At 42.0% G+C, this 121,896-nt stretch overlaps 7 protein-coding genes and 1 pseudogene across 12 annotated transcripts; 6 read left to right on the top strand and 2 right to left on the bottom strand.

The window, feature by feature from the left end:
• The first annotated feature begins 2,354 nt into the window (after window positions 1-2,354).
• On the top strand, window positions 2,355-20,056 carry LOC139373499 (GON-4-like protein). Its single transcript, XM_071114085.1, has 28 exons — window positions 2,355-2,401; window positions 3,057-3,340; window positions 3,464-3,565; window positions 3,780-3,985; window positions 4,188-4,262; window positions 4,387-4,437; window positions 4,537-4,587; window positions 4,946-5,041; window positions 5,367-5,483; window positions 5,656-5,853; window positions 6,391-6,589; window positions 7,574-7,675; window positions 7,801-7,841; window positions 8,029-8,147; window positions 8,648-8,858; window positions 11,049-11,135; window positions 11,306-11,483; window positions 11,646-11,796; window positions 12,034-12,184; window positions 13,892-14,008; window positions 14,276-15,514; window positions 15,635-15,719; window positions 16,084-16,265; window positions 17,423-17,620; window positions 17,778-17,921; window positions 18,120-18,448; window positions 18,596-18,698; window positions 18,953-20,056. Exons 2-28 carry the CDS (start codon window positions 3,070-3,072, stop codon window positions 19,073-19,075), a joined length of 4,926 nt encoding a protein of 1,641 aa, XP_070970186.1. The 5' UTR covers window positions 2,355-2,401; window positions 3,057-3,069; the 3' UTR covers window positions 19,076-20,056.
• A 205-nt stretch (window positions 20,057-20,261) lies between these two features.
• Window positions 20,262-28,777, top strand: LOC139373507 (protein disulfide-isomerase A3-like). 2 transcript variants are annotated; one of them, XM_071114099.1, is made up of 13 exons: window positions 20,262-20,571; window positions 20,991-21,069; window positions 21,897-22,014; window positions 22,092-22,199; window positions 22,415-22,544; window positions 22,833-22,946; window positions 23,122-23,247; window positions 23,624-23,806; window positions 25,009-25,117; window positions 25,257-25,385; window positions 25,592-25,671; window positions 25,802-25,859; window positions 26,356-28,777. In XM_071114099.1, exons 1-13 carry the CDS (start codon window positions 20,411-20,413, stop codon window positions 26,443-26,445), a joined length of 1,485 nt encoding a protein of 494 aa, XP_070970200.1. In that variant the 5' UTR covers window positions 20,262-20,410; the 3' UTR covers window positions 26,446-28,777. The 2 variants fall into 2 exon arrangements, with proteins under 2 accessions (XP_070970200.1, XP_070970202.1); XM_071114101.1 differs by lacking the exons at window positions 20,262-20,571; window positions 20,991-21,069 and adding an exon at window positions 21,258-21,305 and having other exon boundaries at window positions 26,356-27,110.
• Window positions 28,778-29,340: 563 nt separating this feature from the next.
• On the top strand, window positions 29,341-37,763 carry LOC139373506 (T-complex protein 1 subunit gamma). The gene is made up of 13 exons (XM_071114098.1): window positions 29,341-29,529; window positions 30,437-30,498; window positions 30,974-31,024; window positions 31,133-31,195; window positions 31,311-31,407; window positions 32,594-32,711; window positions 33,712-33,898; window positions 33,984-34,266; window positions 34,368-34,449; window positions 34,689-34,869; window positions 35,122-35,367; window positions 35,536-35,667; window positions 36,938-37,763. The coding sequence occupies exons 1-13, from the start codon at window positions 29,502-29,504 to the stop codon at window positions 37,028-37,030; spliced, it is 1,623 nt and encodes a 540-aa protein (XP_070970199.1). The 5' UTR covers window positions 29,341-29,501; the 3' UTR covers window positions 37,031-37,763.
• Window positions 37,764-39,817: 2,054 nt separating this feature from the next.
• On the top strand, window positions 39,818-46,443 carry LOC139373508 (glycosylated lysosomal membrane protein-like). Its single transcript, XM_071114102.1, has 6 exons — window positions 39,818-39,941; window positions 42,864-43,139; window positions 43,484-43,678; window positions 43,947-44,165; window positions 44,368-44,633; window positions 44,854-46,443. The coding sequence occupies exons 1-6, from the start codon at window positions 39,834-39,836 to the stop codon at window positions 45,050-45,052; spliced, it is 1,263 nt and encodes a 420-aa protein (XP_070970203.1). The 5' UTR covers window positions 39,818-39,833; the 3' UTR covers window positions 45,053-46,443.
• Window positions 46,440-58,641, bottom strand: LOC139373503 (CREB-regulated transcription coactivator 2-like). Of its 4 annotated transcripts, none has more exons than XM_071114093.1 (14): window positions 58,373-58,641; window positions 55,806-55,907; window positions 53,927-54,040; window positions 51,518-51,579; window positions 51,369-51,431; window positions 51,183-51,286; window positions 50,960-51,033; window positions 50,749-50,798; window positions 50,440-50,651; window positions 49,891-50,342; window positions 48,774-49,778; window positions 47,811-47,897; window positions 47,519-47,675; window positions 46,440-47,242 (listed from the first exon to the last, which is right to left on the bottom strand). In XM_071114093.1, the coding sequence occupies exons 1-14, from the start codon at window positions 58,544-58,546 to the stop codon at window positions 47,061-47,063; spliced, it is 2,838 nt and encodes a 945-aa protein (XP_070970194.1). In that variant the 5' UTR covers window positions 58,547-58,641; the 3' UTR covers window positions 46,440-47,060. The 4 variants fall into 4 exon arrangements, with proteins under 4 accessions (XP_070970194.1, XP_070970196.1, XP_070970195.1 ...); XM_071114095.1 differs by having other exon boundaries at window positions 48,774-49,745; XM_071114094.1 differs by having other exon boundaries at window positions 50,960-51,018.
• A 1,157-nt stretch (window positions 58,642-59,798) lies between these two features.
• On the top strand, window positions 59,799-64,234 carry LOC139373512 (protein JTB-like). 2 transcript variants are annotated; one of them, XM_071114109.1, is made up of 6 exons: window positions 59,799-59,929; window positions 60,971-61,158; window positions 61,247-61,287; window positions 61,645-61,730; window positions 62,184-62,263; window positions 62,586-64,234. In XM_071114109.1, the coding sequence occupies exons 2-6, from the start codon at window positions 61,061-61,063 to the stop codon at window positions 62,740-62,742; spliced, it is 462 nt and encodes a 153-aa protein (XP_070970210.1). In that variant the 5' UTR covers window positions 59,799-59,929; window positions 60,971-61,060; the 3' UTR covers window positions 62,743-64,234. The 2 variants fall into 2 exon arrangements, with proteins under 2 accessions (XP_070970210.1, XP_070970209.1); XM_071114108.1 differs by having other exon boundaries at window positions 59,801-59,929; window positions 62,187-62,263.
• A 5,207-nt stretch (window positions 64,235-69,441) lies between these two features.
• LOC139373515 (cocaine- and amphetamine-regulated transcript protein-like) lies at window positions 69,442-71,189 on the bottom strand. Its single transcript, XM_071114112.1, has 3 exons — window positions 70,881-71,189; window positions 69,925-70,014; window positions 69,442-69,711 (listed from the first exon to the last, which is right to left on the bottom strand). Exons 1-3 carry the CDS (start codon window positions 71,025-71,027, stop codon window positions 69,604-69,606), a joined length of 345 nt encoding a protein of 114 aa, XP_070970213.1. The 5' UTR covers window positions 71,028-71,189; the 3' UTR covers window positions 69,442-69,603.
• Window positions 71,190-117,094: 45,905 nt separating this feature from the next.
• Window positions 117,095-121,896, top strand: part of LOC139373516 (acidic leucine-rich nuclear phosphoprotein 32 family member E-like) — a 15,148-nt pseudogene continuing 10,346 nt past the window's right edge.

Raw genomic sequence — 121,896 nt, 5'->3', positions numbered from 1 at the left:
TGCACGATGAGACAAGGATATCCCTACCGGCCAAACCCTCCCTAACCCGGACGACGCTAGGCCAATTGTGCGTCGCCCCATGGACCTCCCGGTCGCGGCCGGCAGCGACAGAGCCTGGGCTCGAACCCAGAGTCTCTGGTGGCACAGCTAGCACTGTGATGCAGTGCCTTAGATCACTGCGCCACCCGGGAGGCCTCTTTGACAATTTTTAGGGCCTTCCTCTGACACCACCTGGTATAGAGGTCCTGGATGGCAGGAAGCTTGGCCCTGGTGATGTACTGGGCCGTACGCATTACCCTCTGTAGTGCCTTGCGGTCAAAGGCAGAGCAGTTGCCATACCAGGCAGTGATGCAACCAGTCAGGATGCTCTTGATGGTGCAGCTGTCGAACCTTTTGAGGATCTGAGGACCCATGCCAAATCTTTTCAGTCTCCTGAGGGGAAATAGTTTTTGTTGTGCCCTCTTTACGACTGTCTTGGTGTGCTTGGACCATGTTAGTTTGTTGGTAATGTGGACACCAAGGAATTTGAAGCTGTCAACCTGCTCCACTACAGCCCATTTGATGAGAATGGGGGCGTGCTCAGTCCCCCTTTTCCTCCTTTTCCTGTAGAGCGGCCCGTCAGGAAGTCCAGGATCCAGTTGCAGAGGGAGGTGTTAGTCCCAGGGTCCTTAGCTTATTGTTTGATGAGCTTTGAGGGCACTATGGTGTTGAACGCTGAGCTGTAGTCAATGAATAGCATTCTCACATAGGTGTTCCTTTTGTCCAGGTGGGAAAGGGCAGTGTGGAGTGCAATAGAGATTGCATCATCTGTGAATCTGTTTTGGCGGTATGCAAATTGGAGTGGGCTAGGGTTTCTGGGATAATGGTGTTGTGAGCCATGACCAGCCTGATCCTAAGAGGATCCTTGTGAGTAGGCTGAGACCAATAGAGAGAGATAGGAATAACATGTGCGTTCGTGGCCATGGTTGTCAACTGTAGTGCAGGAATGGGATGTAAATCACAGATAATAGATGATGTGGTGGCAGCTGATTTTAGAAAAGTAGGCTGATACACAGCCAATACAGTAGGTGGCAGCATACACCTATAACAATTGTTTGAGGACCACCATTCTATAGAAGAATAAGAAGGAGAAGAAGCAGCAGCAGCATTGTATGGCACTTTATGGGGTGGGAACAGAGATATTAGATCAAGGAGGAGATAGGAATCCCATTGGCCAATAAATGAAGGAACGTATAACGCCCCACACAGCAGACTGTCGACCAATCGTGTTCACCTTGTCATGTTGCGTTGTGGTTGCTAATTTAATCATCATGCAATAGAGTACCACAGTATGAGTCATAATACCCATACAACCTAGCAGTCAAACAGGGAAATGGTTCCAATCGTTTTCCCACCATTCATTTTTCCCATAAGGGATTTTAGAAACACTTCAAATAAGGGCTGTAGTTTGATTACCGTGTAAATCTCTCTAGATAAGGTGACTTATCAATATATTCGCTTACCCCCCAAAATGAAATGCTAATTAGCTGCTAATGTGGCTATGATAAAGAACTACAAATGCTATGATGATCTGGACGAGACTGCCGAATAGAGGCAAAAGTAAGAATCTCTGGATTAACCATCTAATATGAACTAAATGTAGTAATAAAAAAATTGGCAACATTTCTTTAAATGGACAATTCTGTTAACTGTCTTGTGCAAGTTTTAAATGGTCACAATACCTGTTAGCAAAGGTGTCAGCTAGAGATGACGTGCAGGAGCTTGCAGGGATTATGTCTACTTTGATGCTAATTAGCATTTTCGAATCTGAGAGTAAATAGAACCGAATAAATTTATAAAAGTAATCTTGTCCTAGAGAGATTTACATGGTTATCAAAACGTCACGCCAGGGTAAGCCTACACAAAACACTACCCTTATTTTAAGTGTTTCTTAAATGGTGGGAAAAAAATGTGGACCATTTCCCTTTTTTGGGGTATAATGACACCACTGTGGGACTCTATTCCTTCTCAGTGTATGAGTCAAGAAAGTGCCTATATTCCTATATACGATATTACATATAGCAAGTCAATTATCTCACATCTCTGAAAATATTTGTAATGTTGTACTTCTTGTTGACGAAATTCATGCTAATGTTGGGTTTTCGAGCTAGCGCTCAATAGACTCCCATTCCCTCTTTGAAGGAGAGCTCTCCTTGTCACATAATCGCCCAGAATGCACCGCGCGGCCCATTGACCTCGCATGGGCAACGGACACAATGGGAGTTAATACGATTCGAAATTGAGTTTCCCATCTCCTCAAAAGTGTATCTGACAGGAATTAACTCAGTGTTGCACCCGGAAACATAATGTTAGTTGTAGTTTTCTGCGTTTACTGCTGATGGAGCTAGCGGTTTTGTGGCGGGTAAGATGAAGTGTTGTTTTGAAAACTCCTATTCATCAATTCATTTGAACATAGTAACGTTATTCGTTTGTTTAAATGTTGTTCTGTTGAGAATAATTTCCAAGCTAGTATCAAAGGCAGTTTGTTAGCTACTTAGCTAGCTAGCTTAGGTTGCTAGCCGTCATACCATCACAACTGGCACTATGAGGATGCCATTGCCACTGATTGATGCCATGGCCAACACCACTCACTCAATGAGAGCTAACATTTGTCAACTAAAGCTAACTGTATGCAAACGTGTTCATATACATACCACCTCTAGCTAGCTAACGTAAGTACTTTACAGAAGGAGCTGGGCAGATAAGTATTTACATTTAGCTTTGAGTGTTAGCTAATACTAGTAGGAGTAACGTTAGCTAACACTAGTGCCCATATGTGTACAAAACATAGTGTGCGTCTCATTTAAACCAATCTTAGCTGACAACTGGACAGGTAAAATCGAATTATCTGTACTTACAAGCTAGGATATTCTATTCTGCCATATGGCTTCCCCCCATCTTGTCAGACCAGTGCAGATCAAAGGGTCCAGAGGACACAAGGATGGGGAGATACTCAAGACTAGTTGTACATGCACACCATAAACTCTTTCCATGGTTGTTCTCAATCAATCTCACAGATGGTACTACACAATGAGTCTGGTCCGCAAACGCAAGTCCAGCTCTCTCAAAGGCGGCCCTGCCAAGTCTATTAGGACAGGGAAACTACAGTCTACTAGAACACCAGCATCCTACAATGCATCATCACCACTCACAACAGAGGCCAGTGCCATCGTTACCATTTCCACGGGGGAGAGAGTCCCGGAGATCCATGGGACATCATCGCCATGGAGACGGTCTCCCAGGTTCAAGAGTCATGGCCTGATTGGCCAGGTTCCCAGCCCAGACCTTTTAGTTGCTGAGGGTAAGTAGAGGAAAGGGAGACGGGCAAAGGAGAGTAGTTAGTTCTCACTTCACACACATATTTTGTGCCTCCTACCTAAGCAATTGATATATAGTTAAATATGTGAGGCTCTTGGCTTTGCAGGATCTCCAGGTCAGGTAGAGAATGAAGAGGAGGCAGGCCAATGCAGCCCTGCACAGTGCCCCCCTCAGACAGAAGAGGAAACAGACCTGGTCATCACAATGGGTGAGGAGAACCTATATCTATTAACTATTAGCAACTAATACTGAAACAGTACTCACATCTTGTATACAACATGAACAAGATAAGGAACGGTGCACAAGGGCCTTAACCACAATCGATCCTGAAGTTATCTCAGCTAACCATTTTCCTTTTATAGTATGAGTAAAGCATACTGTAGGAAGGCAAGACTGATTGACTCTCTCTCCTTCTCTGTCAGATGACAGGCAGGGCGGGGGACACAAGGGCAGCAGGAAGAAGGGAGGGGTAAAGAGGAAGAAGAGAGCTGCGGACGGAGAGGTGGGGGGTGGAGAGCAGGAAGGGGCCAGTCCAGAGCTGGAGATTGACAGAGAGCTGGACCGTGAACTAGAGAACAAGTCCAGACAACACAACTTGACCACGGCCAACGTCCGCAACATCATTCATGTGAGTGCAGAGAGGGACCACTCACTACGACCCTACCACTAACTCACTCATAGCTGCAACCTTGCCAATGTTCCTTATGCAGCTAGTGTGGACTGTGGAAACGTTGATTTCCTACAAAAACAATTTGCCTACAACCTCACATACTGACAGACAAATACAGACAGACTGATTGTATGCCTGGTTTTTGACCTTTGACCCACAGGAAGTGATCACCAATGAGCATGTGGTGGCTATGATGAAAGCCGCAATCAATGAGACGGAGGCCGTGCCTGTCTTTGTGAGTGTCAACCATTGCATTTCCATGTCCCAAATGAAGACTTCTTCAGTTGGTTTCAGTTGAGAATTGACACGTTCAAGTCTCTGTGCACTTACATTTAACATCTTTCTCATCTACCTCTTAGGAACCCAAGATGACACGTTCCAAATTCAAGGAAGTGGTAGAAAAAGGAGTGGTGAGTTCACTGCCTCTAGTGTGTGCGTTTTAGCATATATTTAGATTTGCCATGTTATGCTATTGAGCCTCTTGAAATTCAATCTTTGTGTAATTTCAGGTAATTCCCACTTGGAACATCTCACCCATTAAAAAGGTCAATAAAGAGAAGGTAAGGGGATACCTAGTCAGTTGCACAACTGAATCCATTTAACCCAACACAATCAGAGAGGTGCGGGGTGCTGCCTTATTCGACATCCAGGTCATCGGCGCTTGGGGACAGTTGTTGGTTAACTGCCTTGCTCAAGGGCGGAACGGCAGATCTTTCCACCTTGCCTTCTCAGGGATTCGAACCAGCGACCTTTCGTTTACTGGCCCAATGCTCTTACCCTCTAGGCGACCTGCCACCACCAATGAAAATCAATCAATCGTCCTGCTAATGCTGTTAAAGTTTAGTATCAAACACTTAATACCTGACTGGAAAGTATGGCACCGTACTAGAAAAGGCTGAAGTGCTTGTCCATTTTCAGGCCCCACAGTTTGTTGACATTCAACTAGCGGAGGAAGACTCCTCTGATGAAGAGTACTGCCCAGACGAAGAGGAGGAGGACGAGACAGCGGAAGATGTAAGAGATTCATAGGATTTGTCTGTCTTGTTGTGAGCTTGTGGCCTGAAAATGTTTGTTTTTTTAATGCATTGTAAGGCATTCATCATGCTTACGGAGTCATTGTTGTAGTTAAATAACCTATACAAAGTGGTTCCACTGTATCACCTTTAGAATGCCATAGATACGTTATGATTGTATATTTCAGTTCTTTAAATAGAAAATATTTCAGTTCTTTAAATAGAAAATGTGTTATTTCTATCTTGCTCTCTCTCTCTCTCTCTCTCATATATATATATATATATATATATTAAAGTGACTGTATTGAACTTTGTGTGTGTTGTAGACATTTCAGGAGAGTGACATGGAGAGCATGGCCTCGTCTCCTAGAGGAATCAGAGGAGGCTTCTACAGGGGAATACACACACAGTGGGACGACGACAGGAGCGTCAGCCCCATGCAGGTGACACACTCTAAAATACAATTTTTAAGATTTTTTTATTTGTAAAAAGATTTTTCTTTTTTTATGTCAAATTTAATAAAATCCAGAATATTGCTTTTTGTAAATAGCATAATATGCTCTTGTTATTCTATTCTTGTGAGATATGTTTATGGAACTCCTCCTTTCCTCTTAGGTCCAACGCAGCAGGTCCAGACACCTGACGGTGGAGGTGGTCCCCATGGGCCCTCCCCCTCCCCCCCAACCTTCCTCCTCCCATGGCCCCCAGGGTCCTTCTACCACCAGGGCCCCTCCAGACTTCAGCTTCCTGGAGAAGCTCCATGCCGTCGAGGAGGAGCTAGCCATCGGTCCAGTCTGCCTGGAGCCCTACCAGGTACCAGGGTGATTCCACGCCATGATAGGACAAAAATATTTGCGCTGTCTCAGATTGTTCGGGCAATTCTCACATAGAAACTTAATTGGGAGGAATGATATTTCACATGCTTTTTTACATTTGTATCACCATTTTTTTTGTTGGGAAAATCTTAATTTTAGGTTACTTTTTAGACCTATACTGTACATGCCTCCTGTAAAACCCTATGATTTGTGAACCGAACATGATACATACAAACACTTGGTGTCGTTATCCTCCTTATATTGTGCTCTAAAATTTCTAAAAAAATGGCACATTAATTTATTCAGCATTTATAATTATTAATATCTCAAATACCTTAATTGATTTTGTTTATTGTAAGACATAATGCCGAGGACAATATACTCTATCACATTTACAGTGGGGGCTCTCTGCTAATTCTGACGGTATGATTTGATCTGGTAACCTCCTGCTTTTGCTCTCCCAACCCCGTCCACCTCTCCATATTGTCTTTCCTATGTCTGTTCCTCCCTATTCCTCTCCCTCCCCCTCTCACAGCCACCCATGGCGGACGGTCTGATGGCGTGTCGTACTCGCTCCAAGAGGCCCCTCCGGGACGTCCCCATGGGCCAGCTGGAGGCAGAGCTCTGCGCCCCCGACATCACGCCTGACATGTACGGGTGTGGCTCCGCCCCCGAGGACCTTGAGTGGACCCACTGGCTTCAGGGCATCATGACCTCTGACATGTACAACGATGGTGAGGGGGTGGAGCGTGTGTGCGCTGCTCAATTCCAAATCCACTCCAAGCAACTATTCTCGGCAGCTAGTGTAGATGGGACATTCTCACGAAGCTGTCAAAAAAACAAAACCAATTTTCACAAAATGTCCTCTTGAATCACTGCGATTAGGATCTGTACTTATCTATTTCATAATTTATTATAGTTTTTTTTATCATATGTGTTTTACCAACATTTTCACAAAATTCGCATTATCCTATAAGTCCAAAAATAACAAACAATATTCATAAGAATTTTTACATTGCTCCCCTAATGAGTTAAACATAACACTGAAAATAAAATAGACATTTTTCCCAATTTGAGCTCTTCAGCCAGTTCTGTAATGAGAAGGACAAGTGGGGTAAAAGGGGTGTTTTGAAAATATAAACCTAATTCTGAAGACCTATAAGCAAATAAGTTAACTTATGGGGGCAGCAGGTAGCCTAGTGGTTAGAGCATTGGGCCAGTAACTGATATGCCACGCCTGTCAGGTGGATGGATTATCTTGGCAAAGGAAAAATGCTCACTAACAGGAATGTAAACAAATTTGTGCATTTGAGAGAAATACATTTTTTGTGTGTATGGAACATTTCTGGGAGTTTTTTTATTTCAGCTCATGAATCATGGGACCAATATATATATATATTTTTGTTGAGTAGTTGAATAGCCCTGTCATAGCCCAGTATATATCAGGGATGGGCAACAGTCCTCAGGGGCCTGATTGGTGACATACTTTTGCCCCTGCTAACACTCCTGACGCCAAGAATTAACTAATGCAATTAGTTTAATCAGTTGTGTTAGTTATAGGGCTGAGTGAAAATTGACACCAATCAGACGAACGAGGACTGGAGTTGCCCATCTGATCTATATAAAATATAGTGTTACTACTCTCTTACTGACTCTTGCAAACAAACTCTTGCACTTTGTTCCTCTTTCTCAAATGTTCTTTCTCTTACTCTTTTCAGAGGAAGGCGACGATGATGACGACCCGGAGTATAACTTCCTGGCAGAGATCGACGAACCCGACGTGGAGGATTACCGTAACGACCGAGCCGTCCGCATCCCCAGTGAGTTACCATGGGGACCCTAGGGACGGAGCTGCCTAGCAGCCAAGAGATGGAGTCAACTCATCTAGGCTGTGACCATGTTGGGCGCTGACCCTCATCTCCCATTCTTCGTAATTCTTTTTCAGAAAAGGAAGTGAACCAGTTGATGGAGGAGTTGTTTGAGACCGTAAGAGATTCTGTGTTATGTTGTTTCGTTAGTCTCTTTCTTTACCCCTGTGTTTCTGTTGTGTGGTTGTCTATGTGTTTATGTTGTGTGGTTGTCTATGTGTTTATGTTGTGTGGTTGTCTATGTGTTTATGTTGTCTGTGTGGTTGTCTATGTGTGGTGTATTTATCTCTCTCTGTGTGTTCCAGTTCCAGGATGAGCTCACTGCTCAGGAGCAAGATGAGGAAGGACACGAGGAAGAGGAGGAGAGGGAGGAAGAGGCGCCTGCCCTGGGGAAGCCCGACTTCAGTACCCCGCCAGATATCCCGTTAGTATACCCGCACACTTGTGCACGTCATATACACACTGTTCTGCTGTTGTTTTTGTTACGATGTCATCTTCACAAGTACACTCTGCTGCAGGAAGTTTTGGGGTCAATTGAATTCCATTTCTCAAATCAAATTTTTGATTGTGTAGACTAACAGTAAAATGCTTACTTACGGGTCATTTTCTAACAATGCAGTGTTAAAGAAGCAACAAAAATAAAACAGATAGTGACACGAGGAATAAATACACAGTGAATAACGAATTCATAGTCGGTTCAAAATGTAATTCTGAATATTAATGTCAACCTCTAATCTCAACCTTCAACTCACCCACCAACCTTTATACCTTCAACTCACCCACCAACCTTTATACCTTCAACTCACCCACCCAGTGACATTTTTTCAATCTCCAATCACAACCTTCATACCTCTGAGTGACAACTTTCAACCTCGTCTGATTTGACCGCTGTATAGCTGACCCAGTTTGACCTTTGATCTCTAGGTTGGGGGACCCCGTGGTGGTGGTGACAGCAGGGCGCTACCGTACGGTGAAGGAGCAGCTGGCCGCCATCCGGCATCACCGGGCCCTGCTGGAGAGCCAGGGCCTTTTGGCCCCCAGGGCCCTTGTCACCAAGCCCCGTGAGCCCCCACCTCCATTCACCCCCACCCTCTCCCACTGCCAGAGACTCCAACTGCAGCAGCAAGTCCAGCAGGTCTGTGGTCCTTGTCTTTGTTTTGTGGTTAATTCCACAAATTCAATTCTACTTAAATTCCCTGTCCCTGTAAATTAATTTAATTCAATTCAAATTCCAGGTCAGTTTTTGAATTCAGAGATGATTTATTTCCTCTCAATTCCAATGTTAGGTAAATTCCAAGAATTCTATTCCCAATTAATTATTATCCCAAACAATTACACAAGTATGAATGAAATAGCCTCAGGCTTTCGGGCTGATTATGTCACTGTTTAGACAGCCTAGCTATACTGGAAATATAGGAATACATGTTGAAATAATTGCAGTCAGTTGTTTTATACTAAGTACATTAATTCCATTAACTGGGAAATTTACAAACATTTAATTTCAATTCTAAATTCCAATTGAATTCAAATTCTCCACTTCATGAGTGAATTGAATTGCAATTTCAAATTAAATTGGAATTGACCTGAACCCTGCGTTGTTACAGTTGAAGTTGGAAGTTTACATACACTTAGGTTGAAGTCATTAAAACTCGCTTTTTAACCACTCCACACATTTCTTGTTAACAAACTATAGTTTTGGCAAGTCGGTTAGGACATCTACTTTGTGCATGACACGTGTAATTTTTACAACAATTGTTTACAGACAGATTATTTAACTTATAATTCATTGTATCACAATTCCAGTGGGTCAGAAGTTTACATGCACTAAGTTGACTGTGCCTTTAAACAGCTTGGAAAATTCCAGAAAATTATGTCTTGGCTTTAGAAGCTTCTGATAGGCTAATTTACATAATTTGAGTCAATTGGAGGTGTACCTGTGCATGTATTTCAAGGCCTACCTTCAAACTCAGTGCCTCTCTGCTTGACAACATGGGAAAATCAATAGAAATCAGCCAAGACTTCAGAAAAAAAAAATTGTAGACCTCCACAAGTCTGGTTCATCCTTGGAAGCAATTTCCAAACACTTGAAGGTACCACGTTCATCTGTACAAACAACAGTATGCAAGTATAAACTTCATGGGACCACGCAGCCGTCATACCGCTCAGGAAGGAGACCCGTTCTGTCTCCTAGAGATGAACGTACTTTGGTGCGAAAAGTGCAAATCAATCCCAGAATAACAGCAAAGGACCTTGTGAAGATGCTGGAGGAAACGGGTACAAAAGTATCTATATCCACAGTAAAACGAGTCCTATATCGACATAACCTGAAAGGCCGCACAGCAAGGAAGAAGGCACTGCTCCAAAACTGCCATAAAAAAAGCCAGACTACGGTTTGCAACTGCACAGGGGGACAAAGATCATACTTTTTGGAGAAATGTCCTCTGGTCTGATGAAACAAAAATAGAACTGTTTGGCCATAATGACCATTTGTTATGTTTAGAGGAAAGGGGAGGCTTGCAAGCTGAAGAACACCATCCCAACCGTGAAGCACGGGGGTAGCAGCATCATGTTGTGGGGGTGCTTTGCTGCAGGAGGGACTGGTGCACTTCACAAAATGGATGGCTTCATGAGGATGGAAAATTATGTGGATATATTGAAGCAACATCAAGACATCAGTCAGGAAGTTAAAGCTTGGTTGAAAATGGGTCTTCCAAATGGACAATGACCCCAAGCATACTTCCAAAGTTGTGGTAAAATGGCTTAAGGACAACAAAGTCAAGGTATTGGAGTGGCCATCACAAAGCCTTGATCTCAATCCTATAGAAAATTTGTGGGCAGAACTGAAAAAGTGTGTGCGAGCAAGGAGGCCTAGAAACCTGACTCAGTTACACCAGCTCTGTCAGGAGGAATGGGCCAAAATTCACCCAACTTATTGTGGGAAGCTTGTGGAAGGCTACCCAAAACATTTGACCCAAGTTAAACAATTTTAAAGGCAATACACTCAATTAGTATTTGGTAGCATGTAAACTTCTGACCCACTGGGAATGTGATGAAAGAAATTAAAGCTGAAATAAATCATTCTGACATTTCACATTCTTAAAATAAAGTTGGATCCTAACTGACCTAAAACGGGGAATTTTTACTAGGATTAAATGTCAGGAATTGGGAAAAACTGAGTTTAAATGTATTTGGCTAAGGTGTAAACAACAACAAAAATATCTAAATCAACCTACATAGTAAAATCCTGGCCAATCCTGGAATCACAATGAAGCTAACCTTTGTTTGTTTCTTGATCAGTAATGACTGTATTTTCCTCTGTCTGCAGCATGTCCAGCTCTTAACCCAGGTCCAAATGTTGACCAGCCCAGTGGCTGCACTGCAGAGCGAAGCTGCCACCACCAAGCAATTCCTGGTGAGAGAGAAACATACTGACAAACACACTTTCACTGGTGCCTTTAGCTGCACCAACTTATTAACATACTCTCATTCTCTCGCTGATACTCCCACCATATCTCCCTCCTTTTCATCTCTCTCAAAATATATATATATAGTTAATGTATTCCTTCCCTACCTCTTCCTCAGATGGAGTTACAGATGTTTGCCCAGCGTGGGGAGTTGACCCAGGGCCCAGTGGAGCCAGGCTTCACCAGTGTGTTCAACGCCTGTAACCTACAGGGGGCACTGTCACTGCTAGAGGAGCTCTCACTGTCCCCAATCCCTTACCAAGAAGCCCCTAACGAGCCACGAACACGCAGGAGAGGTAAGCGATTGCGAGAGCAATGGCGACTTCTGACAAACATATACTGTTTCATTACAACATACCCGTCTCAATTGAAAATATTTGGACTCACTTAGGATGTTGGGCCTAATTCATGTTTGTTTTAATCTTTCTCACACTAACTGGTTCGTTGTGTGCTACCAGTCCGGAAGCATCCGTCGATGCCCCCCCAGCTGGCATGGCTGTTTGCCACGCGGCCCGTGTTCCTGTACCCCGAGCTGCTGCCCCACGTCAGCCTGGACCCAGCCCTGCATTCTGCTCGCTCCGTCAGCATGTTCACCGCAGGAGAGGACTGGTAAGAATCACCTATTAAATATAATGACTAAACGTTATACCCTCCTAGAATGCCCATATTACACTGTATATACTCTGTTATATGCACACCGTCCTAAACCAATTTGTTTCCGTAGTCCGTAAACTTGGAATCTAAATTAATTTGATTTCTGTATGCTTTTTTGTGTTAACAACTCTCTGAGAAATAAACTAAGTCCGTAGGCTGAGTCTTTTGCTCTTCGCCATTTTGTTTTTCCAGCCTGATCGTCCTGGGCCTGAGGAACCTGGGGGAGACCCTCCAGCCCAAGGAGCTGCTGTGTCACTACCTGCTCCGCGCCAAGAAGGTCTCTCAGCTCCGTGACCACATTTTGGAGAAGTGTAAACCCACCCATGCCAACAACGTCATCAAGGTAGAACCTGGATCTACAAATTCTATACAGTATTACTAAAGTAAGTGTTAGTGGGACTATTTATTGTTTGGGGTAGTGCACACATTTTTCTAAATGACTTGTTTCTAGTTAGTTAGTTTGCTAGTTTCTTTAACTTGGACCTGTTCTATAGGCCAGGAGAGATTGCAATCTACACTCTAGATTTCTTCACATAGACATACAGTGGCAAGAAAAAGTATGTGAACCCTTTGGAATTACTTGGATTTCTGCATAAATTGGTCGTAAAATTTGATCTGATCTTCATCTAGTCGCAACAATAGACAAACACAGTCTGCTTAATCTAATAACACACAAACAATTATACTTGTTCATGTCTTTGTTGAACACACCATGTAAAAATGCACAGTGCAAGGTGGAAAAGTTTGTTGAACCCTTGGATTTAATAGTTAAATAAAAATAACTGGTTGACCCTCCTTTGACAGCAATAACCCACTCCAGAATAATTTTCTTCTGTTGAAGCCATTCTGTTGTTGATTTACTTCTGTGTTTTGCATCGTTGTCCTGTTGCATCACCCAACTTTTGTTGAGCTTCAATTGGTGGACAGATAGCCTTACATTCTCCTGCAAAATGTCTTGATAAACTTGGGAATTCATTTTTCCGTCGATGATAGCAAGCTGTCCAGGCCCTGAGGCAGCAAATCAGCCCCAAACCATCTTTCTCCACCATATTTTACAGTTGTTTTTTATGTTGGTGTGCTGTGCCTTTTTTTCTCCACACATAGTGTTGTGTGTTCCTTCCAAACAACTCAACTTCAGTTTCATCTGTCCACAGAATATTTTGCCAGTAGCGCTGTGGAACATCCAGGTACTCTTTTGCGAACTTCAGACGTGCAGCAATGTATTTTTTGGACGGCAGTGGCTTCTTCTGGGGTGTCCTCCAATGAACACCATTCTTGTTTAGTGTTTTACGTATCGTAGACTCGTCAACAGAGATGTTAGCATGTTCCAGAGATTTCTGTAAGTCGTTGGCTAACACTCTGGGATTCTTCTTAACCTCATTGAGCATTCTGCGCTGTGCTCTTGCAGTCATCTTTTCAGGACAGCCACTCCTAGGGAGAGTAGCAACAGTGCTATCTCCATTTATAGACAATTGGTCTTACTGTGGACTGATGAACATCAAGGCTTTTAGAGATACTTTAGTAACCCTTTCCAGCTTTATGCAAGTCAACAATTCTTAGTCTTCTGAGATCTATTTTGTTCGAGGCATGGTTCACGTCAGGCAATGCTTCTTGTGAATAGCAAACTCAAATGTTTAGTGTTTTTATAGGGCAGGACAGCTCTAACCAACATCTCCAATCTCGTCTCATTGATTGGACCACAGGTTAGTTGACTCCTGACTCCAATTAGCTTTTGGTGAAGTCATTAGCCTAGGGGTTCACATACTTTTCCCAACCTACACTGTGAATGTTTAAATGGTGTATTCAATAGAGACAAGAAAAATACAATAATTTGTGTGTTAGTAGCTTAAGCACACTGTGCTTGTCTATTGTTGTGATGAAGATCAGATCAAATTTGACGACCAATTTATGCAGAAATCCAGGGTTGACATACTTTCTCTTGCCACTGCATCCATTAACATGAACTAATACTCAACTAAATTTTAGCGTTGACCATCAACAATACGAAAGAATGGGCCTCAAAAAGTGCCTCTCCCTACGTCTTTTTCAGGCCTACCGGCTCCAGAAGGTGGTTCAGCCCATGCCAGTGGCCTGTGAACGAGTGAACCCGGGTGACCTGCGCCCCTCAGTGGAGAGAGAGGAGAGAGCCATGCCCGGATGGCTGGGGGTACCAACCAACACTTAGAATACTACTGCTTGATCCCAATCACAAATCCACACCTAGGATAGTTAGAAACTATATTGTTGGCTATCTAGCATTCCAATTGTCTTAGGGGAGCTTCCACCGTATTGCAAACACTTATTGTCTGCTAACAATAAAGGTTGTTTCGGACTGAAAGTTTGTTTGCATCAGGTAAGATAAAAGTCAACTTGTTTGGATATTTGGATAACTAAATAGTTCATATTGATTTAAATACATGTTCTATTCCTACAGAGAAGTTTGCCTTATATCTACGAGGCAATCGAAGATCTCAACAGCTCGCCAGATACAGAAACCATGTCGGCCTGTCAATCAAAGAAAGCCCCACTCAACACGCTTCTCTTCAGTTCTTCCAGGACCTTGGACTACAGCTTCCCACCCGCGACTCGCTACCCGCCCCAACTCCCCGACAGCCTTTCATTCCAGCGCTGCGGCTTCAGGCGCTGTCACCCTCCACCAGACTGTGACCTCTCGCTGTCCCTTGCTGTATCGCACAGCGCCCCCCACAGTCTGAAAAGTGGAACTACACGCTCAGAAAATAATTTGCAGGCGGGTGCTGTGATTCAGCACGAACTGCAACCCATCCACCCTGCAACATCCAAACCTCCTCCTCTTCAGCATCCCACCAAGCCTCATCTGAAACATCCCCTCAGGCCTCAACCCAAATCTTCCCAGAAGCCCCTGCAAGTCATTCTCAATTTGCCTGCCCCAGTGGCTGCAGCTGTCCTTTGTCCCGCTCATTCCGCCAGGGTATTGGCCTCCCGATTGTCCCATTCCGCTCCATTGGCCGAAGACCAGGTTGCTGGGAAGTTCAGCACGTTCGCCAACCTCCGTAGGCTGCCCAGGCTGCTGCCAGCTCCTCCACCCAACAACAAGAACCCTCCACAAACAAACCTGAATACTGTGACCCCTAACAGTGGCGCAAACCTCCTTTGGTTTTCACATATGAATAGTAGAACCGCCTCCACTAGTACCGAAACCCAAACCTCTGTCTCTACTACGAGTCCTATCGAACAATTCAAGGACAAATCCTCCAGGACCAGCCGGCGGGTGACGAAGGAACTCAAAAGCAGCCTGAAGAGTGAGGGTCAGCCCCAGCCTTCAGCCTCCCCGGAACCCCCTGCCCTGGACCAGGCTCTGACCCCTGACGACTATGTCACAGCTGTAATGGAGGAAGAGGGGAGAGATGAAGAGAAAGAGGACTGTGGCAGGGAAGAGGAGGATGGGGATCATTTTGGAATGACCCTCCTGGCCCTGTCTGAGTCCTCGGCCAGTCCCCCGGGGAGCGTTGATTGCATTGACCCCATGGAGGAGTCAGAGGAGGTGCAGGAGATAACGCTGACCCTATCACCTAGACCGTCGGGCATGGGGGACGGAGGGAGAGAGGGTGACGAGGGGATGGGACATCAGGAGGTAGAGGAAGCGGTATCACCAGCCTCCGAGGTGTCCACGTTGTCCGTGCCAGAGCTGCAAGTGAGTGAGATCATGCAACACGTTGATATTACAACATATTAATAAATTGTATTTACCAAGTTCTTTACACGTATATCACACGCCTCATAGTTTTGGTTTGTGTGTTATCTTACCTTTTAGGAGACGATGGAGAAACTGTCATGGCTGGCGTCGGGGGGGAGGTCAGAGGACTCGGAAGAAGGCGAACGATCAGGCACACCCTCAGGTTAGCGTCCCGCCAATCTTTAAAAACCACAACATGTAGGGGGACACACACAGTTTTTCCACTAGGGTTTTTTTCAGCAGCAGTGTCAAAGTTAGCAAGGGCGGCGGATGCGCTCTTCCTGGGGCATATCTATAGGTCTCCATTATAAATATTATACATTTTCTGCAGTATAGGCCACAATTTGCAGAAGCAGCCGCTGCTAAATGTGTATAGGGGGGAACACTTCACATATAATTGAATAGGATTATGAAATATATCAATGCTATCAGATTTCTACAAAGTCCTAGGGGTCTGTTTGGAATTAGGGGGGAGTCTTTCTCTTCTCCCATCTAACCACACCTGCTGGATTTGATGTCCTTCCCAGGCTGCTGTAGTAACACACCCAACCCTCCCAGCTCAAAGCACGAGCAGCATCACACGGGAGAAGTTGGCAGCGAGGGCATGTCCAAAATCCCACCATTCCTCTGTGACTATGACGACGTACTCGACAGCGACCCCCTGAGGGAGAGGAAGGAAATGGCTTTCGCTCAGAATTATCTCAACAGGGTAAATAATAATTAATTTTATTTATAAAGCTCATTTCTCGCACCCAAAGTGCTTAAAAGGCTTTGGGCTACAATTTCTGTCTGATTAACACCCCTAGCATTGAGCGAAGTTGGCCAAAATAACCATTTGAAATGGACTGGGGTAGCATTCAATCCGATATTACATCGGAATAAGGCAGCTTGCGATTGCATGCAGTGTATCACTTGCAATACGTTGTTGCACTATTTACAGTTATAGCCACCCTCTCATCAACATCATTTAGATTTCTGCCTAAATAGACATACCCAACCGTTATTATTTTTCCTGAGATGGCTGTTAACAACTGTTGCGTAGTTTCAGAAAGGTCTGGAACTCATCTTTCTGGTAAAAAAAATAGAGTTATAAATTGCTGAGGTGTACTCACTTTGAGGACACAAGTTCAAGTACGTTGCACTAATATCAGATTTTTCATAATGATTTCTAAATATAGAAACAATCCAACTTTAAGCGACTTACTATAAGATTTCACCTTAGAACAGTGAATGATCCTACTTAGTGACAGTACAATATTGGCACAGGGTCATATAACTGACGAGAGACCTTTCTCCTAAACGTCCACTGAGCGGCGTAGAGACGCCATTCAAATGTGTGCAGATTTGTTACAACTGCAGCTTTAAGCAGGAATTAATTTTGGCCATCTGTGACCCAAGAGAAAGTGGTCTTGTTTAAATTCTATGAAATGTAGTCTTTTCATGTTGAGAGCTGTCAATCTGACTGAGAATATCACAGTGAAATGAAACCTCAACTGTTGTATTCGCTAGACTGTCCCCTTTCATATACCGTCTCCCAGGCTGGGCTCAGTCACTCAGAGGAAGAACAAATCTATTATTTGTCTGGATAGGCCAGAAAATCACTCCTTATGCAAATGTGGGGTCTAAAACCTGACACTTCAAGTCAGCGCCGCTGAGAGAGTGGTAGCACAGAGCAGACAGATGGGGGTTTCTGGCACTAGAAGGAACAGGACCTTATGACATTCACAGAGCACTTTGTACACCAGAATGTCAGTCGGGACCAGTCCAGAACCGCCCAAAATCTCCTATATAGGGGACATAACAGCTAAAAGGTTGAGAAATCCTTAATCCTACTGCAAATATAACTCTCTTGCTCTTTATGACCAGGTGTGCCATGCCCTGCAGGAGGTGCCGGGGCGTGTGAAGGAGTTTCTGGAGGTACTCTATGAGTTTGAGCAGGACGGAGATGAGCACACCTCTGTGGAACTCTTCACCAGGCTAAAGCCTGTTCTGAATGAGTGGCCGGAGCTGCTCCGAGACTTTGCTGCCTTCCTCCATCTCGAACAAGCCCAGGAGTGTGGACTGGTATGTGCTGGCTTGGCCTTCTATTCACTTTGTAAATACACACTTTGAAACTTGTCGTGTGTGTGTAATTTCATCAAAACTAAAGCCCACTGGTCTGTTATTTGTGTGTGACAGACAGTGGTCAGTGTTAATATTCCTTCTCCTCCACCTGCCGTAGCTCGCAGAACAGCAGGCATTTGAGCGGAGCCGGCGCTTCCTGCGACAACTGGAGCTGAGCTTTGGGGAAACCTCCTCGCACTACTGCAAGATAGTGAGCGTCCTTCAAGGAGGCCCTACTCTCAGCCCTGCTGGCATCAAGGAGGTGTGCTGGGGGGTGCTACATTGATTTCACATGAGCAGCATGTTCTACTTTTTGTCTTGGAAAACGTCAATATAACATAATATCAAAGCTAGCGAAGCAGACGGGAGTGAAATATCATAGTGGAGGAGGGTCCATTTATTCATCAGATTTGAAAGGTAGTTTATTAGGACATTAGATGTCTCTTTCTCTATCTTTCAGATGAAAGCGCAGGTGGCCACCCTTCTCCAAGGTCACACCCACCTGCAGGGTGAGTTCTGGGGTTTTTTCAACGAGCTCCACATACGGCCCTCGCCACAGTGTCAGACTGAGAACAGAGGCTGTGGTGATGTGACCAACACAAACTCCACTTCCCAGAGGTCATCAGCAGCAAATGCCAAGAGATGCCAAGGTCCTAAAACCCCAAAAGCCAAACGAGTAATGGAGGATGAAGCGGACGAGGAGAAAGAAGGGGATCGCTCTAACCGCCCAGTCTGTGCCAAAAACATCTCGCTTACACCCAGTGGAGAGAAAGTCATCCTCTGGACCAGGTTAGAGCCATTGTCCTCCTGTTGTATGCTCGTTTTAAGGTGTGGGGTGCAAAGTGTATTCTACCATTCTGGTGGATTGTCAAATAGATGCTTCGCAATAGAAATAATTGTATTGAATTTGGTTTCATTATTGTTATGTTTTAACAGGGAGGCGGACCGTGCCATCTTGACCGCCTGCCAACAGAAGGGAGCTAATAAAAGCACCTTTCAGGCTGTCTCCACCCAACTTGACAACAAGACAGCCAATGAGGTGAGTGAGAACCACACCCACTTCTATTTCTACCCCTTAGCACTTCCCATAGCCCCACTATGGGGCTGAAAGAACAGAATAGAACCATAACCATGTTACTTCCTATTTAGATCTGTGAAGGGCCAGCAGCTAGACCAATGGGTACTAAAATGGAATTGGGTCTGTGTGTGATTTTTAAGATGTTTCCTTTGAGGAGGTGGCCATTTGACCCTTTTATCCCTTTACTGTAACTTCCCTAAACATGTCTCCTCTAGGTTGGCGCCCGTTTCCAGGACCTCATGCGCCTGTTCCGTTTCTCCGCGCAACGGGTCTGCTCCGATGAGGACGTTAGTGACACAGAGCAGCCAACCAGCAGCAGAGAGCCAGAACTGGACTGAACTGGACCCAACACCAAGGCTGCGATCAGCGGGGAAAAATGTGGAATGTTCAAATGGACATATACTGAGCGTGGCCCAGGGGAGGAGTACTGTTATAACAGTCAGCTGGACTTACCTGGGAGCAGTCCAAGCTACAGAAAAGGAGGAGCACTTGATTTAACAATCTCTGAATACTTGGCTGGGACTGTATAAGAATCTCTGACTCAACACTATAGGGGACTGCAAAGACATGTCTCCCTTTGATGGCACTATATGGGTCCACTAATGAGAGGATTTTTTACTATTATGTGCATGAGTGCCATGTGCAGGCCACATGAGGTTCCTGGTGCTATGAACCATGTAGGTGGGAGGAGGTGCAGCAAATGTGGAGTACAATTGTCTTGATTGTATAAAAAAGACCGATTGCAGAATGTGTTAATTTGGTCGTGGCTCCACATAATATTTAGTTTGCTGTTGAGGGGATTTAAATGAAAACGGACACATATATACAGTAGCACAATCATGTTGAAATGATCAGCTGAAATATATATGTAATATTTTGTTAAAGGGGAAAACGATTTCCAACAACCAGGTCAGGCCCCATGCATAAGCGACATAGTCGGTCGCCTTGGGATCTCAACTTACTGTTACTTAAACTTACTGTTGAGTTAGAATAGTAGAATACACAAGGTGCAATTTCGAAATTTGGTTGTGCATCAGCAGTTTTTCTCATATCAGTTACTGACAGTCACTAAATTAGCTATGTCAGCTAACCATTTTTAGATTGGGTTGGGGGGGGGGCTGGCAAGACTAATTTACCATTCTTGCCTAGGGCAGCCCTTTTTCCAATTGTACAGTTTGCCATTGTGTTTTGTAATGAATCTACTGGTATTGAGTGGGCAATTGTGTATATTTGAATAAAATGTGCACATTTGTTTTACAGTGGTGCCTTCCAGTTTATTGTTGTGTTGAAATAAAACATGAATGTGATTCTTACTTATACTATTTGATGTCTGTAAATTGATGGCGTATATTTGGGACAGGTGTTCTGTACTTGAACTGTATGAAGCCTGTCATTTGGTCATGTGTGATGATATGGACCTTGGTTGCACTATGATTGACATCAAAGTGGACCGATGTACTACTTACATCGCATCAATGTATGTACTCATCGACCAATGACAAGGTCAGTTTCCTTCATATTCCGTTTATGTCCCGCCTTTCAATTGTCCACTCGTCTTTTTCCGGAAAGAGGAGCCGCAGGGTGACAGCGAGGGTCCTCTTTTTCCACAACATATGTGCTCTTTGTTTCTGTATTTTATTTGATAATCCTGTTCACTTGAAGGATTTAGAAATATGGCTTCCTTTTTGTCGCTTATCTTTGCTTTCATGTTATCGGTTGTAATATTTTCTGGCGCGGTAGTCGCACGGGGTGATGTGCTAGAGCTAGGGGACGCGGATTTCGATTACCTGGCAGCGGAGCACGAGACGATGTTAGTGAAATTCTACGCTCCGTGGTGAGAAATAGAAACGTTCCCTTATGTCTATATCCATTGTCATTTATAGACGTGCAATGTAATTTAAGGCAAATATGTAAGTACATTATCTACTCTAGGCAACTGTCCAAGACGTGTTCCGTTAGCCAGCTAACTATATTCTTTGTTTCAGCTGTCAAACTCAAGGCAAGTAGCTACTGTATCAACGCAAGCTAGCTAGTAGCATGTTGGCCGCTCTGTGCAAATAGTATCAGCTATTGATATGTTTTCAAAATTGGTAATATTATGTCTTTATAACCCCAATTTGCTTATGAGTTTTACAGGTATAACACATTTATACCCACGCATAACTATGGTAACATTTGTATTGCCTGTCAGTTCATATTCAGTTCCTTGGATTATATCTCCAGTAATCTATTTGATCATTATTTGCTTCGCAGGTGTGGACATTGTAAGAAACTAGCCCCAGATTTTGAGACCGCAGCCAGTCGACTGAAAGGGACAGTGCCACTTGCTAAGGTATGATAAAGCTACCACACCACTTTGTCAGAATAGTTACCAATTTATTTTGTTTGCCAATTTGTGGTACAGTTGCTATTTATATAACCCAGGCACATTATATGAAAGGGGCTAATGTACTTTATATAGACCCCTTTCCAGTGCACGACACAGTGACGTCGACGTTCACGCACAGATGCACCCTACTCTTGGCTGCAGTAAAAAAGGCATCGACGTATGCGCCCATGAAACATCCTGTATTTACGTTTTTATTACTTCTAAACAAAATCACTATTCGGGGTTCTCATACGCTTACAATGATGTTTCGATTCTTGCTTGAAAAGTTGCTACGTTTCTGGTTGGTTTTGATCTTTGCAAAGTAACTTGGATGCAGCAGTTGTTTTGCTACATAGGCTGTAGCTAAAGCTAGCCAAAGAGCAATCTTTCTGGTTGAAGTGTTTAAAAAAAAAAAAGTATAATGCAGTTTATTTGCGATGATGACACTATATTATTAAGCAGGACATTCACGCGAGCCTTAAAATATAATTGTAATCCAAAAGTAGTGTGAAATGCACTCCAAAATAGAGCCTTTCCCCCCAAAAAGAACTCCAATGTGTTTTGCCACCAACTTGTGCATATCGCCCTCTGCACATCACCCTCCTGCAGCAATGTTTGAAAACACAGATGGGTCTATTGCCATTGGCATCTCCCTATCGTTTTCTTTCTCCCACTTTTTCTCACTCCTTTGCTTTCTATAATTGTTTTACTCTGACTATCTATCCCTTTCTCTCTCTCTACCTCCCCATCCTCTGTATCTCTTCTGTCCATCTCACTCTCTCACCCCTCAGGTGGATTGCACAGCGAGCCCAGACACATGCGGGCGTTTCGGAGTCACAGGGTACCCCACGCTCAAGATATTCAGAAACGGAGAAGACTCCTCGTCCTATGACGGACCACGCTCAGCAGGTGTGTGTGATTTTAAGCGTTATTTAAAGTACACTAATCACGTAGGCCTACTAATGCATTTGTCTGCATACAAACAGATGGGATTGTCCACTACATGAAGAAGCAGGCTGGGCCCAACTCGGTTACCCTGCGTAGCGAGGCAGATGTCGAGGCCTTTGTCAACCACTTTGACGCCAGTGTAGTGGGTACGTCATACTCTAGAAGAGTATAGTTACCTGTTTGTTCTTAACTGAATCTTTGGTTCCCTGAATCTGTACTTTTCACATTGGCCATCATTTAATTGATGTCCACTGCTCTGAAAAGCCTTGTGAGAGGTGAATGCAACATGGTGGAAGCTAACACTGGCAGTGTTGGAATGGGCTAATGTACTTTCTCTCCATACTTATCTCTCTCCTCCCAGGTTTCTTCTCTGGGCCTGACAGTGCTCAGCTGGCAGAGTTTCTGAAGGCGGCCGGCGTCATGAGGGACCACTTCCGCTTCGCCCACACCATCAACATGACCCTGGGCCTCAAACACGGGGTGGACACTGAGTGAGTGAGTGAGTGAGTGAGTGAGTGAGTGAGTGAGTGAGTGAGTGAGTGAGAGGGAGGTGTAGAGAGATGGGGAGGGATAGGAAGAGAATGGGAAGAAGTGAGCGTGATAGAGAGTGAGATCAAGATAACCCTGTTGAGGTAAATCAGGTGTCTTAGTGCTGGGCTATAGCAAAATTGTGTACACCCAGGAATGGACATAGAAACACTGCTCTAGTGTGACTGTACAAGGTGTTACCAACAGACTGATCAACTACCGTCTTATCGCTCTCCCCTGCGTCTCTCCAGGAGTGTTCTGCTGTTCAGGCCTCCAAGGCTGAGCGGTAAGTTTGAGGAGAGCGTGCTGCGCTTTACAGAGACCATCACCACCCACACACTGCGCCGCTTCATCAGAGACAACATGTAAGACTACTGCTCCCGTCTGTCTACTCTAAATCCATCACCTGAATGTCTGTTACATTAGTGTCTCTATCTCTCTATCATATCACTCTCTCTTTTTCATATCCCCATCTCTCTTTCCCTCTCTACCTCTACTTGAGTGTCTAACGTTATTGGTCTTCCTGTTTCCTTTTGTCAGTTTCGGAATGTGCCCCCATCTGACCAATGAGAACAGAGATAAGCTGAAGGGGCAGGACTTGTTGACTGCGTACTATGATTTGGACTACCTTCGGAACCCCAAAGGCTCCAACTATTGGAGGAACAGGTTGGTACACCTCCAATAACACAACACTTTAACACTTTAAACCACACTAATATTAGATGACCCACACTTAATAGCAACTTTCTCTTTTAGTTCAGTTCTGTTTTTAATTTGATACTGAATTCATAGTAGGTATGTTATTATTGTATTGGTTACAATTGTTACACACATTTTTTTTTATGGGATGATATTGAGAGACTATTATTACCTTACATGGCCATTGGGCAACGTAAAGTGTGACCAAGTAGTAATGTAGATATGTATTTTGATTTTATCCTACATACAGTACATATAATACCTGAATTCCAAATATTGTATACAAGGTGGTATATAAGTCTCTTATCATTATTATTAAATGTCGTTCATTTTCTCTTCTCAGAGTGATGAAGGTGGGTTATCAGTTTGCGTCCCAGGGCCTGAGTTTTGCCGTGGCCAATCGCAGGGACTTTGTGGATGAGCTAGAGGAGGAGTTTGGTCTGGGTGCGTCGGACGGAGGAGATCTGCCCTTCGTAACCATCAGAACACAACAGGGCTTCAAGTACACCATGAGGGAGGAGTTCACGTGAGTTAGACATATACTCAGCAAAAAAAAGAAATGTCCCTTTTCGGGACCCTGTCTTTCAAAGATAATTTGTAAAAATCCAAATAACTTCACAGATCTTCATTGTAAAGGGTTTAAACACTGTTTTCCATGCTTGTTCAATGAACCATAAACAATTAATGAACATGCACCTGTGGAACGATCGTTAAGACAATAACAGCTTACAGACGGTAGGCAATTAAGGTCACAGTTATGAAAACTTAGGACACTAAAGAGGCCTTTCTACTGACTCTGAAAAACACCAAAAGAAAGATGCCCAGGGTCCCTGCTCATATGTGTGAATGTGCCTTGGGCATGCTGCAAGGAGGCAATAGGACTGCAGATGTGGCCAGGGCAATAAATTGCAATGTCCGTACTGTGAGACACCTAAGACAGCGCTACAGAGAGACAGGACGGACAGCTGATCATCCTCGCAGTGGCAGACCACGTGTAACAACACCTGCACAGGATCGGTACATCTGAACATCACACCTGCGGGACAGGTACAGGATGGCAGTGCTGTGCGTTACAGGGAAGACATCCTCCTCCCTCATGTGGTACCCTTCTTGCAGGCTCATCCTGACATGACCATCCAGCATGACAATGCCACCAGCCATACTACTCGTTCTGTGCATGATTTCCTGCAAGACAGGAATGTCAGTGTTCTGCCATGGCCAGCGAAGAGCCCGGATCTCAATCCCATTGAGCACGTCTGGGACCTGTTAGATCGGAGGGTGAGGGCTAGGACCATTCCCCCCAGAAATGTCCAGGAACTTGCAGGTGCCTTGGTGGAAGAGTGGGGTAACATCTCACAGCAAGAACTTGAAAATCTGGTGCAGTCCATGAGGAGGAGATGCACTGCAGTACTTAATGCAGCTGGTGGCCACACCAGATACTGACTGTTACTTCTGATTTTGACCCCCTCCCCCCATTGTTCAGGGACACATTATTCCATTTCTGTTAGTCACATGTCTGTGGAACTTGTTCAGTTTATGTCTCAGTTGTTGAATCTTGTTATGTTCCTACAAATATTTACACATGTTAAGTTTGCTGAAAATAAAGGCAGTTGACAGTGAGAGGACGTTTCTTTTTTTGCTGAGTTTAGTTGAGGTTCTAAGTCTAACCTTTAAGTTCCACCACGTACAACCCTACTAATTATGTTTGTTGTTGAATCTATTTAACAGGAGAGATGGGAAGTCCCTGGAAAGATTCCTGGAGGATTACTTTGCTGGACGACTAAAACGTTACATCAAGTCGGAGCCCATCCCTGAGAAAAACAAGGGTCCCGTCAAGGTATGTTTGTTTGTCTATGTGAACGAGTGTCTGTATTTCTGTGTTATTATTCAATACTCAATCACAGTACATTTGTGTTTCTGATTTTGTTGTCGTGACAATTCACATTTATTGTGTGTGTGTGCGCGCCCACTCCCAGGTAGTGGTAGCAGAGTCATTTGAGGAGATTGTGAATGACCCTGAGAAGGACGTGCTGATTGAGTTCTATGCCCCCTGGTGTGGTCACTGTAAGAGCCTGGAGCCCAAGTACAAGGAGTTGGCAGAACAGGTGAGAAAAACTACATACACAGACTCACCAATGCCACATTTTAAGTAATTTAAATCTAGAACAGAATATTTTATTTACTGCCACTGTTTACTATTATGGCTTTCCTCAAAAAAAAAAAATGGTGATTTGTCAGTAAACTAAGGAAAAGAGCTAAAGCCAAGTAACCCTTTTGTTCTCATTGGTTATTTCTCCTGTTTTCTTCTCAGCTCTACTCTGACCCTAATATTGTCATTGCCAAGATGGATGCTACAGCCAATGATGTTCCACAAGGCTTTGATGTGCAAGGGTGAGACACCACACTTTATCACCTGGTTATCCTTTCCCTTCTATTAGCTCTCACTTTCCATTCATTTTCACCCTGTCTCTGGTCATTCATTCATTGTGTTTCTCTCACTCTCTCATGTGTTGTTCTGTAGGTTTCCCACCATCTACTTTGCTCGGGCAGACAAGAAGGACCAACCCAAACGATATGAGGTGAAATCTCCCTAAACTGTTATTTCCATTTTACATAAGCAGACACAAACTAGTCATATACCAGTGTTTCCCCTATATTAATTTAGCAGTGGCGGCCCACCACTCCCCAAAAATATATTTAAAAGATTTATATATATATAATATTTATTTTTATTTATATATATAGAGAGAGAGATTTTTTTGCATCTATAGATATTTCTGCCGAAACGTGCTTTTAAAGGGATAGTGCAAGATTTTCGCAATGAATCCCTTTTTGTACTTACCGAGTCAAATAAACTAATGGATACCATTTTTATGTCTGTGTGCAGTTTGAAGGAAGTTGCTAACTGGCGTTAGCACAATGACTGAAAGCAATGGCTCACAAAACTACTTCACCCACTAGATTTGCCACCGCTGCTGAAAAAAATCCTAGGGGAAACACTGCATATACTGATGTATCAAAGATTGTATATGTCGGGTTACAAAGGGAGCTTAAAATGTTTTCCTCTAATTCCAGGGAGCCCGTGAAGTGAAGGACTTCATCAAGTACTTGAAGAGAGAAGCCTCGCACATCCCCGTTGTCAGCGGCGTGAGAGAAGACTTGTGAACAGAAGTTAGGCGATGGCAGGGGTGTATGATGGGAAATGTAGCTTGAGACCCCTGGAATTGCGATTGTGGATACGCTGTTCCTGAAGAGTCACAACTTCTGCTGAGATTCTTTATTTCTGATGAAATAACACTCCAGAAACTCTACCCACAAAGTTTTTTTCCCTTGAAACAACAGATTTGAATGAAATCCAAGTTACATGTTTGACTCTCCAGGAACAGAGCTTCTTGTAATTGATCAGGAGGAGGAATAGCATTTCTACAGAAGAAGAGAAACAATGAGTGAGGACAGGACTGAAGGCTTCTAATGTCAAGTGACCTGGAAGAGAGATGAGGCTGATTTTCTTGTCATAAGACTGAACCAAACCTTCCCAATTTCCATTCGTATAAAGGCTAAATCAAAATGTACATCAACGGCATGAACTCACCAAGGATCAGTGTGTTGCAGGTTTGTCATGCATCAAATACTGTGAGATTAATATATGCTGTATAATGATACTGTAATAACGTCTATTTCTATATAGATCTTGACTTATCGTCTCTCCTCTATCTCAGAACCATCCGTCTTCCTTACCATCGTAAGCCATACCATCCATTCCACCAATGATGCTTGCTTGTGTAAAATACTCTGAAATGGCTCCATATTTCCTAGTTCTAAAAAAGAAAGTTCAGACGGGTATATACCCACTGGTCTTTTTATATGTGCGCTTGAGCTACTGAGTTGGTGTCATTCCAGACAGCACCAACAACCAACCAACCAACCAACCACTTCACTCCTGATCTATCTGCCTCCTGACTGCATACAAAACCCAAAACATCCCAACCCATTCTCCTTTTTTTTTTTGTCCATGTCAATATCAAATTAACCATATTGGAAATACTGTAAAGGCAATATTCAGATTGGCAAAAATTACAAGTACCACCATGGTGTTCTTGAAAACAAATGTTTTTCACCCTATGTTTTTGAATATTCAGGTTTATATTTATGTTTCTATCATTATATGCCATTTTGCCAGGAATTTTTAGAGCAACTAACTTCTGAAAGGCCTATACGATGTTTGGATGTGGCTATGAAGGACAGGTGTGTGTGTGTGTGTGTGTGTGTAGTCGTCATATTTATTGAATAGAGTATACAGGAAGCAACATACTTTGTACATAATGTGTGAAAACGAAGGATATTTGCTATCTTAATTGTCTCTTTTTGGACAGAGCCTTATAATTTATTGATGTACATGTTGCTAGAGTTTTCCACTCAGAGGACCCATTATCCTTAGTATATTTATTTTTGATCTGCTAAGAAATTGAGATATGTCTTTGCCGTTTTCTCACTTAAAAGATTCTGGTACCATTTTTTAAAAATCGGTCTTTGTTGTTTCTTTGACTTTCTTCTGGAAAACAGTCAGACAATAGTCTACTGTCGTACAACGTAGTAAGACAGTTACCATACTTACATCAGTGAATACATATTTTGTTTTCTGGACACAGTGCAGCGTTCCTCAACTGGCGAGCCCCCCCCCCCCAAAAAAAAATTAGATATATATTTAAACAAACATGTTTTTTTGTGTTGGACATACTCATTGTCGGACATACTCTGAACAAAAATATAAACGCGACATGTAAAGTGTTGGTCCCATGTTTCATGAGCTGAAATAAAAGATCCCCTAAATGTTCCATACGCACAAATTTCGCTCAAATTTTGTATTTCTCCTTTGCCAAGATAATCCATCCACCTGACAGGTGTCATATTAAGAAGCTGATTAAACAGCATGATCATTACACAGGTGTACCTTGTGCTTTGGACAATAAAGGCAACTCTAAAATGTGCAGTTTTGTCACACAACGCAATGACACTGATGTTGCAAGTTGAAGGAGCGTGCAATTGGAATGCTGACTGAAGGAATGTCCAACAGAGCTGTTGCCAGATAATTTAATGTTAATTTCTCTACAATAAGCCGTTTTAGAACATTTGGCTTTCTGTCTAACTGGCCTCACAACCGCAGACCACGTGTATGGCATTGTGTGGGCAAGTGGTTTGCTGATGTCAACATTGTGAACAAAGTGTCCCATGCTGGTGGTGTGATTATGGTATGGGCATGCATAATCTACAGACAACGAACACAATTTAATACAATTGCATTTTATCGATGGCAATTTGAATGCACAAAATACCATGACGAGATCCTGAGGCCCATTTTTTAAGGTATATTTGACCCAACAGATGCATATCTGTATTCCAATGACTGATTTCCTCATACGAACTGTAACTCAGTAAAATCAATGAAATTGTTGCATGTTGCGTTTATATTTTTGTTCAGTATAAAAAACTAAAAACACTAGGAAATCAGCTCAAAGTGATTTTAATTTTAAGAAATCTGTTCCGAAGTGTTCCCACACATAATAGAGAGACGTGATCGTATAGAAATGTAAGGAAGGTCTGAAATGATTGTTTTAGACAAATATATGTTTGGGCTTCTTGCGGTCAATTTGCAGTCTACAAATTATTTGTAATTATGTTCCGCTCCAGAAAAAATGGCTTGCTTCTGAATCTAGTTGATCTAGTTGAGTAGGGCGGCGCACAATTGGGCCAGCGTCGTCCGGTTTAGGCGGTCATTGTAAATAATAATTTGTTCTTAACTGACTTGCCTAGTTAAATAAAGGTAAAATAAATACAACATAGTGGTTTGGTATTGTCATTATATCATTTTTTTTTCTTCAATAAAATAACAAGAAGCGAAACATCCTGTAATACAGGTATCCTTGAATTTCAGAAAAGGTCTAGCCAATATTGGATTACTGTATATGGAGTTGCTTGGTTTTGTACAAGGCAATGAATATATGGTACAGGGTGTGTCTCACAATGATGCCTGTATATACTCGCCTCCCCTTTAATCCTGTTGCGTTTACCCCGGTTCCCCAACTGGTGGAAGTCACAGTACGTTATGATTTGCTCGAAGGTTATTGGTTAACACACTGGAAGAAATCCGCCCCGCATCTGGATCTTCTTCCTCTTGTGCTGCCCAGAAGGTTCCAGGCCGTTGTCCCACACACACTGTCACGATGATGGGCCAACAGGTTCTCGTGCTGAGTAAGTTGATAGAAAAATCATAAGCAACGAAAAATGTAACATCTTAATTTTGATTTCGGTGGAAATGTGACGCATTTGGATGTTTTTGTCGTTTGTAATATCCTGACAAGCGGCCAGTACCGGCTACACAGGTAGCCAGCAACAAAGCATGTGCTTCTGCTTCCTTGCCGACCACTGACAGTGCTAGCTAGTGTTAGCAAGGTATTTAGCTAGTAGGCTAACTTGCTCTTTGTATGACTTTCTTGGCCGTAACGTTACAAAAACATATCTGGCTGGTTACAGTACATTTTACACAACCGCTAACGTTAAGTGCTCAACTAAAATGTCTGTTCTCAAGAATAAAATTTGCAATGACGTTACACATTGACAATTTATTGCTAGCAAATTTGAGCTAGTTTGGTTGCTGTTGACCAATTGGGGCTAAAAACATGGGAGTCCTGCCCATCTGTTCGGCAACATTAGTGAAACTCAAAGTTTGACTCAAATCACTGCAATTTGAACCTGATCGTCGGAGCTTCCAGGCATGTGAACATCAGACAGCTCCTGCATGTCAGATGATTTAAGCCAACTTTGGTGCTGTATTTGTGTGTCGTTTAGTAACTATGTATCTGTTAGCTGCAAGGCATATTATTACAGTGTAAAATGTCAGCCTTCCAAAATACGAGACATCCATAATCCACACACGATACGCCTAGCTAGCTATTGTATGATGTAGGTAGGTAGCTAGTGAGCTACAGATGTGGGATCTTAATTTGTACATGGAAATCAAAAGGTGTAGAACAAACGTAGACTGGTTGGATCATAGAGGTAACTAGACTAATTGCTGTAATGATGTTTTGGTCTGCTGTGTTTTTGCAGCAATATTTTACACAATATAGTATTAACTCCGTTCTCATGTTTCCTACAGGCCAGAATATGAAGAGGGAGTCTGGACGGAAGGTTCAGACCGGAAATATCAGTGCAGCCAAGGTGAGGTCCCATTAGTTGGTGTCTTCCACTGTACTTGGTTGAATTAACATGGTTTCTAGCTATGTTATTTCAACATAATTGTATGTTTAATTGCTGACTATGGGGCCCAGTACTAGGGTTGGGATGAAACCAGTATTGTGATAATTGCTAGCATGGGGGGGGGGGGGGGTCATGAAGCGGTCTAAACTTCTTTTGGAAAGCAGCCCTAGTGTTGGAAACGAACATGTTGTCGTCTAGAGTCACATTTATTTTCCAAGCTATAGCACACATTATTTTACATACAGCAGATTTTTAAGGACCAAAGAGAGTCTGCTTTTTCATTTTTGCCATGGAAAAAATATTGCAATACTGGTATCTTCACATCCCTACCCATTACATTGCTTCTGTAGCTCAATTGATGAGGAATGTAGGAAAGCTATGATGCATTGCTTGTTGACACTATATAGATAAACCTTTTTTCGTGTGTGTGTTGTAGACGATCGCAGACGTCATCAGAACATGCCTGGGACCAAGGGCCATGATGAAAGTGAGCTATAGGTTTATTTTTATCCTCAGGTTTTTGTCACAGTTTTGCTTGAAACATACTTTATGGTAGCACTTGAATTGGGGAAACCATAACATGCTTTGTGTGTAGATGCTTTTGGACCCCATGGGTGGGATTGTGATGACCAACGATGGCAACGCTATCCTGAGAGAGGTGAGAAGAGCACACTTGCTATGATTCCCAATACGTCTACTTCCATACAGAAAATATCAATGTTCAGTGCCCCAGTGCAAAGCCCACCTCCTTCCCCCTGTCTCTGCTTCCACAGATCCAGGTCCAGCACCCGGCTGCCAAGTCCATGATTGAGATCAGCCGCACTCAGGACGAGGAGGTGGGAGACGGCACCACCTCTGTCATCATCCTGGGTGAGTCACCACATGCCCAATACTGTGAATAAATACACTGCACCATCAGGTCTATTCTCATAGTAGTAGTACACTAGTAATCCAATCCAGCCTATTCTTCATGTATTACTCCTGTGTCTCAACCAGGCCAATAATTTAGTGGTTTTAGGGGCAAGGCCATTTTTTTGATTTTTTAAAAAACATTTATTTAACTAGGCAAATCTGTTCAGAAAAAAAAAATGTTTAAAATGCCGGTCTACACCAGCCAAACCCGGGCGATGTTGGGCCAATTGCAGACCTGCCAACATGCACACGTTTTGCGTACCAACTACGCAATTATCTGTCCACGTACAAGATCTGAGTTAAAAGTTTGCAGAAATGAATAGGGCCTGATTGATGTTATTTTTTAAAACATTTTAAAAATGTACATTTTAACTCTGCGTCCCATTAGTTGTGTTTTCCACGCAACCTGATAGACCGTTCCTGCTAATAGTATGTTGGAACATTTATAGCCTGCTGCCGTGTGCGCATTGCTGCGCTTATAATGTGAAGAAATAATAGGTTATCAACATTTTTAATATAGAAATTCTGATCTGTTGCATCAGCCTCATTGCTTTTAAAATGTTGTTTTGATGTACGGTAGTAGTATTCATTTGGGGTCTTATCATCCCACAACTGTCCCAGAGCGTCTGTTTGGAATGTTTCTTTCTTGTACAGAACGACAAGCTGACCCATAGAATAGGTCAACTTATGTAATATGTGAGATAGTAGATTGACATAGGTTAGTGCTTTTGCTGTTTGTTACTCATCTTGTTAGCTGACAAAGTAAACATGGACAGATCTAACGTCTTCAATATGTGACTCGGAATTCCGTAAGGATGCACGCGCCGTTGCATCCCCAATGTTTCTTACATCACTAGTAGTCTACTTCGGAGCTGCGATGCCTGTGGAAAAGGCCCTGATCACGTGACGGGCATTGACTAATAAGAATATAAATATCTGAGAGAGCCATGTGAGTGAGGGGTGCTTCGGAGCAGGGCGATTGGCATTTGGGAGAAGGGAATTTGTATTATTATATTCAGCCCAAGGGCACAACGGCCACTTTGGCCGCAAGGCGTGGATTTTTTTAGGGGGCATTTCGGCCACAGTAGGGGGCATCGACAGCCATGGCCGGGGAGACATCCATACATTTTGTGCATCTCTCTAGCGGGTGAGATGCTGTCCGTGTCAGAGCAGTTCTTGGAGCAGCAGATGCACCCGACGGTTGTCATCAGCGCCTACAGACATGCCCTGGATGATATGCTCAACCTGCTCAAAGATATCAGGTACTGTTCCAGCCTCTAACGCCCACCCACACACACACAACCTTTTAATCGTTAAGGGCTGAATTCTAACTTGACATCTGTATAACTTCACTTATTATGCAAATCTGTGATTGACATTAATCTGTGATTTTATATGAAGTCTAGACCTTTGCCCAAATACTTTTCTGGTCACTGCATGTTTCATGTCAAACCGTGATCCACTTTCAAAACACAATATATGTTTTAGACCTGCATTTTAAGGTGTAAGTCATTCATCTTAGCAGCCAATGTCATGTTACTTCTCTGGAGTCCAGAGCAAGCAGGTTACGGCCGACCTGTATGTTGCAGGATCGGCTGGAAAGCATGGTCTGTCTGCAGCCTTTTTCTTCCTCACAAATATTGTAACATATTCTGGTAAATGTATTACATCTTCATCCCATAAGTATTTAAGACAGTGCGATGTTACAGCTATGGTATCTTTAGACAGATAGCCAGTTGCCACCCAAACTTGGCCTAGATCTGTCTGAAGTATGAAAATGATCAACGAATTGCCAGAAAGCCTATTCTGGCAAAGATGTGTCTTTATCACATTGCTAAACTTTTTGTTTATTTAAACATACTATGTTTTTGCCAGCTAAAACTGGAGAAAATGAAACCAGTGCTTTCTGGTCATTAACCTGGATATGCATGCCCGCCTTTGTGTGCCAAATGCTGATGACTGGTCAAGAGTCAAGACACTTTTTGGTTCTGAGGCACAGATGAGATGTTTTTGAGACAGGCCTACAGTATTGTACCAAATTATTTTGTTAGTAACCTAATCGAATAGGCAAATGTATAAATATACAATACAAATGGTATCTGTAGCCTATTAAATTGTAGGGAAAATATGTATTTTTCCCATTCAGTTTCAACCCCCCCACAAAAACCTTCTCGCGACCCCCAGTTTGAGAACCACTGTTTTAGGTGGCAACCGCTTTCACACTCATAACATTTGTTTAACAACACTCTTTCCTCCTCCCAGCACCCCAGTGGACGTGAGTGACAGGGAGATGATGCTGAAGATCATCAACTCTGCCATCAACACCAAGGCTCTGAGCCGCTGGTCTGACATGGCCTGCAGCATCGCCCTGGATGCCGTCAAAACTGTGGAGATGGAGGAGAACGGACGCAAGGAGATCGACATCAAGAAGTACGCCAAAGTAGAAAAGGTAAGGATCAAAGTGTATTTTTAATGTTTGTTTTCCTGTGCAGTCCAAGTTCTGCTTCATCCTCTGTGTTAATGTGTTTGTCCAGGTTCCCGGTGGGATCATCGAGGACTCGTGCGTGCTCAGAGGTGTGATGGTAAACAAGGACGTGACCCACCCGCGCATGCGCAGAATGATCAAGGATCCCCGTATTGTGCTGTTGGACTGCTCCCTGGAGTACAAGAAGGGAGAGAGCCAGACTGATATTGAGATCACTCGTGAGGAGGACTTTGCCCGCATCCTGCAGATGGAGGAGGAGTACATCCAGCAGATCTGTGAAGACATCATCCGCCTCAAGCCAGACCTCATCTTCACAGAGAAGGGCATCTCAGGTATCCCACGCTGCTTCAAAATGCATTGTTCTTGTTAAGGCCTATGTCTGATGCAACTGACTTTATTTTTTACCTCGACTATATTTTGCCTCTCTCTTCAGACTTGGCTCAGCACTACCTAATGAAGGCTAACATCACGGCTATTCGCCGTGTAAGAAAGACTGACAACAACCGGATCGCCAGGTAAGCCAATTGAAAGCAATTTTTTTTTAAATTTGTTGACGTTACATCAATTATCGGAGACAATTATCGCAAACAAAAACATGTTTAAATTTCACCATTTTGCTCTGTGTCAAGTTACTATGTACATAGCTAGCGAATGAACGAGCACTTTCATTGCGTATTGGTTTATTTCTGCTTCTTTAACAGGGTGTATGGTCTTCACAACTACTGCTCTAACCTATTTCCTTGTTACCCCTCAGGGCGTGTGGCGCACGCATTGCCAGCCGTACGGACGAGCTGCGCGAAGGGGACGTGGGCCTGGGGGCGGGCTTGTTTGAGATCAAGAAGATTGGAGACGAGTACTTTGCCTTCGTCACAGAGTGCAAAGACCCTAAAGCCTGCACCATCCTGCTGAGAGGAGCCAGCAAGGAAATCCTGGCGGTGAGAAACTGAGAATAAAGCTTTCAAAATAATATGCTCTTTTTATTGTGCAACAATCACTAAGTGCTAAAAGAGAGGGATGATAATGTAAAGAATGACATTAATGGGATGAGTCTCTGCTTCTCCCACTCCCCTCCTAGAACCTGTTTTTTTTTTTTTTGTAAGTCACAAGTTATCAGTGCAAAGATGACTAAATTAGGTTTTACTTGTGTTCTGAAATCTCTCTTTCCCCCATTTACGTCTCTCTCCCAGGAGGTGGAGCGTAACCTGCAGGATGCCATGCAGGTGACCCGCAATGTGCTGCTGGAGCCCAGCCTGCTGCCTGGCGGTGGCGCTGCCGAGATGGCTGTGTCCCAGCGGCTGATGGAGCTCTCCAAGGCCCTCACTGGCGTGGAGCAGTGGCCCTACCGTGCCCTGGCCCAGGCCCTGGAGGTCATCCCCCGCACCCTCATCCAGAACTGTGGCTCCTCCACCATCCGTGTGCTCACCTCCCTCAGGGTAAGCGAGCGACAGAGACTGAGAGAGTCAAAGGTAGAACCTCATACCATCTCGGAGGAAGACCGATGGGAGCGTGTGTGTGCAAGCGTGAGAGAGGGTGTGAAAGGGAGATGGAGGTTTTACTGTACATTATAGTGGCCTTTTCACTGAGATCCATCCCCACTCCAGGCCAAGCACACCCAGAAGGGCAGTGTGTCGTGGGGGGTGAATGGAGAGACTGGCACCCTGGCTGACATGACCTCCCTGGGCATCTGGGAGCCACTGGCCGTCAAGGCCCAGACCTACAAGACTGCAGTAGAGGTGAGACTTCCAACCACCTGCTCAATACAATGTTGAAGGCATTGATGCGCTACACAAGTGTTCATTAGTTACAGTGCCTTCAGAAAGTATTCACACCCCTTTACTTTTTCCACATTTTTTTACAGCCTAAATTTAAAATGGATTAAATTGAGATTTTGTCTCTGGCCTACACAAAATACCCCGTAATGTTTAAGTGGAATGTTTTTAGACATTTTTACAAATAAATAAAAAATGAAAAGCTGGAATGTCTTGAGGCAACAAGTATTCAACCCCTTTGTTATGGCAAGCCTAAATAAGTTCAGGAGTAAAACATTTTATTAACAAGCGCCATAATAAGTTGCATGTCAATACTAGAATTGAACATGATTTTTGAATAACTACTTTATCTCTGTACCCCACACATAGAATTATCTGTAAGGTCCCTCAACTGAGCAATGAATTTCAAACAGATTCAACTACCAAGACGGGAGGTTTCCCAATGCCTCACAAAGGGCACCTCAAATCAAATGTTGGTTGCGTAAACATATTTTGCAGGTGCAGTGAAATGCTTGTTTCTAGCTCCAGCAGTGCAGTAATAACTAACAAAACTATATATATGAAATATCACAACGAGCAATGTCAGTCCAAAATAAATATATATTTATATGATGGTGTGTGTGTATAGACATTATGGACAGTATATGAATAGAAAAAGTGTGTACAGCAGTAGTTTTATAGGATGAGCCTTGACTAGAATACACCTATTGGTTGATGGGTATAAAATAAAAAGCACACATTGAATATCCCTTTTGAGCATGGCGAAATTATTAATTACACTTTGGATGGTGTATCAACACACCCACTCGTGGTTATGAAGGTGTTCCTAATGTTTTTTTACGCTGGAGTTGCTTACCAAGATGACATTGAATGTTTCTGAGGGGCCTAGTAAAAGTTTTGACTTAAATTGGCGTAAAATGTATGGCTAGACTTGAAAATGGCTGTCTAGCAATGATCCAAAACCAACTTGACGGAGCGTGAAGAATTAAAAAGAAAAAAGTGCAAATATTGTACAATCCAGGTGTGCAAAGCTCTTAGACTTACCCAGAAAGACTCAGCTGTAATCGCTGCCAAATGTGATTCTAACATGTGTAAATGTACTAAAATATCTAAACATGTTGTCATTATGGGGTGAGATTTTTAATCCATTTTGAATTTATGTTGTAACAATGTGTAAGACATATTGTTTGGCTATGCAGTTCTATTCTCTTGGACTCCTTCTTTCTCTCTCCAGACAGCCATCTTGTTGCTGCGCATCGATGACATCGTCTCTGGACATAAGAAGAAGGGAGATGAGCAGACAGGAGGAGGACAGGGCGCAGAGTAGAGGGGTAGAAGGATTGGGAACAAAGAGGAGGAAGAGGGTAATGGAGGAATAGGCAGTCTGAGCTATTTCTTGTTGTTGCATTGTTGAAGGAACCTGCAAGTAAGCATTTTGTTGGACGGTGTATACCATGTGTATCCTGTACATATGATTAATAACTTAACAGCACTGTTTTATAAACCTCACTCAGATATGACATTTGTTATGGTCACTAAGCAGACTGGGATAGGGTTGTTGCATGTATTACATACTGTATGAATGTACTGGATTTGGTACCAAGGAACTCAAGTTTAGTTTGGTTTGTTTGTGTGGTGTGTGTTTGTGCAGTATTTATGGCAGTAAGTGTAAGATGTGACTGAATATGTTCTCCTGGGATCAAGGTTTACCTCGGTTAGTCTCACGAGGCTGAATAACGGTTGCCAATGGATGGTGACCAAATCATGTAATTTGAATGAACTACTAAAGCACTGTGATCCTATAGAAAAATAGACCTTGCAAATGATTTATAGCCTGCAATGTCTACCTCTGAAGGTCCCTTTTAAATGCTGCATTATATGGATTTGATCGTCTTGCATTTCAATGAGTGAGTGCTTTTTTTCTGCAAGAAATAGTTGGAGTTACGGTGTCTCTGGTTCTGAATCCTGTTACTCCACCAGACCATTTCCCTCCATTACCCTTTACCTGGGGCTGTTACCTGTGATAGAATCAACCTCAATAAAAGTGGATACAAATGACACAGGCCTATGTTTGTTTCATTCACTTTGACGCCCATGATGTGTGTTTATGATTCTCTCACCACTTTAGTTAACAATGTAGCTTAGCCTATGGTGAAATGTTTCATTAATTGCTAAGGTGGCATTACATTTGCTGCATCGTGAAATCCAGAGTACTTGAGTAAAAAATACTTTAAAGTCCTACTTAAGTAGTTTTTTTGGGCTATATGTACTTTACTATTTTATATTTTGACAACATCGACTTCACTACATTCCTAAAGAATGTACTTTTTACTCCATACATATTCCCTGACACGCAAAAGTACTTCTTACATTTTGAATGCTTAGCAGGACAGAATATGGTCCAATTCTCACACTTATCAAGAGCTCATCCCTACTGCCTCTGATCTGGCAGATTCACGAAATAAAAAAATGGAATTAAGAAAAATCTAAAATATTAGGATGAGCAATGTCAGAGTGGCATTGACTAAAATACAGTATATACATATGAGATGAGTAAAGCAGTATTTAAACATTATTAAAGTGACTAGTGGGTGCTGTAGATGTCGTGGAGGGCAGGCAGTGTGCCCCCAGTGATGCGTTGGGCGGACTACACAACCCACTGGAGAGTCCTGCGGTTGCGGGCGGTGCAGTTGCCGTACCAGGCGGTGATACAGGATGCGCTGTTGCGCCGCCTTCACCACACTGTGGGTGGACCGTTTCAGATCGTCAGTGATGTGTACGTCAAGGAACTTGAAGCTTTCCACCTTCTCCACTGCAGTCCTGTCAATGTGGATGGGAGCGTGCTCCCTCTGCTGTCCACGATCAGTCCACGATCCACGATGAGCTCCTTTGTTTTGTTGACATTGAGTGATGAGAGGTTATTTTCCTGGCACCACTCAACCAGGGCCCTCCCCTCCTCCCTGTAGTTTCTCGTCACTGTTGGTGATCAGTAATCTATCCTACTGTAGTGTCGTCTGCAAACTTGATTGAGTTGGAGAAGTGCGTGGCCACGCAGTCATGGGTAAACGGAGTACAGAAGGGGGCTGAGCACGCACCCTTGTGGGGTCCCTGTGTTGAGGATCAGCGAAGTGGAGGTATTGTTTCCTACCTTCAACACCTGGGGGCGGCCTGTCAGGAAGTCAATGACCTAGTTGCACAGGGCGGGGTTCAGGCCCAGGGCCCCGAGCTTAATGATGAGCTTGGATTTCACTATGGTGTTGAATGCTGCGCTATAGTCAATGAACAGCATTCTTACATAGGTATCCCTCTTGTCCAGATGGGATAGGGCAGTGCGATGGCGATTGCATTGTCTGTGGATCTATTGGGACGGTAAGCAAATTTAAGTAGGTCTAGGATGTAAGGTAGAGGTGATATGATCCTTAACTAGCCTCCCAAAGCACTTCATGATGACGGAAGTGAGTGCTACAGGGCGATAGTAATTTAGTTCAGTTGCCTTTGCTTTCTTGGGTACAGTAACAATGGTAGACATCTTGAAGCAAGTGGGGACAGCAGACTGGGATAGGGAGAGTCAGTAAACACTCCAGCCAGCTGGTCTGCGCATGCTCTGAGGATGCAGCTAGGGTTGTACGTCGGACATGGAGAAGGAGAGCCCGCAGTCCTTGGTAGCGGGCCATGTCGGTGGCACTGTTTTATCCTCAAAGCGGCGAAGGTGTTTAGCTTGTTGGGAAGCTAGACATCAGTGTCCACTTAACACAAATGCTTAATTTGTAAATTATGTCTTGAGTGTTGGAGTGTGCCCCTGGCTATCTGTAAAATAAATTTAAAAAAATAGAATTGTGCCTATTGGTTTGCCTAATATAAGGAATTTGAAATTATTCATACTTTTGATACTTAAGTATATTTTAGCAATTACATTTACTTTTGATACTTAAGTATATTTAAAACCAAATACTTTTAGACTTTTGCTCAAGTATTTTACTGTGTGACTTTCACTTTTACCAGAGTATGACAATTGGGTACTTTTTCCACCACTGCTGAACTCGATACTGACGAGTCAGCTGAATACAAATCAGCTGATCAAATAAAGTACTAGGCACGTGATTCCTCCATGTGTATGCCGAAAAAGAAAGATGGCGGCGGAGATTTTGTACACAATCCACGTTTATGTCTTATTTTTGCTTTTAACGGTTCGGTTTTCTTCTAGTTTTATCGGCAATGGTGATAACTACCGTCGGAATGTAAGTTGGGTAGTACATTGTTGTTTACATTTCTGTTGTACAGTGATAAAGTTCTATAAAAGGTTGCCAACGTTAGCTAATATTTTGCTGACCAGATAAAGTAGTAATAACGTACTGTAACGCGTTAACGTTAGCTAGTTGACGCTTTGAGAATTTAGTTAGCAAGCTAACTAACGTTACTGCTAGATAGCTAGTTATACATTTTAGCTAATTGGTGATTACTAACATTTTGGATATACGTGTTTGGGTTTGTATTTATAGCTCTAGCCATATTGTAATGATGACCAACCATCTATAAAACTGTAATTTACCAGTGGTGTGAAGTACTTAATTAAAACTACTTTAATGTACTTAAGATGTTTTTCGGGGTATCTGTTCTTTACTACTTCACTACATTCCTAAATAAAATGCTGTATTTTTTTACTCCTTACATTTTCCCTGACACCCAAAAGTACTTGCTACATTTTGAATGCTTAGCAGGACAGAAAAATTGTCCAATTCATGCAATTATCAAGAGAACATGCCTGGTCATCCTTACTGCCTCTAATCTGGCTGACTCACTAAAGACAAATGCTTAGTTTGTAAATGATGTGTGAGTGTGCCCCTGGCTATCCGTAAATAAAATAAAAACAAGAAAATCGTGCCATCTGGTTTGTTTAATATAAGTCATTTGAAATTATTAATACTTTTACTTTTGATACTTAAGTAGATTTAAAACCAAATACTTTTAGACTTTCACTGAAGTATTTTACTGGATGACTTTTACTTAAGTGATTTTTTATGAAGGTATCTTTACTTTTACTCAAGTATGACAATTGGGTACTTTTCCCACCACTATCATTTACCCATTGTTTGACCCCAGCCAACAATGCATACTGTAGCGACATCCCTTCTGGTTGTGGTGGGTGTGATTTTGAACTAGGGACATGCAAAAAGTTGTCAGACCCCTTGACTTTTTTCACCTTTTGTTACGTTACAGCCGTATTCTAAAATGTATTAGATTTTAATCCATCTACACACAGTATCCCATAATGACAAAGCAAAATGTATTTTGTTGTGTGTGCAAATTTATAAAAATAAGTATTCAGACCCTTTGCTATGAGATTTGAAATTGAGCTCCGGTGCATCCTGTTTTCCATTGATCATCCTTGAGATGTTTTGACAACTTGGAGTCCACTTGTGGTCAATTCAATTGATTGGACAGGATTTGGAAAGGCGCACACCTGTCTATATAAGTTCCCACAGTTGACAGTGCATGTCGGAGCAAAAACCAAGCCATGAGGTCGAAGGAATTGTCCATAGAGCTCTGAGGCAGGATTGTGTCGAGGCACAGATTTGAGGAAGGGTACCAAAACAATTCTGCAGCTTTGAAGGTCCCCAAGAACACAGTGGACTCCATCATTCTTAAATTGAGGAAGTGTGGAACCACCAAGACTTACTTGACCTGGTGCCCTGGGAAAAAGGGCCTTAGTCAGGTAGGTGACCAAGAATCTGATGGTCACTCTGACAGCTCCAGAGTTCCTCTGTGGAGATGGGAGAACCTTCCAGAAGGACAACCATCTCTGCAGCTGTCCACCAATCAGGCCTTTATGGTAGAGTGGCCAGGTGGAAGTCACTCCTCAGTAAAAGGCACATAACAGTTTGAAGTTTGCCAAAAGACACCTAAAGACTCTCAGACCATGAGAAACAAGATTCTCTAGTCTGATGAAACCTAGATTGAAGTCTTTGGCCTGAATGCCAAGAGTCACGTCTGGAGGAAACTTGGCACCATCCCTACAGTGAAACATCGTGGTGGCAGCATCATGCTGTGGGGATGTTTTTCAGTGACAGGGCAGGGACTGGGAGACTAGTCAGGATCAAGGGAAAGATGAACGGAGCAAAGCACAGAGATCCTTGAGGAAAACCTGCTCCAGAGCGCTCAGGACCTGACTGGGGTGAATGTTCACCTTTTCAACAGAACAATGAGCACACAGCCAAGTCATAGGAGTGGCTTCGGGACAAGTCTCTGTATGTCCTTGAGTGGCCCAGCCAGAGCAGGAGCTTGAACCCGATCAAACATATCTGGAGACACCTGAAAATGGCTGTGCAGCGATGCTCCCCATCCAACCTGACAGAGCTTGAGAGGATCTGCAGAGATGAATGGGAGAAACTCTCCAAATAAATTCCCCAAATGCCAAGCTTGTAGCGTCATACCCAAGAAGACTCGAGACTGTAATCGCTGCCAGAGGTGCTTCAACAAAGTAGTAAAGAGTCTGAATGCTTATGTAAATGTGATATGTGCAAAAATGTCTAAAACCCCGTTTTTGCTTTTTCATTATCGGGTATTGTGTGTAGATTGAGAGAAATTTGGAAAAAGTCAAGGAGTCTGAATACTTTCTGAATGTTTGGGTTTTGCATTTTTTTGTAATTTTTTATTTAATTTAACCTTTATTTAATTAGGCAAGTCGGTTAAGAACAAATTCTTATTTACAATGATGGCCTAGGAACAGTGGGTTAACTGCCTTGTTCAGGGGAGAACGACAGATTTTTACCTTGTCAGCTCAGGGATACTCTAGCAACCTTTCGGTTACTGGCCCAACGCTCTAAAAACGAGGGTCCCTGCCGTCCCAGTTGCTGAGATAGCTAAATCAAATGGTGCTGAAACAAATATAAACCAAACACTACTCTGTGCTGGCAATCCAGCCATGTCAAATATGAATAAATATTGATTAGGAACGATCTCATTTGAGACCTGCTTTCTTACCAAGTCAGGAGCAATCAGTATGTTTTTAGCGTTGTTGGCCTGAGCAGGACTCTGTGCAAATCTGTTATTGATTCATGAATCACCTCTGTTTACAATTTTAGTTTGCTTGTATGATTCTCACCTGTGTCGCTATAGAAAAATGAGAAAACATACTCTCTGTTTTACTTACCTCTTCCCAGGTATCCCTGGAGCTGAACCCTGGTCTGAACTCCTTGCTGACACCGCTGCCCCCTGGTGTTGGCTTGCTCCATGTGCGGGCGCTCGGCAAAAACAACACACTGCATTACCTCCTCTGCAGCCAGGGGGCGCCCGCGTTACTACTGGTGCACACAAGCTCCATTTCATCCAAGGTGGAGGTAGACTGGCCTGCCTTCCTCATGCAAAATACCACAGGCAGCCTGAAAGTGACTCCAGAGAGCAGTGTTCTGTACAGCAACGCACTCGTCTTTACCAGGGTGAGTCACAAGTAGTTCTAAATGGATGGTCATCGTTTTCATAAGTGTCAGTTGAGGTGATATTCTGGTGGCTGATACAGGTCACATGACTGTATTTCATCCAAATGCATAAAACATAAAGACGAGGTGCTAGGTTTTGAACCATAATCCAGGTTATGGAAAGTAATCTTTTGCATGGTCAAATTCTAGCTCTAGACATTTCTTGTAGATCATAAATGTTTGGATGGTTGTTAGCAATATGGTAACAGCTCTAACAAACAACTGGGTTTTAAAAACGGGTTGATTTCAGACTGGGCAGCCATACGTAACTCCTTTACTAAACCAACTAATTTGTCTGTCATCAGCTGTGGGAGTATGACGATGTCAACGACACAGCTGACCCTGAGCACCTACCCCCCTCCAGCTTTTTCCAGCCCTACGAGCTGCAGAATTTCACCTGGGGCGACCTGAACAAGACATTGGACCCCACAGGCCACACCGCCCTGCTTTGTGGAAGAGACGCCAGCGAGAGCTTCAGCAATGGCTCGCTCTGTCTGAAGGTAGGTGGAACTGGATCATCTAAAGCCAGCATGATGAAATTAGACATTTCATCATGTGAGATTCAGACCGTTGTCTGGATCCACTCAACAGATAGCATTGGACATGGTCTCATCTCTACATTACACCACTTTTAAAGTTCAGAAAATGTCTGACAAACTTTGATTTTATGATTTTAAACTTACTGAAGTGAGTACTACTGATCAGGCAGATTGTACATTTTATTGCATGTTAGCTAGCCTGTATTCAACCATTATTTTCCTAACGTAGTTCTCAGCCTTTGATGTTGAGGGGCGTGACCAAGGCTGGCCCAGTCTCCTCCACAACGCTAACTCCTCCCAGCTGAGGATGGGACTGGACGGCGTGGCCCCGAGGTCCAATCGCTCCCGCTTTTCCCTAGAGCTACAGGCCGTGGGAGACACCCAGCCCATGAGCAGAGTGGACATGCTCCGGTCAATAGATGACGAATACACACCCTCCATATTCAAGGTAATGTTTGTGTGTGTGTTTATAGACATGCAGTTATACTATAGTAAATGTTACTGAGTAACAGAGTGTTTAGATGTTTATATTTCAATTTTTTTTTTGTGGTTGATCATTTATGGTTGATTCACTGTTCTAAACCTTCTCTCTGTAGACTGTCACTAAAGCTGTCAGATTCTACAGTGATCTTGTCTTTCCTCTCCCTTAGGTATCTCAGTGGGTGTCCTCTCCAGTCAACTCCACCTCCCCTGTTCTTGGCTACGCCCAATGGAAGCCCGTGGCCTACCGCAGGCCGTCGCCTGTCTTTGAGGATGCCACTCCCTGCCGGCACTCAACGCCTGTCCCTGTAGCCCAGCTTCCCCCCTCCGGCCTGGTGCGGGCTTATTTTGGAGGGGAGCACCAGACCACCGGGCTCAACATGACCTTCAGTATCACTGGAGACCCATTCTACAACACCACCAACTACCTTAGCTGGTAGGTAACTGTTTACAGTCTATTGGTTCATATGTTGCATTTTAGCAAATTGAAATGAATTATACAGTAAATTGCAGTTTATTGCCCCACTGTTAACCAATCATCTCACACCACCACCAACTACCTGAAATTATAATTAAATTGTCATCACTGATGATATTCTTCCTTCTCTTGCTTTTTCTCTGTCTTATTGCCTAACATTTTCTTCTTCCTAATTTAGGACTGTGTTGGTGGGACTGGGCTCTCCTCCTGTGGACTTGTTTTCTCCCCTGGTTCTGGTCATCATGGTGGTGGGGCTGGGCACACCCATGCTGATCATCCTGCTGGGCGGGGTGTGTGCGTGTGTCCGCAAGAACAGGCCCCAAACGCAGGTTTACGAGCCAATCCAGGCCAAGCCAGGATATGTGTCCCGCCTTTAACCATTTTCTAGCCAATGAACAGAGACACCTCTGGGCACAGTTTTTCAAAAGTTTTCTATCTGGATTTACCCTATCGGATACGATTAAATGCATAGAGAAAGTGTCCGGCAGGTGTCAATCTTTTTTAAAATATGAGGTGCACTGATACATGTGGAATACACCACTTGCACTGAGCTCTGTCTAATACGGCCATCCATTGTTGGCACAATCAACCAATAAGTCTTTGACAGAAACTCATTTCTAACCACTTGCATAATTTGGGAATAGGCTGAATCATCCTGTGGACGAGAGTCAATTAATGAGTGCGTTTATTTTTGCTTGTGAATGCCAAAGGCTCCCATCTCAACCCTAACATTCCATCTGAGCATTTTTATACAGCAAATTGTGAAAAGGCTTCTTACTGTAGTTATACTTTATTATTATAATTTTTTTAAACTCATGATTAAGTACACACTTTCAGTTCTGTGTAAAACAGTATATTATCTTATCATTGTTGCTCAACAAACAGTACACGATGACATGTTACACTGAAGCTGTCTGTTTGACACTGCCAAGATAGGATATACTGACCTCACATGGGTCCTACACTGTCTAATGATCGACTCACGCACATATAAATATCTGACATTAGAAGAGTCAGAAGGGAGCAGGGTTTTTTTTTCTCAAACCCTGATCTGAGGTCAGTTTTTTTATTGTAATGGTTTAATAATTGGTGAAGATAAGCTAATCCTGGATCTGCACCTGAAGGAGACCCACACCTGGAGCAGTGAGAGGAAAATAAATCTCAGGGAAGAACCTTATAGAAACAAGGTTTGTTGCTTTCTTTCCAAACCCCCTGGATGTTAGTTATTCTTTGGGGAAATGGGAAGCATAGTTTGGGTCCATGTGCTCTTCAAAGTAAACTGAAATGTGATCATTCTAAAATATGTTTTAGGCTTGTTTTAAATGATTGATTAATGTTTATTTGAGATTCAATGTGTCAGCTAAATTAAGTTAGAAATCGGTATGGGATTAGAAAATGTTTTGTATGATATTGTAATTAATGTTACTTTGACACCCAGTGTTGATTGTTGCCACACAACATTTTTTTGTCAAACTTCTCCTTTGGAATGAATTTAAAACATGCTTCATAATCAGGTTGTAATCACAGACTAAATTACCTTGTGGAGTTTTTACCTGTGGTTTTCTATTAGGCAACAATATGTTACCTTAATTTCAGAGCTAAATGCAAAAACACCAGTACCTGAAATATTATTATGCAATCTAATACACAGGTCATGTTCATTTTTATTTTGAGTAGACTTTACCTTTAAATTAACTGAATGGTAATGTATTGTCTCAATCCATACAATTGTCTTTTTTTTTAAAGAAGAAATGGATAGGCAAGTTATTTACTGCTCATTTATTTTATTTGTTAAACAGTGTCTGGTACACAATGTCATTACAGAAATGTCAACATGTTTTAAAAAAGCAACAAGGACCTCTAAATATAACTGGTTTCTTGGCCACATTTTATATACACAATATTGTTTTAGATTATATATATATATATTTTTTTCCATCTCTACAAGAGATGGGAAAAGGCAGGCTGTTAGAATGTACATAATTGTATTACAAAATATATTTTTTCTTTACAAACTACACATCTGTTTTCATTATTCAACTACATTACCACTAAGACGCAGATGATGCCAGCTCTTGGCTGCATTTTTCCATTGCAGGCAAGCATTAAATTACAACTAAGAAAAAGTGCAGTCAGCTAACCAGTCATGTGAGGCAGTCAATGTCCAGTGACATGCTTTTCAAATCCCATGACATGGGACCTGTCCAATCACATGAGGATGCTGTAAGAAATACCATGTCCAATCAAATTATGTCCAGCAGTGAGAGATCCTGAAACGCATAGTTGGCTGTAGTTTATCTACAACTGACATTGCTGCCATCAGAGGATACCAAGAACGCCATCTTAGTTGAAAATAGTGTTCCTGGATGCATCCAATTCCCCAGGTCACCTAAGTAGGTTAGAGCAGTGTCCTTTCACAGAGTCCTCGACCATGTCTCCATCTGCCAGCTTGTTAAGCTCCTCCAGGTCTAGGGGATCGATCTGAAGGGGGTTATCCAGGGCAAAGGGGTCTGCATCAAATCCCAGCATGGGCAGAACTCCAGAGAAATCCTCAAAAGCTGTTTTGTCTATTAAGTGGGAAACAAATATAAAGTGGATAAGAGAGACAAAAATAGACAAGATAAGCTTTATAAAAGGTTAAAATCACGGTGGCAAATTTAAAAAAAAAAATTGTTTATGATTCAATTGCCAGGTCCAACATTTCAGGAAATGGACTTGTAACTGTCTGGATGAAACAACACCCTGTGTAAATTAAAAATAAGGTAACACTTCCCCCAAATGTTAACTATTTAACTGCAGCAAGCGATTAAAAATTATAAGAGGGGGGAAGGAGTGGGTCTTACCTGTCATAAGGATGTTATGACAGTCCACACTGCTTTGGTTATGGCAGTGGGCGGACATCTGAGGTACTTGGATCCCACAGTAAACCCCTACATCTTTCCCAACCACAGATTGAGGCCCAGAATCTCCCCAGGGAGGCTCCTTACTCAGTTGTCCCAGCTGGGCAGAGTTGTGGACAACCAACAAAGATTAGAGACCGTTAGATTAAAAATATGGACACTGAATGAATCGACAGGTAAAATAGTTGTCCTTTCAATACTGTTAGATTATTTACAGTTTTAGGTCTTAGGTTACCTGCTGGGAAAGTGCCTGAGTCTGGCTGGGTGTGAGGTGTAGGCCCATGTAGGACTCATTCTGGAAATGATCCAGTATGGAAGAGTCCTAAGAAAGCAGAAAGGGGGCGAGTGAACCATTAATAGGGCTGCACATTGAAATTGCAATATTGACATGTGCAATACCCATATCGCAAGAGATCGATATCGCATGCAATACATCCGTTTTGATAGTTGACTTGCGACTGCTTCCCTCACACAACAAGCCCGCCCCCTGTCACTCTAGCAGCACAGTTCCCCAGTTAGATTCACTATACAGATGTAGCATCTTAATTTGAGCCAGTTTGCTACAGTAGGAGAATAATCCTGCAGCAACAGGACATTTGAATTATTATGTGGATTATAATTAATGGACATGTTTCTAGGGGTTGATACATTTATGGTAAGGGAAAAATAAATAAAAAAATTAAAGTGGAAATTACAAACTTCAAATGCCTTTTTAAACCTCAAATACAATACAAGTTTTACAGGTATGTTCTCCTGTAACAGGGTTATCAAATTAAAATTCTACATCTAAGTTTGCCTGCAGTTATGTTAGGTCAAATGCATTCAACTGATTGTTCCAAACAAGAACGATGCTGTTTTCCACTTTTCTTCTACATTCTATTCCAACAGTTCACCAAAGTGTTTTGATCTATATCGCACATCAAACCGCAAAATTTGATTTAAAAAATTGCAATTCCATTTTTTGCCCATATTGTGCGGCCCTACATTACCATCCCTTACTGATAGACCAAACATCAAATAGCCTCTTACTGATCCTAAACATAGCCTAAACTGACCCTTAAACATAGCCTAAACTGACCATAAACATAGCCTACATCACAGACAAAACAAAGAGGCTGATAAAAGTGCAAAATGTACACTGACACAAAGTCAAAATAAACAAACTCAAACTAGTGAAAACAGATGGGGTTATTCTCACATTGTAGAGGTCCGGACTGTTGTCCATGAAGGAGTTCATCTGTGAGGAGAGTTTGGTCGACTGAATCTGGTCCTTCTGACCTTGCACCTTTTGATGTGCCCAGCTCCTTCCCTGGACTTGGGTCTGATGCTTACGAGTCATCTGCATCGTTGGTACTTTTTGTGGGTTTGTCATGTTCTGCCCACTCAAGTTGAGGCTCTGAGATGGCGGGTATGCACACTGGAGATGCCACTGATGTTGCTGCTGTTGCTGCTGCTGGTTGCCATTTTGCCGCTGCTGCTGTTGGTATGGTTGAAACTGCTGAAGCTGCTGTTGCTGCTGTAGCACCTCATCTTGTCGAAGTGCTCGGTGTTGCTGAGGTTGTCTTTGGCATGCTTGTTGTTGATACTGTTGCTGATGTGGGTTCTGCTGGTGTGGGTGTTGCTGGTGCAGCTGGTATTGTTGCCTTTGCTTCTCTTGCTGTTGCTGTGGGAGGTTTTGGTACACTTGTTTCTGTTGTTGCTGGTGCTCTTGTTGTCGTTGATGCTGTTCCTTTTGTAATTGATGTAAGTGTTGCTGCTGTAAGTTCTCACACTGGTTTGACACACTTTGACGTTGCTGTTTTGTGTCCAGGTCCTGACCTTCTGTCTGGACATGCTGGATCTGGCATTGATATACTTGATTTGGGTGTTGGTACTGTTGTTGATGGTGATATTCCACTCGTTGGAGATTGTGTGTCTGTGGGAGCTGTTGCTGTGGGTGTTGTTGAGGATGTTGTTGTTGCTGCTGCTGCTGCTGATGTACACCTCGTTGTTGTAGATCCCTGGATTTCTCGTGGGGTGGTGGCGTTTTCTGCGGTTCCTGCCTGGGTTGCTGCTGCCCCTCTGTCAGAGAATGCTGCCGCTGTGGCAGACCTCTATGCATGGGCTGCTGAGCTGCTGGAGTACCCTCGTGTTGAGGTTGGCAGTGACGATACCCTGGTGGCCTTGATTCCTGTGGTAATTGGTTGGTGTTCAGGAGAACTCCCTTGGAATTTAAATAAGAGCAATACATCAAACTGTCTTAATATGGAATTATATGAAATCATCGTATTAACGAAAACAATGATGTCACTTAAATTTCAGTTTTCTGGAGATACCTGAGTTATAGAAGATAACTTTGGAGACCCAACCGGTGAAAACTGTTTAGATTGGAGCCAGCGAGACTCTCCACCAGTGGGAACGACCAGTGGGCTGAGGGGAGCCCGCCTCCTTGATGGCGGCACCTGCGTCTGGCTCGTTGGACGTGGGGAGCAGGATAGCGAAGAGGAGGAGCAAGAGCGGGATCCACCAATCCCACTGCTGTAGCTACAGTGGCTAGTTGTGGATTGCAGGGATAGGCCGCTTAGGGAAGAACTGCTGAGGAAGGATTGGAGGGATTGGTTGCTAGGGGATGACTGCAGGGAAGTGTTGCTGAGTGAGAAGTTCAAGGAGGTGGAGCTCAGAGAGCTCGAAAGGGAGTGGCTGCTGAGAGAGGATTGGATATTGGGGATGCTGTGGGAGGACTGGAGCAATGGGTTACTGTATGAGCCTTGGAGAGACAACGACAAACCTGAGAATACAGAATAAATGGACACCATCATCACCATGTGAACATACCTCAACTGGCACCGACATACAGTAAGAACTTAGCACACAGACAAACACACCTGGCAAGGGAAATTCATCGTCCCTGGCTCCAAGGTGAGAGGGAGTTCCAGGTAGGTGGCCAGTGCTGCAGGCTGTGGGTTTGTCTGGGCCCACACCTACTGGCTGTGGGGAGGGGAGGTGCAGGCTGGAGAGGTCGGGCAAGGAGCCACTCACATTGAGAGCGGACGGGACGTTGAGAGCACTGAACTGCTGAACTGGCGAGGACAGGATGCTGGAGAAAACCACAAGAGGGAAAGATGGGAGGTTCAGCTAGGGCCCAGGGGTTGACTTTCCTTTTGACCATATTCATTTGGAAAAGCGGATCTTACTTTACACCAGGGAATTTACGTGATTTGATTCCAGTGGGAAGTGCAGGACACTAGGATGAGAAACAATTAGCAAGGAAACATCAGCTACATCAATGGGAAAAATAGTCACGCATCTGCTAGACTCAATAGAGAAATATCGCACCCGTTCGTTCGCATAGGAAATATGAAGCATTGTGGATGGTTACATTGGCAGGAAAAAGGAGAATAATACCTTCTTGGTATTTCTTAATGGTTTTCCCTCTTCTAGGACATTCTCCTCAATCGGAGGCACTGGATATGGAAAGACTGAGTTGACAAAGAGGAAACCATCCAATTGGATTAACGCATGGCATAGAAAATAAAGGCATTCGCTATAATTAACTAAGGACTAACGCAAGAACACCGAACACAATGCTATGACTATTTCAATATGACCGGAGGCATTGTGGACTTACCACCACGTCTGTTCCGTGAGGTTAAAGCCTGCTGGTTGGGGCTCAAATGGTCCCCTGTGTGGGTGTTCCTCACACTGGTGTGCAGGGCCGAGTCTGAGTTAGTTCTGGGGAGGAGAGCACACATCTTAGAGGGGAAAGCAAGAGCGTAGAAGAACAGCAGAGAAACACCATGGATACATTGCTCACCTATTAAGTGCTGTGATGGGAAGGTGCATCTGTTGGCTTTTGTCCACTGTGCTTGACCAGTTCCTTTTCGTGTGACAGAATCAGAGTCAAAATATGTATTAAGATATTTATTACGAAGTGAACTAAATATATCAGTTTGGATCCGTTACCTTCTCCAGCTGGGCTCGGGTGGTGGAGACGGATGAACTGAGCGGTAGGGAGAGTTGTCAGTCTGTGACGGAGTGTTAAGGCTACACACAGTGTCCTTAGAAAAACCTAGGCATAGACCTACTGCTGGCAAACAATGGTACGAAAAGTTGACAGGGCATTGTCTGCACTGTGCGGTGTGCATGATTAATCCCCTCCATCTGTTTCTTAAGGGGGTCAACTTTTAACCTCTTAGAAAAAAAAGGTGCTATCTAGAACCGAAAAGGGTTCTTTCGCCTGTACCCATAGGAGAACCCTTTGAATAACCCCTTTTGGTTCTAGCTAGAACCCTTTTGGTTCCAGATGGAACCATTTCCACAGAGAGTTCTACATGGAACCCAAAAAGGGTTCTACCTACAACCCAAAAGGGTTCTACCTGGAACCAAAATGGGGACAGCCGAAGAACAGTAGTGTGGCATTTGACCCCAGCCCGCTTTTTACACACAATAGATGTTTGATCATCTTGCAATAGGCAGGAAGTAGGCTACTGTGGATTTAAGGCAATAGTTCACCCCTTTATTGCAATATATTTATTGCAATATATAACTATTGCTTTACATCCACTTTTATGGTTGTCCTCCAGTGCTTGACTTGGGCAGGAGCTCACCGGAGCTGAGTACTGGCACCACCATTTTATTACTGTTTGAGCTCCTGTTCCTCTTCTAGAATATTAGCTCAAAAGTATTGTGGAGCTCCTGCACCTAAATGTAAACAGTGCTGGCACCCAAAATGAGCACAGGCCCCTATTTTAGTCCAAGTCAAGCACTGTCGTCCTCCATGCACTTCAGATATCTGAAGTGCATGGAGGACGAACATCATTTCTGTGTGCTTACTTTACTAGAGTAGCAAATGGCTAACGTTAGCATTGACCATTAGAAAACCTTGCCCTAATAGCTTCTGTTTGTGCTTTAGCCAACTATGAATCACAGCCAGTCCTATGTTAGTGTTCACCAATCTTTTCTTAGTCAAGATCACTTTCTAAGTCAAAATGCAAGCCGAGATCTACCGCTCAGATTTAAATAAAATAAAAAATGTAAAAAATAAATAAAAACATGACTTAAAAAACATAAGCCTATACAACATTAATCCATTGAAAACAGTTATGTAGCAATGAGGTTTGTGCAGTAGGCTATAGGTCCAATACCTTATCACTGCATATTGGCGACGCTTGAATTGCCCTGCCAATGTTGTTCTTCTCAGACCCTTTTGAAGTTATATTTAAAATAAATGGTATATAAGGTATATGATCACACTGATAATATATCACTTAATGTATTACTTGTGAAAAACATTTTTTTTTACTGGACTGAAGGCCTGCATCTGATGCTAAGTCTGAGGGGAGGTATTGGTATTTGGCATTTTATTAGGATACCCATTAGCTGTTGCAAAAGCAGCAGCTACTCTTCCTGGGATCCACACAAAACATGAAAAATAATACAGAATGACACAATACAGAACATCATTAGACAAGAACAGCTCAAGGACAGAACTACATACATTTTTAAAAAGGCACACACAGCCTACATATCGATGCATACACACAAACTATCTAGGTCAAATAGGGGACTCACCGTCCCTTCTCTCTCCCTCCGCTGAGAAAAGGGACAGTCCTCCAGCTGATGGCGAAACTTAAGTCGAACTGCATTACTTCTGCCTCGTGCACCAATTCATGTTGTTAGTCCTATGACCAGAGAAAGTGAAATATTCCTCGATATTAAAAAAGACACAAGCCGCAAATAATAACGCAATTTTATCGAAACCAACATTTTATGGCTTATTAAACTTTTGAACAAAGTGTTTACAGTGCTGAATAACAACTTAAACATGAACTTACTCATGAAAACAGCAGCTCTTTTCTATATTCATTGAGTCTCTCTCTAGTCATGGTTTTAAAAGCTTTGAAATTTCACATGATCAACTTCGCTGTGTGTTTGAGGCTTCTTTTTACAGTCTATGGCGCGAGGAAACTGCTGGGACACAGTGATCTGAGCTATCTGATTGGCCTATAGGTGCACTTGATTTGCTATCTACTATGCAGGCTGGGCCTGCCGGGTAGGCGGAGTTCTACCTTCATAGATATGAAATGGTTCAAAATGGGAACACCTTGCCTTCCCGGCGCTAGGGCTGCTGAATCAAGTGCACCTACCGTCAACAGCACGAAACAACTACGAAAATAGAAACGCAAGGCTTTATCGTTGTTTTTTTAATGAAATGTTTGGTGATTGACTAGGACTGGCTTGACCAGTTGGTGACCACTGTCCTATGGGATCAACTAAGCAATACAGACATTGTTACACTAGCAGTGACCTCACTTCACTTTGTCACTTTAAGTGACCCGTCACTGCCTGCCCTTGACTGAGCATAAAGGATACATGTCTCCTGTTTGGCCTGACTGGGAAACTGAGCCGCCCCTCTCCTTGTGTCCGCTCTGACATTGGGTGAAGTCTTATGGGGCAGCCATTGTCTGGACTACAGGGGAGCTGAACCTAACAGTCAGACAGATCAAGGGTTCATTTGACTTTCAGTAGCCTACAGTTGAAGTCGGAAGTTTACATACACTTAGGTTAGAGTCATTAAAACTCGTTTTTCAACCACTCCACAAATTTCTTGTTGACAAACTATAGTTTTGGCAAGTCTGTTAGGACATCTACTTTGTGCATGACACAAGTAATTTGTCCAACAATTGTTTACAGACAGATTATTTCACTTATTCACTGTATCACAATTCCAGTGGGTCAGAAGTTTATATACATTAAGTTGACTGTGCCTTTAAACAGCTAGGAAAATTCCAGAAAATGAAGTCATGAATTTAAAAGCTTCTGATAGGCTAATTGACATAATTTGAGTCAATTGTAGGTGTACCTGTGGATGTATTTCAAGGCCTACCTTCAAACTCAGTGCCTCTCTGCTTGACAACATGGGAAAATCAAAAGAAATCAGCCAAGACCTCAGAAAATAAATTGTAGACCTCCACAAGTCTGGTTCATCCTTGGGAGCAATTTCCAAACACCTGAAGGCACCACGTTCATCTGTACAAACAATAGTACGCAAGTATAAACACAATGGGACCACACAGCCATCATACCACTCAGGAGGGAGGCACGTTCTGTCGCCTAGAGATGAACGTACTTTGGTGCGAAAAGTGCAAATCAATCCCAGAACAACAGCAAAGGACCTTGTGAAGATGCTGGAGGAAGCAAGTGCAAAAGTATCTATAGCCACAGTAAAACGAGTCCTATATCGACATAACCTGAAAGGCCTCTCAACAAGGAAGAAGGCACTGCTCCAAAACCGCCATAAAAAAGCCAGACTATGGTTTGCAACTGCACATGGGGACAAAGATGGTACTTTTTGGAGAAATGTCCTCTAGTCTGATGAAATAAAAATAGAACTGTTTGGCCATAATGACCATTGCTATGTTTGGAGGAAAAAGGGGGAGGCTTGCAAGCAGAAGAACACCATCCCAACCGTGAAGTACGGGGGTGGCAGCATCATGTTATGGGGGTGCTTTGCTGCAGGAGGGACTGGTGCACTTCACAAAATAGATGGCATCACGAGAAAGGAAAATTATGTGGATATATTGATGCAACATCTCAAGATATCAGTCAGGAAGTTAAAGCTTGGTCGCAAATGGGTCTTCCAAATGGACAATGACCCCAAGCATGCTTCCAAAGTTGTGGCAAAATGGCTTAAGGACAACAAAGTCAAGGTAATGGAGTGGCCATCACAAAGCTCTGACCTCCATCCTATAGAACATTTGTGGGCAGAACTGAAAAAGCATGTGCGAGGTTTGAGGCCTACAAACCTGACTCAGTTACACCCAACTTATTGTGGGAAGCTTGTGGAAGGCTGCCCAAAAAGTTTGACCCAAGTTATACAATTTAAAGACAATGCTGCTAAATACTAATTGGGTGTATGTAAACTTCTGACCCACTGGGAATGTGATGAAAGAAATAAAATATTAAATAAATCATTCTCTCTACTATTATTCTGACATTTCACAGTCTTAAAATAAAGTGGTGATCCTAACTGACCTAAGACAGAGATTTTTTACTAGGATTAAATGTCAGGAATTGTGAAAAACTAAGTTTAAATGTATTCGGCTAAGGTGTATGTAAACTTCCGACTTTAACTGTACTTCATATAACCATTTCTATAGCCTACATGTACGTAAATAGGCTAATAAATAGACAAATGGTTGTAAATAGTAAGTAATGTAGTTAAAAGTCATATGTTAGTAATAACTCTCACCTGTACATCTGAGGTGCTTCTCCCAATCTGGTTGACATTGGGAAGGGAGCCTCCGTAATAGGTGCCAAAGCTTCTGGCCTGCCGCGCTCTCTGGACCTGAATCTGAAACCCGGAAAGAGTTGGGCGATAAAGGAGGAGTGAATAAAGACAACAACTAGTTTCATTTGGTTAATTACCAGAAAAAGCTAATGGCATTTACAGTCAATGTTATAATAGTCTCACTTGTATAATGGAATTACTGGTAATTGTAAAACTGAGACAAAGTATATTCCGTATATAGTGACACTATAAGAGTGAGTCAAGGTTACTGTTGGCTCAGTCTCGGAAAGAATACCCCCTGACTGCCAACCCTTGGCATGAACATGGAAATCAGATACTGCAGGAGAAATACCCTGGCATACTTCAAAAGCCAATGTGTAATAAACCATAAGTGTAGCTGACTACCGTCTCCTATTTCTATTTTAAGGATAGTGTTGCATGGTGGTTAGGTAACATGTCGAATTAGGGTATTAATGATATGTAAAGTGTAGGCTATGCAAGAGGTCAAATACATTACATTAAAACAAGTGCCATGAAGTCTAGGCTCCTCCATTTCATGCCAGAGCAGTGGGCTGCAACTCATTGCACCTGACACCCAGCCTGGTCTCATTGACTAAACGTAACATAGTAAATGTAAATCCAGGACACTCAAATTTGTATGATATGTTTTTCCATTTGGTATGGTTACATAAGACAGATGGTTACTTAAGGAAAAAACAAAACTAGGGTGGAACCCGAATATCTAGCAACCCAAAGCTTACGTGTTTTAATCTCATCACGGACAACTTTAGCATTTGAGCTAATTAGCAGCTTTTCAGCTACTTACTTATTTTTATCCAAAAACTTTCCTTATCCCAGGATACTTCAACTGGTGACTATCCAAAATAATAAAGAAAAAGGAGCATTCAGTTGCTGTGTAAATCTGATACATTTTTTGACGGGACAAACAAACAATAGGCTTACGTTTTTGCATGAATCGCTTACGCCATCGGCATGGTTCACCTTCATCGGCCACTCTGATGAAGGCAATTCATGCCAAAACGTAGGCCTATTGTTTGTTTGTCCCGTCAATAAATCGATCCGGTTTATGCAGCAACAGAGTGCTCTTTATTCTCCCATAGGGTAAGGGATGTTTTTTGCATTTTCAAGTCCTTCAGTCAAGCACCTTTTTCAAGCACCTTTTTCGTTTAAGCTGTGCTGAAGCGCATTTGGGTATACCTTTTTACCATTGTTCTTTTTAGCTACTTTGCAACTACTTAGCATGTTAGCTAACCCTTCCCCTGACGCTAACCTTAACCCTTTTAACTAACACTAAGCTTAACCCTTTTACCTAACCATAACCCCTAGCCTAGCTAATGTTAACCAGCTAGCTAACGTTTGCCACCTAGCCTGAATTCGTAACATATCAAACGTTTCCCAAATTCGTAACATATTGTAGGTTTTGCAAATTCATAACATATTGTACGTTTTGCAAATTCGTAACATATCATACCAATTGTAATTTGTATCATGTCATACAAAATAGGTGATGGACATCCACAAATTAATACATTCTCATACGAAACGTAACATATCATACTAAATGGAGTGTCCCGGATTTACATACAGAATAATACAAAATGCTCTGAGACCAGGTTGCGACACCAGAGGCTTATTCAATAGGATTCTGCATTGTGTTCACAACATTGAAGATTGAGGTGCAATGTAGCCCAGCTATAACATGGACAGTGCGCTCTATAACGCAGAATAGGGGAACGCAAACTTGCGTACTTTACACATACGTCTACCATGTTTCAAACATATATGTATTACACCCCCGGCAAAAAGCTGGAGTCAAATTCACAGAAGGCAATTAGATTCCAAAACGATAACATAAAGTATCATATTATCCACTACTTAATACACTCACTGAACTCTGAGGTTGTAGCACTCCAACTGTGTACTGGGACAATGACACACACTCCCATAGAAATAGAATAGTAATTATATTTAATATTGACACAATAACAAATCAGCACACTCCTAGCCTAATAGACACCCCCATGAATAGCAACGTGAAGACATAGCCCATAACTCTTAACATATTTACATTGTTCAAATCAGGCTACACCAAGATTGCAATTTGTAATTCTTGCCTTGGAGGTTGTGGGAAGCCTGCACTCCATGCACTCTATGGCAAATCAACAGGTGTTATAAGCATGCAATAAATGTGGTATAAGTATATATAAAGCATATATTATGTTTAAAGATTACAGTTAGAGTGTTTTGAAGTTAAATTATATCGACACTTTGGATTAAACTGAGATTTGTCAACCAGGATATAGACTATTTGCGGTGATAGTCTCTATATTGCAAAATCGAGCGCGCTGCTTAATATGGCCTGGAATTTATTGCGTCTCTGAAAAGTAAAAACAAAGTCATCTGACTGTCTGGTGGTCAACATCACTGACGTTTGATTTTTTTTCACGGCTTTGTGGTTACTCAAGTTTTATCAACACAAAGCGCGTAGGCCTGTACTCTTGACTCACCCTGGTGGAAGTGATGTCCATCATAACCTCCTGGAAGGCTGCGGTGTCCTCAGCTTGCCGCTGGGTGAGGAGTGCTATCTTCTCGCTAAACTTTCGCGGATTGCAGGACCCAGAACTAGAGCCTGGCCCCTGGCCTACCCCACAGCCCCCGCTGCCTGTACCTGCCATAAACATAATGGATCACAATTAGTGTACAATTAACTTGACACAAGCCCCCAGAGAACAAGTTGCAAGCCGAGAAGGACGACTTTATTCACGTCATTTCGAAGTGCTTTGTGGGATATGTTGTTTTTTAATAGAAGCGGAGGCGTGTAAACCACAAAATTAAACTACAAGACCCATGCTTAGTTTTTTCATCACAGACAATAACAACTTTGTGGATATGGGATATGTGGTTTTGAGTGTTGTGTCCCATGACATTGTGACGACGTTGTAATTACATTGTTGTTACATAGTGCCTGTTTATAGTTTCTTACAGGTTAACTATGGCTAATTTATTATAGATTTATATATCAACCTCACCATAGAACAATTGTCCTTTTTTTTATCACTTAGTCCTCTCTTTTGTGAGTTTATTTCCAAATCATTGGCCACAACCAACCTGGTATAATTGTATTATAGAATCTAGTATCTACCATTGTTTCTACCATTATAGTTATATATTATATCTACCATTATAGTATCTACCATTGTTTATGAATAGACACAGCCATGGTCTACCAGTATATAACATTATTGGAGACACAGTGGACCTGTATCTCCAATAATCTGCTGTACCTGCTTATGTATCACCCTTACAAAAAAAAGATGGCAGTTTTGAAACTTCAGTTAAAAGTGCAGTAACTGCTGTCAACTGTGGTATTTTGGACGCAGTAATTTCAGAATAACTGCAGTTGAACAGCAGTTATGCTGCACTGTAACTGCAGACACACTGCAAAATTAATGCAGTAAAAAAAAACGGTTATTTTGGAAGCAGTATTTGAAGCATACTGCAGTTACACTGCACTCTCAATACAGTTATACTACAGTGTACTGCAGTTATACTGCACCCCGACAGCAATATTTTTTTCCCCATAAGGGCAGGTATTGGGGATATTGCATTGGCTACGGTCAACTGGAAATGAAGTAGGCCTACATTTGATCTGACATGATCAAATATCAAGTTAGATACTACAGAGCAATATTATACATAAGGCCAATGTATGCCCAAAAGATACCTTTGAATGAAAGTGTAAAAGAGTAGAGTTGGTCATCATCTGGGCAGACCGGGCCCCTAGTCATTTCAGTTATCCAACATCATTTGTCATATAAATTGTTTTCCAGTTCTTTCACTAGCAGCAGACCTAGACACAGGTTATTAAAGGCCTGCTTTCAAGACGAGTGCTAGGGGGCGCTGTCGGTACTGGGACCGGGTGCAACGCATTTGATGACGTGCGTATTCATCAGCGTTTACAACATGACTCAAAATGGCTGTGCTCTTCTCCACTGGACGGCTACTCGTGAACTGAAAGAAAAAGCAACCTAATCACACCAACAATTTGTTCGACATCTGTTAAGGTTTGTTTTTCAACGAATAATATCGTAATCTAAGGGTACATTTTTATGTTAAATCCTTTCCGTATGTGTATGAGAAGGGCTTTTGGTGAGTTATGCTGGCTAGCCATCTTCTCACTCTATAACGTTGTTACTAGCTAACGTAGAGTAAGTAGTTAACCTAGCGAGACTATTTGGAACAAAATAGCCAGCTGCTAATCATCTGGTTTGGTATGTCATGTAGCTAACTTGGTTAGTTAGTGCCTAAACGAATTATTACCTTCACGTTGTCAAAAAAAGAGAACCCAGCTTACTATTGACGTTACCTAGCTAACAGCTAGCTAGCTAGCTTCGTGATGCATACATTGGCCAGGCGTGGTTTTTACGTTAAATGCTTTCAGCATTTGTATAAGGGCTTTTTGTGAGTGTGCTATTATGCCATCTTCTCACTATATAACTGATAATAGTTAACTAACTTAGCTAGCGTTGTAACTGTTTCCAGCTGTTAGCCAGCTAACGTTAGTTGGCCACAACGCGGGTCGCTTTTAGGGAGTGCAGTTATCTGCTTTGCTCACAACGTTAAGGAGCTACCTAATATCGCTAATGGAAAGATGAGATCAAGGTTGAAGTCCAGTTGACTGTTGAAATATTTACTGCATTGTCTCATTCACTGGCGAGTTCAGAGATGAATTGCTGGATAAACCACACCTGGCTAATGTATTCATCATGAAGTCGGTTACAGCTGTTTAGCAGCAGACCTTCCCCACAGAAGTAACGTTAGGTGTCCACAGTCGACCTACGCTGTTACTGTAGGGGGGGCAGTTTTAAATGACTGGAAGACAGAGGTCTGAGGTCCAGCTCTAGACACAGTTGAACTTGAACCAGCATGCTTCAATTGGACATGTAATGAGATTAACAGTGGCAACTAGATAAGCTTCTTTGACATTTAAACAGTGTCTTAGTGGTTGCTAATTATAAAAGGGATAAAGAAGTGTTTAGTTGTTGAACATGAGCATCGCCCTTGCCCATTGTTTGTCTCTTAGTGGTCATTTGATTGTGTGACAGGTATCAGCCATTTTGGACCATAGAGGATAATTCCACTATGACAAGCTTCCAGCCTTGGTTGTAATTGTGGCACACATCTCACACACCTGCATGGGGAGGATGGAGAGCGATTGCAGAATCCCCATGTTGTGCTTGAGGCCCAGAGTCCTGGCTTTGCATGCACTCTTCTGGGGTTTGGTGTCTCTCAGGTGAGTGTACTGGTGTTGTACTTCTTGCTGATAATGCTTTATGCTCTGCATTGCTTCAGAGCTTAACTGTCATTACTGTCTCTTTCAGAGTGTTTGGTGCAGCTCTGCTGAGTGAGGAGAAGACCACAGGTACTATACTTTTATCTGTATTTAAGAATGAGTTGGAGAACTTGAGTACAGGATTGATGTGGTGCTGCAAACACAAATGAGAGTGTTCATACATTTTTAGTATAGCAAGTTAGCAACATGTTTCACGGAGAAGCAAATGTTTGTGTGTGGGGCTGATATGTGCATCTACTATTTGCAACATATATCAATGTTCCAGTAGAAGCTCCAGTTTGCTTGACTCCTGTCAGGATAAGAAAATATGTGCCTCTGTTCGTGTCATTAAGCACAATTTCTGTCATTAAGCACAATTTCTGTCAAAACTATTCTCAGCCCTTTTCAGATACTGATTCAAGGCTTTTTGTTTTGCCTGTCTTCTAGTGGCCAGGCCGGTAAACACCCCCTGTTGGCAGATGGAGGAGTTTGTGGTTGCGGTGGAATGCTCCCGGTGCAACGCTTTCCAGTCGGTGAGATCTCTCTCTTTGTCCATCTCCCTCCCCACACTTCCTTTCGTCCTCCAATAGTTCTCTGCTTAATAGATAGTTTATTGTTGGGTTTATGCCACCTCACAGTCCAAATGGTTGCTTATGACAGTGGACTTCAAGCTGCAACAAGGCCTTTTAACTGTAAGCTATAGAGAAACTTAGATACTCGTATCTGATTTTAAAGTGGACAGATTTTGAGATAGCTCAGTGAAAGAGAACACTGGTATTGTAATCTGGTTTAGGATGCTTCCCAGCCAAAATAGAACCCTCTCCCCAACTTTTCTGTTGGACTTGTAAATTTGGTGTAAACCCATCAAATTGCCTTGCACCTTCCACCAACACATTACTGTAATTAAAACATTGTTTTGTGTTTGTTGATGCATCATTTGACAGTTGGTAGACTAGGCACCCTTAACCATCCTGTCCTCACTCTAGAAGTCATGGGCAGCATGTACTCAGACGGGATACGTGGAGAGAATCAACTGCACCAAGTCTAATAAAGACGAGTACAAGAGGTGAGTCCCTACAGCTGCCATTGACATTTCTTTGCGATCGTTGCTGTGATGCAGAGCGATCTCTTGATTTGACAGGTTGGATCCAGATCTTGTGTGAATTGAATGTAATTAACCTGAGTAAACAGTTGACTAATAATAAAAAGTACACTATGAAGCACTTTTTCATCATAGATTACAGGAGACAAACTCAAATGTTTAGACTACTACACAGACTGATTTAAGTTTGAATGAAGATCTATTTATGATTTTTACATATCAGAAATACTATTCAGTCAAGCTAATATTTCCATAATAAAGACGCTTGTTTCCCTCCTGCGCATAGCTGCCGCTCTACCCTGATGGAGGAACACCTTTTCTGGAAGTTTGAGGGAGCCATGTTGGGCCTTACCATACTGTTCGCCCTCGTAGTGGTCGCTAGGCAACGTTCGCTGGACCGGCTTGCCTCCGAGAAAGTCCGCAGGCAGATCGAGTCCATCTAGCACAGTACACCAGAGTGAAGAGACTAATAGACCTCAACATAGTCGCTCAGCTCATTTCAAACTCTTAAGAATGAACAGAGACAATGAATTTCAACAGCATGGAGGTCTGGAGAACGGTATATCCGACAATGGGCCAGGCTTACTGGAAAACGGTTTCTAAATTTTGTTATTGAAGAAATGAAAATGAAATCAAGATTGACAATTAAACTCCAGTCCTAATTATAACCCTGCCAAAGGACAAATGATGAACAGTGTCTGGCGTTTTGTCAATGGAATTAATATCCCTAAAGGGAATGGCTCTTCTGAGCAGTGAACTTGCGGTACTTTGATCTAGACAAAGTCTGTGAAATTGATGAACGTTGGGAACTGGCTGCATTCTAAGTAGAAGACAATTGATGGATTCGTTTAAGCCACATACATGGTTCTTTAATTACGTTTGAATTTTTTATTTTTTTGCCTGTATACAGAATTGTCTGACAAATGGCAAACAAGTTTCTGGCACATGTTTCTGTTCTCTGAGAGAACCAATAATATAATATAGTGTCAAATGCCCTGTCTCACTTGGAAACATGGACTAATAACTAGGTCTGTGACTCGAATGGATCAAAAATAAGTCTTATTGGGGCATAAATAAGAATTTGTTCTTAACTAACTTGCCTAGTTAAATAAAGGTTACATTTAAAAAAATAAATAGGGGATGGGTTTGCATAGTGTTACTGTGTACTGGAGTATGAGTGTCATGCTGCAATGCTGGTTTCATATTTCCAAATTTCAGTATTGGTGTTCTACCGAAAGTCTACAATCACCATGTTGTGAAATCTTGTGTGTTTGGAGATTCCATTGCAGACATGGTTCTAAATGCAAACACTAACATTTGACTACTAGTGTTTTTGATAGGCTATAGAGTTTCCAATATACACGACACACATTCATTTTAAAAACTGTTGGATTTCCACTGATTGTGACTCTTTTTTTTAATGTTGGTTGGTCTCTGAGCTTAGTGATTGAACAAATCTGGAAAATCTTGGCAAACTAATGATTTTATCATATTTTTACATTTCAACTGTAGATAATGTAATTTTAGGAAAGGTGTAAGATGTTTTCAAACCTCAGCAGCTGACAGATTACAAAATAAATGGGGGGGGGGATCTGGGTTTTTGTTGTAATTAAGTCCACTTTTCAGGGATATAAGGGACAACAAGTTGAATATGAAAAAGATGCTTCCCAGAGTCAACTTAGCCTACAGTGTCAATACACTTTGATGTACCAGGAAAGCATTCATTGTATTTTTCACTTGAAAATGTGCAGTTTTGTTATCAATGGTTTGAGGGAGACAAAACAGCACAACTGACATGGGCAATCTAGATTGAGCTCCACAGACTCTTTTGATGCTCTTGGACAGCAGCAAATGTGGCCATGTTGAGCTCCATCTTTGACAGAACAGTACTTGCCCATGTTGCAATTGCACTAAAAGAGAAAAGTAAATGACAAAGTTGATTCCTTTGTTGATTTTGTTTGTGAGCGATTGCAATAACCAAACAAGGGCACTGAAGTTGGTGTGGGTTTCCGAGTAACCACTAGATGTTGCTCTAGTACCACAGAATCAAACTGAAGGCAACTAGAGAAACTTGGAGCTGGTGGGCCTAACTGGGATATCCCAGTAACCTGGTTAAAGGTTTTGATTGGGCCCTTAGTTTATAAAATACAAAAATTAGGAAAGGAGACAGGGTTAGGCTACTAAAAACTTGTCCAACTGCATATTTTTTTATATATATATTTTTTGATACAAAACGGCTCAACAAAAAAGCAGCTCTATGAAGCATATAAGATAGGCCTAAGCCTGTGGTTAGTTACAGACCATAATGTACAATAATTGTGATTCGCTTTCTGCGTAACGTTGACATACTCCATGAATGCGGTTGAACGTATTTCTCAAAACTTAGGAAGACCATTCCGTCTGAAGCTGTCCCCTATCTTGGAACTAGAATAGAAGAGTGAAAATGACAGCTACATTGGGGCCGAGACCATAATAAAAATCATCATACTCTTACCATTAAACAATTATACTAGACAATTGATTTGTAGCATTAAGTTATTCTCTTAACCTTATCAAATGACTATGCTGTTTGAATCATAGCCAGGATACCTAACCTAATTTACCAGTTTATGCTTGTGTGAGTCACGCGTTTCCAACGACGGGACGTCTGGTAATCTTGCCTCTACTCCAACAGACAGAAAGTGCACAACACAGCAGAAATGATACACTGATGAATTTCATGGTAATTTCCACAGTGGTCAGACAGTTGCGGTGCTGATCTGTACACGCCACGCGATTCACAACACGCGAGAACTCTCCAAGGTGCTGAGCGGATTCCTGGTCAAATGTTGAGTCGTTTGACTCCGTTGTCCCCAAACAATATTTTGTCTCGACGTCGATTACTGACACGATCACTGTCCTCTGCACAGTAATCTTCCTGTTTCTTATGGCTCAAATCCCGTTAACGGGATCGATTTGACAACATCCGGTGAAATGGCAGAGCGCCAAAATTAAATTATAAATATTAAACTTTCATGAAATCACACATGCAATACACCAAATTAAAGCTACACTTGTTAATCCAGCCAACGGGTCAGATTTCAAAAAGGCTTTACGGCGAAAGCAAACCATGCGATTATCTGAGGATAGCACACCACCAAACTAACACAGACAATATTAATTCGACCCGCCAGGCACGACACGAAACTCAGAAATAAAGATATAATTCATGCCTTACCTTTGACGAGCTTCTTCTGTTGGCATTCCAATATGTCCCATAAACATCACAAATGGTCCTTTTGTTCGAATAATTCTGTCGTACTATATCCAAAATGTCCATTTATTTGGCGGTGATCCAGAAAAATACTGGTTCTAACTCACGCAACATGACTACAAAATATCTCAAATTACCCGTAATCTTTGTCCAAACATTTCAAACAACTTTACGTACTTTTTAATGTAAATAATCGATCAAATTTAAGACGGGATAAACTGTTCCAATACCGGAGGAAAGCAAAGTGGAGCGTGCTTTCAGGTCACGTGCCTCAACCACAACAGTACACTTCACTCGACCCTCGTTCTGAACAGGGCTACTTCTTCATTACACAAAGGAAAAACATCAACCAATTTCTAAAGACTGTTGACATCCATTGGAAGCGATATGAACTGCAAGCAACTGCCTTAGAATTCTAGATTCCCATTGAAAAAAGAGTGACCTCAAAAAAAAAAAATACTGGATGGTTTGTCCTCGGGGTTTCGTCTGCCAAATAAGTTCTGTTATACTCACATCATTCAAACAGTTTTAGAAACTTTGTTTTCTATCCAAATCTACTAATAATATGCATATCCTAGCTTCTGGGCCTGAGTAGCAGGCAGTTTACTTTGGGCACGCTTTTCATCCGGACGTGAAAATACTGCCCCCTAGCCTAGAGAAGTTAACGGATTTAATGATCACGTCAGGTGCAATGACACTTTGACAGGTTGACACAAGCTGTAGGCCTTGGCGTTTAGCTCAAATGAATCAAACATGGTTTGACAGGACAAACATTGCCTATTAGCTAATCACACAATTTCTTTTTTTGTTAATCTACAGTCACAATTTGCATGGAATCACTGTGTGCAATAAATAGTGTATCATTTTTATCACTATCCAATCATTTCTGGGTAACAACCTTACTAGCTAGGTTTCCATCCAGTTGGTGACATTTTCATGCCAATAGTCAAAATAATCTGCATAAAAACAATATGCTCATTTTCCCACCGTGTTTTTCCATCTAATTTACTTGTTAAATTAGAAAAAGCACGATGAGGTAGTGGACATAATAACTTTTGTGTTAAATTCCCACATTTTAAATTGGTTTCCATCACATTTTAAACTCTACTGTTGGTTTTGGCACAAACATTTTGCGTTATATAGTATATGTGTCCTCCATGGTCTTGGCACGTGCGCTCAAGCCAACACCTTGCAGATATATACATGATGAGATTATTATGGACAAAAGGACTAGAATATTTGTATTTGTCAAACGGCAGTCAAGCATCTATCCTCCATTTAGATTGGGAGTGGCAGTGAACAACAATCTTCAAGTCTTTCTGCAGATGTTCAACTCTGAAGCAAGTTCTCATCAAGTATTTGCTTTTATTTGGCTCCTTTCATTGTTTCCTCTATACTTACCAGTCTGCCAGACCTTGCCGCTGAAAAGCATCCACCTAGCATGATGCTGCCACCGCCATGCTTCACATAGGGATGGTGTTAGACGGGTGATGAGCTGTGCCTGGTTTTCTCCAGACATATAGATTTGTATTCAGGCCAAAGAGTTACATTTTTGTATCATTAGACCCCAGAATCTTTTGGCCTCATGCTCTGAGCCTTTCACATATTTTTGCAAACTCCAGAAGTGCTGTCATGTGCCTTTTTCTCAAGTGTGGCTTCCATCTGGCCACTCTCCCATGAAGCCCAGATTGGTGAAGTGCTGTAGAGACGGATGTCCTTCTGGCAGGTTCTGCAGTCTCAGCCAAGGAACTCTGTTCTTTGGGTTCTTTGTCACCTCCCTGACCAAGGTCCTTCTTTCCCGGTTGCTCAGTTTGGTCAGACGGTCAGCTCTAGGCAGAGTCTGGGTACTTTAATATTTTTTAAATTTCCTAATGTGGAGACCACTGTGCGCTTGGAAACTTTCAACAATCTACAAATTATTTTTATACCGTTCCCCAGATACTGTATATGCCTCATCACAATTATATCTTGGAGCTCTACGGATAGTAAATTAGACTTCATGGTATAGTCTCTGCTCTGACATGCAATGTTAGCTTTAGGACCATATATATATATATATATACAGGTGTGTTCATTTCTAAATGTCCAACCAATTGAATTGGTCACAGATGGACTCCAATCAAGTTGTAGTGGCATCTCAAGGATGATAAATGGAAACAGGATGCACCTGGGCTCAATTTGGAGTGTCATACTGGTGTAAATGAGATATATCTGTATTAAATTTTCAATACATTTGCAAAAATGTCAAACATGTTTTCATTTTGTCATTATGGGGCATTGTGTGTAGATAGGTGAGATGAAAAACTGTCACACCCTGATCTGTTTCACCTGTCTTGTGCTTGTCTCCACCCCCCACCAGGTGTCTCCAATTTTCCCCTGTGTATTTATACCTGCGTTTTCTGTTTGTCTGTTGCCAGTTTGCCTTGTTAGGGCTTACTTGCGGTTTTCCTGTTCTCAAGTATTTGTTATCTACTCTTCCCGGTTCTGTCATTTCTGCCTGTCCTAACCCTGAGCCTGCCTTCCGTCCTGTACCTGCCTGACTCTGACCTGGTTTACAAACCTCTGCCTGCCCTGGACCTGCCTTTTGCCTGCCCCTTTGTTATAATAAATATTCTGAGAATCAAACTATCCGCCTCTCCTGTCTGCATCATATACTGAGTCATGATAAAAACATCTATTTAATCCATTTTGAATTCAGGCTGTAACACACAAAATGGGATTAATTCTAGGGGTATGAATACTTTCTGAAGGCACTATTTTATTTTCATAAAAATATTTGAAGGAAACATGGTTTCTGTGATTGTTTTCAATTAAAATGGTCAAAAATAACTTCTTAGAAATAAACTATTTCTCTAGAAAGAATTTGGCCAGAGTGGTCTGAGAGTGGAGGGGAAACTGAAAACTAGCTGTTATTGGTAGAGAGGTTTGGAACTCTCTTTCTTATTGGTCTATCCACTAATTTACCACCTGGTGATGTCACCAGGCAGGCCAAAACTCCATCCCACCAAAACAGGCTGATATTTCAGTTGGTCTTTTCCAACAGCTCTTACACTTAAAGGGCATTATCATAATTTTAACAATTTCACAGTATTATTCCGACCTTATAGTGTGGAAGTAGATATATATAATACATGAGAATCACATTTTTGAAGACACCTGGCCTTTAATATCTGAAATCTGCTGGTTGAAAAGGCCATAGGTCATCTTCATATCTCACGCATTATTACATTATTTTCATATTATCTCAGCCAAAAGGTCAGACAGGTTGATATAAACTATTGGTGATAGAAATGTGCATCATAGAAATGTTTGTATATACACTGGCCCATTAACCAATGACTGAGACAGACTCCAAATCCATCTGGTATTAAAGATCAACACTTGTCCATCCAGGTCAACTCAATTCTTGAGAGCTTGATTCATATTTGATTGTAAAGTCTTATGATGGTAGCACAATTAGTCATAGGTCTAGTCATTATGGAGCGAAGACATCTGCAGCAAGACAGCAGTGAATGCATCTCTTGGGCAAGATAAGGCCTAGGATCTATTGCAACAATGTAAAATTACTTCCAAACGTGCAGTTATCACCTTGGTCTTTTATCCATGAACTAAAATGTGTTAAAAATTCTGACCAAAAAAAATGTAGGCCTAATAAAAAGAGCATTTTAGACAGTATTTCTGATGGCTGAAACTTAATCCAATGTTTCAATTTTCAATGTCATTATAAGCAACCCATTTGGAGTTTAACCTAAACTGATTCAAATGTAGGTGTAGGGCTACAAATGCAATAGGAAAATAGTAAGTTAACTGTTTTTTCAATGGGTCATCAAAAGGCTAGTACTCTACAATGCAAAAGGACGCGTGGAGCTTAAGAAGACGTTTTAATAAACAAAGAAATACATTTACTTATACTTCGAGAAGACAAAGGAACTCAAGACAGTCATACATGCAGACTGACATTTACATTGGTAATGGCATGCGTGCATGGGAGTATCACAAGCCTGGGTCTCGGAAACGTTGTGCGTCTGAGGGTATAGGTATGTGACCGGGGTCAGTAACAACGCAGGAAAAATGTGTTGCACGCGGTGCCTCGCAGACAGTCACAAAGCCTTCCAATGCGCGGCCCGTGCTTCATAGCGCACCTCTCTCCAACATCACACTGTATATATGAGAGAAGAGAGAAATTCCCTAAATTCATTAGGTCCTACTTGCACATTTCTGTTCCCAAATCAAAGCATCTTCAATGTAAAAGACTTCTCACAGCACCATAGGCTATGCAAATAGATGGCTCTGGTACAACCTGTTGCGTTTTGGAAATGAGAGATATGAGGTAGATGTGAAAGAACGAAGGTTCTTGACTTAATATACTTACCCTTGGAATAAGACTTGCTTTTTTCTCCACTGATTGACCTATCCTGTTGTCTTGCTGTACGCCTTCCAGAAGCCTCTCGAGCGCATTAGCCTGAAAAAAGTCCCCAATAAAGATTATTAGAACCATCTTCATTATCAGACCAAATAATGTCGATTTTTCGACATTAGCTTGAAGTTGGGACGATAGAATCGGCTACTTTACATTGGGAAAGAATGGGCACAAATGTATCATGTAGATCTGCGATTCTCAACTGGTGGGTCATGACCCACATTTGGGTCGAGTGAAGTTTTGAATGGGTCATTGGTGTCTGAGGAAAAAGACATTTTATTTTTTTTATTTTATTAAAAAAATAATAGTCTGAAGTTAAACGACTTCAATTCCAGTGTGTAGAAATTATAATTAACTAAATAATGCATTCTCTGAAAATAATTATTCAATCACAGTATTGTCAATAAAGAGCAGCACTATTTTGGTTGATTTTGTGGTCTCAAACCAGCGAGTTTACTAACATTCTTCATCAAGAATATGGGCCAAATTTTATTATTGACAATGAAAGAGGTGGGAATGTTGTTCCCTTGTCATATAATTGCTACATTTAATATCAATATAAGATTTTTTTTAAATTGTTTTCCAGGTTGTATTTTGCCGATGCTTTTTCGTTATGCGAATATTGGGCCACGATTGAGACAACCTGGTTAAATGTGGGTAACTAGGCAAAACCAGTTGAGAACCACTGATGTAGATAACATATAGCCTACATAGCTAATTTGAATAAGTAAGGTAAAAGTAGACTATCCTCCATCTCTATCAAAGAATAGTCACACATCAGTTGATGGTAAAAAAAAAAAAAAAGATCAAACTTGAACAAGTTCTGGATTGGTTTGAATCGAAACAAACTGCTTTATCCTAACATCCTCAAAAAGGACAAAACCAAGTGAATTATTAAAGTGACTTACCAAATCTCTGGTGACATATCCCAGTGGAAATTGTTCCTCTTGTGAAGAGAGTCTGTTGTCATCTGACATCTGCCCCTGGCAAACAACACTGAAGACAGACAGACAGACGCCCAGGTAGAAGAGTGCTCGAACCCTGATGCTGTCCATGGTGCTCAAAATCTTGCGCTTGAACTGAGAGAATGCGAAACAAGTCGAATTTCAGCTAATTTCTCTTGGCAACTATCCGTGTCTTTGGTATTATTTTCTCCCTTTCTATTTCACAGCTCAGGTCCTCACTCTTTCTTCTCGTGGGTACTGCACTTGCTTCTGTTGTTGCTTGGAAACTTTTGATGGCTATTTATACAGAACCAACCCCGTGCTGCTCCCGTTTCGCTCAAACGTCACACCGTCGTCTCCTCAGACTTTTTTTTTTGCATGGATTGAGTGAGATGGATATCTCGGTCAATGATATTAAACATTCACGCGACACCAAGGAATTCATCGACCAGGGTGAAACTTTAGGAGCCTATCCATATATTACCATGATGTTTATATTGTGCCTCCAAAGTTGCAACCTGGCCTCAGATTAGACGTAACATAGTACATGTAAATCTGTGACACTCAAATTAGTATGATATGTTACATTGTTATAGTTACATAAGACAGAAGGTAACTTATGCTAAAACTAAAAGAGGGGGGTTGGTTGGGGAGGATGGACGCCATATAACGCAAACGTCTAGCAACCCAAAGGTTGCGTGTTCAAATCCCATCACAGACAACTTTAGCATTTGAGCTAATTAGCAACTTTGCAGCTACTTACTACTTTTTAGCTACTTTGCAACCACTTAGCATGTTAGCCAACCCTTTCCCCTAACTCTTAACCTTAACCCCTAACCTTAACCTCTAACCCTAGCCTAGCTAATGTTAGCCACCTAGTTAACGTTAGCCACAACAAATTGGAATTCATAACATATCATACGTATTGCACTTTTTATTTTACATATTGTACGAATTGCAATTCGTAAAACATATCGTACGGAAATGTAACATATCATACTAAATGGAGGGAGACAGATTATATTTACTTTGTTACATCTATCCCTGAGTCCAGGTTGAAAGGTGTCATGTTACCATATTGCTATGGTGCTACATCAAATAAGAGAAGTCAACATTCTGTATAATGCTTTATGATTGATGTTGTTCTCATTTCTTCAATACGCAACAGTCCGAAGGAAGGAAACTACAACATGCCTTGTTCAAATGCATATCAAGCACAACTTACTTTGCAATTGTTTCATTTTGATGAACTACGTTCATTAATTTATGGATCACTTGGACATAAAGTGCCGTCTGATACCGTCACGAATAGGACAAGATTATGTAATGTAGCCTAATGTGAGACTACTGATCATCTCATTGTCAGTCAAAAATGATCTACACTACACCACAGTTCCCCGGCGCCGAAGATGTGGACGTTGATTATGGCAGCCCCCCCCCCCTGCACCTCTCTGATTCAGAAGGGTTGGGTAAAAAGTGGAAGACACATTTCAGTTGAATGCATTCAGTTGTACAATTGACTAGGTATCCCCCTTTTCCCTTCCCCAACAGTCACCTTTACCTTTGGCTTAACTGGTGTGATTAAATCAAATGCCTTATTGCTCTTCAATATCTAGGCCTAAATGGGTTTATGGATGTTTCTCAATGTTGTGTGAATGACTCTGCCTACAGTGCCGAAAGTACCTAAGCAAATGGTACATATGTAATTTGCTGGGATACTTCATGCATGCCCCCCTTGCTAGAGGGTGACATCACTCTAGGCTTTGAGGCTTGAATTATTGCCTCTGTGGAATTTCCTCTCTTTAATGTTATTCTAGTGTGATTGAATCCAATAAGTATCTGCTAGTGTGTAAGGGCAATCAAGGCTACGGTTAGAGAATAGGCCCACCATAAATGTCAAATGACTCAATCTATGGTATCCAGCAGATATATCCTAGGCCTAGGTAACATCTGAGCAATTTCTGGTCCGTAAACAACTTGCCTACAGTCAATACTGATTTTTTTCCTTCGTCAATGTAAATCTGGAAGGAAGAGCACCGGTGTCAGGTGCACAGCTTGTTTCAGAGAATGAGGGCAAGTTGTGCGTTTCTCAAATTTAGTAAGGCGCGTTGGGATTGGACTCCCGAGGAGCGTTAAATGGGACCAAGCATGCACTGGCCTCTCTTCGCATCAGGACTTCGATGAGTCAGAAAGCAGCTTGCGCTTCGTGGACCTCAAAGTGCATGGAGCCTCAGGCCTCTGTGGTGCGCACCACGTGGGTCTTGATACATCCTATATTAGACCTAGAAGTTATAAAGACATCTACAGACTCGTCCTCACTGTTCGCCTCCAGGTCTTTGTCAAAAGTAGCATATTATCCCTTCTTGGTTTATATAGACAAGAAAAATACAATCATTTGTGTGTTCTTAGTTTAAGCACACTATGTTTGTCTATTGTTGTGACAGATGGAGATCAGATCAAATCTGATGACCAATTTATGCAGAAATCCAGGTAATTTCAAAGGGTTCACATACTTTTTCTTGCCACTGTAGTTCAACAGCTGTCATCACTGTCGTCTCATTATAATTCACTGCAGAAGGTTTAGCTCAAGGATCCCTCTCCATCACCAAGGCGTAATTAAGTTCCTACTTTCCTGATACTCCCCAGCCACAGACAAGTGGAGGTGGAAACTGGACTGCAGTGTTGAGCCATGATGGACGTCCATTGGGAAAGTGGCTACAGGTGATATGCAATTAGCACTTGCTGAGTAGAAAGGCACATGTTGTTGTGCAAGTGATGTGGACTTTCACATCTGGTCACCTTTGGGCTGCTGCTATCCATTGTTGACTAATTGACAGGTCAAGTAAAGTTGTAAGTAATGAAAGGATTCAGTCATTCCAAAGTGAACCGCTTGGCCTCATCACAGTGGTTCTTGATGCGATAATTTGGGATTATATTGGGTATTTGGATGTGGGGGAGTTTAAGAGGGGTGAGGGTAAGGGTTGAGCCAGAGTTGAACAAAAGACTCATCATTAGGGCTAGGGTTGAGCCAGAGTTTGGACCAAGGGGCCAGGGATCCAGTCTAGGAGCACGTTTTTGACTGCTCCTACAGTCTTTCTTCGGTACTGCAGCTTAACTGACGCCAGGCCCTGAAAGACAATCTCCGTAGATGACTACATAGATGAGTCAGATTTGAAAATCTATAATAAGACACTTCAGTAATCCAATTGAATCCATTGAATTATTCTAATAATTGTTGCTGAGGCTGACAGAATGACTTTAAAACAATAACGATGATTAAAATATACCATTTCGCTATCAACATTGAAACAAAGTCAAATAACCAACCTGTAATCGAATCTAAAATTCTGCATTTCAAACACCCAATATACACTGAATGTACAAAACATTAAGAACACCTCACCAATATTGAGTTGCCCTCAGAACAGCCTCAATTCGTCATGCAAGGTGTTGAAAGCTTTCCACATGGATGCTGGCCCATGTTGGCAGTCTGTGAGTTCATTCTGACCTCTCTATCACAATTCCTAACTCCATCTCTCCTTCCCCTGAATGTGGAATGGCCAGGGCCTTGCTGGCCAGTTCAAAACCAGTTTCTAATAATGATTCCCAGGTAAATTCTTGGTCCACCCTTACTACCGCTCATTATACTTCTATAGGAATGGACAGTTGGTCTTTAGCCTGCAGTGCATCCTCGTGTATAGGGAATAGAGAGGGATCCGCTCCCCCAGCATTTGATTGATTATTGAATGACTTACAATTGTACTGACTAGATGACTCACTCTCCCTCGTTTTTTTGGAGTGACCCAGCTTACAAATTAACTACTCAATTTCAGTGATGCAGTCCTGTCGAAATGCAATACGGGAAGAAAAAAAAACATGCCACACAGCAATTGTCTGAAGTATTTGAAGTAATTGGCTGAAGTATTTGGAAGATATTACTGAACATGTTTGCAGTCGAAGATCACTAAGAGAGAATCATTTAGGCAAAGAGCAGAAAGTAGATTGTTCACCAAGACCATAGTGTAAATTAAAACTTGGCAACATATATTGGTCGATTTTGATTGTTGACATGTCTGTGTGTGCACATATGTGTGAGTGTGAGCCCTTGACAGACAGCCCTGCATTATTCAGAGGTGTGGGGTCTGCCATGTCCCCCGTCTACAAGATGTCAGGTCATTTTTCATTCCCTCACCTGATTATCGCAATAACCTTGTGAAACACACTCACAGAGGAACAAACACTCTGAAATATGTAAAGGCAGTGCGTCACCGGCACCGTGCGAGGCCTCCCAAGGACCTCTCACATCGGAAGGAGTTGCACTCTGGACTGGGTTCTATGAAGTACTAACTGACCCAACAAGTCTGCAATTGTCCACCAAGGACTTATGAGTTTTACTACACTTCACTTCTGAGTTGCCATAGCCATTTAGTCTGCACATCACCACACTCACATGTAGTCGGGTGGGGATTTAAAGCTGCTGAAAGCTGGCACAAGCATGTCTCAATATATGTATCCTTAATTCCGAACTCCATAAATACAGTACTGTATTCTAACAGAAGCTAGTGAAATGTGGATTAAATGGTATTTGTTTTCAAAGAAAAATCCTAAAGAGCTGTTTAATCTGACGAGACACATCTACATGAACAGTTCGGGTTGTGTAATTCAAGGGCATGGGATGATATCACTCTGAATCTTATAGTATTCTATTGTAAACAAGCCTATATTTACGTGTGCTTAGTGGGTGGGATTTATTACCCAACTCAAAGACGGTCTCTTTTTACAAGCCTGGGCTTATTGATTAAAATCATTGTATCAGCAGGTGGCAATGAGTCAGACATTTTACACCTGCATTCAGGTGTGCCACAGGGATCAATTCTAGGCACTTATTATTCATTATAAACAACATTCGGGAAATACTCATTCCATTGTTTACTGTAGTGGCAGTAGTTATTTTGGAAGTGTACAGTGGGCAGTATCGATGATTATAAAATTTTTGTTGACAGTCCTCCTTGTACTGTTATCATAAATGCTAGGTATTGTTTTGTCTGGCCAGAACTTGCCTCAGGAATGATCTTGGTCTGGGAGCTGTGAATAGAGACAAAAGTATATCAGAGGGACATCTCCATGTCTCTGTTGGTCTGTCGCATGTACTGTTTTAGCCGAGAGTATTCAATGTTGATGGAGCCTGACTTAAGGCAGTTGGACAACTACAATGAATTTCTTCACATTATCAGCCAGTGATAGTAACTTAAACAATTTTCTTTTGAGTAGAAATGCATTCTAAAAATGTCATGGAAATGGAGGAACATAGTCCTGTACTGTAGTTTGAATGCCATGGCATACGAATGTCAATTTATGCTCTGCCATGTCATGTTGCCGTTTCCAATGTGTGTGTGTGGGAGGTTTTCTGCTGAAAGTGGATCGATAATGACATGATTAGCATGTGTGAAAATAAAGGGGGAAGGTTCTTCATCTGTTGTGGGCTAGCATCTCTACCATAGGTGTCTACCGTAAGCAAAGACGTCTAGATGTTCTACTATAGACAAAGACTAATTTATCTCCAAAGAACAGCCCGCTCTGTACCTATTTTGTTTTTGTTTTTTTAGTACGTGCTCAATTGTTCTAGGGAATACGACAATTCATTCAGGGCAATGAAAAGGACCAACAGATTATGTTACACTATTGTTTCTCAAATAGGAAATTAATGAGGTTGCTGGTTTCAAGACGAGCCCCTTGTTACATTGGTGTCAAAAGTGAAATTGCAGACCGCAGATAAGACAACCACATATTTGTATGAGAGACTTGAGATGAATGAGACAATGTGAGGGGACACTGTGAAAGCCATTTCGCTTCAGTTGGGATCCAGTGTTCTGCCCAACAATTAGGTTTGGGTAAGCATGACTGCAATACATTTATCTGTAAACCCAGAGGTCTTGCTTGGTTTTCTTCTTAATGGGGACATGGTGTAGCTCCAGATGAATGATATAATAGAGCTTATATTGAGTTATTTGCACAATGCTTTGTCACGATGTTCAGATTTCAGAGGAATCCAGCTGAAAAGAGCTGATTAATAAACGCTTCCGGCTGACCCGTCTTATCTCTCCTCCACATCAACGCGCCGGCCAGGTACATCTCTGCTGACCTTACCGTGCGTTTGTTTTTAAATGCCTTCTGACACCTCTATTCTCTCTCTGACACCGCTATTCTCTCTCTGACCTATTGACACTGACGCTGCTTCTCCAGTCCGTGCGGGCGTCATGAATATTATGCTCTCCCAAATGAAAGTATCTGACGCATGATTTCCGAAGCAGCGGGACCGTTTCAATGCCCATTTCCCCATTTGTTTTGTTTCTTAATTATCTGATCAAATCCAACTTTATTTGTCACAGGAAATGCTTACTGACAAGCCCTTAACCAACAATGTAGTTCAAGAAAGTTAAAGAAAATATTTAGTAAATAAACTAAAGTCAGAAATTAAATAAAAAGTAACAAAAGAACAATAGCGAGGCTACAGTGCCTTGCGAAAGTATTCGGCCCCCTTGAACTTTGCGACCTTTTGCCACATTTCAGGCTTCAAACATAAAGATATAAAACTGTATTTTTTTGTGAAGAATCAACCACAAGTGGGACACAATCATGAAGTGGAACGACATTTATTGGATATTTCAAACTTTTTTAACAAATCAAAAACTGAAAAATTGGGCGTGCAAAATTATTCAGCCCCCTTAAGTTAATACTTTGTAGCGCCACCTTTTGCTGCGATTACAGCTGTAAGTCGCTTGGAGTATGTCTCTATCAGTTTTGCACATCGAGAGACTGACATTTTTTCCCATTCCTCCTTGCAAAACAGCTCGAGCTCAGTGAGGTTGGATGGAAAGCATTTGTGAACAGCAGTTTTCAGTTCTTTCCACAGATTCTCGATTGGATTCAGGTCTGGACTTTGACTTGGCCATTCTAACACCTGGATATGTTTATTTTTGAACCATTCCATTGTAGATTTTGCTTTATGTTTTGGATCATTGTCTTGTTGGAAGACAAATCTCCGTCCCAGTCTCAGGTCTTTTGCAGACTCCATCAGGTTTTCTTCCAGAATGGTCCTGTATTTGGCTCCATCCATCTTCCCATCGATTTTAACCATCTTCCCTGTCCCTGCTGAAGAAAAGCAGGCCCAAACCATGATGCTGCCACCACCATGTTTGACAGTGGGGAGGGTGTGTTCAGAGTGATGAGCTGTGTTGCTTTTACGCCAAACATAACGTTTTGCATTGTTGCCAAAAAGTTCAATTTTGGTTTCATCTGACCAGAGCACCTTCTTCCACATGTTTGGTGTGTCTCCCAGGTGGCTTGTGGCAAACTTTAAACAACACTTTTTATGGATATCTTTAAGAAATGTCTTTCTTCTTGCCACTCTTCCATAAAGGCCAGATTTGTGCAATATACTTGTTGTCCTATGGACAGAGTCTCCCACCTCAGCTGTAGATCTCTGCAGTTCATCCAGAGTGATCATGGGCCTTATGGCTGCATCTCTGATCAGTCTTCTCCTTGTATGAGCTGAAAGTTTAGAGGGACGGCCAGGTCTTGGTAGATTTGCAGTGGTCTGATACTCCTTCCATTTCAATATTATCGCTTGCACAGTGCTCCTTGGGATGTTTAAAGCTTGGGAAATATTTTTGTATCCAAATCCGGCTTTAAACTTCTTCACAACAGTATCTCGGACCTGCCTGGTGTGTTCCTTGTTCTTCATGATGCTCTCTGCGCTTTCAACGGACCTCTGAGACTATCACAGTGCAGGTGCATTTATACGGAGACTTGATTACACACAGGTGGATTGTATTTATCATCATTTGTCATTTAGGTCAACATTGGATCATTCAGAGATCCTCACTGAACTTCTGGAGAGAGTTTGCTGCACTGAAAGTAAAGGGGCTGAATAATTTTGCACGCCCAATTTTTCAGTTTTTGATTTGTTAAAAAAGTTTGAAATATCCAATAAATGTTCCACTTCATGATTGTGTCCCACTTGTTGTTGATTCTTCACAAAAAAATACAGTTTTATATCTTTATGTTTGAAGCCTGAAATGTGGCAAAAGGTCGCAAAGTTCAAGGGGGCCGAATACTTTTGCAAGGCACTGTATATTCAGGGGGTACCGGTACCGAGTCAATGTGTGGGGGTACAGGTTAGTCGAGGTAATTTGTACATGGAGGTAGGGGTAAAGGGATTATGCATAGATAATGAACAGTGAGTAGCAGCAGTGTAAAAACAAGGGGGGGGGGGGGGGTATCAATGTAAGTAGTCTGGGTGGCCATTTGATGAATTGTTCAGCAGTCTTATGGCTTGGGGGTAGAAGCTGGAGTGGCAGCAACTAGCTATGTACTTTAGTACAGTATATAGAAAGATAGACGTTATGACAGTGAGTTGATGCACCGTAGTGGCTGTTTTTACATGTATAACCTACCATCAGGCAAAGAGATGATTTAAATAGCTTCTCAGGTTTGACTAATTAGACCATGTTGACTAACTAGTTCCATAGACGTCATGGTGAACGTGCCCTGAAAACAAGCGCTACAAACCCATTTAGGTGTTTGTCTTGGAAATAGTCCTCCAAAAAAGGGCGTGTTTCTGAATACTGAATAGTCAATGTGTGCCCTGGAGGCATCTTTTAGTGTATAACAGAATTCAGATGGGGCAACTTTATTCCACAATAAATAAGATGGGCAAAACCTCGTGTTAGTGTGAGACTGCTACAAATTCGTAAGATTAGTCATTTCTTTATGACACGGTAGCACAGTGTGTTCCCCTGGCTTGAAAGTTCAGGTCAGACAACAGGCAGCATGCAAAGTGAAGATTAAAAAGCCAAGCTGGGGAAATGATTATAGTTGCTGCCTGAATCTAGGTCATTTTCTAAGTGACCAATGTCAGGCATTCTCTCCAGTGTGACTTTTCATGTCCATTTTGGCAGACAGTTGCTCGGGCCACTGACTGTTTTTAGCCGTTCAAAGGTGATGTGTGTGTGTGTGTGCTCTTCTTTAGACATACAGTACCAGTCAAACGTTTGGATATGCCTACTCGTTCGAGGGTTTTTCTTTATTTTTACTATTTTCTGCATTGTAGAATAATAGTGAATACGTTAAAGCTATGAAATAACACATATGTAATCATGTAGTAACCAAAAAAGGGTTAAACAAATCAAAATATATTCTTTAAAGTCGCCACCCTTTGCCTTGATGACAGCTTTGCACACTCTTGGCATTCTCTCAACCAGCTTTACCTGGAATGCTTTTCAAACAGTCTTGAAGGAGTTCCCACATATGCTGAGAACTTGTTGCCTGCTTTTCCTTCAATCTGCGATCCAACTCATCCCAAACCATCTCAATTGAGTTGAGGTCGGGTGATTATGGAGGCCAGGTCATCTGATACAGCACTACACTCACTCTCCTTGTTTAACTAGCCCTTACACAGCCTGGAGGTGTGTTTTGGGTCATTGTCCTGTTTAAAAACAAAAGATAGTCCCACTAAGCACAAACCAGATGGGATGGCGTAACGCTGCAGAATGCTGTGGTAGCCATGCTGGTTGAGTGTGCCTTGAATTCTAAATAAATCCCTGACAGTGCCTCTAGCAAAGCACCATCACACCTCCTCCTCCATGCTTCACGGTGGTAACCACACATGCAGAGATCATCCATACACCTACTCTGCGTCTCACAAAGAAACAGTGGTTGGAACCAAAAATCGTGAATTTGGACTCACCAGACCAAAAGGACAGATTTCCACCGGTCTAGTGTCCATTGCTTGTGTTTCTTGGTTTCTTTGCAGCAATTCAACCATGAAGGCCTGATACATGCAGTCTCCTCTGAATAGTTGATGTTGAGATGTGTTACTTGAACTCTGTGAAGCATTTATTTCAGATTGCAGTTAACTCCAAATCAAATCCAATTGAATTAGTCACATACACATATTTAGCAGAAGTTATTGCAGGTGTAGAGAAATGCTTGTGTTCCTAGCTCCAACAGCACAGTAGTATATATCATTGCAGTAGTATCTAAAAACAATTCACAACAATACACACAAATCTAAAAGTAAAATAATGTAATTAAGAAATATATGAACATTAGATTGAGGAATGTCGGAGTGGCATTGACTAAAATACAGTACAAAAAAATACAGTATATACAGTGCCTTGCGAAAGTATTCGGCCCCCTTGAACTTTGCGACCTTTTGCCACATTTCAGGCTTCAAACATAAAGATATAAAACTGTATTTTTTTGTGAAGAATCAACAACAAGTGGGACACAATCATGAAGTGGAACGACATTTATTGGATATTTCAAACTTTTTTAACAAATCAAAAACTGAAAAATTGGGCGTGCAAAATTATTCAGCCCCTTTACTTTCAGTGCAGCAAACTCTCTCCAGAAGTTCAGTGAGGATCTCTGAATGATCCAATGTTGACCTAAATGACTAATGATGATAAATACAATCCACCTGTGTGTAATCAAGTCTCCGTATAAATGCACCTGCACTGTGATAGTCTCAGAGGTCCGTTAAAAGCGCAGAGAGCATCATGAAGAACAAGGAACACACCAGGCAGGTCCGAGATACTGTTGTGAAGAAGTTTAAAGCCGGATTTGGATACAAAAAGATTTCCCAAGCTTTAAACATCCCAAGGAGCACTGTGCAAGCGATAATATTGAAATGGAAGGAGTATCAGACTACTGCAAATCTACCAAGACCTGGCCGTCCCTCTAAACTTTCAGCTCATACAAGGAGAAGACTGATCAGAGATGCAGCCAAGAGGCCCATGATCACTCTGGATGAACTGCAGAGATCTACAGCTGAGGTGGGAGACTCTGTCCATAGGACAACAATCAGTCGTATATTGCACAAATCTGGCCTTTATGGAAGAGTGGCAAGAAGAAAGCCATTTCTTAAAGATATCCATAAAAAGTGTTGTTTAAAGTTTGCCACAAGCCACCTGGGAGACACACCAAACATGTGGAAGAAGGTGCTCTGGTCAGATGAAACCAAAATTGAACTTTTTGGCAACAATGCAAAACGTTATGTTTGGCGTAAAAGCAACACAGCTGAACACACCATCCCCACTGTCAAACATGGTGGTGGCAGCATCATGGTTTGGGCCTGCTTTTCTTCAGCAGGGACAGGGAAGATGGTTAAAATTGATGGGAAGATGGATGGAGCCAAATACAGGACCATTCTGGAAGAAAACCTGATGGAGTCTGCAAAAGACCTGAGACTGGGACGGAGATTTGTCTTCCAACAAGACAATGATCCAAAACATAAAGCAAAATCTACAATGGAATGGTTCAAAAATAAACATATCCAGGTGTTAGAATGGCCAAGTCAAAGTCCAGACCTGAATCCAATCGAGAATCTGTGGAAAGAACTGAAAACTGCTGTTCACAAATGCTCTCCATCCAACCTCACTGAGCTCGAGCTGTTTTGCAAGGAGGAATGGGAAAAAATGTCAGTCTCTCGATGTGCAAAACTGATAGAGACATACCCCAAGCGACTTATAGCTGTAATCGCAGCAAAAGGTGGCGCTACAAAGTATTAACTTAAGGGGGCTGAATAATTTTGCACGCCCAATTTTTCAGTTTTTGATTTGTTAAAAAAATTTGAAATATCCAATAAATGTCGTTCCACTTCATGATTGTGTCCCACTTGTTGTTGATTCTTCACAAAAAAATACAGTTTTATATCTTTATGTTTGAAGCCTGAAATGTGGAAAAAGGTCGCAAAGTTCAAGGGGGCCGAATACTTTCGCAAGGCACTGTACATATGAGATGAGTAAACATTATTTAAATATTATTAAAGTGTCTAGTGTTCCGTTATTAAAGTGGCCAGGGATTCCAAGTCTATGTACATAGGGCAGCAGTCTCTAAGGTGCAGGGTTGCGTAACCGGGTGGAAGCCGGCAAGAGATGGCTGTTTAACAGTCTGATTACCTTGAGATAGAAGCTGTTTTTCAGTCTCTCGGTCCCAGCTTTGATGCACCCGTACTGACCTCGCCTTCTATATGATAGCGGTGTGAACAGGCCATGGATTGGGTGGTTAATGTCCTTGATGATCTTTTTGGCCTTCCTGTGACATTGGGTGCTGTAGGTGTCCTGGAGGGCAGGTAGTTTTCCCACAGTGATGCATTAGGCAGACCGCACCACCCTCTGGAGAGCCCTACAGTTGCGGGCGATGTAGTTGAGACTTAGAGACTGCTGCCCTATGTAGCAGTCTCTAAGTAGCAGGATGCTCTCAATTGTACACCTGTAAACGTTTGTGAGGGTTTTAGGGGCCAAGCCACATTTCCTCAGCCTCCTGAGGTTGAAGAGGAGCTGTTGCACCTTTTTCACCACACTGTCTGTGTGGGTGGACCATTTCAGATCGTCAGTGATGTGTACGCCAAGGAACTTGAAGCTTTCACCTTCTCCACTGCGGTCCCATCCCTCTGCTGAAGTCCACGATCATCTCCTTTGTTTTGTTGACGTTGAGTGAGAGGTTATTTTCGCTGGTCCAGTTATTTTCCCGGGCCCTCACCTCCTCCCTGTAGGCTGCCTACTACTGTTGTGTCATCTACAAACTGGATGATTAGGTTGGAGGCGTGTGTACAGGAGGGGGCTAAGCGCGCACCTTTGTGGGGTTCCCTGTGTTGAGGATCAGCAAAGTGTTTCCTAACTTCATCACCTGGGGGTGGCCCGTCAGGAAGTCCAGGACCCAGTTACACAGTGCGGGGGACAGGATGTAGGATGACATCTAGGATGTCAGGTAAGGTAGAGGTGATATGATCCTTAACTAGCCTCTCAAAGCACTTCATGATGACAGAAGTGAGTGCTACAGTGCCCTAGTCATTTAGTTCAGTTACCTTTGCTTTCTTGGGTACAGGAACAATGGTGGACATCTTGAAGCAAGTGGAATCAGCAGCCTGGGATAGGGAGAGATTGAATATGTCTGTAAACACTCCAGACAGCTGGTCTGCGCATGCTTTGAGGACGTGACAAGGGATGCCATCTGGGCCGGCAGCCTTTTGAGGGTTAACACGCTTAAATGTCTTACTCATGTCGGCCACAGAGAGGTAGAGCCCACAGTTCTTGGTAGCGGGCCACGTCGGTGGCACTTTTTATCCTCAATGCGGGTGAAGAAGGTGTTTATCTTGTCTGGAAGTAAGACGTCAGTGTCCGAGACGTGGCTGGCTTTCCCTTTTTAATGTGTGATTGTCTGTAGTTCCTGCCACATTCGTCTCGTGTCTGAGCCGTTGAATTGTGACTCCACTTTGTCTCTGTACTGATGTTTTGCCTGTATGATTGCCATATGGAGGGAATAACTACACTGTTTGTATTGGGCCATATTTCCAGTCACCTTGCCATGGTTAAATGCGGTGATTTGCGCTTTCAGTTTTGCTGAAATTATGAACTTATCCTCTGCAGCTGTGGCGGTCCTCGTGAGAGCCAGTTTCATAATACTGCTTGATGGTTTTTGGGAAGAAACTTTCAAAGTTCTTAAAATGTTCCGTATTGATTGACCTTCATGTCTTAAAGTAATGATGGACTGTCGTTTCTTTTTGCTTATTTGAGCTGTTCTACACATAATATGAACTTGGTCTTTCACCAAATAGGGACCCCTACCATGTCACAACACAACTGATTGGCTCAAACGCATTAAGAAGGAAAGAAATTCCACAAATTACCTTTTAACAAGGCACACCTGTTAATTGATATGTTTTTCAGGTGACTACCTCATGAAAGCTGGTTGAGAGAGTGTGCAAAGACGTCATCAAGGCAAAGGGAGGTGACTGAAGAATCTCGATTATAAATATATTTGGATTTGTTTAATAACACTTTTTTTTTGGTTACTACATGATTACATGTGTTTTTTCATAGTTTTGATGTCTTCACTATTATTCTACAATGTAGAAAATAGTAAAAATAAAGAAAAACCCTTGAATGAGTAGGTGTGTCCAAACTTTTGACCTGTAGTTCTACCCTGCAAAGCCTGCCCAAGTCTCCCTCCCCTCAGACACTATTTATGGTGCAATAGTTTGGTGGAATAGTTAAGGGAAGAAATGTAACATGATTGCACAAACTGATATTCATAAAAACAAAGTCAAGATAAACAATTATTTGCCACTTTTCTTCAATAAAGCTGTCATGAGTGGAGTGCACAAGTGTACCCAGGTGCTGAAATTTGCTGAATGTATCAGTTGAGAAATTCACAAAATACGAGAAAGTACACAAATGCTTCCCTTAACAAATACATGAAACCCGGGTGGATTACTCAATGTAGGAAGTCAGAATTTAACACATCTTTGTGGAATTTCACAGAGTTTAATCTTTTGAATACACAAAAATGCATTATATAATGTGAAAATGAATAGGTCCATCAGACAAATAACAATCATTAAAAAGGAGAACAAATGTATTCAAAAATATTCATTATGAAATATAAACAATATGTATAAATGCATACACTACATTGACAAAACCATTAACCAGTTGACATGATTAACCCTGTGTGTATGACCGCCTCTGTAGAGTTAATTTATTCACTGTCTATAAAACACTTATAAAACACTTGTAAGAATGATAGAAAACACAACATGGTAATAAGAGTGTGCTGCAGAGGGTCACCGGCCCCTTATGAGGGGGTGACTGGTGATGCAGAAGTGCCATTTTCTAAGGAAAGTGCCTGTGTGTGTGGTCAACAGCATGGCTCAGATTAGGATGCTGTGCCATGTTTGTGTGTGATGTTTCTTACATCCTAAACACAGACAAACCAGGGTAAATGCGCCACACACGGGAAGTAGTGAATCTTGGAATGAACACATGTAAAACGGAACATCAGATATATCTGTGCTCATGGTATCGAGATTCACAATCTTTTCAAACTGGTCTTTTGGGAGCTTTTCATTAACAGAATGACACATTTTCTCAACACAAAGCCACATGAATCAAAGTAGTTCCAAAACAGAAGAAAAATACGATTGAACATCCTGATGGGCAAAGCGCGTAACAGGTAATGCGTTGCTTCGGTATTGTAGATATTTCCAATCTGTTTCTTACTTTTCGAGCAACACTTTAATATCATCTCACTAACCTGGCCTCCTTTCTCTTCTAAGACCTGCTGCCCTTTAATACATCGTCGTTGGGCATTTCTTTCTATCAGCTTCATATTGCCTGTACCAACTTCACAGATCAGCTACCTCCCTGAATGATGCAAAACCATATGAATATCGTGCGGTGGTAGCGTGTGCTACATAAGCAGTGTTGCGTGCGTCTTAACACATAAAAACAACAGGATGTGAAGTGGTTTATCCTATGTAGTGGTTTTCGTCTCTTGACTGCTATAGAATACTACGGGTGATGTGTTGCAGTGACATGTCCAGTGGGAGCAGTGGTTTGAGTCCCCGGTTTGGGCTTCAGGTCCTGAGGGGGGCGCAGTCATAGACTGAGGGGTTCTTTTACATACGAATGTTTGAGTTCACAGTATTTAGGTGAAATGTCCCTCAGAGTCACTGCTGTCCTTTCACGCTCTTGCCTTCATGCTTCGATCCATGGATATCTGAAATGTACGAGGAAAAACAGTCATGTTTTTCCGCCAAATAAGAATGAACTCATCGCCCTATACACGATGTAATGCACATAGGTTGAGAAAGAGGCATGCTACTAATGGCGTCCACTTCATAATCAACACGTAGGTTGCAAATAGCTCTGTAGCAATCAGACATATTCACCTCATTTAGTGTGCAGAAAGCACCATCAACTTGATCAAAATATCACTACATCTACCTACCATGTTATTATTATTATAACTGTAGAACACACTCATTAGAACCTTTCACACTTAAATCTGTAGCATGCACTATTATGCATTAGTGTCTTTGACCCGCCAATGTGTATACATACTGTATATTCAAGTTTGTATTCAGTACATGTATTTTAGCGTGGGTCTGACCCACCTCCTAAGTGTGTGTCCTATAACGTCATTGGTCCCGACCCGCTCATAGGAGTTGGCCCAGGTGGTGCACGGTTAAGCCCACGGCCAGCAGCAAACAAGGACGAGCGGTCCTGGAGCCCTGGACAAACCAATACACAACACCAATGTAAGTCATTCTCAACCGTAACAAGATAAAATAGTCCTGCCAAGGATAAAAACAGAAGATAACCGTGCAAGAGAGTTATAAACTGAGGAGTGGCAAGGTGACCAGACGAGAACTGAGTGAGATGCAACCACTGCCACCGATGTCCACCAGTGCCATGAATGTTCAGCTGAAAGATTCGACGTAATCTACTGTGGGAGAGATGTATGGTTCAAGTCTGTCTTATAAATGCAGTATGTTTTTGTTGGGCTAGAAGGCAATAATAACAGTTGCCTTTAACATTCAGACAGTTATGTGAATGTGTTTGCATGTATGTATATACATAACACTTTACTATGTATACAATACACTGAGTACACTAAACATTAGGAACACCTTCCTAATATTGAGTTGTACCCCTTCCCCGCTTTCCCCTCAGAACAGCCTCAATTCATCGGGGCATGGTCTCTGCAAGGTGTCGAAAGCGTTCCACAGGGATTCTGGCTAATGTTGACTCCAATGCAGGTGTTCTTAATGTTTCGTATACTCAGTGTCTATATTCTGTGTATTGCAGTCTGCATCTTCAGTGCTAACTCTATATGAATGTGCAACGCTCAAATGAATTAATCACACACCCACTAAAGAAGGGCGCTGGATTGTTACTTAACCTTAGTGTTATATATACTAGACAATTCTTGGAAAGGTCCTGTATGATCCTTGAGCAAGGTGGCCATCCCACACTCTCTTTATTCTTGCACAGACACAGAAAGAGTTTCTATCTAAACATGAATTCCAATGATACTAGTGTTTGTTTAAATTTCAAGACTAAAACCCCCTAGAGTTTACATTAAGAGATACCACAAACGTTTATGTGTAAGGTATTACAGCTGGTCACGCACATTCACGCGCACTTATAACATCAATAAGATGCGATCACTTTATTGGTCAATTGCACACGGGGTCAAACCAAAATATGACTTCCGCTTATAACCCAACCCCTATGAAAGACACACATACACGTACATATACAGGTTTTAGACAGGCTGTACTACCACACTGGGTGCCTCCCCTTTCGGAGGGGTTGGGTTATAAGCGGAAGTCAAATTTTGGTTGGACCCCGTGTGCAATTGACCAATAAAGTGATCACATCTTATTGATGTTATAAGTGCGCGTGAATGTGCGTGACCAGCTGTAATAACTTACACATAAACATTTGTGGTATCTCTTAATGTAAACTCTAGGGAGTTTTAGTATTTTTATCACTATTATTATTGGAATTTATGTTTGTATGAATGGTAAAGCAATACAAGAGGACCAACATAAAATAGTGACAAAGTAGTAACACACACACACACACACACACACACACACACACACACACACACACACACACACACACTGACTGTTGACGATTGATATTGCTTTTTGACAGAAGGTCTACCCGCTTTCTCATGGTTGGGAGGCTTTGGACAAATCCCAGAGTGTTTGTTGATAAGAGTTTCCTGGACTTGAGTTTACAGATATAAAGCGGATGGGGCTTTCAGGCAGACCCGTATCGATAATAGGATCCACCTGTTGAGATCTTGACTAAGCCACTGAAATGGGCTGAATTTGTACTTCTAAAATAAGTACCCTCAAAGCAATATGTATCAGATGTCATCATTAAGTTGTATTGTCTTTCCAGGGAAAGTATGCATGTCTGAGGACTTAAAATGTTCAATAATCAAGTACAGTTATCAGTTTGGTAAAGCTATCCACTCATTTTGAAATAGGACTAGGTTTACTCAACAAAAGTGGGTTGCCATAGTTTGTTCTTGCTATCAGTTAAGATTTGGATGTAGAAATGCTGTTTATTTGAAATGAACAAAAACAAAGTACTGTGGTGGAAATAGCAGGAGAAGCGGCTCTAAAAATTGCTGTGATTCTTAGTAAATGTATTGTTTCGAATGAACCCATAAAATTACCCAGTGCTGGTTTGCCCCTGGGTAATCCACACACCCACGTAAAACACAAGTAACCATCCTCGTAACATCCGCAAGCATGGAACAGGTCAGTGTGACATAAGTGTTCTCAGGGCAGAGGTATGTGGTTTTGGTTTAAGCCTCCATCTTAAAAGATATGACTCAAAGGTCGACCATTTCATTTGGGAGATAAAAAAGGGAGTCTAATCAGACACAAACGACTGCAGCAATATGATAGGATACCTTCGCCATGACTATGCTGCTGTCTGTGGTCGACATAGTGGTCGAGAAGGTTGTGTCTTCCTCTTCCTCCATATCTTCTCCCTCATCATCCTCCTCTTCACTCCCACTTAGAAACTTGTCCAGGTCCTCAGTACTAGTGTTACCTAGTGAACAACATTTTATTTGTGAGGTAACTTTCCAGTACTTACTGTAATTCAAAATAATTAAACAAACACAAAGAAGCAGATTCAAGTTTTTTCTGTTGTCCCCAACGGGAATAAACACATCGGTCAAAATGTATAAAAGTAAATGTTTTAACATACTGAAAAATGTGTATTCAAAGGTGGCATTGTAGTCGTAGTCCGGTGTCGGCGTTGTGTCACCGTAGTCATCATATTCATTTTGGCCTGTAGGGAAGAAGCAGAAACAGAAGGTTATGTCGATGCAGTGAGTCAAGAACAGATTGTGTTTGGGTCAAAAAAACAAAAGAAGAAGAAATAAAAAGATTTAACGAAAATCAAGGTCAAAGATGAGAGGGGGAAAGCTGACCTACAATGTTTTATTTCCCATGTGCTGACTGGAACACGGCTAGCGTCAGCATTGCTTAAAGGGATAGTCCACTCAAAATGCAAAGTTTATCAGATATTTCCAGACCTAAAAAGGGGTCTAATGTTAAGACGAGTCCCAAGCTATCGGTTGTATAGATACAGCTACAGTGGGGAGAACAAGTATTTGATACACTGCCGATTTTACAGGTTTTCCTACTTACAAACATGTAGAGGTCTGTCATTTTTATCATTGGTACACTTCAACTATGAGAGATGGAATCTAAAACAACAATCCAGAGAATCACATAGTATGATTTTTAAGTAATTCATTTGCATTTTATTGCATGACATAAGTATTTGATACATCAGAAAAGCAGAACTTAATATTTGGTACAGAAACCTTTGTTTGCAATTACAGAGAACATACGTTTCCTGTAGTTCTTGACCAGGTTTGCACACACTGCAGCAGGGATTTTGGCCCACTCCTCCATACAGACCTTCTCCAGATCCTTCAGGTTTTGGGGCTGTCGCTGGGCAATACGGACTTTCAGGTCCCTCCAAAGATTTTCTATTGGGTTCAGGTCTGGAGACTGGCTAGGCCACTCCAGGACCTTGAAATGCTTCTTACGGAGCCACTCCTTAGTTTCCCTGGCTGTGTGATTCGGGTCGTTGTCAGGTAGGTGATCAAATACTTATGTCATGCAATAAAATGCAAATTAATTACTTAAAAATCGCACAATGTGATTTTCTGGATTTTTGTTTTAGATTCCTCCTCTCACAGTTGAAGTGTACCTATGATAAAAATTACAGACCTCTACATGCTTTGTAAGTAGGAAAACCTGCAAAATAGGCAGTGTATCAAATACTTGTTCTCCCCACTGTATATGCCTCAATTCCAAAAGAATGAGAAACATAGGCACCAAATAAAATCAGTAAATTAGACAGGGCCTATCTTATATTCATTTAGGGTTGAGGCATATAGCTGTATATATACAACCGATAGCTTGGGACTTCAGAGGTCTGAAAATGTCTCGCAAACAGTGATTTTAGAGTAAATGATCCCAAATGGACAGTAAAAAAAAGGTTGGAAATAGATCATGGTGCCAATCCTAAATCTCAGTAAACCTTTAAAATGGGTTAATCCATCTCGCCCTCTGTCTAAATTCCCTGAGCTCTTTAATCGTCAAGCATTATTAAAGTGTTTTTAATCAGTATTTACAGTCACCCCATTAACACTCCTAAAATTATGTGATGAACCTTTATATTTTGAATAATCTAATGCCATTTGGTCAGTAAAGATTCAGCAGAGGCTGTTGAACGTTAATGACAGCCGTAATAATTTACGAGGATTCGTGCATGTAGAATCCAGCGCTAAACAAAGCTGATCGACTCAAAAACAGAAGCTGACTCAAGGGAAATCATGCTTAGTTTTGTCACACAAGCAGGGGTGTGAGGGTGGAGCTTAGCATGGGATCCATTAATCGTGCCTGGCCAACAGACGTCTCTGTGAGGAAAATTTCTCTCTCTCATGATATGTCCTAATATACCGGGTGCTGAATGCAATCTCTCTAATTGTACGTCGCTCTGGATAAGAGCGTCTGCTAAAATTACAAAAATTCTACGTCCATGTAAAATCTGTGCATCTTTTACAGCTAAAAGCAGTGGTTTCACAAAATGTTCTGTCAGCTGTTGCTCAAACTTAATTTAGAACAGCTTATCGGGTAAGGCAATATTTGAGACAAACTCAGGATATTAAGGTGGGTCAGGTAAATAAATAAGGAAGCGACAACAAAAGCCACAGCAAAGCTGGTTCTGTCAAGGGTTACAGGAAGTCAGCTTTTATCTGGACAGCACTGATGTCACTCAAGGAAATAATGTACTACCCCAATATAAGTATTGACATAATTGTTTTGTTGGAATATCCGTCTGTCATTCATTTCACTGCATCCCCAAATGTTGTGTTGAAACAGTTACGAATCGGTCTTGCTCAGTTGAGAGTATTTTGTATGATTAGTTTAGCTTTGTAGGTCTGACGAAGATTGTAAGGCCGAAACATTGGAATTGAATAAGTGACACTTTGAAAGTGCAGTGTGCACTTTTCTTTACTGCACCAACATTTTTCACCAGCGATCTGTCCACCTCAAAGTTACTGGGACCCCTAACTTCCTCAAGCACTCAAGCATTCAAGCTGCAGGACTTCCATCCAGTCACCTGGACATCAGGGAAAGACGATGGCAGCCAGGGGACATCTCGTCATCAAACGGTTAGGAAGGTCACACTTCACTTAGGCCATGCGAACCAGGGCTAGAGTTCAGGAAAAGAAGACATGATTGGCTGCTTCTAAAAATAAAATTTAAAAAACTCCAGGCTGTCCCGCATGAGAGATATGGGAGACTTTAGGACAGGGGCCACCCTGCCCGCCAACGCTGTGGTGGTTCTGGGACTATTAGAAATCACAGAAGCTCTAGACCCTCCTCTGGTGTTTCGGAGGTTCTGAAGAACAGACGATGGGAACTGAACTGACCCCCCCACTTCCTTGTCCCCAAAAAATGTCTATCTAAATAGGGATCCACCAGTTGCACGTGATTCATTTATACAGCTGTATTCGTTTCACTGTGAGTCGAGTGCATTTCCCGAGGACACAATATATACTGTATCAGCCTGCCTCTGTGCTTGAACTGGGACTCCCTGCTATGAAGTTTACATCAACTTTTTTTCCAGATGTGTTCAATTGCTCTCAACATCAGTGAGACTTATCATGATCATCATGGGTCATTTTTTTCTGTGCTAATTTCCCTCCTCATTCCAGTTTCCCACATGCAACCACTGCCCCAAACATCCTCCTGCTTCAATCTGTCTACTTGAGCCGACCCCAATAAATCATGCACCAGTCCCGCTCCCGGATCATCTGTTTCTGGTGAAGTCATAACGACTGCCTTGAAGTAGAAGAGATAGCCTACATTACAATGACTGATGGGGAGGGTCAGTGTAAAACGATAAGATACACGTGGGAAATGTTATTACCAAAGAAATAGTATCAGATGGGCTTTGATTCTAGCTTCTCTTTTTGAAACTTAAAAAAAAAAAAGAAAGTTGAACCCAGAGATGAACCATACTCCTTAGCTTGTGGCAGGCTGCCATCGTGACTTCAGATATACAATCCCATTCTCTTTAAACACGCCAGGACTCCACTGGCAGTGGAGTGCTACGCGGAGCTAAACATCAATGCACTAGTATCATTGCCATTGTGTGGACCACTTAAGAAAACCGTTGAATCTCGGGTCAAGGCTAACTACGTTGAAGCTCACATGCATCATTAATGAGGCAGTGTGTGGCCTCCTGTCCTCTATATTCAATCCCTCCACAATGCTTGTGAGTCACAGTCTCCTCTCAGGACCGAGATGTATGCTACCTCTATGAAAGTCAATGAACAAGTGTTGAAAAACCCTCCCATACACAACCGTGAGTGACACAACCCTTTAAATAGTGAGTATAAGTGGATCTGTGCTTCATCTGAGAAGACAGGCTGCTTGTTTTAACCATGCCCTCCAGTTTACGAAGACAAGGTCCCATTGTGGTCACTGTATGTGTTGTACAGGGAAAGAACTGTGGGAAGATAATCTCACTCCCGCTGCTTTGCATGCTGCAGGTTCAGCTGATTCACCTAGTGGGCTCTGATACCAAACTAGATACAAGTTCAGAATACCCACCACATCACATGCTAAGCCCGTAGGGGAAAATATATTAGCAAACAGACAGTAAGGTCTGGAAGGACTGTTTTCACACACCCTATTATTAAAAGGAGTGGTCCTTTCATATCTCCCTCCAACAGGGAACATTAATGAAGTCACTCAAAATGTTGCCTCGCATGAAACACTGGGAGCCAACAAACAAATTAAGAAAAAAAGTAGGGCATTTTCTCTGTACATCCATGGATGGGCCAGTCACACTTCATATGTAATGTAGGCTATGGGATGGTAGACACAATGCACACAACACTTAATACTTCCTCCAAGCTAGTTAACCACTGTATTTTGTATCGACATTATAATTAAATTACAATGGACTAGTGAGTTTCCATGAAACTGCTGCCTGTGTTAGCTGCCGAGTGTTGTGCTAGCTAGCGAATATGCTAACGTTAGCTAGCTAGTTAAACATTTGGCTTTGGCCTTGCACTGGCATTATGGGATTATGGAGGGTGAATTTAATTGTTTCTTCGTCATCTTGCTAGGTAGTTGTCCAGCTGTGGCCATCTAGCTAGTACCAACAAGGGGTTTCTACAAAATAGCAACATTAGCGCAGATAGCTTGGAATCTAGACCATAAGCAATATGCACGGATATGCATTGCCAAACAACGCTACTGCCTCCTTCTGGTTTGGAGTATTTTAATAAGGCTGAGTGACTGACGACTTCCAAGGTCTTTGCTGTGTGAACACAAAAGAGATTGACTGCCGACACTCCCCTTACAAAAAAAAAAGATTGCAGTATTGAAGCTGCAGTAAAAGTGCAGTAACTGCAGTCGACTGGTATTTTGGACGCAGTAATTGCAGAATAACTGCAGTGTACTGCACTCTGACTGCAGTCTTTTTTCAGAGGTGCTAAATACTGTCAGCAGGCAAACATTTGACAGTCCTACCAGTGTGTCTGATATTTTAATTAGGCATCAGCTTAAAGATGTCCTCCATCAATGTTTTTAATCGCAAGTATAAATACAGTACAGCACACACACTAAAGCGTAAAGATTTTTTGGGGACAAAGCAGTGTGTTTTAGACACAACATCAAACTTCAAGGAGTAGGGCATTCACTGAGTTGGACTGATGTGGAGACGTGATGTCATCAGCCTCCCCCTTGCTTAAGGAACACACTATCTACCAAGAGAGTTCTCATCTGTATTATTCGTAGCCGTCTATTTACCGCCACAAAGCGAAGCTGGCACTAAGACCGCTCTCAACCAACTCTATTAGGCTATAAGCAAACAAGAAATGCTCACCCAGAAGCGGCGCTCCTAGTGGCCTGGGACTTTAATGCAGGCAAACTTAAATCAGTTTGACCAAATTTTTACCAGCAGGTCACATATACAACCAGAAAAAAAAATCCTAGACCACCTTTACTCCACACACAGAGATGCATACAAAGCTCTCCCCCGCCCTCCATTTGGCAAATCTGACCACAATTCTATCCTCCTGATTCCTGCTTACAAGCAAAAACTAAAGCAGGAAGTACTAGTGACTCGCTCAATACGGAAGTGGTCAGATGACACGGATGCTACACTACAGGACTGTTTTGCTAGCACAGACTGGAATATGTTCTGGGATTCATCCAACGGCATTGAGGAATACACCACATCAGTCATCGGCTTCATCAATAAGTACATCGATGAAGTCGTCCCCACAGTGACTGTACATACATATCCCAAACAGAAGCCATTGTGCGAGGCAAGCAACACTGAAGCATGCACAAGAGCACCAGCTGTACTGGATGACTGTGTGATAACACTCTTGGTAGCTGATGTGAACAAAACCTTTAAACAGGTCAACATTCACAAAGCCACTGGGCCAGACGGATTACCAGGACATATACTCAAAGCATGCCTGGACCAACTGTCAAGTGTCTTCACTGACATTTTCATCCTCTCCCTGGCCGAGTCTGTAATACCTACATGTTTCAAGCAGACCACCATAGTCCCTGTGCCCAAGGAAGTGAAGGCAACCTGCCTAAATGATTACGGCCCAGTGGCACTGTCGGTAGCCATGAAGTGCTTTGAAAGGCTGGTCAACAGCATCCTCCCGGACACCCTAGACCCACTCCAATTCACATACCGCCCCAACAGATCCACAGATAACACAATCTCAATTGCACTACACACCGCCCTTTCCCACCTGGACAAAAGGAACACACACCTATGTGAGAATGCTGTTCATCGACTACAGCTCAGCGTTCAACACCATAGTGCCCACGTAGCTCATCACTAAGCTAAGGACTCTGGGACTAAACACCTCCCTCTGCAACTGGATCCTGGACTTCCTGACGAGCCGCCCCCAGGTGGTAAGAGTAGAGTGTTAATTGCAGTGAAAAGTAGCCTGGTGTAGGACTTTAACACCCCATACAGCTTCGTTAGGCTTTTAGGCCTTCATTTCAACCTCTATGTGTCATTCCCACCAAGGTTTGCAAGATGATCAAATTTCCTAAATCTGGCAGGTGGCCAATGTCAAGGAACATTTATTCTAAGGAGCCTGAAAACAGCCTGAACGTTGCAAAGCACGGGGAAAAGATTCTCACCAACAACATTTGAGACTGGCAAAAAGGGTTAGCGTGACACATGGCATTTTTCCCCTCATTCGCTCTAATCTAATCTTTTATGATTAATATAAAAGAAAAAAAATCCCTGTCGGTACAATCTGTCACACCCCCACAAGAGGAAGTTGCCAAGCCTCATGAAAACCCCATGCCATGTTAAGCCTCCAACCATAATGAAATGGGGAAAAACAATCAAAAACTATGTGCACTGTGTACTGAGATTTCAAAACAAAAAGGCAACCGTCAAGTAACACATGCCATTCATCATCATTAAGATGAGTAGCATCCGGTCATGTCAGAAGATGCAACATGTTTTTCATCCAGACTTGAACCCACAACTGCTATCCGTTTGGGCCGAGGGTTTGACAGGGACTTGCAGACATATCCTGAGAACAATCAAACTTCCCACTCACTGACTAGAAGCCAGCTCAGCCCACGGTGGGACATTGGTGTGAGGGGGAGTGAAGGAGGATGCTGGGATAGTGTGCTCACTTTACAAACATGTCTACACAAAACAGCTGTGCTGGGAAGTGCAGTGGGATCACATTGCTGGCTGATTGTTCTGCCCCCAGGTTTCTCTTGTGCTTGAGAGAGGAGCCTTGTTCCGCGCAACGTTAATTGTTACGCTCGGCTAGATTCACTGGCTTGTGTGTTTTCAGACTTTTTGCAGACTTTTAAGCATTTTAGCTGTGTAGCCCTCTGATAAAATATTTTGATGGAAATTAACTAGATTTGTAAATCTGATAGTCGGCAATACCTCATCCCGCTATTACCCTGTAACTCCAATTGTACAAGTCTGGCAATAACTTCAGGTAAAAAAAAAAAAACGTTGACATGATCTTGCAGCAAGTTCCCAGTCTCTTAAAATTCACCTACATACACAATCCACTGGGCAAAGACATCAATTCAACTTCTATTCCACATTGGTTCAATGTAATTTCATTGGAATGACATGGAAACAACATTGATTCAACCAGTGTGTGACCAGTGGGAAAGCTCTTACACCTGCCCCCCTCAGTACTCACTCAAGCTATGTTCTAGATCACCCAATAATGCTCTAACACACATGCCTGTCTCTATCAGAGGTCAATGCAAACAGATACACATGCCACAGGTTCTCAATTCTTACATTCTGTTTTGTTCATGTTACTCAATCTCCGCACAGACAACCGTACTATTCACCCGCAAACAAACACCCTGCCTATTGCAGTACTCACCCCAGCAGAGAGGTAGCAACAACAGCACTCCAGTCAAGCAGACCAAGAGAAAGCGGTAGTGGGTCAGCCTGTGCATGTTGCTCCAGACAGAGAGAGTGAGTGATCAGACTCCAAACTGGGCTCTGAATGAATGTGGTGTGTGAGATTAGGGGAGGGAATGAGGGGTGGGGGAAGAGGGAAAGGAAGGAGGCGGTAGTAAGGGGGAGCTCTCCTTTGCCTCAATGTGCCAAGGGGTGTAAACCAAACATACTCAACAATTGTCAGTGGCACACAAAGTGGCTGTGGTCTGGATTAGGGTGAGGTAAAATGATTCCGGATCCATCGTGACTTTTTAACACGAATGGGTTGAGGTCAGGATTACAGAGGATTAATCAGATTTTGAGTCAGCACCACTTTTTTACAAACTGTAGTTGGGGTTAGGGATTATATTTGGATGACCTGATTCTGGGTTGTAAAACTTTAGGTTATAAAGGACATGGAGTTGTGGTCAATTGTTAAGTCAGTGGGTCCACTAAACAAACAACGTGTTCAGTTAAACAGACTCCAGTACAAAAGGCACTGAAACGGATCTGCCTTTCACAACTAGTGGAGAGTTTAGGAATAATATTCGGTGTTTCATATCATTTACACAATACATGAATATACATTCTAACATGATCATTAGATAACATAGTATAACGACGCATATCCAGTCATCCATATTTTACATGTGTTTAAATTGTGCCTATAAAAAAAAAGCCATTGTGGTTTGGACATCTTGCTGTGAGCCGTCCAGTTAAGACACAAGCAACTACCCTCTCCCTATTGTATCTGTAGTAGAGGAAATGCTCTTTACCAAATGCCAGATGTTTTTGAGTTTTACATAGGAGAGGTGGGGGTTGACTGCCCCCCCCCCATCCTCTCCAGTCAGCAGGGGGGGGGTCGCGGAGTAAGGTATATTTAAGTGTGCCCCATGAGAAAGAGAAGGGGGTTGGGTAGGTGTAGGAGGGGTGGGTATGCCTAAATCCTGCCCCCCCCCCCCCCATCCCATGGCTCTCTCAGCTCTCCTGATGATTGTGTCTTGGCTGTGTTCCCCTGTCAGCTCTATGACTCAGTGAGAGTTGGCCTGGTTTCTGTTGTTGCTGTAAAGCACCTCCGGCTGTGAGCAGGACCATGGAACCATGTAGGTGACTGGCTACGGTAGTGTATACGTGAGCCATCGCGTTCGCCTCCTACAAGCAGCTCTTGTTTCTCGCCGCCAGTGAGCGTCAGGGTCTGACTGGTGTCCGAGTCCAACCCATCTGCTTGCATCACATCACAGTAAACTAAGAGGCCCGACAAACTGCAAGGGATGAAAGCTCATATCATTTGTGTGGGTATGAGAGCAAGGACACTGTCGTGCATAGGGGAGTGTACGGGCGATGACCTAGAGTACACCGACCCAGAGCCAAGTCAAACTTTCCTCACGAGATCAGCTTAGACTCCCGACAGGGGTTGAGTTCCAAAGAACATCTCGGGGTCAGAGTTTGGTTCGGTCTTAAACTCTTTTCTTGCTCCCTCTCTCCTTGAGGTCTGTTTTATTTCCCCATGTGAACAAATGCCCAAACCCCAAGGGCCTCGTCTGTTTCCCTGCAGAGTTGGCAAGGGCGAGTGCAGCAGCCTGGAAAAATCTTTACAGAACTGTCCTATTTGTTATTTTTTACACAGAGAACCGCTGGTCAAGGGATGTGAATGGTCCACTGCCAGGGGCAGATGGTACGAACGGAATACGCACAAATGCACCCTTCTCCAAGTCTCCAGTTCCAGGACTGCAGGGTGACCGGGGGATGACTGGGAAACCAGCCCCGAGAGCAAGGGTGACATCCCTGACCTCAGCATTAACAACGTGGCGGGGAAGGGCATGTAAACAATTCACGCTGCTGACACCCTGACGGAGAGATATGGGACAGGAGTGGGGGGAAAGGGTTTTGAAAATAGTCATGGACAGGGGGATTGGCAGGGACGCCCAACATGCCCCAGGCTGGCTGTAAGGCAGTGTTCAATGAAGTGGACAAAACTTGGTTCGAGGCCATGTCCTGGGACTGGTTTTTGTGGTTGTCACTGTGTCGGCTTTGCAGGCTGACATACATATTCCAAAGAATCTCATTTAATACACACGGCTTGTCAGCATCCTGCAAGAGTGTGCTCCTTTAGAGCAAGTGTAACCTAGCCCAGCTTGAAGTGCTATCTACCAATGAAGTACAAATATGAAAGGCAGATGAGAGGACCCCTGGAGGACAGGGAATGGTAGTTTAATGAAGTGTTTGGGTAGCAGGTGATAGACAGGTCTGAGGTGTTATTTCCTTTCTAGGGCTTCCTTGGCGGCCCTATCTATTATATGCGTTGATGGATGGTCCTGTTGGACATTCGTTGAACGTTCGACAATATGATCCGAGTTCTTAGAGACTTGGATGATATTCACTCTTAAAATTCATTATCCACACAACACTCAAGCCCCCATTCATTATTATCCCAACTTCCTACTGCCATAAAGTCCAAACACCCTGTGTAACTATAAATACCAGAGCTCTCTCTCTGAAAACTGAGTCAGCTTTTGTTCTCTCCCACAGAAAAACGTGTGTGGGTGTGAGGGAAATCTACAATATGTTTTTTTCTTCCGTGGGAGCATCCAGAAGATAATTCTCTGGGCTCCAGGGGGCCCCTGGGGGTGGGATTGTGATGGATCTGTTGTGCTTGCAGAGGGTCCAACCCAGCGGGAGAACACATTTGTGAATGTTTACCATTGGACATTTGCATGGAATCTGGGCACGGTTCCAGCAACTGTTTTCCATACGTGCACTCCCTCTCCATCATGGCTTCTCAATCATCTCCTCGTATAAAATCTTCCCAATGCTCATTATCTACATGAAAGATCAGTGAGCCTGTAATACACCCACGGTGGCCCATCGAATAGCCAAGGCTTTCTCAAATGAGACTAAAAGGGTTTTTGATACTTGAGAATAATGAACTGTTGATATCTGAGAGTGAACCTATACTGAGCACTAGGCTTATATTTTCAAGCAAACACATGAATTAGAAAGTCTGTACTGCAGTGTTAAACATGCTCAGATTTGCCATTTTTGTTCAAAATTAGGGACAGACGTTTGGCTACTACCATAAAGAGGAAGTCACAACTATCTGTCTCTTTTCTTAGAGCCCTGAATCAAATCTAGCCACAGATAATAGTGCCTGTTTGCCATCCTCAAGACATCAACTAAATCAACTGAAACTAAAGCTGATGGATGGGGGCTTACACCAGTGATAAGAATAGCCATCAGACTCATGATCTAGGAGATCCAGGGAAGCATAAACACAAAAGGAGAGAAGACAATGACAGGATTCAATGGTGGTAAACTGGAACTACCCTTCACTTTAATTCTTTGTGACTTATACAGATGGGTTCATTTTAAACAACTATATGTAGAAGGGGAATGCAACTCCCTTCACTGGAGGACTCAGCACGTAACCGAACAAAAAAACTCTGAAATGTATTGTTCAGCCCATCCCGATCCAACCCTATCCCCAACATCTGATGTGGGTGGAAGAAAAAAAAAACTTGGAAACTATTTCCAAATGTTGAGGCAATGTGGTTCAGTCATTACCGTGGCAGGATTACATTTGCAGACGCTCTGATTCAACAAATCTCTAATCATTGTGTGGATAAAGATCAATTGCTACAGTATATATATATATATTTTTTTTGTTGTTGTTGTTGTTGTTGTTGTTGTTGTTGTTGTTGTTGAATTTTACCCCATTTTCTCCCCAATTTCCATGGACCGCCCGGTCGCGGCCGGCTGCGACAGAGCCTGGGCGCGAACTCAGCGTCTCTGGTGGCACAGCTAGCACTGCGATGCAGTGCCCTAGACCACTGCGCCACCCGGGAGAAATTGCTACAGTATTTTAATGGAATAATTAGGTGGGATAAAAATCTGATTCAAATGGAATTTGATAGGGGGTTTTGCCTGTGGGTATGTTAGGCTCTGAAATGTCTGTTCCCATTACTGCCCACAGAGGCAAAGGACTGAGGCTATGAAGTGAAAGAAGAGTGGGGGACTGGGAGTTGGATGAGATCCCAGACTCAGGCACCTACAAGGCCTCCCGTTCCCACAAATGCTGGTCAGGAAATGTGTTGCAGTGTAAACTGTCAAGCACAAGGATTAATTCTTTGAAATGTAGACTGTGGCGTTTTTTTTTTCAAAAGAAGTTAAACATTGTCATGGTAAAGAAAACATTTAATACATCATGAATGGGCTTAACTGAGAAGAAAGTGACGCCTGAGTTCTCAACCTCTTATGTCGTTACAGGAGACTAAAGCATATTTTGAGTAGGAAAAGTGAGTGAGTGTTGAGTGTTGGGGAAGCTAGTCTGAAAATATAGTTTACCAAGCTACCAATTACTTCACACTGGAGGAAGTTAAGATACACTAAAGCCAGCTTTAAAAAAGATATCGGTTTACTAAACTAAAGTTACTTTGAATTACTTTGTGAAAAAAACGTACTTTGTGGAAAGATTATCATAAGGAAATCTGAAATGTCATAGACGACAAATTGCAAGACAGATCACTTTGAGGTCATATGCAATTTTGCCTATTAAACACTAAGGCGATTTTCAAGTGAGATTTAGGCAGGTCTGATGGAGAAAAATAAAGTAAATTGTCTATTTTACCTATATTTTATTTTGAAAAAGTAGTTTGTAGTTCCAGTAGTTAGCTACACCTCTACATGGCCCAAAAAAAACGAATTGGCTACTGAAAACACTACCTAGATTTGAATTTAGGTCAACTATGAACCACCAAGCTACTGCAAAATGTAGTTACATTACTAGTTGAGCTACATGTAGTTCACTACTCCCCAAACACAGAGTAGGACGTCATGAAAGTCCCTACGGTACAGTGCCTTGCGAAAGTATTCGGCCCCCTTGAACTTTGCGACCTTTTGCCATATTTCAGGCTTCAAACATAAAGATATAAAACTGTATTTTTTTGTGAAGAATCAACAACAAGTGGGACACAATCATGAAGTGGAACGACATTTATTGGATATTTCAAACTTTTTTAACAAATCAAAAACTGAAAAATTGGGCGTGCAAAATTATTCAGCCCCCTTAAGTTAATACTTTATAGCGCCACCTTTTGCTGCGATTACAGCTGTAAGTCGCTTGGGGTATGTCTCTATCAGTTTTGCACATCCTCCTTGCAAAACAGCTCGAGCTCAGTGAGGCTGGATGGAGAGCATTTGTGAACAACAGTTTTCAGTTCTTTCCACAGATTCTCGATTGGATTCAGGTCTGGACTTTGACTTGGCCATTCTAACACCTGGATATGTTTATTTTTGAACCATTCCATTGTAGATTTTGCTTTATGTTTTGGATCATTGTCTTGTTGGAAGACAAATCTCCGTCCCAGTCTCAGGTCTTTTGCAGACTCCATCAGGTTTTCTTCCAGAATGGTCCTGTATTTGGCTCCATCCATCTTCCCATCAATTTTAACCATCTTCCCTGTCCCTGCTGAAGAAAAGCAGGCCCAAACCATGATGCTGCCACCACCATGTTTGACAGTGGTGATGGTGTGTTCAGGGTGATGAGCTGTGTTGCTTTTACGCCAAACATAACGTTTTGCATTGTTGCCAAAAAGTTCCATTTTGGTTTCATCTGACCAGAGCACCTTCTTCCACATGTTTGGTGTGTCTCCCAGGTGGCTTGTGGCAAACTTTAAACATCACTTTTTATGGATATCTTTAAGAAATGGCTTTCTTCTTGCCACTCTTCCATAAAGGCCAGATTTGTGCAATATACGACTGATTGTTGTCCTATGGACAGAGTCTCCCACCTCAGCTGTAGATCTCTGCAGTTCATCCAGAGTGATCATGGGCCTCTTGGCTGCATCTCTGATCAGTCTTCTCCTTGTATGAGCTGAAAGTTTAGAGGGACGGCCAGGTCTTGGTAGATTTGCAGTGATCTGATATTCCTTCCATTTCAATATTATCGCTTGCACAGTGCTCCTTGGGATGTTTAAAGCTTGGGAAATCTTTTAACGGACCTCTGAGACTATCACAGTGCAGGTGCATTTATACGGAGACTTGATTACACACAGGTGGATTGTATTTATCATCATTAGTCATTTAGGTCAACATTGGATCATTCAGAGATCCTCACTGAACTTCTGGAGAGAGTTTGCTGCACTGAAAGTAAAGGATTCTTCACAAAAAAATACAGTTTTATATCTTTATGTTTGAAGCCTGAAATGTGGCAAAAGGTCGCAAAGTTCAAGGGGGCCGAATACTTTCGCAAGGCACTGTATATTGGTAGGAGGTACATAAAGATATTATTGATGGCTTCTCTGGGAAGAAAGGAGTATCCTGTACATAGCAACCTGCAATGTACAGAATCCATTACAGGACATAAATAGTAATTTTCCCCACAATAGAGGACAACTTGGAATCATGAATGTACAACTGTATTTACAATAAACTAAAGGAAGTGTGAAACTAATTGACCAGATGTTTGTCTGACCAAGAGTTTAAGAGTGAGACTCTTACGTCCTTGGTCTGACGTGTTGAGGATGTGTATAAAATCCCCCAGCTGTGAAAATGACTCAATAGTCCCTCTGGGCTTATTGTGATTTCAAACAAGCTACTTATTCTTAGGAATTAATACATTAGCTGCTCTCATTACAAATAAATCCACTACAGCTTTTAACGCCTATTATGTTGATCAGACAAGGGGAATGTGCATATACTGTGAAGGGTTTCCTGATGAACCACTGGCTGATGGTTTTACGTGCACATGACATTGAGCTGCCTAAATATAGTCATAGGGTCCCCTGGCAGAAGTTGTTGGGAACTAACAGGCATACAGATCCCACATACAGATCCCACATGAATGGAATTGGAACTGGGATGAACTATACAAATACAGTGGGGCAAAAAAGTATTTAGTCAGCCACCAATTGTGCAAGTTCTCCCACTTAAAAAGATGAGGGAGGCCTGTAATTTCCATCATAGGTACACTTCAACTGTGACAGACAAAATGAAAACAAAAAAATCCAGAAAATCACATTGTAGGATTTTTCATGAATTTATTTGCAAATTATGGTGGAAAATAAGTACTTTTTTGCCCCACTGTATATTAGTGTCATTTAATTGGATAGCCCCCTAGGGACAATGGTAAGAATCCACAAAATGTTGACGTTGAGAATGGTGTTTTGCGGGTACGGTTCAATGAAGCTGCCAGTTGAGGACTTGTGAGGTGTCTGTTTCTCAAACTAGACACTCTAATGTACATGTCCTCTTGTTCAGTTGTGCACCGGGGCCTCCCACTCCTCTTTCTATTTAGGTTAGAGCCAGTTTGCGGTGTTCTGTGAAGGGAGTAGTACACAGCTTTGTACGAGATCTTCAGTTTCTTGGCAATTTCTTGTATGGAATAGCCTTCATTTCTCAGAACAAGAATAGACTGCCGAGTTTCAGAAGAAAGGCCATTTTGAGCCAGAAAACTCAACTAGTCTAAAGAAGGCCAGTTTTATTGCTTCCTTAATCTGCACAGCCATTTTCAGCTATGCTAACATAATTGCAAAAGGGTTTTCTAATGATAAATTAGCCTTTTAAAATGATAAACTAGGATTAGCTAACACAATGTGCCATTGGAACACAGGAGTAATGGTTGCTGATAATGGGCCTCTGTATGCCTATGTAGATATTCCACAAAAAATCTGCCGGTTCCAGCTACAATAGTCATTTACAACATTAACAATGTCTACACTGTATTTCGGATCAATTTGATGTTATTTTAATGGACAAAACATTTGATTTCTTTCAAAAACAAGGACATTTCTATGTGACCCCAAACGTTTGAACGGTAGTGTAAGTATTCAGACCCTTTGCGATGAGACTTGAAATTGAGCTCAGGTGCATCCTGTTTCCATTGATCATCCTTGAGATGTTTCTACAACTTGATTGGAGTCCACCTGTGGTACATTTAATTGATTGGACATCATTTGAAAAGGCACACACCTGTCTATATAAAGGTCCCACAGTTGACAGCGCATGTCAGAACAAAAACCAAGCCAAGAGGTCGAAGGAATTGTTTGTTGAGCTTTGTTGGATTGTGGATTGTGTGCAGCATTGAAGGTCCCCAAGAACAGTGGCCTCCATCATTCTTAAATTGAAGAAGTTTGGAACCACCAAGACTCTTCCTAGAGCTGGCCGTCCGGCCAAACTGGGAAATTGGGGGAGAAGGGCCTTGATCAGGGAGGTGACTAGGAATGCAATGGTCACTCTGACAGAGCTCCAGCGTTCCTCTGTGGAGATGGGAGAACCTTCCAGAAGGACAATCATCTCTGCAACTCTCCACCAATCAGGCCTTTATGGTAGAGTGACCTGACCGAAGCCACTCCTCAGTCAAAGGCACATGGCAGCCTGCTTGGAGTTTGCCACAAGGCACCTAAAGACTCGCAGACCATGAGAAACAAGATTCTCTGATCTGATGAAACCAAGATTGAACTATTTGGCCTGAATGCCAAGCCTCACGTCTGGAGGAAACCTGGCACCACCCCCAAGGTGAAGCATGGTGGTGGCAGCATCATACTGTGGGGATGTTTTTCAGGGACTGGGAGACTAGTCAGGATCAAAGCAAATATGAACTGAGCAATGTACAGAGAGATCCTTGATGAAAACCTGCTCCAGAGCGCTCAGAACTTCAGACTGGAGCGAAGGTTCACCTTCCAACAGGACAACAACCCTAAGCACACAGCCAAGACAACGCAGAGTGGCTTCGGGACAAGTCTCTGAATGTCCTTGAGTGGCCCAGCCAGAGCCTTGGACTTGAACTCGATCTAACATCTCTGGAGAGACCTGGAAATAGCTGTGCAGCGACACTCCCCATCCAAACTGACAAAGCTTGAGAGGATCTGCAGAGAAGAATGGGAGAAACTCCCCAAATACAGGTGTGCCAAGCTTGTAGCGTCATACCCAAGAAGACTCTAGGCTGTAATCGCTGCCAAAGGTGCTTCAACATAGCACTGAGTAAAGGGTCTGAATACTTATGTAAATGTATTATTTCAGTTTTTTAGCAAAAATGTCTTAAAACCTGTTTTTGGTTTGTCATTATGGGGTATTGTATGTAGATTGATGAGGGAAAAAACGATTTAATCAATTTTAGAATGAGGCAGTAACATAACACCATGTGGAAAAAGTCAAGGGGTCTGAATACTTTCCGAAGGCACTGTATATTCTGCAAAGGTCCCACTGTCCGCAAACCTAGTTAGTTTACATGATATTTGGATAGGTAATGACATTGTAAACTCTGATTTTGTTATAACTGCTTGGACAAGGTCTACAGACACAATTGTATTCCTGGTGCAGTTTTAACAACGTTTCAGTACTGATTTGATTAAATGCCAGCACAAGTCAAGCAGAGTTCAGGAGACAGCAATCAACGGACCACAAACTATGCTTTTACCAAGATGTGCACGTAGACCTACATGACAGTTGGCTATCCCCCATCATAGCCTATATTTGGCCTTACATTGAGAACAGTTATCCACGAGGCAGACCTTCAAGGTCCATATCCCCCACTGGCCAGGCTGGGCCGTAAAGGCATGTACCCTTACTCACTTCTCTAACATTGTTTGTTCGGTGACCACTACAAGGATCAGGGAATGAAAGCTTGCCACATTCTTGTCCTCCCTATGGTAGGTCAGGGACATGGTCTCTGTAAGACTAGTGGATGAGGGCTAATTTAGGGAGATCATACAATTATTACATCATAAGACGAGGAGGGGGAACGATGAAGGGTGAGAGTCACAACTGTTCAACTGTTGTTCACAAAAAAATTGCCACCGCGAGCATCATGAAATAAAGTTGCACCATACATTGTGCTGTAGCCGGGGTTGGGTAGGTTACTTTGTAAATGTAATCCGTTACAGTCACTAGTTACTTGTCCAAAATTGTAATCAGTAACATAACTTTTGGTTTACCCAAACTCAGCAACGTAATCGAATTACATTCCTTTACTTTTAGATTACTTTCCCTTTAACAGGCATTAGAAGAAGACAAAAATGTATGTTACCAACTGCAGGATAAATCAATACTAAAGTTTCCATAGCTGGCCATATACAGATGTTAATTTCAATTTTACTTTATGGGTTGGTTATGTAGGCTTCTTCTAACCCATCGCTTTCTACTACATATAATATGATTAAATTACATCTTTACATTAAAAACCAGTCTATCAGAATTCCAGTCGTTCCAATAAATGTTATACCCCTTGATCTTCAGAATAGGACTTGGAAATATGGAAGTATAGACTTGCCAAATTGTTTTATCTGATCATAACCCCAAAACGAAGGACTTATTAGCCAGCCCTGCTCTGTTGTTTATGATTTTGTTGTCATGGAGGACTGATTGAGCTCATTGATTCAAGCAGAAAAATAAATGCTGCGCTCATGGGTTGGCATGCTTTGAGCACTACTGAAAAAATGCCATTTACATGTGAAAAATGAATGCCATATGCTGCATTTACTATAGGCCTATTGTTTAACTTTTTCTTGGTGACACTTTGATATCTTGATAATGTGCAGCTGTTTAAAGGGCAAATCCACAGATGAAACAATAACAAAATGGAGGCCCCGCCTCTGTTTTGATAAAAAAGCTGAGGGATGGGCCTGGAGAAATGTAGCCACTCTCAGATTAATAGACAGAGCTATGGATGAAAGGACTGACCATCCATGATATCAACATTATTATTTTAACAATGATACGAGGCTATACTGTGTTTGTTTACATTTACAATGTTTAAAAACAATGGAGAGAAACAAGCTTATATTTTGGGTTCTCCTGGATTGTGATAGTTGAACTAAGCTCATGAGGCATTTCTAAGTTATATTCCTCAAGAATCAATGGATATATATATACATACACACACACACATATACATATACATATATATATATATATATATATACATATATATAATTTATATGTCTAAAAATGGATGTAGCAACTACAGATTGCCCCTTTAAGTCTATCAAAAGTGTGTGAGTTTGAACACATGCCCATTAGGCATATGGATTTAAAAAATGTATCAGCATGAATTAGACTGAGTAATAACAGCCCCACTTGTATTCCATACGATGGGATCCTGTACAGTGCATTTTTCACTGGCTGTCCACTGGTTTCAAAAACAATGATTGATAGGCAGTTTAAACTTCTTGAATTCAACCATTATTGGGTTCGAATACACATTTAGATTTGTGAACAGCCATCCGCAACAACCACAATCGTAAGGTGCAAATAGCTAACTGACAGAGCAGCAGTGTGATTCACATCAATGCGCTATGTAGATATCAATAATAAGTGACATCCGTATCGCCGTAGACTACACCACTGCTGTCATCCATACCTCCAAGCATTTATTCAAGTTGAATAATCTTTGGATGCCAACAGCAGTCGTACCATTGGAAGTCATAGCTTGGACTGTAGCCTACAAAAGCATATTCCTGCTAATTTCCCGCAATCCATCAAACCCATTTGGTGCGTCATCATAGTGGTCACTGACTTGTGGTCAGACTCACTCAGGTGGAACAAACTTAAAAACTTGCGCCTTTTTTTTGAATGTCATTGAGAAAACAGAGTGGTATCAAAGATTTTTTTTCTCTCGCAAACATCCTTTCTGAAATTAAAAGTAATCCTCAAAGTAATCATCCAGTTTTTCAAAAGCATCTGTAATCTGATTACAATATTTTGGCTGTTAACGTAACGGTTTACAGTTACCGTTTTTTTGTCATCCCCAACCCTGGTTGTACCATTATATTGTGCTATGCAGCTTTTCCCACAATTTTGGGCTGTTTTGCGAGAAAATGAAAAACCCTAAAAGGTTTCAGGCAGTCCTTTTTATAGCTCACCTTCCTACATAACACACTTTTGCCTGGCTAAACACAAACCCCATAACTGAGTACATGAATCACTCCACTTCCTCTATCTATGATATAATGAATGGCAGTGTTCATTCACAGCAAGAGCGCCTGTATAGACAATGACATCACTTGGCTGGTCAAGATGTTTTCCTCTTTGGGGTATGCCATCTGTGTAATGGTGAATGCATGTCATTGGCACGTTGCCCTTGGCATGTTGCCCTACACCGGGGATAGATGGCCATTGCCAAATCATGAGCCGTAACCAGACAAATTAAATCAAAAGGCATGTTGACTCACTGTTTAGTTAGTTAGTGTTCCATATGTCAGAAGTTAGGCCGAACTCTTGATTTAGGTTTGAAAATGGTTCTAAATCTGGCGGTAGTCCTGGCCTGTCTAACTGCTGATGGGACTTAGAGTTAAAGAAAAACACAGGCAGTCTGAAAGGCCTGAGTCACCATTAAACTGTACATATAGAACACCTTCCATACTCACCATACTGTGTACTGTACGTTACTCTAGAATGATTCAAAGACAGTCTATGCGGTACAGAAATCCCTCTCTCCGTGAATTATGGTAAGAGTGGTGCATTTTACACAATGGCACACCTCCACGGACAAGGCCATCTTGTTGACCTCTGCTCATTTCTGACTTGATTTAAGATCCTTCACACAGATCTCTCCACATGGGATACAAGACATGGAACCACACCTGGAACCGTTCAAAACAGTAACACCAAGGACTGTCAAAATGTAACTACTAATCAGCTGATAGCAGGCTCGCGTAAAGGGACCGTGTGGGGACGTTTTGGGGGGAGCTGTAGTACCTCTTTCAGCACTGTCTGGCACATTGTAAAGTTACAGTGGTAAATCAGTGGTCAAGCTGATGCAAATTGGTGTTTTCTGCCGGGTTTGTGTTTCTATTCAGGGTGAGTCGTTGACATAAATGCTCAGAGTGAAAGAACTTTGGACTCACCTGTGATAGCTCACGCCAACCACAACCATTCCTTTTTTGTTTTTAAGCACCAGAGCATTTTATACAGCCATTGTTTGAAATGACATCATACATTATAATGGGGAGGGGTGTGGCAAGCAGGTTGTGTATTACAATGATAGCATGCAGGTTGTGTATTACAATGATAGCATGCAGGTTGTGTATTACAATGATAGCATGCAGGTTGTGTATTACAATGATAGCATGCAGGTTGTGTATTACAATGATAGCATGCAGGTTGTGTATTACAATGATCTACCATTCAGCCAGAAGTCTGCATTCGGTCACTCCTCCTCATGCATTTAAAGGTTTGGACTGGTGCACGACCGGCTGAATTCATGTAGGGGAGTGTACAAGTGCACACTTGGGGATTAAAGGTGGAGAATCTGACTGAAGCCGCAGACTTTATTTAGGTATTGGATCCTCGAATGGACTTCTATGCCATGTAACTGGCGTAACCATGTAACTGGCGTAACCATGTAACTGGCGTAACCATGTAACTAACGTAACCATGTAACTAGAAGTATCTGTAGTCAGTAAACATCTTCAGGTGCAGTAGTACTGCACATCGGAGCATTCAACTGTTTTCAGACAAAGAAAACAGAAAAATCGGAGTTTCTACAATGGTGAGTAAAGCTACATTTGTTTGTTTGTTCTACACCAATGCACCTGATACTGCAGTTGTTGTTTTTTTTTACAAAAAGCTCATAGCATTCACTGCCTCTCTAAAATGTGTTTTCTTATGGAAAATGTTATTCAATCTGTTATAAAATATATTTTCTTGCATTAACCAGTGTCAGCTTGAGGCCTTTTCTTGCTCTATATACCATAGCTGGCCTAAGAGGACAACCATTAGGCTATAAATGCTATTTGTTAAACTGCAGTTTCCTCTGCTTTCAGGACCACGAGGACAAACCCAGCCTGCTGCTCTCCTTCCAAACTGAGCTCAAACCTACAGATTTATCAAGTAATGAAAGAGTTCTGTTTTGGCTTGCCTATGTTATCACAATGAGATGGGTTTTATGAGTGGGTTTACACACCTTGAATAACACTGGGTCTAAATGCTCTGGACTGCTAGCTAGCTAACAAATGTCACAGTCATAGAGATAATTGAAGCCTGGTGATAACTCTGCTAACATCTCTCCAGCACAGACTCTTAAATCGGTCTCTGCTGAGCAGCCCAGGTAGCACCAACTCTAGTGAGCTGTCTAAGCCAGTCGTGCCTGTTTCAAGCCTACACAAACTGCCTGATTGCAGCCAAGCTCTTGCCTCGGGGAACCCTGGGCGCAGGAAAAGACCCTGTGCATGCACTGGTCAGTATACACTACAACTTACTACAATGGTCATTCATGTTCAGTTGGTTATGCTACACAAGGAAAGACTTGGAAGTTGATTTAATGAACTAAAACACAGCACTCTCATTCATCACCTTAGGTTAAGCAGTCCCACCACAAAATGTTTTTGAAAATGTATCGGCCTGCTTCAACTTCTTTGAACTTTTTGCTTATTTCCGCCCCCATTTGTTTGCTGTGTTTTGCATTGCATTTACATTAAAGTTTGAGTCTTTAAATCAGTTTTATTTGCAAATCATTTGACTGTTTATCTGGTTGACCGAAATAGCATACATATACTACACATGTAGTTTCATTTAGGAGGGGAATGTTTTACAGCTTTGGGAATGTGGTCATATGTATTCATATTGAACAATAATTCTACATGTTATGAAAAGTCCAGAGGATTTTTTTTTACAAGTACATTTTTAAACTTACTGGAGAAATATCCTTAAAATGCTTATGTTAATGTCATGGACCGTCAGCCCTGCATTCATACTCCATCTATACATTTGAGAGTGATTACATTTGTCAAGCCCAATCCCAAAGCTTTATAGCAACAATGTGGCAGGGCTGCCGTTTGGCTGAAAAAAACTATTTTAGCTTGTGGTTTTAAAATACAACACATACAGTACAACAGCTCGCAAATCTTCTGGACAAGTCATACACCCTAAACTGTGTGAACGCTAAAAAGTGCCATCACATTGTTTTAGGGTCGTTCATATTTTAACCACAGGAGGCTGCTGACGGGAGGACGGCTCACAGCGTCCGGAACGAAGCAAATGGAATGGAAACCATGTGTTTGATACCATTCCACTGATTCTGCTCCAGCCATTACCTGTCCTCCCAATTAAGGTGCCACTAACCTCCCGCGATTTAACATACACATTCAATTAACTCAATGACAAGACCTCTAGTTGAGGAAATGCAGTGGTAGCCTCTTATTCCTTTGTGTCTCAATGCATTTTAATCCCATTTTCAACCCATTGAGGACCCAAGAGAGTCATTGTCGGAGCTGCCCCTTGTTGAGGTTTTCCATGAGAATACACAAGTGTGTGTTTAGCATTGTTCTAGTTGGATCTCACCTCAACCCCCACTGTCTATGAACAGCAGTAGGTCCCAACGTTGCCGGCGGACAAAGGACTGTAGGAAACGCTGCAACTATGTGAGAACAGTCCACTATCAGGGTCAAGGAGGAGAATCACTGGGGTTCCACCATGAAAGGAATTCCCCAGCAATGAGTCCTCAAATTTGACCCTTGACCTGTTATGTTTCTGAAATGATCATTTCAGAACATAAATCAAAAGGTCTATGACATCTTACTACCTTGAAAGTTTTAGCACTTCTGAATATTTTCGGGTCACAAAGCATGTATAGCCACCCTAATAAGTGCTGGAATATTAACCAATCCAGATTATTGACAAGTACTCAATGAGAAGTGGTATGGCAGAGAAAAAAAAAACACTGTTTTAGTAGCTAGAATAATGGCTAAGTTGTGGTAAACATTATGTGAATATTACAACTGCATTATTAAGCCTCTATTCAAAGTCAAAGTTGACAAGGCAGATAAACTCGTTGGTTGAAGCATTATTGCACCCTCTAGCGATTTGCAATTAAAAATGCATGTACCAGGATTACAAGGCATTGCAATTACACATATCCAGTTTTATCTGGTTTTGACTTCATCCTTGCGCCCGTCTGCCATCTTGTGGACACTGATAGTACAGCACACTGTTTTTTGGGAAGATAACTTCCTCCTGTACAGTTACTAGAGGTGTGGTTGGGCCAATTGTGCGCCGCCCTATGTGACTCCCAATCAAGGCCGGTTGTCATACAGCCTGGAATCGAACCAGGGTCTGTAGTGACACCTCTAGCACTGAGATGCAGTGCCTTAGACCGCTGCACCACTCCAGAGCCCGAGTGTAGTAATAATGACTTAAACAATTACATTTCTCATGACTTGGTGTGCAATATCTGTGGATCCATAAGTGACACTAAAACATTTAAAATAAACGCTCATGGCGACAGAGCCACGTTGGATGTCAAACTCCATTCTGGTAACTTGATGAACAAATCAGCTTAGTGAGTGAGTCTCAGGATATTCACTCCTCTCAGAGGTCAGTGTGGGTTGTCCCTCTGGTGGTCACCTTGAGGCATTGCATTCATCCTTTGTCATTCTATTAACATTATTATTTTATTTTTTACAATGGGTTAGCGGATACTTTATGATAACGTGACATACTAAATCAATAGAGCTTGAGCCTAATGTGCATGTTTTGGAATACATTATGTTTCCTGCAATTTTGCATCATAAGACCACACATTTGTCCAAGACAAATACACAAAATAGGCCTACACAGATTTATAGTAATACCATCGAACAGACATGTAATTTTGAGTCTCCATCCCCATTTGATCAATAATGAAAGATTAGAGTGCAAGCATAGCTTTTAAAACACCACATTCTTGATATGAAGCAAGACTGAGTGCAAAGGACTTTGGTCTATGAGAGCAAAGCAACATTGCACAGATGGTGTGGCTTACTGCCTGTCCTCTTTAAGCCCCCATGCATGGGGTGGTTCATGGTCAGCCATTTTGTTACAGTTTCAACTGGATATTCTGCCTTGCATTTCAAATGGTAGAGCAAGTATGTTGGCTGCCTTGGACTCCACATTTAAAAACATATTGGGGGGTTATGAATATGTTTCACATTCTAGACCTTAAACCTCAAGTTCCTGAAAAATGCATAAAACGTAAAACGTAAGGGAATTAAAGGCTGTTGCTCTTGAATAAAGGCACCAAAGAGAACAAAGAGTGGGTGGAGTTCTGGTTTAAGGCTGTGGGTCAGATATTTCAGGTTCTGAGCTTACGTTTCTTTACTTCTACTTTACGCAAACATGTTTTTTTGTGGTTTCCTTCCCCTCACATTTCCCACTGTAAATGGTGAATTATAATATAAGTTTTACCGGTAAAACGTCCATGCAGCATCTGCATACCCACCATTGATCTAAATCAGTTTCACGGAGATATGCATTTAGATCTTCTTGAGTTGTACATTGTTGTTTCGAATTAGCGTTCAGTGTTGTTTTTAATGATGTAGAGTGAACGAATTTTAGAGCAGATGGTGTTAAACTGTAAATTAGTTTACCTGTGTATTTTGCCGAGTGACGCGCGCTGTTGAATTTTGGACGCACGAGGGGGAAATGAGGTAGCGTTTTTGTCTTAGAGTAAAGTAATACTACGCTATTATATTCAGTTCTGTTATATATAATAGTATTCTACATAACAGAACCTAATATGTGGTTATGTTATGTAGAATACTATTATGATTCGATCTTGCAGACAGTGGGTTCGTTTGAATGGTAAGGCAAAAGCAAACGACTAGAGTAGACGAAAGTCCAGGAGTGAAGTCTGGGGGATGCATCTGTGACAGCCGAAAGTCGAACACTGATGCGGCTCAGTGCAACATTGTTTATCAGTTTTTCTTTGTAGTGTTTTAAAATATATATAAATACATGTGCGTACGTTGTACTACCAATTGGTGAGAGACTCAAATATCACATTCACATATTCACTGTGTACATGAATCATGCGAAGTTAGTTCCTGTTTCAGTTATGTCTTTGGTCACATTTGCGTGAGCAAACAAAAACATCCTAATGATTGGTTGACAATAGAGCCCCACAGTGGGGGTGTCATAATATACCCACAAAACCTAGCGGTCAAACACGGAAATGACTCCAATCGTTTTTACACCATTCATTTTTTCCCATAGGGAATTTAATGGTTGTGTTTCGTGTAGGCTTACGTTTTGATAACCATGTCAATCTCTCCCGGCCAAGGCGACTTTAATCAATATATTCAGCTCTATCTTCGCTTAGATCCGAAAATGCTAATTAGCGTCAAAGTAGACATAATGCAAGACTATGAATTCCGTAGTCATCTCTAGCTGACACCTTTGCTAACAGTTATTGTCAGTTTAAAACTTGCACAAGACAGTTCACAGAAATTGTCATAAAAAAAAAATGTAGACAATTTATGAATGACTAACATTAGATAGTTCATCCAGAGATTCTTACCTTTGCCTCTATTCGGCAGTCTCATCCAGATCATCATGGCATTTGTAGTTATTTTTGGGGGGTAAATACAGGCAAATATCTTGATAAAAGTCACCTTGTCCTAAAGAGATGTACATGGTTATCAAAACGTCACGCCAGGGTAAGCCTACACAAAACACAGCCCTTATTGTAAGTATTTCTAAAATCCCCTATGGGAAAATGAATGGTGAAAAAAACTATTGGAACAATTTCCTTGTTTGACCGCTAGGTTTTATGGGTATTATGACTGATACTATGGTACTCTATGCAGGTGATGGCTGCACAATAATATTGTACCACCTATCCCAATTGTCCTTTGTATATTCTTTATATATACTTGTGTTCCCCAATGTACTTTTTGTATTGATTTGCTGTTAATAATAAAATATTATTTAAAGATGGATGCATGATAAAGTTGGTGAAGAGCAACTGCAGAGATTTGCACTAGACTGCAGTCAAAACTTAATGACCTTTGATCACATATTTCTTTGTAAAGTTCATGCAGTTGTCATGTAGTCGCAAATCGGACAATTTTTATCCCCATAATGCAACACACTCTGGAAGGCGTGACCATTGGGTCACCAATTTGACATAAGTGATCTGCTCGAATGCGCCCATTGATTCAGCTTTGATCTAACTTTATTAAATTAACACCATTGCCAGAGTAGCCTGTTCTCTACGAGTAGAGCCAGAGAGGAAGAGATCAAGCGAGAGGTTTCACTCGTACCAAAATCTGTCCAAAATAAGACCAAAGCGTTTCTCTGTGATTATTCTGCCTTCCCGCAATGGGACAACGACTCTCATTGCTAGGGTGGAGACATGAGCATCTCATCATTACATATGTAGGCTACTGATCTCTGGTAGAGCAGAGGCTATGGGCTTGTTTGTAGCCGACAGTAGAGGCGACCTCCGACTGACTGATCTACAAAGAACCTTGTATCATAAATAACTAGTACTCATTATTATTTGTAGATCAATCAGTCACAATTTACCCATGATACATTACGGTGTTGATCTTCTCGAACACAGCCTGTACGTAAAGTAGAATTTAAACACATGCGCAGAACGTGAACCGCACATGTGCAGAAGCATCAGGATTTTTTGTCCGGAGGATAAAAGGTCAAAGAAAAGTCGGATCGGCAGCCACTCTAATCTTGGTTTCCGCCAGATGACACAGTCACAAAGTCAAAATTGGCTACAAAAATTAGGCATTTGGTCTTAATTTAATGTTAGGCTTACAGTGAGCAGTGTGGTTAAAATTAGGGTTAAGACGATACATTTTAGAAATGGGCGTGGTTTATCCATAATTATGACTTTGTGGCTGTGCTAACTAGTGGCGACCCCCGACGGTTTAAATGAAGATATTGACGTTCGCATTGACCCATCTAAATCTACTGCGCGCGCAATCACAACCAATCACCTCCGGCGGTTTATGTTGATCGGCATGATCTGTTTGATTGGTGTGTCGATCATCCGATTAAAATTAGGGAAGACAGGACTGGCCTATCAAGAACTCCACAGGGCGGGATTTGATAGAGGGGGCTGGGTGCGAAGTATCATGGAGGATCAGTAAGAGAACTGTGGCCATCCAAGAAAGCTGAGCTGTGGGTCCAAGCACTGGAGTTTCAGAAAATTTGATTGGCATTTTTTTTACGTTAACATAGTGTTTTATATTTTATTAATAATGGAGATGAAGAAGAGGATCAGTTTAGAATTGAGGAATAGGACACCAGCGGAGGTAAGTTATCTTAAAAATGAGGTGATAACTATGCGAGCCGATAACCCAGAGAAGAGCGGACTTCTTGCGAGGCTCCGCTCTGCACATGGACAAGAAGAGAGGATGCGAGTCCGATTACAAGTTTTTGTTTTGTTTTTGGGGATTCTGATTATTCGTCCTATCACAATATATGTTTGTTGCTGTACAAAAATGAACTGCAAATATCCACACAGCAATTTTGGTCGCTTTGTGATTCTTATAACATTTTATAGATCTGCAACACTGCCTTTGCTATCATCCTCCTTGTCTTGCGCCCGGCCAGAGATCCATTGAACGTTCAAGGTGGCGGAGCGGACATAATTATGAAGAACATTATGCTATTGTTGTGAGAGTAATTAAATTGTGAAAAGCCAATAACATCGTAATAAGGCTCTGGTGACGTCGTGTTGACTCCTGTAGTACAGCAGGCTAATCCAAATACAGAGAATTCACGACTGCCGTGGAAATGTGAAATAACTTTTGAGACGCGATTTATTGGTTTGTCTTGAAAGTTCCCTGGTGTTATTCCATGTGGATGCCGATGCAAATAACGATTTAAGTCGAATGTAAAAACGTAAGCTTTCCATGCGTAACGAGCCTTTTGACCTGTCTTACCGGGTTAACCAAATGGCACAAACGAGCTGGTTGGTTTCTCTGAGCGGACATTTTACTAATCGAATGGGTTTAGCTAATAACCATTTCTTTTACCATAGTATTTTAAGTCCACTGGATGTAAACATCAATATTTCGATGTTACATGAACAACGCCTGCAAGAATGTATACGCAATTTAAAACCAGCACGCACGCGAGTTGACCGTTCTCGGAGCGAGACGCGCAGGCACTGACTACGGTGGCGTCAGTGTAGCTGTTTTTTTGTGTGTTTTTTTTTGTACAGTGCAGGCTTTTGAGCCCTATTTCTGACGTGCGGGGAGTGGAAGTCATTTTGTTGCATCTATACACGAGCCCATTTTGATGGCTATAACCGGTTTATCTCAATTTAGACACACGCAAACGGATAAATTATGCGTATTATATAGTAGGCCTAAATCCAAATGTAGAAAGTCTACTTCCAAACGAATTTCCTATAGCCTATGCGACTCACCCAGCCGGCCATTTAAATAGCCTACTGTACTCGAAAAGCAAGTTGTCTTTCGCCTCCATGTGATAGTGATTATGTAACAACAGGCTTTTGCTCTGTAGGAAACGACGACGTCTTTGTAAAAGGTGTGTGTGTGTGTGTATATATATATATATATACATACATACATACATATATATATATTTATATTATATATTTATATTATATATTTATATTATATATATATACACATTCAAGTGTATCAGAGTTTGTGGTCCTGCTCTGCGTTTTACGAATGTAAGTAATATGGCAGATGGCGTGCGGGGCTCAGACCTCCGCCTCTATTTAGTAGATTAGGCTACAGTAAAACCCCCAACCCTCAGAGCCTGCGCTTGTCTGAGGATGGACAAAACCCATTCATTCATGCCACTGACTCTTGCCTTCATTCGGCAAATCTATTTCTCTTACAATTTCTATAGTTACAGAACTCTGCTGTGCATTCGGCAGTGAAGTCCATTGTGCAGATGCTTCTGTATAGGATGTAGGCTACATCTCAACTGATGTTCCTCTCTTGACGACAATATCGAGATGATGCGCACAGAACTGGTTCAATCAAGGTATTACGGGAAGATAAAACCAGGCTAAGACAGTGACAATGCCATCTCTGGTTTTGAGGAGCGTGTTATTTATATCTTAGTGGTATGATTTATATACACATTGTATACACATTTTGTTGGTGATAAATAACATTGTTAAAACACTTTGCCATATATAACTTGGTACCAGGGTTAGGGTCAATTCATTTAAATTCCAGTCAATTCAGAAAGTAAACCAAATTCCAATTCCACATTTTCCTAATTGAAAAGCATTGAAGGGAATTGGAATTCCAGTGTACTTTCTGAATTGACCACAACCCTGTTTGGTACAAGTACAGTGCTATTTTGTGCAACACCCGAATAACCACCCGAGGAGTGCCTATAGACAAAAAAGGGTAGCATCATGCTTGGAATTATTCAAGGTTTCTTGAATACAACTCACATGTAGGCTATACAAGTGCAAGTCAACTGGAGTCAATTTCCCTGATGCCAATATTAAATCTAACACTTCAACTTACTTAGCCATTCCTCATAACCATCACTCTCCAAGGCCCCTGTGCTGCCAAGTATAGAAAAAATGACTGACTACCACAACTGAAACTACATACTGATTGCACATCATCTCAACGCCTTGTAGCAGCGGAGCTTTGTACCGTAAGAGGGTGCTGAAACAAACATGGTTCTGAGAATGCATTTGAGACCCTGTCTACCACGTTTAAAACTTTTAAGAAATATAAGAAAGGCTTTAGAGGTTTGTTTGTATTTTTCGTTTGTATCATTACTTATTTTGAATAAGAATATACATAATAATGATACTGCTGGAAATGTAGGCCGTCATTGTAAATAACAATCTGTTCTTAACTGACTTGCCTAGTTAAATAAAGGTTAAATAAAAAATGTAAAAATATTTTAAAAAATTGAGGGCCGTAAACTTGTGAACCTCGGCCCCGAAAGCGGTCAAGCTACAAACTGAATCAAAAGCCAAGATGATTTGTAGTTGTAACATGTTGTTATTATCAATAATCATTTATTAGTCACAGTATTGTATTATTTGGTACTGAAGTCAATGAGAAGGGTGTTATTTTGATTTTTGCCACAATAGTTCCCCACTCACTAAGAACTGACGTAGCTAGTCGCAAACGGAACACACCATAGCAAAGATTATAGATATATCGACGAGAGGTTTCTCCGCCCTAACATTGGGAGTCGTTGTCCACCAAAGTCCATGCTTGGTGGGCGAAACAATAAAAAAACGCCACCTGCTGGAGGAAGAGATTTTGGGCCTCTCTCTTCCTCTTCTCTGACCAAAGCCAAATTTTCATTTGGCCAGCATTGGTGATAACAACTAGGGCTGTGATGATACCAGTATGACAAAAATGAAAACATGAAGCAGACTTACTCTTTTGCTCCGAATTGTATGAAATATTGTAGGAATTGTAGGAAATAAGCTTTAAACCTGCAAAATTCTCCCGACCAAATTTTATTGGTCGCATACACGTGTTTAGCAAATGTTATTGCGGGTGTAGCAAAATGCTTGTGATAAAGTTATTCCCGGATGTTATTCCCGGCTGTATGTAATAACACAAAACACATTCTGGCCTAATAATGTAAGAAATAACACAAAAAAACAAAACACTATAAAGTTGCCTAAGTTGCATAAGCATGGCTGCTTTTTTGTTTCAGTTAAGAGCAGAGGGCTTCCATGGGAGGGTGTTGCTGTGTGCAATTTATCTCGTTGGATTCCAGCTTTGACAGTCGCGAAAGGTGCCCATCAGGTGGTGTAGGAAATAGGCTATTAATAACAAAGGTGACCACACTCCCGCTCCTCTGCAGTAAAAGCGTCCCACCTAGTTGCATTGTTCCTCTCCCTCAGAACAAGAAGTAGGCGTAAGTAAAAGTGAGGCGAGAGTCTGCATTTTTGGAAGATGATTAACTATAATGCTGGAGGACTTGGTCCCTCCGCAAGAGATTCTCTTCCTAGTATCTTCTTGTTAGTACAGTCTGGGATAACATATCTGAGATGGTGTAAAAGGGCAAGATATACTTGTCCTATCTCGACTGCAATAACACGTTTCTTGTTATCAGTCTCTTAAAACCTCTCTGGGATATGTGGGACGCTACCATTTTAAAGATAAACTTCTTGTAAATCCAGCCACAGTGTCCGATTTCAAATAGGCTTTACGGCGAAAGCACAAACGATTATGTTAGGTCAGCACCTAGTCACAAAAAACCATACAGCCATTTCCAGCCAAGGAGTGGGCTCACAAAAGTCAGAAATAGCGATTAAATTACTCACTAACCTTTGATGATCTTCATCAGATGGCACTCACAGGACTTCATGTTACACAATAAATGTGTGTTTTGTTGGATAAAGTTAATCTTTATGTCCAAAAACCTGATTTGAAATTGATGTTATGCTCAGAAATGCATTGTCTCAAACAAACATCAGGTGAAAGTGCAGAGAGCCACATCAAATTACAGAAATACTCATAATAAACATTGATAAAAGATACAAGTGTTATGCATGGAATTATAGATAAACTTCTCCTTAATGCAACCGCTGTGTCAGATTTCAAAAAGGCTTTAGCACACCTTGCGATAATGTTAGGTCAGCACCTAGCCACAGAAAACCATACAGCCATTTTCCAAAGAAGGAGAGGTGTCACAAAAGTCAGAAATAGCATTATAAATATTCACTTACCTTTGATCTTCATCGGAATGCACTCCCAGGAATCCCAGTTCCACAATAAATGTTTGTTTTGTTCGATAAAGTCCATAATTTATGTCCAAATACCTCCTTTTTGTTTGCGCATTTAGTTCACAAATCCAAACTCACGAGGCGCGGGCAAGTCCAGGCGAAAGTTCAGACGAAAAGTCCA

The sequence above is a fragment of the Oncorhynchus clarkii genome, chromosome 18, assembly GCF_045791955.1.
Source record: "Oncorhynchus clarkii lewisi isolate Uvic-CL-2024 chromosome 18, UVic_Ocla_1.0, whole genome shotgun sequence".
In the NCBI taxonomy this organism is placed as follows: Eukaryota; Metazoa; Chordata; class Actinopteri; order Salmoniformes; family Salmonidae; genus Oncorhynchus; species Oncorhynchus clarkii.
The sequence above is the reverse complement of the archived record's forward strand: the minus strand, read 5'-3'. Positions and strand labels throughout refer to the sequence as shown.

Bases quoted from the DNA above. Each gene is read 5' to 3' on its own strand.
- LOC139373507 (XM_071114099.1), top strand. From the start codon at position 20,411: ATGGCTTCCTTTTTGTCGCTTATCTTTGCTTTCATGTTATCGGTTGTA. The intron at 22,200-22,414 runs GTACGTCATACT...CTCTCCTCCCAG, and splicing joins CTTTGACGCCAGTGTAGTGG to GTTTCTTCTCTGGGCCTGAC. The intron at 22,947-23,121 runs GTAAGACTACTG...TCCTTTTGTCAG, and splicing joins CGCTTCATCAGAGACAACAT to TTTCGGAATGTGCCCCCATC.
- LOC139373499 (XM_071114085.1), top strand. From the start codon at position 3,070: ATGAGTCTGGTCCGCAAACGCAAGTCCAGCTCTCTCAAAGGCGGCCCT. The intron at 4,438-4,536 runs GTGAGTTCACTG...GTGTAATTTCAG, and splicing joins AAGTGGTAGAAAAAGGAGTG to GTAATTCCCACTTGGAACAT. The intron at 14,009-14,275 runs GTACCAACCAAC...CTATTCCTACAG, and splicing joins CCATGCCCGGATGGCTGGGG to AGAAGTTTGCCTTATATCTA.
- LOC139373503 (XM_071114093.1), bottom strand. From the start codon at position 58,546: ATGTTTATGGCAGGTACAGGCAGCGGGGGCTGTGGGGTAGGCCAGGGG. The intron at 50,343-50,439 runs GTGTGTTTGTCT...CTGTATTCTCAG, and splicing joins CGATGAATTTCCCTTGCCAG to GTTTGTCGTTGTCTCTCCAA. The intron at 49,779-49,890 runs GTATCTCCAGAA...TTAAATTCCAAG, and splicing joins AGTTATCTTCTATAACTCAG to GGAGTTCTCCTGAACACCAA.
- LOC139373508 (XM_071114102.1), top strand. From the start codon at position 39,834: ATGGCGGCGGAGATTTTGTACACAATCCACGTTTATGTCTTATTTTTG. The intron at 39,942-42,863 runs GTAAGTTGGGTA...ACCTCTTCCCAG, and splicing joins GTGATAACTACCGTCGGAAT to GTATCCCTGGAGCTGAACCC. The intron at 43,140-43,483 runs GTGAGTCACAAG...GTCTGTCATCAG, and splicing joins ACGCACTCGTCTTTACCAGG to CTGTGGGAGTATGACGATGT.
- LOC139373512 (XM_071114109.1), top strand. From the start codon at position 61,061: ATGGGGAGGATGGAGAGCGATTGCAGAATCCCCATGTTGTGCTTGAGG. The intron at 61,288-61,644 runs GTACTATACTTT...CCTGTCTTCTAG, and splicing joins GAGTGAGGAGAAGACCACAG to TGGCCAGGCCGGTAAACACC. The intron at 61,731-62,183 runs GTGAGATCTCTC...TCCTCACTCTAG, and splicing joins GGTGCAACGCTTTCCAGTCG to AAGTCATGGGCAGCATGTAC.
- LOC139373506 (XM_071114098.1), top strand. From the start codon at position 29,502: ATGATGGGCCAACAGGTTCTCGTGCTGA. The intron at 32,712-33,711 runs GTACTGTTCCAG...TCCTCCTCCCAG, and splicing joins AACCTGCTCAAAGATATCAG to CACCCCAGTGGACGTGAGTG. The intron at 34,450-34,688 runs GTAAGCCAATTG...GTTACCCCTCAG, and splicing joins GACAACAACCGGATCGCCAG to GGCGTGTGGCGCACGCATTG.
- LOC139373515 (XM_071114112.1), bottom strand. From the start codon at position 71,027: ATGGACAGCATCAGGGTTCGAGCACTCTTCTACCTGGGCGTCTGTCTG. The intron at 70,015-70,880 runs GTAAGTCACTTT...GACTTTTTTCAG, and splicing joins GATATGTCACCAGAGATTTG to GCTAATGCGCTCGAGAGGCT. The intron at 69,712-69,924 runs GTAAGTATATTA...TCATATATACAG, and splicing joins AAGCAAGTCTTATTCCAAGG to TGTGATGTTGGAGAGAGGTG.